At 49.1% G+C, this 139,853-nt stretch overlaps 6 protein-coding genes across 13 annotated transcripts; 2 read left to right on the plus strand and 4 right to left on the minus strand.

The window, feature by feature from the left end:
* Positions 1 to 9,892: 9,892 nt before the first annotated feature.
* Positions 9,893 to 40,902, minus strand: FXYD6 (FXYD domain containing ion transport regulator 6). Of its 3 annotated transcripts, none has more exons than XM_083713876.1 (8): positions 40,672 to 40,902; positions 16,097 to 16,156; positions 15,530 to 15,568; positions 15,350 to 15,424; positions 14,467 to 14,503; positions 13,324 to 13,373; positions 12,786 to 12,828; positions 9,893 to 11,571 (listed from the first exon to the last, which is right to left on the minus strand). In XM_083713876.1, the coding sequence occupies exons 2-7, from the start codon at positions 16,152 to 16,154 to the stop codon at positions 12,800 to 12,802; spliced, it is 288 nt and encodes a 95-aa protein (XP_083570002.1). In that variant the 5' UTR covers positions 16,155 to 16,156; positions 40,672 to 40,902; the 3' UTR covers positions 9,893 to 11,571; positions 12,786 to 12,799. The 3 variants fall into 3 exon arrangements, with proteins under 3 accessions (XP_083570002.1, XP_083570001.1, XP_083570000.1); XM_083713875.1 differs by lacking the exon at positions 40,672 to 40,902 and adding an exon at positions 39,883 to 40,211 and having other exon boundaries at positions 16,097 to 16,159; XM_083713874.1 differs by lacking the exon at positions 40,672 to 40,902 and adding an exon at positions 39,883 to 40,155.
* An 812-nt stretch (positions 40,903 to 41,714) lies between these two features.
* Positions 41,715 to 62,946, minus strand: TMPRSS13 (transmembrane serine protease 13). The gene is made up of 13 exons (XM_083713649.1): positions 62,455 to 62,946; positions 57,901 to 58,081; positions 56,972 to 57,082; positions 53,709 to 53,831; positions 53,397 to 53,526; positions 51,666 to 51,758; positions 48,628 to 48,671; positions 47,759 to 47,918; positions 46,997 to 47,172; positions 46,761 to 46,859; positions 46,464 to 46,606; positions 45,321 to 45,473; positions 41,715 to 43,744 (listed from the first exon to the last, which is right to left on the minus strand). The coding sequence occupies exons 1-13, from the start codon at positions 62,476 to 62,478 to the stop codon at positions 43,724 to 43,726; spliced, it is 1,458 nt and encodes a 485-aa protein (XP_083569775.1). The 5' UTR covers positions 62,479 to 62,946; the 3' UTR covers positions 41,715 to 43,723.
* Positions 62,947 to 72,764: 9,818 nt separating this feature from the next.
* Positions 72,765 to 80,203, plus strand: IL10RA (interleukin 10 receptor subunit alpha). The gene is made up of 7 exons (XM_083714229.1): positions 72,765 to 72,868; positions 73,123 to 73,246; positions 73,420 to 73,598; positions 74,711 to 74,871; positions 75,335 to 75,485; positions 76,233 to 76,354; positions 78,181 to 80,203. The coding sequence occupies exons 1-7, from the start codon at positions 72,817 to 72,819 to the stop codon at positions 79,075 to 79,077; spliced, it is 1,686 nt and encodes a 561-aa protein (XP_083570355.1). The 5' UTR covers positions 72,765 to 72,816; the 3' UTR covers positions 79,078 to 80,203.
* SMIM35 (small integral membrane protein 35) lies at positions 80,200 to 103,459 on the minus strand. Of its 4 annotated transcripts, none has more exons than XM_083714237.1 (4): positions 103,220 to 103,459; positions 86,290 to 86,406; positions 83,653 to 83,686; positions 80,200 to 83,051 (listed from the first exon to the last, which is right to left on the minus strand). In XM_083714237.1, exons 1-4 carry the CDS (start codon positions 103,224 to 103,226, stop codon positions 82,946 to 82,948), a joined length of 264 nt encoding a protein of 87 aa, XP_083570363.1. In that variant the 5' UTR covers positions 103,227 to 103,459; the 3' UTR covers positions 80,200 to 82,945. The 4 variants fall into 4 exon arrangements, with proteins under 4 accessions (XP_083570363.1, XP_083570362.1, XP_083570361.1 ...); XM_083714236.1 differs by lacking the exon at positions 103,220 to 103,459 and adding an exon at positions 92,040 to 92,308; XM_083714235.1 differs by lacking the exon at positions 103,220 to 103,459 and adding an exon at positions 88,355 to 88,411.
* TMPRSS4 (transmembrane serine protease 4) lies at positions 95,989 to 116,421 on the plus strand. 2 transcript variants are annotated; one of them, XM_083714231.1, is made up of 13 exons: positions 95,989 to 96,085; positions 104,849 to 104,882; positions 106,129 to 106,242; positions 106,599 to 106,751; positions 107,372 to 107,504; positions 108,939 to 109,043; positions 110,354 to 110,394; positions 111,520 to 111,679; positions 112,100 to 112,266; positions 113,089 to 113,184; positions 114,471 to 114,613; positions 114,921 to 115,070; positions 115,238 to 116,421. In XM_083714231.1, the coding sequence occupies exons 1-13, from the start codon at positions 96,083 to 96,085 to the stop codon at positions 115,247 to 115,249; spliced, it is 1,311 nt and encodes a 436-aa protein (XP_083570357.1). In that variant the 5' UTR covers positions 95,989 to 96,082; the 3' UTR covers positions 115,250 to 116,421. The 2 variants fall into 2 exon arrangements, with proteins under 2 accessions (XP_083570357.1, XP_083570356.1); XM_083714230.1 differs by lacking the exon at positions 115,238 to 116,421 and having other exon boundaries at positions 114,921 to 115,230.
* A 1,843-nt stretch (positions 116,422 to 118,264) lies between these two features.
* On the minus strand, positions 118,265 to 133,884 carry SCN4B (sodium voltage-gated channel beta subunit 4). Of its 2 annotated transcripts, none has more exons than XM_083714233.1 (5): positions 133,260 to 133,884; positions 124,662 to 124,822; positions 123,521 to 123,767; positions 123,071 to 123,197; positions 118,265 to 122,015 (listed from the first exon to the last, which is right to left on the minus strand). In XM_083714233.1, exons 1-5 carry the CDS (start codon positions 133,300 to 133,302, stop codon positions 121,925 to 121,927), a joined length of 669 nt encoding a protein of 222 aa, XP_083570359.1. In that variant the 5' UTR covers positions 133,303 to 133,884; the 3' UTR covers positions 118,265 to 121,924. The 2 variants fall into 2 exon arrangements, with proteins under 2 accessions (XP_083570359.1, XP_083570358.1); XM_083714232.1 differs by lacking the exon at positions 133,260 to 133,884 and adding an exon at positions 126,670 to 127,692.
* Positions 133,885 to 139,853: the final 5,969 nt, after the last annotated feature.

Here is a 139,853-nt window from a genome sequence, read left to right on the forward strand (position 1 = left end):
AAACCTTTGTTATCGGGGTTCACATATCCTGTTAAAAGGGAAAAATTATTTCATGTGAGAAGCCTGTCAGGAAATGCTGTTCCTAAAATGCACACAAAGTCTGTGATTTAAATCCCTTGGGGGGGGGGAGTGCTTTGAAATTTACCTGTGAAAAGAATTTGGCATGTTAATCATGTTAAGATTTGAAACTTGGCACACCTTTTGTCTTGCAAAGCCCCTGGAGCAAAGGACACATTAAGGGTGATTTCCCTCAGTGGCTCCAAGTTTTTTTTTTTTTACATAAGGAAATTAGAATAAATTTCCCCCTTCAGCCCAAGCTCCTCTCACTCCCTACAGTTCCCCCCTTCTTCCTCTATCTCTCTCCCCCCTTTGTTGCTGATCTAGCCTCTGTGCATGTGTAGAGTTCGTATCTCAGCAAACCTTTTATACTATTGAAAATGTTGAAACCTTTGGCTAAATTACCATTTGAATAAAGGAAATGAAGGGTAAGGAGTAGATTTAAAAAAATAGGGTTAGATTTTTTTTTTTAAAACAAAAAAGAAAAACTGAGCAATTAAAGTATTCAATAAAGTTAGCAATTGTAGCCCAAGCAAAAAGGACTGCTTCCTTTATGTACAGGAAAGGGCTATCATTTTGTGTGATTTCCCTCTGGTCATTCGTGGAACAATGCCACGCCCTTATATATGGGGGAAAATGGCCAGAGAGTCAGAATTTATAGGATTTTTTTTTTTTTTACATTCTCAGTCATTTCAGCCTTACCATTTGCAGACAAATTTTTCTGCCCTTTATTTACAGGATAAATGGTCAAGACTTATATGTATTTTATGTGTATAAACTTTGAATTGACTTTGAAGTTTGATTTTTTTTTTTTTAATAGTAGAGAAAATGATAAACACTGTAATCACTCAAATGCTTGAAATTACCAGTTCTGCTTCAAAACATCACGGATTTTACCTCTCACCTTTTTTAAAGTAAAACAAAGAGCAAAGTTGGGCTGAATTTCAACTCATCACATGCTTGCAGACACATGGCCCTCCACACAGCCACAAATTGGGAAAGCTAAAAGGGACCCTTGGGTCATCTAGTCCAACCCTAAATACAGTGTTCATAGCAAGATTTCAAGGCAAGATTTGCACTACCAAAAGAGAAAAAGAAAAGTAGCCAACTTTACACAGAACCGTTTTAGCAGATCTTGAGATAGTTTGAGTTTGCTTCCTTCAAGTTCCTAGAGAAATTATCTTTAAAGGAAGATTGAAGTGAACATTTTTCCTAAGAGGGAGAGGATCTCTTATAAAGCATAGTTAAAACAGCCATAGATTTGATTTAAAAGGAATAGAAAAGTGAGATTTTTTCCTGAACTTGCAGAGGAATAGTAAGCCTAATCTATGCCCCCCCCCTTGCAGTTTCCTTCACAGGAAGCTTACTTGGGAGTAAATTTACCTGGCACAGAAGTAAGAAGGAGGAGGGGGGAAAAACCCCTGAAAGAGACAGAATGAAACAAAGGGGCATTTTTTAAGAAAAGAGGCCAGGAAGACCGATATCAGGACTGGACTCAGATAGACAATTTTGCTGGCTATGGAAGTCTCTACATTTAATACCAATTTTAATACCAATTTTTTCTTAGAACACATTTTCATAGGCAGATGCTTAATGAAATACATATACTGCATTTTAGCTTGAGAGAGCAGTTGGCTCTACTAGGCTTTTGCAGCAGAAACATTAGTTTCTTCACAGCACATTTCAAAATACTGGAAAAAAATACTGGAACACGGATATAAACTCATAAACTCAAACGTTGCAACATAACATTATCTACCATCAACTTAAAATCATACTCCTCACTCAAGCTACTTGGAGGAAGACTCCTTGGAGCCTCTCTCAAAGAACAAACATTTGCACACTTCATTCTAATGATTTTTTTTTTTGTCCTGTTTAAGATTGATGAGGCCCAACATGGCTTCCTTAGATTTAAAATTTTTGAAGCAAGCTTGCAATTTAAAACTATGTGCATTTAAGAACAGTCTGTGGATGCCGGAGCCAATGTAAACACAAACCCTTTTAATATTTCCAAATCTTTGAATACAACTCATATCCTAAGATCCCTAAGATCTCTAATGTGTGGGCTCTCAGGCTGGGCTGTTATTATATCTACTGCCTTCTGAGCACCATTAAATTTACGGTTTCATGTTCTAGCTTTAGGTTATAGTTTAACACCACAAATTTGATGTGTTCAGCTCTCCCTAAGGTAAGGGTTCAAACCCTGATTTTGTTGAAGGATCCCTGGGGTGGCCACTGTGCCCTGGGTTCCAGGTGGTGGGCCTAATCCACCCACTAAAAGTTACAATGGTCTCGTACTTTGTACTTGGAAAGACCATTTTGCCCCTTTATTTATTTATATATATATTTTTTCCCAATTGGAGATGACAAGCTGGAGGGGCATATTAGAATCCTCTCTGGGGCAAAAAGGCTTCATGGAAGCCTTGTTGCCAGGAGGAGTCCAGCTAGGGTGTTTAGTGAGCTCCCATTCTCTCATATGTTATTAGGCTTTTTTCTTTTCTTTTCATTAACGAAGTACGCTAAAGACAGAAAGAGTGGACGCACACACACAAGGGAGGAGGGACAATGGGAAAGAAAGGGGGGACAGAAAAAGGATCCTTTCAGTACTCAAAGTACCCTTGACTAACACAATTCCTACTTATCAATAAACCACGAATTAATTTCTGGAAATCTCAAACCTGAACCTGAAACAAAACCACGGGTCTCTGCCCGGAACCTCAAATCACGGGTCTCTCTGCCCGGAACCTCAAACCACGGGTCTCTCTACCCGGAATTCCTTTACCTCAGCGCTGCTTACAAGACTAACCCTAGTGTGGGGCCCCAATTCCCCCCTCTACCCTCCACGACAGCCTCCTGCCTAGCCTTTGAGACTAAGTTCGGAACCCCTACTGGACGCTTGCGCAGTGCAATGCCAGATTAAGGCCCGAGAAAATGAAGGTTTGGAAAGGAAACAAACAACCTTGCGTTCTGACGTACCCGGGTCATCCCTAACAAAGGTCGCCAGGCAGCAGGGGCGGCTTTGTTTGCATAATTAGAGGAGAGAGAGAGAGAGAGAGAGAGAGAGAGCGCTAGCTTTGAAGGACGCCTCTAGCCGACTCCGAGAGAGGGACGTCAGAGAAAACAGTAAAGAGCCACGCTTTCCCGGACTCAATTCCAAGACGGAAAACGGGGGAGAAAAGGGATAGAGAGATTAAGACGTTCCTGGACGACCCCGCGAGGGAACGTCGGAAAACAGTAAAAGTACCACAATTTCCCCGGTTATGTCCCGCGTAAGAAATTGGGGGGAGAGAAGGGAAAGGATTTGACGTTCCTGGACGACCCCGAGAGGGAACGTCAGACAGTAAAGTTCCGCGACCTCCCTGGCCACTTTCCGAAAGGGGAGAATCGGGGGAGAAAAGAATAGAGGTAAGACGTTCCTGGCCGACCCCGAGAGGGAACGTCAGAAATGAAAGAAGGAAAGTCTGGCTGTCGTGAGGACGCTGCTTCTCCACCCCCCTCCCAATTTATTTACTTCAAACCATACTCACGTTTGAAGATGTCCCCCGCGGATCCCGGGATCCTTTTTCTTTTTAGCCGGCTTGACCTCGCCTTTGCTCCCCCTGGTTAGGCTTTTGGTGACGATTGATTACCGCCCACAAAGAGGAGGCAGGGAGAGGAAGAAGGATCCCTGGGCTAAGGTTGCCCAGTGGCGCCCGATCCCCTCTATCTCCCCTCTCACCTTTGCAGGAGAACCAAGTGTCCCTTCGTGGTCGCCAAAACTGTTACAGGAAAAATCCGAGGGCTCCCTTGGACAAAACAAAGACACCAACCAGGATAACTTGGAGCAAAACAGCAGCCTGTAGGCTTGGCCTTTATTGAACTGTTGCAACAGGGTGCTCCCCTCACTTGCAGGAGAGAGGAAAGACCCAGAAGAATAGTGTGCAAGGTCTTATCAAAACTTTTGAAATTCCCCTCCTCTAGGTCTAGCCCACCCCCAGAAAGGAGGGGTTGAGGGAGGCATACATTACAGAAAGGAGGTGCTGAGGGAGGCATACATTACAGAAAGGAGGTGCTGAGGGAGGAGTTGGTGGTAACCTGAGTGTCTTGTCACCTGGCTGGTTCCTCCTTCCCCCCTCCCCTTCCAGGAATTTCTAGGAGACAAAGGGGATTTTGCAGTTTCCTGCCCCCTGAGGGAAGATCTGATCAGTGTCCTTTGTTTGAATCCACTCCCATATGCAGGTTCTTTGTGATCTTGATTGTCTTCTGTCTGGGATCATCAGGGTTGGCATGGGCAGGGCTCCAGTGTATGTGCTGAGACAGTGAAGGGATTATGGCTGACTAAGTCACCCCCCTTTGTTAGTTCTTGTCATAGGGAGTAAAATAAAAATGGAACAGTGCAAATCCAATGTATGGTTGATTTTCTATGAATTTATAACAGAAATGTGGCGTATGTAGTGTGTGAGTGTGAAGTTTATACAAACAGAATGATTGGGGTGGGGGGGGTTCCTGCTACAACAGAATGGTGGAGGAAACGCCATAAATATAGGGGCTGAGAGAGCAAGATCCACACCAGCAACTTCCAGAGGGTTGGCCTTTTCATTTCCTCTGCAAAACAGAAAAGAATCTGATGCCTGCCCCCTGCTTACTTCAAAGCAGATTTATTCTTATCAGAGGGAGAGCTGAAAGGAGTGTGAATGTAAACAAACACCAGGGAGGGGCCTCAGCATCTTTCCTTAAGTTGCCAGTGGTGGTGCTGAGTCCCAGGCAACAGATGCTGAGTGCCAGAATCGCCATCTCCCCAAATTGCACACAAACCTGCACCTCAATCATCCAAGTGCCAGTTAGGAATGAGAAGCTCTTTGTTCTCAAGGTCTGTCAATCATTGACTGCCCAGTCAAGCATCAGAAGAGGGGTTAGTTTTATGGCAAAAACAGCCCTGGGGCTCAGAAAGTCTCATTCTGTACCTGGGGTCTCAGGGAAGGGTGACCAACTGCCCCCTCCTCATATTGTTCTTAGCCAGCACCCATCTAAATTTAGGCTAATGGCTTTATCAGGAGGAGTCTAATGTCTGACTGTTCCACACACCCGGTGCATGTTGTGTGCGTGTGTTGCTCAGAGTGTGTGGATCCTTCATGGAGGCCATGGTGCCAGAGTGTGGGAGGGCCATTGTTACAGGCTATTGATTGCCCCTTCAAGGGCAGAGGAAGACAGATGGTTCTTCCACTGGAATTGGCTCCGAGCAAAGCTAATGGAATGTGACCATGATGGGCTCATAAGTAGGCTGTTTCCTCAGTTCTCTCTGCCTGTGGTGCCCCTTCCTGCCCATGCCTAGTGGGAGAAACCAAATGCTGCCTTAACTGAGTGAGCAAGTGTGCAAGGACCCATGTTCCTGCTCCCACCACACCCAATGGGGACCTCCCCTCTCTCTTCTCTGGCTGCTGCCGTTTAATTTTCAACCAGGGCTGCAATCCACAATGGGACTCTTGTGCTCAGTGTTGCTCTCTGGCCTGGATTGGCTCAATACAAGTTTGTGCAGTGACCCCAGTGACCTTGCATGAGCAGAGGCAAGAAACACAGATTCATTAGCATTGTTACAAGAAATTAAGCTTGCACGGTGGCCAGTGTCCACTCTAAGCTGGATATGAGTCTGCCTACTGTCTTCCTGCCCCTCAAGTACTAAGCATGCACCCAATTCCCCTTTGCCTAAACTTGGTGCTCGCTGGCTCCTGGGGTGAGCACATGAAGAGCATCACTTTAGCCTCTAACTGGATGAGCATATTTCTTCACCTCCACCCATGCACACACTACCTATTTTAACATCAGTCTTGGCCAGGACACTAGCGCATATGGTTGGGTTACTGAAAATCCGCAAGTAACAAGTCTCACCATGTCTTCTTGTTGTATATGGACCACCTTGGCATATACAGCCCATTTATAGCCCAGTTTGTGTGTGTGCATATACAGGCATAGTCAACCTTGGCCACAAGTATGACATTCAAGAGAAGGCTGGAGGATGCCAGGTTTTGGCATCGCAGAGGGAGCCACTGATATTTGAGATCCCACCACTGTTGGAAGCCAACAGGAAGAACTGACTTCAGCTTTTGCAACAGAACCTGGAACTGAGCCTGAAGCCCCCCACCCCACCCTTAGGCTCACAAGCTCCTGAGCAAAGAAAAGAAAAGTGCACAACAGACACCTGCCATTCAACGCAAACAGCTTTGAGTATTTTTATTCCAACCAAGCATTATGTTAAATGTTATGGAAGTGAATTGCAAATTAAACCAATATAATGATGGTGTTCTATAAATCTATGGTGTGACTGCACATGGACAGTTCTGGTCCCCTCACCTCAGAATGGATATTGTAGAGTTGAAAGGGTTCAGAAAAGGGCAACCAAATGGTCAAGGGGCTGGAGCAACTTCCCTAGGAAGAAATGTTAAAACATTTGAAGCCTTTTAGTTTACAGAGAAGGTGACTAAGTTCAGAAAAAAGGGGGGACACGATAGAGATGTGTATAACATTATGCATGGAAGCTTTTCCTCCCTCTTGCATAATAGTAGGACTTGTGGACATCCAATGATGCTTGCTGGAAGATTCAGATCAAACGAAAGAAAATACTTCTTCATGAAGCTCACTCCCATAAGTGTCAGTGATTCCCTCCAATGAATGGCTTTAATAGGGGAATCAGATAAATTCATGGGAAATAAGACTACTAATCATGGCAGCTGTGCTCTGCCTCCAATGACTGTGAGTCAGCAATGCTTCTGAATTTGAGTTGCTGGTAACCTTGGGGGGGAGGCGGTTCTGTTGTGCTCATGTCCTGCTTAAGGGCTTCCCATAGGAGGCATTTGGTTGGCCAGTGTGAGATCACAATGCTGGACTAGATGGGCCTCATTTGGCCCATTCCAGCTGCAGCCAGACTCCCCTGATGCTCTTACATCACTCTGCTGTGTACCTGGCCTGAGTGCCTTCAGTGGAGCAACTGATGGCTCTGCCAGGTTGCTTTTCTGCTCTCTGCTTTGAACCACAGCTCAAGCTAACCACGCTGTGCTTCTCCAGCACTACACAGGAGCTGGTGGTAGGTTCATGACAGCAGCACCAGTGCCAGTCAGCCACAGGAGCACCCCAGCCCTTTGCAGTCCACTTAAGATGAAGAATCCAAAGCTGTTTCCGCTGTTGTTCCCTGTGTGCTTCATGCTCAGTCCATGGTGCAGCACTCTTCCCTTGAGGTGGCTCAGCCTAGCAAAAGTGTAACGCTGCAACCAAGCAGCAGCAGGTGGCACCAGCGTGCATGGAAATGTTCAGCAAGGGAAGCTTTAAGATGCTATCTCAGAAACGCCCTGCTAGCTCAGATCAAAGTGGGGCCTCTTCCTAGCCCAGCATTCCACTTACTGGATTCCTCTGGGAAGCTCGCAAAAAGGGCCCCTGTGTTCTCCCCATTAAGCAACTGTTGATGCTTCCCAAAAGGGCTTAGAATGTCCCCACCCTACCCCCAATTTTGACAGTAGGCAACTTTACAGGCTTTGCACTTCAAGAGCAAAAATGAATAAATAAGAGCTGGATCCAGCCAAGGCTCATCTTGTCCAGCATCCTGTTCTCACAGCGGCCAACCAGGTGCCTTCTTTGGGATGCCCACAAGCAGGATGTCCCCACCCATGCTCTCCAGCAACTGGTGTTCAGATGCATCCCTATTCATTATTGGTTCTCATTGTTTGATTAAGAGAAGCCAGCATTTGTTCATATGTAACACTAGGCGCTGTGGGTTAAACCACAGAGCCTAGGACTTGCCGATCAGAAGGTCAGTGGTTCGAATCCCTATGACGGGGTGAGCTCCCATTGCTCGGTCCCTGCTCTGCCAACCTAGCAGTTCAAAAGCATGTCAAAGTGCAAGTAGATAAATAGGTACCGCTCTGGCGGGAAGGTAAACGGCATTTCCATGTGCTTCTCTGGTTCTCCAGAAGCGGCTTAGTCATGCTGGCCACATGACCCGGAAGCTGTACGCTGGCTCCCTCGGCCAATAAAGCGAGATGAGGGCTGCAACCCCAGAGTCGGTCATGACTGGACCTAATGGTCAGGGGTCCCTTTACCTTACCTTTTAACTCTAGGCCAGTGGTCCAGCTTGCTTCCTCCTAGCATGGTAAAAGGGAGGAAGGGGGCAAGTGAAACTGTAACAGTGTCTCCTGCTACTGATGTATTTAAGTATTTTTTGTTGCTGTTGGCTTTTATGTTTTTCACAATGTGCTTGTATTCCTTTTTGGTATCCCCTATTGTCTGCTTGCAATCCTTTGACCGAAGTTGGTGCTCATTTTTGTTCTTCACATTTCGACAAGATCTGCATTTTCTGAAGAAAGCTTTCTTGCCTCTAATAGCTTCCTTCACTCTAATCATTAACAGTGTTGCTGTCCTCTTGGCCCTGGTAGGCCATTTCCTGATCTGCAATAAGCATTCTAGCTAAGCATCTATTATTTGATCCTCTCGATGTTCCCTTTCATCTTCCTTTTTACCATTCCCCTCATTTTTGAAAAGTTACTTCCTTTAGGAAGTCCAATTTGACTGCTGAACTTTTTGGTAATTGTCCCGTTCCCCCTATTCCTGGAAGAGATGCATCAGGCTTCCCCAACCTTCGGCCCTCCAGATGTTTGGGACTACAATTCCCATCATCCTTGACCAATGGTCCTGTTAGCTAGGGATCATGGGAGTTGTAGGCCAAAACATCTGGAGGGCCGCAGGTTGGGGATGCCTGAGATACATCCCAAACCAAGCAGGGGTTGTCATTTTTTCAGAGATCAAGAGTGGCAAAGGGAAAGGGGCTTCTGCAGGCAACAACTGAGGTTTTTTCACCACTCCTCCAGCCTGCCCTATATGCTAGTCCTTCTGGTAGGCGGTTTGTTGCTGCCTGGAGCCAGTCAACCCTATCATGCATTTCATAGAATTGTAGAGTTGAAAGGGGTCACAAGGATTATCTAGTCCAACCCCCTCCAGTGCAGGACTCTTTTGCCGAACATTTTGAGTTTGAATTAGTTATCTGAGGGCCGGCCCTATCATTTGGCAGCAGGTGCTGGGGGGTGGCAGTGAGGTGGTAGAGGAGGAGAGAACTGTGTGTGCACCCCTTAAGCTCGCTTCCTCCCCTCTGATGCAGCGGAGGGCAAGATCTCCTCCTCCTCTGGTGTTGAAGAAAGATTCAGCTACCAGAATGGTTGGCTTCTGTTTCTGGAACAGGGTGTGGGGTTGCACCATCTTGTCCTTTGCCTCAAGCAGAAAAATGTCCTGGTCTGGCCCAGAATCGATACCAGTGAGGAGGTGCCACATCCCTTGCACTGAGGGAGTCCCATCTCAAAGCAAAGAAAAAGGGATGGGTGCTTTCTGCAAGGAGCCACAGGCAAATACCTGGATGTTATGCCAGGTTTGACAGAGTGAATGGAGGGGGGCTGCAACTTCTGCAAAGCAGTTCTGCCTCTCAGCTTTTTCTTACTTTAATGGGGAGAGAGGGGGCCCATCTGGGCACTGGGCAGGAGGTACCCTGGGCAGGGCAAGTGTTGAGGGTGTTAGCAGAGGTCGATTTAGGGGAGTGAGTGCAACCACTTTGGTTGCAATGCATGTGGAGCCTCACAGGGGCTGCAACTATGATGTGGAATGTAAGGTGAGAGGCAGGAGGTCACCAAATTTTGGCATTGCACAGGGCACAGCTGGAATTTGAAAGTCCACGGTCCACCACTGGTGTGGGGAGGAATGAGGGCCAGGCACCTTCTAGTTACAGCAGAGCTCACACATGGAAGGCCTAGGTGAGACCAGCAGCTCCCACAGAGAGCAAGAGCTGGTAGGACAGCTAAAGCCCACAGAGAGAAGCCAGAGCCACTGAAATAGAAATGATATTTTATTCCTCTTCTCATGTGGGTTTTGGGACACAACACAAAAATGCAAGTCCTTTATCACAGCAGCACAGCAGGGTTGCCTATTTCAGATGAAGACACAACAGTGGGTTTGGCTTTCAGAGTTACAACACTTTTACGGCTGGATGGCTTTCTACCAGGTGTGTTAAATGGCTGTTACCAACTGCACACTACAGACACAACGGAGAGGCACATGGCAACAGACGACTGGTGGTGTACACACAGCAAACACTGGTGGAGGGGGCAGAGCAGGGTGGCCCATTCACTCACTGGTGTGAGCAGGAGATGAGGCCATCTGGGTGGGAGCCAGGTGGCCCCAAGCACAGCACTCGCACTGCCCTGCACAGGCATTCCCAGTGGCCTAAGTCCATCAAGGTCGGAAACCAAAAGTTGGCTGGGCCAGGCAGAGAGTGATCCTCCTGGGGCTAAACTGTGCTGACTGAGACAGGGGCCGAATCCTCACTGTCCCAGACAAGGCAGAGGATAGGGATTCCCTCCTTCCAATGGTATGGAGCTGACTTGAATTGGTCATGGGGGCAGGGGCTCAACCTAGCATTGGAACAAATTTAACAGCTGAATTTGCACATGTGGCTGCATAAAGCATTGTGGAAAGACAACCTGGTGGTGACAAATTGATGGGGCAGCGATGGGGTGGAGGAGGCTGAGCTCTGCAAAAGATAAATGCTCCTGCCTTTTGGTGCCAGGAGCAGTTGCACAGCATGGCTCCAGACAAGCCTGTGTGAAGTGAGGGTGTCACCCTTCCAAGGCTTTGCAGAAGAAACCTGGAAACTCTGCAGATCTCGCCACACAGTGGCATGGCTGGAGGGGGCTGGAGGGCAGAGACTTGCAGAGGCAGCACTCCCAGGTAAGTGAGTCAGTGCTGTTGCTGACATCTTCCTCTCCTAGTCACGTGTGGAGTTGGGAAATGAGAGCTCTCCCCTCACCCCTGGCACAGAACTAGCTCCCTTTTCTGCCTCCTTCCGCTTCACCAGATGACACTGGCATCTTCCCTCAGGTTGGCATCACAGTGGCATGGGCAGGGGGCTCCTCCTCATCGGCCTTGCTGAGTATTGGTTGGAGGTGAGAGAGGACACAGCATTTTTCTTATGGCAAGGGGAAGGGGACCGAGGGGGGCAGGGCTGGAAAGAGAAAGTGAGCTGCTCTTATGGCTGAACACTGCACATTATATGCATAAATATCCTGGGCCAGATTCCTGCATCCTCTTCTCTCCCCCAGCCCCACTTCATTGCTTTGGCCAGCATCTGAGGTCATGGAAAGGTGCAAGGAAGAGAAGTTACCCTATGGGGATATTGCACAGGCCGAAGGAACCTCCTTTCTCACTCTCCAGGGATGGAGCATCACGTCAAAACAGCATGAGGAAAGTGAAGAGAAACAGACTCACACGACAACATCGAACTGGAGGCAACGGTCACCACGGATTAACATTACACAGGTGGACGGTATTGGCAGTAGTTGGGGGTGGGGGAGTTTTTTTAAAGAGAGAACCGATGTTCCAGGACACAGCCCAACATGGACACAGAGCTGGCAGCATCTCCCTGCAAGGACCCAGGCAGGTCCTTCGCCTCAGCCTCTCTTCACATTGTTTGCATCTGAGGTCTGCTTGTCCGTTGTCTGGTCTCTAGATCTACAGGAGAGAAAAGGGAAGGAAAGGAGGGGTGGCAGCCTGGAAATTTCAGCTTTGCTGGCGGTGGAGCACAAGGGGGAGGACACGCTGCCTTTCTAGGAAGGGGTCCAGATTGGGCATGCTGGTTGTGTCTGACTTGCGTGGTTCAAGATCAAGAGATTGCATCTGCTCGTTTATCTTAAAGACACACATTAGGAGAAGAAGCGGCAGGCAGCCGCCTGTGGCTCCCACACACCTCTGCTTGCAACAGTCTGCAAGGCCATTTCTTGGCCGGCTGCCAGGAATTTTGCATTCACAACTAGCAGTCACTCAAACAACTTGGCAGGAGGGGGGAACCCAAGTTCAAGGAAAACACCATCTGCATGTGAGTGTGTCTCTGCCTTTGACAGGGACAACATTCAACAGAGAAATCAGGCTTTGCAAAGGCAGAAATCTGCAGCCACTACTGGGGATTAGATCAACACTCCATAAGGAGCTCAAAAGGAACATGTTCCAGCTCCTGGAACTGGGGCTTCCTCCTTGCTGTTCACCCAAGGCTCCTCCTGCCCCCCAGCTCCACCCAGCAGTCTCTGGTAAAGGGTCATGGGGGGAGGTGGGGGCTGATGCAGCTCCAGTATGGAGGGAATGCTGAAATATTTGCACCCCCATTTCATTTTTTCTCTCCTTTAATTAGCAGAGTTGGGAGACAGGGCAAGAGCCCATTGGAAAAGGAGAAGCTGTAATTAGTGTTTGTCATCTTCCAGCTCAGGAAGGTTTCAAGCCTTGACTCTAAGGATTCATCCAGACTTCCTTTTGCACAGCCCTTTCCAGGCACCGCTCCATGTCCATGTGTTTTCCTTTACTGTCCGGGCATTTCCCCCAGAGAAACTCACGTTTTACCTCTGAATCACAGCAAATGGCTATCCATAGAAAACCCTGGGGTGTTGCTGGTTTTGTTTGTCAGTATAAATGCAATAAAAAATAAACAAACAAGAGAAGAAGCAAAAGAAACCCACCCTCAAGAGATGCTGCCCTCATGTAGCCAAAACTGAGGAAAGAAGCCCTCTCCTATTCTCAAATCACTGTAACCACATTCCACAGAACAGAAATAGGGTGACGCAGCCGTGGATGGGTCAGATTTCTGCCCAAGCCTCAGTCCACCCCATTGGTATTGCCACCCCATGAAATGTCACACAAAGGAGAGACAGCACTCACTTCCTCTCTGGAAAGCTCACCTGGTAATTTCTGTTCAGTTCTCTGCTTTTTGTGCTCCTGTTGCTGCAGAAAAGAAAAGAAAAAAGACTATCTGAAAAATGTCCCTGACTCCTCCATGACACAGCTGTACATTTTCTCCTTGTAAGGAGCACTCAAGTAAGCGGCTATGGGGAAACACGATATCTGACCACCCACTCCTTTTGGTCTGGCACCTCCCGCTGCCAGACAAAAGGGACAAGAGAGGCAGGGAGAAACTATTTCCCATTCAACCAAGAGTTCCTAGAAAATTGGCCATGCAGTTAAAGTGGTCTGTCTGCTTCTGCAAACCAGCACTGCTGTTGCACAAAGCATCCTGGCTGCTTCCTCTTGAAGCCAAGACTTCTATGCACAAAAGAAACATTTGAGCACACAGACTGCAGGCAGAGTCAGGAATTCAGAGCGTATCTGAAGCACTCCTTCAAAAGCACCCTTGGTCAGGTGCCAGGAGGCTCTTCCCCACGCAGAAGGAGGAGGGACCCTCAAGGAAGCTTCTGCACAGCAAGTATGAAAAGCCCTTACCATTTGAGGCAATCAAATTCTCCCCCTGTGCCTCCTCATCTCCAGGAGCCCTGCAAAGAAAGACAGAAAGTGCAGTGAAATGGCCAAATTGCCTCTTGCCCCAGCTGGGATTAGGGGAGCAGGCAGTGGCCCGTGAATGGCTGGTGTTTCTGGCCACAGTTCTGTAAAGACTGTTCTCATGTATTTTTCCATCTTGGGAATCTATAATTACAGTACATTTACAATTTAAAGACACCTAAGAGGGACACTTCCCATCTGCCTGAATCTCAAGGCCATCAGCTGTCAAGTCAACTCCTACAGAGACACCTGAAGCTACCTTTATACAGAGTCAGGCCATTGGTTTGGATTTGGATTTGATATCCCACTTTATTACTACTCTAAGGAGTCTCAAAGCAGCTCCTTTCCATTCCTCCCCCCCAACAAACACTCTGTGAGGTGAGTGAGGCTGAGAGACTTCAAAGAAGTGTGACTAGCCCAAGGGCACCCAGCAGCTGCATGTGGAGGAGCGGGGAATCGAACCCGGTTCACCAGATTACGAGTCCACTGCTCTTAACCACTACACCACACTGGCTCTCTGGTCTCCCAAGCATGGTATTAGCTACACTAACTGGCAGCAGCTGTCCAAGATTTCAGGCAGGGGCTTATCCCATCTTCTAGCCCCACCTGGAAATGCTGCCTGGAAATGAACCACAGACTTTCTGCATGCCACACAGATGCTCGAACACTGAGTTATGGTTTCTTCCCCAAATATCTTAAGGGAAAGTACAAGGATGCTTTTAACTTTGCTCCCTGGGTCTAAACTGGATGTGACATGCTGGCCCATAGTTGCCCATGCAAGAAAAACAGACTTGCAGGCTGAGGTGGAAAAGGAAGAGAAGCTGCTGTGTCTGGAATTTTGAACAGAGAGATCAAAACTTCTTCTCTCAGCTGCTCCTTCCAAGGCTGCTTTTATTTCAGTCAAAAAACACACACTTGATCTAAGCTGGAAGAATCCAACTAGAAGGTTGTGGCCCTTGCTCCCTGGAATAGGATGTCATGGTATTTCAAGTTTCATAGGAGTAATGAATGGATGGGGGTGGGGAAGGGGCTGAGGAGAGAGGTGTCACCCAGACGGAACCCGAGATCCCCCATGCTGCCACATACCTTGGCTTTTGGTTGAAACTGCACCTACATCTTCTGCCTGGGAAAAGAAAGAGCATGCCATGAATGTGGAAGCAGAACCACAACAAAGGGTTGCCTCTGGAAATTGGGCAGATGTCCCTCCAAAGCATCATTGGGCATAGTTTCCACCAGAGCCCTCCTCAGTGGTTGGCTATCTTCGTGCTGCTGCTACAGCCCACTTCATCCCATGGTGGTGTACCTAGGGAATTCTTGGGTCTCTGGAAACTAGTGAGAACATTCAGAGCTCATTAGCTGAGCAACAGCTCACCCTCTGTCTGCAAGAGCAGGAACCAAACCACTCCTCTCCCATTCTCGTTACCCAACAGAGAAGAGGGAGAAGAAGAGAGCCACAGCTGGGATGGGAGACTCTGAAGCTGCCTCCTGAGTAGGCAGGTTTCATTTAGGCTGTAGTAGAGGAACTGAAGGTACTGCATGTGAGGAGGGGGGAGGGAAGAGGTGCCACCCAGGCAGGGCCTCAGTGTCCTCCACATATGTCACCACACATCTTGGGCTTCGGGCCAGTGTTTTAGACTGACAGCAACTTCATATTCAGAGCAGCCCTGTCCCTCGCAGCAAATTTAGGCGGCGCTGTTCAGGCCAAGCCATTTTGCTGCTTGAGGTGCAGTAGATTTGGCGCCCACAAGCCAAATCACACAGCAGCCAAGGGTGACCAAATTATTTTGGCACCAGAGGCAGAAAATCCCAGAGGTCTGCCTTCCCCTCCTTGAGATTACACAATATGCAGCAATAGCCCATTAATAAGCTGGCAGCTTGTTGCCTTTTTATGACGCCTTTCACTCTGCCGCCTGAGGAGGCTGCCTCACTCTACCAAACGGGAGGGCCGCAGAGAAATTTGCAGACTCACTCAGTATAAGGAGGATCCCCACAGTGAAGAAGACCACAGCGAAAACCAAGCCACCGATCCGAAGGGTCTGGTAGTCTGGAGGGAGAGAGAAAAGGAAGATGCCACCCACTTCTGTGTTTGCAAACAGGCCGCAATGCCCAGAAACACACCGCACAGGAAAGGGTGCTTAAAGATGCTCACCATAGTTAAAGGGGTCTTTTTCCTTCTCTTGATCAGTCACTGGAAATAAAAAACAGAAGAGCCCCATGAATCCGTCCACAGCAAAATACATGAGAATCCATTTCCCCCAATATGTGTTTGTGTGTGCATGTTTCTGGGCTGAGAAACTGGGGCATTTGCTACCTGGGGCTTAGGGAGTAGCCAATGGAGCGGGAGAGATATCAAGAGGATTTATTTCTGTAAGTGAATGCTTTGCAGGTGTTTTAGCTTTGAAAGCCTGATTACATACCCACAAAAATTAATTCAATAGTACAAATACCCAAGTCACCCGAGGAGATAATGCTTCACCTCAACGCTTTCATCACACAGAGAAACAATGGCAGAATGAACCTGTGTGTGCTCCTAAAGGCTCAAGAAGCAAAGACCTCTCCCGAGTGCCTTGCTCTGTTCTCTTGAAGAGTCTCTTCATCAGGTGGCCCCTCACTCTCCAGGGATGGCACTGGCAGCAACCTCAGGCAGAGAGCAGTGGGTTGGGGCAGCTGTTTTCATGAGACCCGTTCTCCCCACCCATCCAAGACTGCTACCTACCATCCACCAGCATCACTGGAACCAGCAGAGAGCAGAGAAAAATCAGCCCCGTTTCCATGGCTGCTGAGGAGGAAGAGAGAAAGCAGAAAGGGGGAGCAGGTGGTCAGACCAAGGAAGAGCCAATGGGAGATGTGTGGCAACAGGACAGTTAGCACTGCAGCAAGTCAGCCCACCCTCCAACCTTTGGGATGTAATCCTTTGGAGCAGTCAAGTACAACATTTCCTGTTTGCCTAGAGTGAACACGCGTTGGAATGTTGGTCCAGCCAGTTGAACTTCCTGTGACACCTGGCTGGAGCATCCTTCCTTTTGCATGTGACTAGTAGGTGGGCGTGACCTTTCCATTGGGTACCATTGGGGAAAGGGTGCCGTTGCGGCCGGCCCTCCAGGATGCACAACCCTGGGATGCGTGCCACGCCCCCTAGGTGACACACCACGCCCCAGGACACACGCCAGCCACGCCCCCGCCTGTTCTCCGCTCCGGGGGCTGCAGCATGTTCCTCCACCACTGAACCTTTCCAGCCCTAGTAAAAGACCAAGTCACGTAGCCACCTCCCTTCTTTTTCATCCTGCCTGATTCACCTGGACTGTACGGCTGGCTGTCAGTCAGCAGATCTTGGTTATCTCCCATATGGGGTAAACCTGTTTGTACATATTTGTAACTTTAAGCCCAAAGCCTGCCTTCAGGGATCACACTGTGCTCTGCCTGATCATGAGTAAAACTTCTTATGAATAAGACTGTTGTGTCTTTATTCTTTTAGGAGGGATTCAAGGGATCTTACCAGGAACATATCCAATCTGGGCAAGCCAGATTGAATTGCTTATTGTCTTAAGAGACTCACATGAGTCTGCAACCAGCTTCTTGCTGTGTAAAGAGAGAATGCACTCTGCTGTATAAAGAAATTTGCCAGCGCAGGTTAGGATTATATTAATCAATGTATCCTCTCCTGTTACCCACAACATTCCCACACAACCCTGTTGCAACTCATTGGGCCCATTTTGTGTTGGACAAGGAATCCTGTGACATCCCCCACAGTGGGAAGATCTCTACCAAATTCCCTTGGCAGTTGCCTCCCATCTTTTCCAGAGCAGCTGCCCACTCACTACCCAGAAGCAGCACATGTCACCCTCCAAGTGGGCTTGAAGGTCGGTGGCTCAAAGCCCTTTAAAGCCAAACTCTTAAAATATCACTTAAAATAGACAGAGTAGCAGAACAGCAGCATAATAAGTGAGCTTTTAAAGCCTGTATAAAACCAACAAGCAAATAGGCTTGCTTTGTCACAGGCTGACAATCCATAATTTGGTGGGGGAGGCATTGCCGAAAGGACTCCATTCTGTGTGTCTGCCAATCTAATTGGGTTCATAGGTGAGCATCTCAACAGGTCGTCCAAAACAGATCTTAAAAGTACAGGCTGCATTACATTGGTGGGAGCAGTCCCTAAAACCATCTGAACCCAAACATTTAGGGCTTCAAATGTCTTGAAACGGGCTGGGAATGTGGGGAAATGTGCAGCCAAGACCACAACTGTGTAATTGCTAGAGAGTCACAAACGGGGGGGGGGGGGTATGATGTCACATAACCTCTTTGTGGTGGGAGGGGAACAATAGAAAACTTAATATTCTTCTTCCTCTCACTGCACACAATCTTCTTCTTACCTACAATGGGATAGGTTGCCAGCAAGCTCTCTCCAAAGAACACACACCATTTTTGAGCTGAACAATGTGCTCTTGTAACTTTTAATTATTATTAATTGCCTGCCTGATTTTCATCACTGTATCTATCTGGCACGTCTTTTGGCTTGAGTAAACTTTATATTTTCTTCTTTGCCTAAAACAGGCCTGAAAGCGATTTCTTTGTGAAGAGGGACCTCAGATGGGAGGTGGTCCAAATCTGCCAAAGCACCCCAGGGATAACATAACAATTCTTTTTAGAAGGTTGCACAACCTTGCCTCCGAAGCTTCTAAAGATAAGCTGCACATGGACGGTGATTTTTTACTCTGCTGAAATAAGTATTTGCAGAAGTGAAAAGCAGGATGATAAATAAGCAATTAAATATCCTCTCCTACCCTCTTCAATCCATCCAACAGGAAACATACTGGTGGCCTGTATAACTGGTGCAATATAGGCATCATATGTCCCATATGTCCCATCATATGTCCCACCCAACCTGCATCCTGTACCAGTTTTGGTTTCTGAACCATATTCAAAAGACAGCCTCAGATAAAGTGTATTGCAGCAATCTAGGCTGGAAGTCTGGGACGCGGGTGGCGCTGTGGGTAAAAGCCTCAGCGCCAGGACTTGCCGATCGAAAGGTCGGCGGTTCGAATCCCCACGGCGGGGTGCGCTCCCGTCGCTCGGTCCCAGCGCCTGCCAACCTAGCAGTTCGAAAGCACCCCCGGGTGCAAGTAGATAAATAGGGACCGCTTACTAGCAGGAAGGTAAATGCCGTTCCGTGTGCTGTGCTGGCTCGCCAGATGCAGCTTGTCACGCTGGCCACGTGACCCGGAAGTGTCTGCGGAAAGCGCTGGCTCCCGGCCTCTAGAGTGAGATGAGCGCACAACCCTAGAGTCTGTCAAGACTGGCCCGTACGGGCAGGGGTACCTTTACCTTTACCTTTAGGCTGGAAGTCACTAATGCATGAATAAAGGTGACAAAGCCCAACAGTTCTAGATAGGGTCACAGCTAGTGCACCAATGGGAAGGGAGATTTACCTATGAGGTTCTGGATCTATTTCTCCCCCATCTGTAACCCAGGCCCAACTCTGTGCAACAAAATTTCACACTGGTGCTGATCCTGGGAAGTTGTCCTGAATATGGGATTTCCCTTTATTGTATGAAGGATAGATGCTGTCCCTGTCTGCAAACAGAGCCCCATTTGCTGCCTTGGTAACTTATGGCTGAGGTTAACAGAAGCACCAGAGCCATCAGTCAATGGAGTCTTTCTTCACAGGTCAGAAAGCACCTAGCAAACTCGTACCTTGGAGTGCTGCCACTCAATGGTTGTATAGTTCTCTCAAGTGCCCTTCAGGTAGCCAAACCTTGTGTTCCATCCTGCAGATTACTCAGGGCCAAACTACTTTTAACGTTTCTGTGGGGTTGTTGTTGTTTTTTTAAAAAATAATACAGTCATACCTTGGATCCCAAACACTTGGTACTCAGACATTTAGGCTCAAACCCGGAAGTGAGAGTTCCAGTTTGCAAACGTTCTTTGGAACCCGAATGTCCAACAGAGCTTCCACAACCAATCAGAAGTTGCACTCTGGTTTTCGAATGTTTTGGAAGTCAAATGGACTTCCAGAAAAGATTCCATTCAACTCCCAAAGTATGACTGTAGTTCTTTTATCACCAGGGATAAGGAGGGCTACAGTTGGGACCAGGACTTCAACCCCTTTCCCTCTCTGTCATGGTGTTGGCAAAAAATACCAAAAGCACCATCTGCTGTTTTTGCTGGGAGGAAAGCTGTGAAAGAATCTCTGGTCTACCCCCAAATGTCACCACAAAAATATAATGCAGCTGGAACACATTGCCCAGCCACAACATTAACACACACACACACACACACACACACACACACACACACACGTCAGCATTTCATGCCAGGTCTGCAACTGAGAGGCAGTGTGCCTCTGAGCCTACACAGCATTCCCTCCTTGCCGCCTTGCATGTAGAATCCACCTTGGTAATTAAGCTGCATGGATATATATATATATAAATAAGAATGATAATCACAATGCACCGTGAGCCCGTGTGTGACGTTTCTCTTCGGCAATGTGGCGCTTCCTTTGCTGGGCAGGTAAGGAGTCCATAGGGGACTTCATTTCATGACCTGTAGCACACATCCTGCCTGGCTTGCCAATCCTCCACCCCAGAGCAGAAAGGGCTACAGGCAAAGAAGAAGCAGGTCCCCACCTATGAACCTCTTCCTGGGCGCTGGACAGAGCCACTGATCTTAGCCTCAAAAGCCATGGGTGAAGCATCCAAGGCCCAACCAGCAACCTCCCTCCCTCCACAGCTAGAGAACTGGCACTGGGATGCCTGGGGCGTAGAGAGTCCTTCTGCCTGACCACTGACTCTGCTGCCCCACCCCAAGCCTTCTCCAAGCCTCCTCTTGCATTGAGGGTCACAGCCAGGGCCACAGGGGAGCAAACCAGTTGCCCTCAGGGATGCATGAAACAAGCACATGAAAGATAGCCCCTGAAAGGATTTGATGCATTTGTCACCAGAGGATGTGGCAGTGGTGGCTGTTGCCTTGGGACATGCTAGACAAGACAGCTGGGTTCACCTGTGATCAGACCTCTCAACAACCACCGAATGGGAACAAGGACTCTGGCAGAGAATATTAATGCAGAAAATATCATATTACAGTTGTGCAATAGAATCATAAAAGTTGTGCAATAGAATGGCAATGTAAGAAATCTTATTGGACGCTCGGTACACATTGAATACCGTCGTGTAATAATGAAATATTGGGAAGGCTGTCTTAGAAGTAACATAGAACTAACCGAAAATGATTAAAATTAGATGGGGGAAAATATGAATTTATTAATGCAGTATTGTTTTAACTAAGTGGTTCCCTATATTTTGCAAATAAGTTTATCATTGTAAAGACCCTCTAGAACATGGGTAGGCAAATTAGGGCCTGGGGGCCGGATTCAGATTCGTGGACAGTCCAGGAATCAGCGTGTTTTTACATGAGTAGAATGTGCCCTTTTATTTAAAATGCATCTCTGGGTTATTTGTGGGGCCTGTCTGGTGTTTTTACATGAGTAGAATGTGTGCTTTTATTTAAAATGCATCTCTGGGTTAATTGTGGGGCATAGGAATTCATTCATTTTTTTCCCTTCCAAAATATACTCTGGCCCCCCACAAGGTCTGAGGGAAAGTGGACTGGCCCCCTGCTGAAAAAGTTTGCTGACCCCTGCTCTAGAATGACTTTACTGTTTTGTTTGCTGTTGTTGTGATTTGTTTCATCAACGTGAAACATAGAACAAAAACAATTTATGGAAGATTGTAAAGATAAAATACAAATTGTGTTTAAATTGTATAAAACGATTCAGGGCAGCCCTTTCCGGGTATGGGGTGTGTGTTTTTCCGCACCCAGGCACAGCATCTCAGCAAGTGACCACTGGAAGCTGTAAAACGGGTGGGAAGGAGGCAGAGAGAGCTGTGGAAACACCTCCTAGCAAAGCCTAACAGTTCAGCAGGGGCTGCCAGCTGGATGCCACCTGTCCAAATGTTGCAACGCCAGATTTAGGTCTGCCTGCTGTACCTTGAAGGGCAGCCACTGAGCTGGGCAAGTGGCTAGAATCTGTCCTTGGACTTCCCTTTGTTAACATGTCCCTGAGCCAGAGCTTGCCACCAGCTGTATTGCATGGGAGGAACAGCAGCAGACTGCTCCGGGGATGGTAATAACATAGGTGTCCTTGCCAGTGCTGGTGAGCGGGGTTTCATTCTGCACAGCAAGAGGAGCCCCAAGGACCTCCTGTCTGCAATATGGGCATGTTCTGCTGGGAGTCTGCTTTCTGCTGCTGCACCTGGAGAGACCTTCTCTCAGCCTGGGGAGCAGGGAGCTGTTTTTGGCTTCAAGGCTGAGCAGAGCCCAGTCTGGAAGGCTCCCCACCGGAGTCTGGTTCTCATGCTCCACTCAGCCCTTTCTGCGGCAAGACAAGCACTTCTCCAGCCATCCTTGATCCCTGAGATTAGTCAAGTGTGCCAAGGGATTCCTGTGCAATCAGAGTCTCAGTCACCCATGAAAAGGATAAGGGATTTTACTTAAAACATCCAACTTTCCTGTGGAAGTCCCTTGGGTAACCTAATAAATGGTAAGAGCCAAGATCAAGCCACAATGAGAACTACCCAGTGAGTCAAGTGTGCTCTGTTCCTACTGCTATTATTCTGCTGTCTAAATTGTCCATCCAATAGTCTCTGCCTTGAGGACAGCAGTCGTTCTGGGGACTAATGCATCATTTAGCAGATCTATCATGCAACAAGCCGTTTTCTTTTGTGATTTCTCCCTCCTCCTAATGGCCAGACATAAAGCGGCCTTTGAGCAAGATCAGAGAGTGAGATAGATACTCTGCCTGTTCAGTGTTGCCTGCTCAGCTGCAGTCCTCAGCATGAACTGGGCCTCTCCTCTTCTTCAAAATTAACCATGAAATCCACGAGTCCTCTCCCAGGATTCCTCTCCAGGATGGAGATGGAGGGGGACTGTGGGATCCTGGCCAGTAGATGGAGACAGCATAGAACCCTCATGACAAGAAGCCACTGATAGCCTTCCTCTGACCAAGAGGACCCCATGGCAAAGCTCGTCATTGAGGAAATCTTCCCCTCAAGTAATGATCAGCCAAGCAAAACCAAGCTTCTTGCTGGTGTGTCTCAGAAAGTTCCCCATGCCAAGGGACTTGCTTCCAGCTTCCTGCACCCAGCGTGCTACAGAAAGGGCAACCTTCCACACAAGCCATTTCCTCTCCCACATGCAAGGACCCTCCTGCAGTAGAGAAGAGGGTTGGGGTGGGGCACCAGCCACGGCTTTGTTGTGCCAGCCACAGATGTCAAGGAAAGGGCTGCCAGCCTCCACATGCCACCCCAGCACTATGGCAGGATCTGGCACACAGCAAGCAAAGACAACAGGATGGCTGCTGCCGCTGCCGCCTCCTCCTGCAACTGATGCATGTAATCCAGCTGGAGAAATATTTGGGATGCTTTTGTTTTGCTGGCCAATAGCTCCATCATTCATGCGAAGAAAGAGATTAATGGAATACAAAACTTAACACAGGCTTTTCACATTTGGGGAATTTACATATGCAAATATATCCATGCATGCTTTAGTACCCGAGCATGGGTTTCATGTGCTAATCAGGCAGCTGCTTGCTCAACCACAAAGCAAAAACTCAGCGAAAGTTTGCAAAAATGCACCAAAGCAGTAAAGCAAAGACCTTTGATAAGCATCTACTGGTGAGCAGCACTGGAAAGCTGCACTGCTGGGTCACTCGCACCAAGAGAGAGGAGGCCAAGGTGGGTGGGGAACTGAAGAACACACAGGGCCACCCCAAAACAAGATGACGTCTTTCCCTGGTCCAGAAGCCATCTGGACTAGTAATTAGTGAAGGGGTGTCATCCTTCACTGCTCCTCACCCTCACAAAAGGCTGAAAAAGGGAGCCCAGGTAGGCCATGTGGCAACAGACCAGAATGGTGGTGGTGATGGGGAGATGAAAGGGGAACTGCTGGGGGCCACCCTCCAAAATCCCCAACTGAGGAAGTCCCTTCAGTCTGTCTTATGGCATTGCACAAGGTCTGAGGTTGCCCACCCCCACACTTGACCATTCATGATTGCTACATACCAATACTGCACATACACAAGTGCACACACCTGAGTCCAAGGTGAGCACCTGCTCCCATTCAGGGACCTCAGCATAAAGGTGAGTGTAAATAGCAGCCTCAGTCCTTTTGAGAGTGCAGGGCAGCTCAGTCAGAACACCATGGACTCCATCCTTTGAAAATGGGCTCTTCATTCTGTGTTTACTCGGCTATAATCATATATTTCAGCCGCACACAAAATCCGCCCAACAGGCTAGAGGGCAACATACCTAGCGTTGGATTTTAATCGGAAGGGAGGGATTTTATCAGATAAATGAGGACATTCATCTCATCTCAGTCTTCTTTAAAACGTGCATCAGAAAATGGACTTTTAGGACTGCACAAACATTCACCTTTCCCTTTTGCTTTTAAGTTATCCCCGGTGCACAGCAGAGGCAGCCAAGCCAATCCTGCACCTGAGTCTGTACCTTTTCATGATGGTTTTGGCAAGTTCTGCTGCCTAGTCACACAGATACACTCCCCGCCCCCACTCTCAGTTTGCCTGCCTGCCTCCCCTCCTCCCTCCTAAACCAATCTGGACCACCCAACTTCAGGATTTGTTGTTGACTCATTGGCTGTAGGCGTCACTTTTCCTTCCTATCTGATTTTTCAGGGTGTAGAAGAAGGCAAGGCAAAAATGGAGGCCAGCTCTCTATCCACAGATGATGTGAACCCCGGTTAAAAAGAAGCATCCAGGTGTCAAGGGGCCAGCTTTCCCCAAATACAAACTCCAACACCCATCCCCAAGGAACAGACAGACTCTTGGCAGTTCATCGGTCACAGATCTCCCCCAAACCAACCCCTTTAGTTGGTTTCTCTGCCTCAAGCACATTGCGCCCTTTTCCTCAAAACAGGCAGAGCCCAAACCCTGCATTTTCTGCACCCTAAGAAGAGTGGAAATTCATCTCTGCAGCTCAGCAAAGGAGAGAATGTCAATGTTGCCCATCGTCTTCCCGAAGCCACCCAGCCCCTGCTAACATCACAGCTTCCTGTTCTTGTTAAGGGGCCTGGAGGCATCTACCAAAGATCAAACCTGGTTAAAATCATGGTACTGCCCTTGAGTCTTGCCTGCACAGCTCAGCTGCCTCAAGGGGGAAAGGGGGGTGCATGTGTGAACACAGGCAGGGATGTCACTTTGCTTCAACATCAATCAGGCTTCTAGTGTGAGGGAGGTTTTTTCAGTCTTCTGCTCCAGAGATTCTGAACCCGGCCTGCACTGTGCCTGACAAGTGCTTCCCGCCACATGAATGCATTCCTGGCAGGTGGAGTGAGAGAGAAAGAGACCCCTTGGCTTGCGGTCAAGCCTGGCTGCAGGAGCAGTGGGGTGGGGGAAAGCACGACACCCCAACCACCAGTGCAAATGCCATAAAGAAAAGGAGGAGCAGTGGTTTGCAATAAGGTGTGGGTGGTGCTGTGGTCTAAACCACTGAGCCTCTTGGGCTTGCTGATTGGAAGGTTGGTGGTTCGAATCCCTGCAGCGGAGTGAGCTCCTGTTGCTCTGTCGCAGCTCCTGCCAACCTGGCAATTCGAAAGCACGCCAATGCAAGTAGATAAAGAGGTACCACTGTGGCAGGAAGGTAAACCACGTTTCCATGCACTCTGATTTCCGTCACCGTGTTCCATTGCACCAGAAGCGGTTTAGTCATGCTGGCCACATGACCTGGAAAGCTGTCTGTGGACAAACGCCGGTTCCCTCAGCCTGAAAGCGAGATGAGTGCCACAACCCCATAGTTGCCTTTCACTAGACTTAACCGTCCAGGGGTCCTTTACCTTTTTACCTTTTTTTAGTGCCACAAGGAAGAAATAAGAACAAAACACCTTGGATGATAATTCAGAGTGAAAAGTCACAGGCACCACCAGAAACATCAGTGCTGGTTTATTGTTTGTTCTGCACAGAAGGATTGGCTCTAAAATATTGGATGCTGGCTTTTAGGGAGCATTTTGCCACCCCAGTTTTGACTTGTCAGGCTTGAAGGATGCAGATAGCCCCCTGTTCCCACCTGTCAAGACCCTCAGGCTCCTCCTCCCAGGATCAGCCTGTCCATGAGACAGACTGAGGCTGCTGCCTCAGGTGGTAGAATCCAAGGGGCACCTCCATGGGAGCAACCTCCCACCATCGCTGGAGAAGCGAAGAGTAGCAGCTGTGGTAGCTTCAAGAGTCCCGCAAAATCAGGAGGCACCATCTCATTTTGCCTCAGGTGGTGAGATGGGACAGGCCACCCACGCCTCCTTCCCTCCCACTAGCCTAAGGGATCATGTCCTAACCTATCCTGGAACAATTGCCAGATCCATTTGGAGATGCTTCTCCTGGTCATGGAGGGGGTTCAGCTCATCAGACTGAAGTGCACATCGCAAGACAGAATGTGGCAGGCCCCCAAAAGCATAGCTTGGCCCATTACCCACCACTAAGTATCTTAGATGTGACTTTTGCGAGGCTTAGCTGCCTTTGTGGGGAAAGCAACCTCAGAAGAAACCACACAGGAGCATTCTTAAACGGGTGGCCCTTCATCGGAGGGTGGGTGGAGCCCTGGGTCTTTTGCACCATTCCACAGATCTCCTACCCCATCCTCACCCTACTTTTTAAAAAATGTATTTTTATTAAATATTTTCTTGATTTACAAAAGTATGTGCAATCTCTCTCTCTCGGTTTTTCCCCCCATGTAACATTTTTTACAAATCAGTTTCATTTGTTGAGACATTAGAAGAAAAGGGGGAAAGAGGTGGGGGGAGGATGGGGGGGTCGGGTAACGATGTTTCTATTTTACTTAATATATGTGAGGTTTTGTGTCAGTGTTGCTTGTGTAGGTTCTTTGCTGTTCACTTGTATTCCTTTGGCAGTGAGAGAGGTTGGGGTTGGCCTAGAGTGTGGTTGTTCATTTGTGGTTGGCTGTGGTGGTCTTTGTTTTCATGTGTGAGTGGGGTGTGTGTGTGTGTTTTGGATCAGGTTAGCCATATTGATTTATATGCTGTTGGTGGATTTTTGTCATTGTCTTGTTGGGCTGTGTGTGTGATAAAGGAGAGCCATACCGGGCTCACCCCACTTTTTAAGCTTTAAAAATTATTTGACCTTGCTTACATTGGGTGCTCTCTGGAAGCTGACCTAATTTACATGTAGACATGCAAATTAGCATATGCAGATTTCATGCAGATTTTAATCACAGGCTTGTGCCTCAAGTCTTTTAAGGGCCTAGCAACAGCCCTGGAGCCTAGAAGGTTCTCTTGCTTGCTTGAGCAGAGAGGACGTTCCTTATTATTGTGGTTTTTTCCTCCGCCTGATTATCTAAATATGTGAGCCTGCCTTTGTAAACAGAAACTCCAGCTAGCACAAAATGTTGCTGCTTGCCTGTTGACAGGCTTGAGTCAGTGTAGTCATCTCTCCCTCTCATGCAAAGCTCAGCTACTGAGTGCCAACAGGACCATAGCCAAAGGGTGTAAACCCCAAATGATTACAGAGGTACAAAAAATCTTTAGGAAAAACGACCAAAGGAGCAACCCGCCTCCAACAAATAGTGAGGACTGAACATGGCAGTGGCATAGCGTGGGTTGTCAGCACCCGGGGCAAGGCAAGTAATTTGCGCCCCCTAACCCATGGATTTGCGCCCCCTAACCCTAACCCCCAGATGTTGCGCCCGGTGCGGCCGCCCCCCCTGCACCCCCCACGCTACGCCACTGGAACATGGTCAGTGGTGGACAAAGAATGTCTCTTGGGCCATAGCAGGGTGTGGGAGAGTGGAATGGAGCTCCTTGGAAGGGGGGTGGCTGGCTGGCTGGCTGACATACTGAACTGAAACACTCCACAATTCATGGGAGGTCCCAGTTGTACCACCTCTTTTATTTTAAAGCAGCTGCACCAGCTATTCATTCGTTTCTGGGCTCAGTTCCAGGCGCTGTTTTTGACACTTGAGACATTAACAGCCTTGGACGAGGATCCAGATATCAGGGAGAACATCACTAGCTGCCTCCTCCCACACAAACTTCCCCAGAATGACGACTGCATTCCTGAACTTATAAGGAGCAAGCCCTGTAGAACACAGGGGGACTTGCTTTTGAGTAATCGGATTGCGCGGTAAGTCCTACAGACAAAAAACAATGCTTCTGATTCCACTATGCACAGAAGCCACATTTGCCTCTGCAAGCAGCAGGGCCTTTTTAGTTAAACCCCCAACATTGTGGAACACCCTCCTGCAGGAAGTGCTTGTGAACCCCTGTCATCTCTCCATAGGTTTGCTAAGACTTCTTCAAAAGGCCTTGATTCGGCTTCTCTGTTGTAATTTTTGTAGCAGACAGAGGTGCCGAGGCAGCAAAAAGATATGGGCAGGGAAAACGTCTTAACACTTACAGTCCCCCTATCCTATTATCATCAGGGCCACCTGGTTTGTGATTAACTGTGGTCGGTGATGAGGGTGAAGTTTGGAGTCATTGTAAGACCAACCACCATTTCAGGCAGTGGGTGACATTTTTCACTTTGGGGGACAGGAGCAGAGAAGCATCACTATTTTGTTGTTGTTTTGATGCATCTATGATTGCGGGAGAGTCTAGTCCCCAGGTTTGAGATTGGGGGGACGGACATAAGAAAGCATACCACATTCTCTTAGAATTCCTGAAAGCAGAAGCTATGGGTTCTGTTTTCAGTCAAGCATATGAAATTCAAAAGACCTTCTCTTCAAGGTAAGGAAAGCACCAGGGGAAAGAAGCAAACATCTCAGCCTCTGAAGGTCAAGCGTTATGAACACTGCAAGATGAATAATGTTCAACTTACGTTACTGTGGACCAGAAGCTCCCAAATCATTGCAAGTTCTGGGATCTGGTCCCTAGCTCCAGGAGAGGCTATTCTGTAGATTAAGATAATCCTCACCAGGATAATTGTCTGAGCTCAGTTAGCAGATCCATTTGATTCCCACTAGCTTCTTGAATGCTGCAATTTTCTCATTTCTCAAAATATATTTTTATAACTCTGCCTACCAACCAAACCCACTCTCAGCCCAATAAATTCTAGCCTTTACTTCTAGGCAGTCCTGGATATTTGAGTCTGCACATAAATTGTCTTCCTTGATGTATTCATCTGCACTCAGAAATCAATGTTCAAAATAAAAGACAGGTTTTATGCATTTAAAATCTAATTACCATCTAATTAGAGCATGGCACAAATTGGAGCCAAACAAGACAGTATATGCAGATGTACATTGACATTATTCTGATAATTTACAGAGGGTTTGCTGTTGCAGCAAGAACATTAAAGGGCTTGCCTGCACCACAATTTACTGTGTGTTTGAATTTCCATTTAATTTGTGTAGGCGACATGATGTTACCCTCAAACCACACCAACCTTGATGTTTTCCTGCTGTAAATTCAAGTTTACCCAATATGAGGATAATCAGATAAATTGGGGAAAATCATGCTCCAGACTGTTCCACTCAGGATCGCAGATGATTTGCTTCAGTGTTTTTGGGTGGATGGATCAATTGTCATTTTCTGCTGCTCCCTTTTCCATGCCTACCACTCCCACAACACTTTCATTTCTTTTTTGGATGTACTTGTAACTATTTACGGTGTGGTGTGCTCTTAAATAGAGGGGTGGTGGTTGTTTTTGATCCCTCAGATTTGCACAAAAACAGAAAACTGTACAAGCAAACCACATTCAAAAATTCTAGACTATATATATTGGACAGCAATCTGAATATATATATATATATATATATATATATATATATATATATATCCCCTTCATGGATCACTGCCTTGCCGTGGCAAAGGGGCTTGAAGAACTCAGAGAAGCTATGAACTATGCCGAGCAGGGCACCCAAGATGAACAGGTCATAGTGGAGAGTTTTGACCAAACGTGATCCACCTGGAGCAGGAACTGGCAAGCCACTCCAGTATCCCTGCCAAGAAAACTCCATGGACAAAGACAACAGGCATATAAAAGATATGACGCTGGAAGATGAGCCCCTCAGGTCGGAAGGCGTCCAACATGCTACTGGGGAAGAGCGGAGGGCAAGTACAAGTAGATCCAGAGCTGATGAAGCGGCTGGGCCAAAGCCGAAAGGACGCTCAGTTGCGGATATGCCTGGAAGCGAAAGGAAAGTCCAATGCTGTAAAGAAAAATATTGCATAGGAACCTGGAATGTAAGAACCATGAACCTGGGTAAGTTGGATGTGGTCAAAAGTGAGATGGCAAGAATAAATATTGACATCCTGGGCATCAGTGAACTAAAATGGACGGGAATGGGTGAATTCAGTTCGGATGACCATCATATCTACTACTGTGGGCAAGAAACCCGTAAAAGAAATGGAGTGGCCCTCATAGTCAACAAAAGAGTGGTGAAAGCTGTACTGGGATGCAATCTCAAAAATGATAGAATGATCTCGATACGAATCCAAGGCAGACCTTTTAACATTACAGTAATCCAAGTTTATGCACCAACTACTTGTGCTGAAGAAACTGAAATTGACCAATTCTATGAAGACTTACAAGACCTTATAGAAGTGACACCAAAGAAGGATGTTCTTCTCATTATAGGGGATTGGAATGCTAAAGTAGGGAGTCAAGAGATAAAAGGAACAACTGGCAAGTTTGGCCTTGGAGATCAAAACGAAGCAGGGCAAAGGCTAATAGAGTTCTGTCAAGAGAACAAGCTGGTCATCACAAACACGCTTTTCCAACAACACAAGAGACGACTCTACACATGGACATCACCAGATGGGCAGCATCGAAATCAGATTGATTATATTCTCTGCAGCCAAAGATGGAGAAGCTCTATACAGTCAGCAAAAACAAGACCTGGAGCTGACTGTGGCTCAGATCATCAGCTTCTTATAGCAAAATTCAAGCTTAAAATGAAGAAAGTAGGAAAAACCACTGGGCCGGTAAGATACAATCTAAGTCAAATCCCTTATGAATACACAGTGGAAGTGAGGAACAGGTTTAAGGATTTAGATTTGGTGGACAGAATGCCTGAAGAACTATGGATGGAGGCTCGTAACATTATACAGGAGGCAGCAACGAAAACCATCCCAATGAAAAGGAAATGCAAGAAAGCAAAGTGGCTGTCCAATGAGGCCTTACAAATAGCGGGGGAGAGAAGGCAAGCAAAATGTGAGGGAGATGGTGAAAGATACAGGAAATTGAATGCAGATTTCCAAAGAATAGCAAGGAGAGACAAGAAGACCTTCTTAAACGAGCAATGCAAAGAAATAGAGGAAAGCAATAGAATGGGAAGAACCAGAGATCTGTTCAAGAAAATTGGAGATATGAAAGGAACATTTCGTACAAAGATTTCCATAATAAAGGACAAAAGTGGAAAGGACCTAACAGAAGCAGAAGACATCAAGAAGAGGTGGCAAGAATACACAGAGGAATTATACCAGAAAGATATGGATGTCTCGTACACCCCAGGTAGTGTGGTTGCTGACCTTGAGCCAGACATCCTGGAGAGTGAAGTCAAATGGGCCTTAGAAAGCACTGCAAATAACAAGGCCAGTGGAAGTGATGGTATTCCAGCTGAACTATTTAAAATTTTAAAAGATGATGCTGTTAAGGTGCTACACTCAATATGCCAACAAGTTTGGAAAACTCAGGAGTGGCCAGAAGATTGGAGAAGATCAGTCTACATCCCAATCCCAAAGAAGGGCAGTGCCAAAGAATGCTCCAACTACCGCACAATTGCACTCATTTCACACGCCAGTAAGGTTATGCTTAAAATTCTACAAGGAAGGCTCAAGCAGTATGTGGACCGAGAACTCCCAGAAGTGCAAGCTGGATTTAGAAGAGGCAGAGGAACCAGAGACCAAATTGCAAACATGCGCTGGATTATGGAGAAAGCTAGAGAGTTCCAGAAAGACATCTACTTCTGCTTCATTGACTATGCAAAAGCCTTTGACTGTGTCGACCACAGCAAACTATGGCAAGTTCTTAAAGAAATGGGAGTGCCAGATCACCTCATCTGTCTCCTGAGAAATCTCTATGTGGGACAAGAAGCTACAGTTAGAACTGGATATGGAACAACTGATTGGTTCAAAATTGGGAAAGGAGTACGACAAGGCTGTATTTTGTCTCCCTGCTTATTTAACTTATATGCAGAATTCATCATGCGAAAGGCTGGGCTGGATGAATCCCTAGCCGGAATTAAGATTGCCGGAAGAAATATCAACAACCTCAGATATGCAGATGACACAACCTTGATGGCAGAAAGTGAGGAGGAATTAAAGAACATTTTAATGAGGGTGAAAGAGGAGAGCGCAAAATATGGTCTGAAGCTCAACATCAAAAAAACGAAGATCATGGCCACTGGTCCCATCACCTCCTGGCAAATAGAAGGGGAAGGAATGGAGGTAGTGAGAGATTTTACTTTCTTGGGCTCAATGATCACTGCAGATGGTGACAGCAGCCACGAAATTAAAAGACGCCTGCTTCTTGGGAGAAGGGCAATGACAGGCCTAGACAGCATCTTGAGAAGTAGAGACATCACCTTGCCAACAAAGGTTCGTATAGTTAAAGCTATGGTTTTCCCAGTAGTGATGTATGGAAGTGAGAGCTGGACCATAAAGAAGGCTGATCGCTGAAGAATTGATGCTTTTGAATTATGGTGCTGGAGGAGACTCTTGAGAGTCCCATGGACTGCAAGAAGATCAAACCTCTCCATACTGAAGGAAATCAACCCTGAGTGCTCACTGGAAGGACAGATTGTGAAGCTGAGGCTCCAGTACTTTGGCCACCTCATGAGAAGAGAAGACTCCCTGGAGAAGACCCTGATGCTGGGAAAGATGGAGGGCACAAGGAGAAGGGGACGGCAGAGGACGAGATGGTTGGATAGTGTTTTCGAGGTTACCAGCATGAGTTTGACCAAACTGCGGGAGGCAGTGGAGGACAGAGGTGCCTGGCGTTCTCTGGTCCATGGGGTCACGAAGAGTCGGACACGACTAAACGACTAAACAACAACATATATATATATATATATATATATATATATATATATATATATAGGTTTTGGTGTCCTCGGGTGTCTTCCCGTGTAAAAGTTGGGGTGTCTAGGCGACGTTTCGACGAGGTCTCACTCGTCATCTTCAGGCTGGTGCTTTCGGCTTCTTGTTACTGGAACAGAGCGGGATCTCAATGTTTGAGTTCCTATAAATACTGTAGAGGGGGTGTGGTGTCTAGCCTCCAATGTTCTGGGCAGAGAGGAAGTTCCCAGGCTAGTGTGCCTTTTCTTCTTTTGTTCCTTAATTACTTGAGAGATACCTTGAGTGATTTCTTGAGTGATATCCTGAGTACCACTTAGGTGGGTCATTAGGTGTGGATTAGTTGCTAAAGTCTTTGTGTCTTGACCTCTTGAACTTTGTGAAGAGTTTTCCTGAGAAGATGGCTGTATTGCACTTAGTTGTGCTTTGGCTTGGCTTCGTGTATAGGGGCGAGCTGTGGTTTTGTGGCTTGTGTCAGCCAGATCTGTGTAGGGATTGCAGGGGGGTGCAGCATCCGGAGGTGCCACCATGGATTGGCTACTGGATGGTGTCAGTAATTCATCTGTGGAGAGGGTCTGGGTTTGGGTCTGGTGTGGTTGATTGGTGTTGGCGTTCTGTGTGCCTCTGGATCTGGTGTCAGTTTTTGTGGGGAGGGCTAATTTCCAGATGTCTGGCAAGCGGGATGTGTCGTCACGCTTGTTCATGTTGTGAGGGTGTTTCTCTATCTCGATGGCCAATCAACCACACCAGACCCAAACCCAGACCCTCTCCACAGATGAATTACTGACACCATCCAGTAGCCAATCCATGGTGGCACCTCCGGATGCTGCACCCCCCTGCAATCCCTACACAGATCTGGCTGACACAAGCCACAAAACCACAGCTCGCCCCTATACACGAAGCCAAGCCAAAGCACAACTAAGTGCAATACAGCCATCTTCTCAGGAAAACTCTTCACAAAGTTCAAGAGGTCAAGACACAAAGACTTTAGCAACTAATCCACACCTAATGACCCACCTAAGTGGTACTCAGGATATCACTCAAGAAATCACTCAAGGTATCTCTCAAGTAATTAAGGAACAAAAGAAGAAAAGGCACACTAGCCTGGGAACTTCCTCTCTGCCCAGAACATTGGAGGCTAGACACCACACCCCCTCTACAGTATTTATAGGAACTCAAACATTGAGATCCCGCTCTGTTCCAGTAACAAGAAGCCGAAAGCACCAGCCTGAAGATGACGAGTGAGACCTCGTCGAAACGTCGCCTAGACACCCCAACTTTTACACGGGAAGACACCCGAGGACACCAAAACCTGCATTCCTGTACCCGTGAAAATCTACGAAAGCATATATATATATATATATATATATATATATATAATTGTTTTCATTTCTTTTCCAGCATGCTGGTAAGGCCAGGTGAGAGCTTAGCCTGTTTGTTTGGGTTTTTTTTTGTTTGTTTGTTTGTTTGTGATGGACTGGCTGGATGCAGAGGAATGGAGGGAGGCACCAACTTGGAAACCCCCCAAGGGTTTCTCCCAGGGGGAGAAAGCTCAGAGCCAGGGGATTGGTGGTGGGACAATGATGAGTGGTCAGAGGGAGAAGACTGGGAGGAAGAAGCGCTGAAAGCTGAAGAGGTAATGGGGCTTAGTGAGCAGGAAGAGGCTGGGGCAATAAGCAGTCCAGATTCAAAGGCAGGAGAGGAATGGGGACCAGGAGACAGAGGTGAGGCAGGCTGCTGAAGAATCCAGGAAGTCTCTCCCTCCTGTTGCAACCAACTCCCCTCCTCCCTGGTCTCCCAGAAAATGTAGAGGAATGAAGAGGCAGAGCAACAAGAGACTAGATGAAGGAGCCTGAGATTGCTTGGGAAGGACCCGAAGGAAAAGGAGTCTTAGGGAGCAGTGGGAAATAAGAGGACCTCACAATTACCTCATAGGGCTAAGACCCAGTGGAGGAGCATATGCCCAGGGTGGACATGGTCCAGAGGGGGGCGCAGCGCAGAAGGTGCCCTCCCAGGTGCGGGATAGCCGCACAGGTGCCTGGAGCAGCGTGCGCGCCCTGCAGCTGGGGGCGGAGCAAGCCTCCCATGGTGGACATTCGGCACACCGCCCACCTGCGACTCCTAAGCCTCCCCCAAGCTGTCAAAATGAAGGGGGAAGGAGGCAAAGCAGTACAGATCCCACCCTTACTCCAACAGCTTGGGGTAGGCTTGGGAGTCGCAGGCAGGTGGCACGCCAAATGTCACCCCCCTCAGTGAGGACACCCTTTCTATGCCCCTGCCAAGACCTACTGGGAAGAGTTGCTGTGATCACTAGGCCTGTACTGTTTTGTACTGTACTGTACAGTAACTCTTTCTTTGAGTAAAGAGTTAACTTCACTGACACATTGCTAACCTGCTCCTGTACGTGTGTTTATTCTTATCTGCACAAAACAAGAAAAGTACACAAGCAAATTTACAACTGCCTGACCATATACTTTTTCACACTTCTTGTGTTGGTGGGGTAGGTACGCGGGTCAGCTACCTGTGCACATGCCCTGTCAGTACCTAACTAGCATAACAGAGTCAACAAATTAGGAGGCAAGGACAAACACAGAAGGGAACACCTGCTGGTGTGGACTGAAGTTGCTTCTCATGTACACATCCAAATGCATGTGGGTGTGAACTACTTCAGTCTAATTAGAACGGGGGAAAGCAGATTAACAGCAAAATTATGCTCCAATGTGGACAAGTCCAAAGCATCTTAAAGCAGGGGCAGGGAACATCTGTGGCTGGTCTCCAGATGTTGTTTGGACTTCCATCAGCCTCAGACAGCATGGTCAATGGTCAAGGAAGGATGGTGGGTCTGCAGTCCAGCGACACCTGAAGAGCACCGGTTCTTAAAGACTCACAAATGTTATTATGCATAGGCTTTCATAGACTAAAGTCCACTTTATTGGAAACATGAAGTGGTATTCTTCAGCTGAATATGGGGACAGACAACTAAATCGTAAATTAACTCTGCATTCTCAGGGTGATTGTTTTATCATGTATCACAGCTGTGGTCAAGGATCACTGTACTTATTTTGCATTCTTGCAAGTTATAAATGAATGGCTATATTCCATATTTTTTTCCATAAGCAGTGTAAGGATTTCATTTAATTCAAAGTCAGCTTGTTTTAGTGATTGTATCAAGCAGTCAGCATCTAACATTTTGGTTATGAAGTGTCTGAACTAGGAACTAGGAATAGAAAACTTGATTTAAATCAAAACAAAATAAAAAATTCCTTCCAGTAGCACCTTAAAGACCAACTAAGTTAGTTCTAGGTATGAGCTTTCGTGTGCATGAACACTTCTTCAGATATCTGATAGATATCTTCTTCAGATATCTATCAGATACTTCTTCAGGTATCTGAAGAAGTGTGCATGCACACGAAAGCTCATACCTAGAACTAACTCAGTTGGTCTTTAAGGTGCTACTGGAAGGAATTTTTTTATTTTGTTTTGACTATGGCAGACCAACACGGCTACCCATCTGTAACTTGATTTAAATCAGTTTTTGTACCCTGCCAGCTCCAGCTCGCTTCCAACACACTTTCTGGGCTCCTGTGTCGTGTGTTTAATGTCTCCTCCTAACAGCTGCTCTGAAAGTTAATCTTTCCTGTTCCCCAAAATTGGGATGTGGCCTGAAGGCATGTGATGGAACAACCTTGCTGAAGCTAAGCAGATCTAAGGCAGGTTTGTGCCTGGGTGAGGGACCTCCTGGGAGCCCCACAAGTGATCCTTTGAGCTCCATGGCAGAAAGGTGGAATATTAATAAATGAAATACGGAGCTGGATCACTGCTGGTTGGCCCTGTCCATCTTCTCATCTTCTCATCTGTCATCTCAGATAGTGTACTGTCCCTCAAGTAAGCTTTCCCATTTTCTTTCAACAGGGTGCTCACTCCCACACACAGGAGGGAGGAGGAACCCAGAACAGTGGTGTGCAAGCCCTTATATAGACTTTTGAAATTGCCACCCTGTAGCTCAAGACGCGGGTGGGACACGGGTGGCACTGTGGGTTAAACCACAGAGCCTAGGACTTGCTGATCAGAAGGCTGGCGGTTCTAATCCCCGTGACAGGGTGAGCTCCCATTGCTCGGTCCCTGCTCCTGCCAACCTAGCAGTTCGAAAGCACGTCAAAGTGCAAGTAGATAAATAGGTACAGCTCCAGCGGGAAGGTAAACGGTGTTTCCATGTGCTGCTCTGGTTCGCCAGAAGCAGCTTAGTCATGCTGGCCACATGACCCAGAAGCTGTACGCCAGCTCCCTTGACCAATAAAGAAAGATGAGTGCCGCAACCCCAGAGTCGGTCACAACTGGACTTAATGGTCAGGGGTCCCTTTACCTTTACCTTTAGCTCAAGACCACTGCCCCCATACATACTTAGTTGGTCTAGGGTGCTACTGGACAATTTTTTAATTTTTAAAATTTATTTCAACATCACAGAAGGGGCGGTCTACAGCAGAATCCTGTCTGGCAGGAAACCTGTTAATGGCTTTACCTGGACATTCTTTTCTGATGATAAACACTTAATTCCTGGGTCCAGGTCACAGGCTCACCCTATTCATACCCAAATGTGCCTTTAAGGCAGGATTTGTGAGCACAGAGACAATGGGGAGGCTTTTCCCATTTCCATTCAAACTGCAGGGGAATATTTGAGGTCACTGAAAGAGTCAAAATGGCTTATAACACTTTCAACTGAGCATGCCCAAAAATCTCAGATATGTATTCCAGTAAATTGAAGCTGGAGTGCAGTAGTTCTGCATCTACGCCAGAAGAGCTGGCTGGATCAGGTCAATTGTCCATCTAGTCTACTATCCTCTTCTCAAAGTAGTCAACCAGGTGGACTACTTCAGGGAAGCAGGCAAACAGGACAAACCACAAGAACACTTTCCCCTCCTGCAGTTTCCAGTAACTAATAGAAGAATTACTGCCTCCGACCATGGAAGACAGCACAGACACCATGTCTAGAAGCCATTGATAGCTGTGTCCTCCAAGAACATATCCCTTTGCATCAGGCCCACACATAAGCCAGGACAGACATACCATATTTTTCCGTGTATAAGACTAGGGTTTTTTTACCAAAAAAATCAGTTTGAATTGGGGGCTCGTCTTACACATGGGTAGTGCTGAGGGGTGTTTTCTTAATTTGGAGTCCCAAAAATAGGGGGCGTCTTATACATGGGGTGTCTTATACATGGAAAAATATGGTAATTATTAGGATACAGATTTTAGAAAATCAGTGCTTCTGATTTCAAGGCCTCACATCTTTTAAAGATCAAAATGGTTCCAAGTTGGCCTTCCTGTGCTGATCTATGTATGTGCGGTTATGAACATTACCATATATCTAAGACCATAAAATTCCTATCGCACTATCATACATTTCACCCAGTCAGTTAATTGCTTAATTGCAACGTGAGCCCCAGAAAGAAGACAAGCCTCCCTCTTCTCCACAAAATGGTGGCAGCCACGACTCTCTCAGGGGCTCTTTTGGGGCATCTCCAGAGAGTGGCTCCCCCAGCAGCTAAAGCCCACCCCGGCCAGAGCTCAGCTGTGTCTCCATTGCAATGGCATTATCTCAGGCAGGCAGGCAGGCATCCACCTGGCCTCCCCCACCCCACAGCTTTTAACTCTGCCTTTTATTGCAGCCCGCCCCCTTCCATCGCTCTCTCTCTCTCTTCATTCAGCTGGTTTTTGTTTTCAAAAGCTGGGAGAGAAAGCTGAGCCCCCTCCGTCCACCAGATGATGGAGGCCAGATGATGCCAAGGAGGGGCTGCCCGGAGGGCGCATGCGCACAGGGAGGGAATTGCGTGGAAGTCTCGAACCACTTTGAAAACATTTCTTCGTGTTGAAAAAACCAGATCGGCCGCCCCTCCCTCGGCCCTCCTCCCACAGATCCCTCCCTCCTGCAAAATTATGCCTGTATTATGCAGAGGGACAACCCCCCCCCCGAAAAAAGCATGAAACACCTCCCTCCTCTTCCTCCTCCACCTCCATCGTTTCTCTTCTCATGTTGTTCTAGATAAACAAGGTTTCTCCTCCGTCTACCCCCCCACTCCCGCCCACCCCCGACCATAATGGCTTCCTGTAGTTCCCGTTAAATCCCCTTCCAACCGCCCGAATCATCTCACAGTCAAGAAAAGTCGCCTCGCAAAGGGGAATGCAATGCGTTTGGAATGCAAGTCTGGATTTGTGTTTACTAGAGAAAAGAATGAGGAGAGAGGGGCTGGGGGGGGGCGGGCGGTCGTCGTGGCCGGATGAATCCAGGCGCACGGCTGAGCGGCTTACTGGGGGGGGCAGCATAGATGGGGGGGGGCGGAGGCGGACAATGCGCGAAATTGCAGGCTGTCAGATGGGATTCCATCCACGAGCAGGGAGGGAGCGGGGAGAATGTAGAGGTTGGCCCGGGCGAGGGGGGGGGGAGACTAGTCAAGGCAAAATATCCTCCCAGACTTATGTGGGGAGATAACTGGTAACTAGGCAACCCACGGAAAGAAGAGCCGTGCTAGCAGGTGGTTGGCACGGCAACAGCAAGGCCAATCACAGCCGCGCAATGGACGGGTTTGCAAGACAGACAGACTGCGGGGCATGTGCAAGAAGAGCCACAGCGGTGCCAACAAGTGGGGCGTTGATGGGGGGGGGAGGAGAGGGAGATGCAGCTGGGGAGGCGGGAGGGAGCGCCTGGCGAAGGTAGGGTGGCGATGACACTGAGCTCCCGGGAACTCCCGCTGAGCACCCAAAGCAGACATCGCAAGCCCCACCACGCAGCAGGAGGGCGCAGGGTGGGTGTGAGCGATGCCCGGGCGCCGGAGCAGAGTCTTGCCAAAGAAGCCGCCCTCTCGGCCCGTGTCTCCCCCGCGTCCAAAGTGTTGGACTGCAGTTAATGCTGGTCTGGAGGGAGACACTCTGCGAATGCTCAGAGGCTCCCTCCTCGCTCCCTCTCTCTGTCTCTTTATTTATTTTACAGATTTGGTCCCCAAAATCCCAAGGGGTGATAAGGGGGCAACATATTTAGGGGCACATGCCGCCCCAGATCGGATGCTTGTTCACTCAGGACAGTTTTGGCCTGGCGCGGACTGGGGGTGGGTGGGGTGTCCGTGAGTGGGAAGGCCCCGGGGGTGCTATGCCCAGGAACGAGAGGGAGCTGGTGTGCATTTGGAAGAGCTGCCGACGGGCAGAAGGCTCGAGCGGGACCCGCCCGGCTCCTCGGGGCAGAGACCCGTCGAGTGCGAGGGGAGGACAATTCGGGCGGGGCACCGGGGGAGGCATTTGCTCCACGGTCACGTCTCCCGCGGCGCCTGGAAGCAGCCCGGCTGGGCTGGGCGGGGAGGGTCTTCGACGCTTGCTCGCGACGACGGAGCCCATCAGGCAGCCGTCGGCCGGGCCGGTTTCTCCTGGAGCGGGGGCCGAAAGCCTACGCTACGTGGCTACCTTCCCGTCGGGGGCCCCGCTTACCGGGCAGGCGGAGCGAGGGCGACGGCGGCTCTAGGGCGTCTGGCGGGGCGAGACGAGACTGGGCTGCAGGGGGGCCGCTCCGACGACGAAGGCGGCGATCGCAGGGCGAGGGCGGCGCGCGAGGCTGGCAGGCTGGGTTAGGGTGGCTCCTTTCCTTCGGGCACTACTGCGCTCAAGCCCGCGTCCCCTCGTGGCTGGCTGGGGCTGGGCGTGCCACGGGCTCGGGCATGGCTGGGCTCGGCTGAGAAAGAGGGAGGGAGGCGGGGGGGGCGAGCTGCGCGGAGCCGGGGAGGCGGCGCTGGCAGACAGACGGAGGGAGGGAGAGCGAGCGAGCGAGCAGGGCCGAGCTGGGGGGTGGTCTCTCCGGCACCTGCACTGATGTCAGAGCGTGTTTCTGGACGCAGCCCCGAGACCGCCAGTCTCCGTTTCGGAGCGGCCAGCGACTCAACGGTCTCAACGAAGCTCAAGCAGACCCTCGACGCCATGCCAGCTGCCTGGCTGTGCTTAGGAGGAAGGTAAAGCGCTCTGCCCATGCTCAGCGGCGCCTTCACCGCGATCGCAACTACGCCCAGCCTTGGGATGACTTGGGTTGTCCCACACTGCTCTGGAAACGGCTCTCCCGCTGTGTCTCCCACCCCACCCCGGACTTCGACGTTTCATGAGAGTACCGCCGGGCCAGCGAGCTTACGTCGAGCACCAGAAGCCTTGCCGCGCGGACCCTGCCTTGCTCCCTCCCTCGTTCTGACTGGGGGGGCTACAGCGGGCCAGCAGCATCAAGAGGCGACTTGCCATTGCGTGTCTCTAACCGTCGGGAAAGCTGGTCAGCTCTCGAGGCGGGAGAAGAGTCTCCAGCAGCGCAGCCTGGTTTTACACGTCTCCAGCAGGGCAGTCTAGTTTTTCGTCGGGGACAGAAGACAATGCGATTCTCCACCTCTTCCCCAAGGAGCAAGCAGTTGGCTTGGTTTGGCTGCCCAGCACACCACCATTAGACATCTAAGGGGCTGCCAGTCTGGATGGAAGCCTCCTCCTCCTGGTCACTGGAGCAAAAAGAACAACAGGAGGCCCTGCCTTGTCCACTCCCTGCTATCCAACTGTAGCAGCTTTCCAGGGGCCAAGCAGGAGCAGCAGGTGCAGAGCTCTGGCAGCTCAGTACTGAAGCAATGCGTACCAATGTGGGAAATGCCTGGGCCCTTTGGGGGCTAGTACAACTGCTGCTGCATCAACTGGGCAAATGCCGAGCTGATTGGCTTCCGTGTTCCTGACCAGGCTCTTTCGAGATTTGCATTCAAGACCAAGGTGCATCAACATCACACACAGCCACACACTACCTCTAGCAGAGGGTCGGTGAACCTGCTGTTGCTCCTCCCTGACCATTGGGCTGCCTGCCAGGCTGATGGGAGTTGGAGTCCAAGAATACCAGGAGGGTGTTCCCTCTCCCTGCACACCCTACTTGCCTTCCCTTCCTTGGGGACATTCAGTGCCTCTCCTTCTTCTTCCTTTAACAAAACAGGTGGCTCCAAGGTTTGCCAGACGGATGCCCAATGGCTTCTAAGCCCTAGGAATCCTGCTGACCTTGCCCTGCTGGAGAATGGTCTTTTAGGAGCCTAATCCAGTAATTGTTTGGCTTCTGTGGGGAGTGGGGGGGGGAATGCAGTCTCTTGGGGAGGAAGTTGCTTGCAGGAAAGACACCACTGGTTAAGGGACTGCCCATCTTTAGGATGAAGTGTAAACTGACCAGGAGAGCATTTTTCAAATGCAAATCCCAGAACTCTGGTTCATCCAATGTAATTGACAGAGAAGACAGGCAAAAGAAGGTATTTCCTCAAACAACACATAATTAAATAATATAATTCATTTTCACAAGAAGTGGCAAAAACCACCAGCTTGGGTGGCTTTAAATGAGGATCAGGCAACACTGTGGAGGAGAGAGGTCTGTTTCCCCAAACAGCTAGGTTGAGCCTTTGTAGTGAGAGGAAGTTACCTCCTAGTACCAGATGCAGGGGGCTAATCATCAAGCTCTGCTTGTGAGCACCCAGATGCATCTGGGAAGTACCCGGGTTCTAGATTTGATGGGCAAGAAGGTCACCCTGTACATCATCCTGTGCCCTAAGATCAGGAGAAGAGTGGCTCTCCCTCCAACACCAGGAAAAAGTCTAAACCCAGGAGCTACAGAAATGCGATTTCAGGAGAAATAATTGCCCAACAGTTACTATCAGGCTAATGTTGAAATGTGTATAAACATTAGAGGCAATTGTGGCCTGGGGTGTGGTCTTTAAAGAGCATGTTGCTGCATGAGGAGCCCCCTAACAGCCCCAGTTCTTTGGGGTAGGCACAGTACTAAGGCTGACTCCTCTTCACACCTCCTCAGTGGCATAGAGTGGGTTGCTAGTGCCCAGGGCCACAAGAGGGATGGGAGGGGAAAAGATGGAGTACACATGCACATTCAACTGCCTAATGGCAGTTGACATCACCCAAGAGATCTCAGTTGCAGAGATAAGAAGAGCTGTTTTGTTGTCTGGAGAGGTCACTCCTGGTTTGCATAGAGAAGACATTGTCAACAGAGTCCAGTGATGAAAGCACACCCTAACAATTTTGTGCCCAGAGCGACCACTCTTGTGCCCTCTCCACGCTATGTCACTGCATCTCCTGTTAGCAAACTTATTATTGCCTCACACCAATTATGTGCATTTTTGTTTGAAGAACTTTGACGCTGATGTGGCAAAATAGCTGCCTTTGCCAGTAGGCAAATGGTACATAGTTGGTGGCTGGGCCCTTGGCTACTGGCAGCAGACACAGATAAGAGGTTCTCTGCACTATAGGAAAGCAGCTTTGCTACCATGGTCTACCTCAAAAGGAGAGGTCATAACTCAGTGGTAGAGCACCTGCTTCACATGCAGTAGGTGGAAGTTCCAGGGTGCCTGGCTAAGAAGATGCCATACCTGAAGCTTCAGGAGGTGGGGCTATTACTACTGCCAGTCAAGCAGACAGTCCAGAGCCTGGTAGACCAATGGCCTGCATCTCACTTGACATTGCAAATGCGAATGCCTCATAGGAAGCCATTGTGCCAGAGCAAAGGAGGCAGGTCCTCCTACAAGGGTGTGTTGTTTAACAGGATGGAGAAGGGCAAAGAAGAGGCTTGTTCCCACGGCAGAGTGTCACAGTTTGGGGACTAAGAGACACCCTTCTGCAGCTTTCCACTCTCCCCACATAGGATCACTGGTGGGGCTCAGTTCCCCAGAGTGGGTGAGTGGCATGGATATACCTAAGGCTGAAGTGTTTCTTAGCTGTGCCCTGAGGACTTCCCAGTGAGGGAGGCTTAGTGGGTAGGTGGGCCTAGCTTCCAAGGTCTTGTGGTGTAGCCAGAGTGATTCTAAAATGCAAAGGAGGCAGAGATGCAGCAGCCAAGGATGCTACAAGGGCTCCTCTTCTGCCCCGTTTCCAATCCATTCCTGGTCCAAACTGCACAAGCACTGAGAAGTGGTCTGTTCCCTTTTAGCCAATGCAACCTGATCCCAAGAGCAGTTCCAGAGCTTGAGCGCAGCTGATTCTCTGGGGAGAACATAATCACACTCCACACTCCTCCCAGATGCTCCATTCCAGGCCCAGCATCAGTCGCATCAGCCCCCAGAGGCACAAGCCAGAGTCCAGGAGGCACTGACAGCAACAGCAGCAGCAGCAGCCCAGAAGTACCAGAAGAAGGGAGGGGGAAAGGTTGTCCTTTGCCACACAGTCATCCTGATGGCCCACGAGCAGGAAATGCATCTGGCCACCCCAGCCTCCATGAGGACCTTTCCATGGGAAAACAGATGTGGTGCTGGGGGCAGAAGAAGCCCTTCTTTTCTCAGTCAGTCTGGCTCTGGCTCTGGAATGGAAGGAAGGAAGGAAGGAATGAAATGAGCCCACGGAAAGCAGCTGCTTCCTCCCCACAACTGGGGAAAAGCAAGAAAGGGGCACCTGCTGCCAGACTGAACTTCGGCTACTCTGGAATGTGCAAGCTTTTATGAGATCTAACATAAGCAGTCGAGTACAGTCATACCTCGGGTTGAAGTAGCTTCGGATTGAGTGTTTTCAGGTTGTGCTCTGCGGCGACCCGGAAGTAACGGAACGCGTTACTTCCAGGTTTTGCCGCTCGCGCATGCGCAGATGCTCAAAACGACATCACGTGTATGCATGGAAGTGGCAAATTGTGACCCGTGCACACACAAATGTGCAGACGCGGAGATGCAGGTTGCGTTCGCTTCAGGATGCAAACAGGGCTCCAGAATGGATCCCGTTCGCTTCCAGAGGTACCACTGTACAACACTTCCTGTTTGCCCAGAGTGGACACACGGGGATGTTGCTCCAGCCAGGAGGACTTCTTGTCACACCTGGTCTGGGGCATCCTCCCCCTGCATGTGACTAGGTAGATGGGCATGTCCCTTAGAGACCCCATAAAAGGGCTGGTCACACAGCCACCTTCCTTTTTCTTCTTCATCGTTTTATTCCATCTCGATGCTTTTGCTGTGTGCTGGCTCTCAGCCAGCAGCACACGGGCTCATCCCCATAGGGGCTGAACTCAAACACTGTTCTGTAACTAGAAGCTAAAGCCTGTCTTCAGGATCATACTGTGAACTGAATGTGAGTAAACTTCTTGTTACTTTTAAGAAAAGACTGTTGTGTCTTTATTCTTTTTAAGGGGTAACAAGGGGTATTTACCAGGAACAAACCCAATCTGGACAAGTCAGATTGGATTGCTTAAGTAAAGAGATTCAAACGAATCTACCAACTAGCTTTCTGCAACATACTGGGGAATGTACACTGCTACTGACTCACTAGCATGAGTAAGAAAGGATAATATTTAATCAATATGTCCTTTCCTACTATCCACAACATTCCCACACTTTTGAACTCCCCAGGGCATCTTCTTCAAGGCAATGAAGAGGAGATGCATTCAGTTGCAAATATAAGTTTCTGTCCACATGGGCATAGCCAGGGGGGCAGGGGAGCAACTGCCCCACGCTAAATCAATTAAATATTATTAAAAATTAATTAAATCAATTAAAAATACTTAGCTAACTGACCAATTGTGTTGCCAATAACTCAGTTCTCTCCCCCAACATAATGCCCACCCCCTCTAAAAAAAATCCTGACTACGCCCATGTCTGTCCACCTTTGTAGGACAGAAGGTGGGTGAAGAATGGCTTTGGCACTAGCTATTTCAGACCTGCCCCCATAACATGACCTAGAAGTTGCAATGAATCAAGGACATGCTTCCCTCCCACTAAGAGGCATGTTTGCTGGCCTAAGAGTTGCTGGACAAACCTCTGATCTTTTAGCAGAGCATTGAAGAAACATATTGCAACCATTTCCAGCACCTCTCCACCTGTGGTCTGCCTGTCAGTCTCCTAAGCTAAAAGAAGTCAGCCGGCCCCCAGCAGGCTCCTCATATACTCCCTTACCTCCATTTTGCTGTAAATCCAGCTAAGCAGCTTTGTGACCTTCGTGTAGACACCAGGCTTGTTCTTCTGGCCACAGCCAGTCCCCCAACTGGTGATGCCAGCCAAGTACCAACGGGAGCTGTCATTACAGACCAGGGGGCCTCCACTGTCACCCTGGGGCAGAGAGAGAAGGTCAGTGGGGCAAGATGGAACCAGAGGCTGGAGAAGGGTGGAGCAGAAGCCACCTGACATTTGGGTCCCCCAGGAGATGTCAGCCACAGTGGCTTGTGAGCAAGGCCCATGAAGGCACCAGATAGGGGGACTTTCCACTGGAGACCTAGAGTTTATGACAGGATGTGTGCTCTGGGCATAACCTCTTCTCATGGCAGCACAGCAGGCAGATCACCTGTCCCAATGTTTTAAAGAGCTGGACAGGACTTGTAATTTATTGAGCTCTCTATCCCCAGAAAGCACAGCCTCATAGGGACACCTCATGCCAGGGAATGGTCTGGATCTGAAGATTGGGGGATGCAGTCGTAGGCAGATCAACTACTCACAGAAGTGGAGGGGAAGTATTCACCCCGCCCCCCTGCCTCCAGCATTTTCAGAAGCAGAGAGAGAGGCAGACACAGACACAGAAGCAAAACAGCTTAGGGAGGAGTTACCCAGCTATGAGATAATGACAAGAGATCCAAAAGGGAGGGAGCAGCTGGGAGACACATCAATTGAGAGTGTGGAGGACCCCCCTCCCCATGGACTTGAAGGTCTGCAAAGAGAACAAAGGAGGCAGAGAGGGGGAGGAACTTCCCATTGGTGTACTCCTTGCTGCAGAAGTAGGATTCAAAGTAGGCAACTGATCTCCTTGCGGAGAGTTGCACATTTGTGCTTGCAACATGATGCTGTAACAAAGGGACTATAAATCTGTCAGCTGCTCGTTAATTCTTATCTGTGAAGCTACCGAAGGAAGAGGGGAACTCTTTACTCTTAACATCTCTGGTCAAAGCACTCCACTTGGTACTCAGCGCACCCACCTCAGCCCCTGGGCATCTGGTACTTGGCTCCTGGCACCAGTGAGAAGAGGATGGGGGATGACCAATCTGAGGGCCCATGGGTACTCTTGAAACCACACCCCCTTGCCTCCTTTCAGCAAAATACCAATCTCACCTGGCAAGCATCTCTTCCCCCTTTCAAGTACCCAGCACACATCATCCGTGGGGTCAGGTAGTGGTCATAGACATTCTGGCTGTTGCAGAGTCTGTAGTCAATTATCTTCACCTCTGCCTCCCGCAGCTTTGGCGATGTATTCTCTGAAATAAGCAGGCCATGATGAGACGGAGAAGCTCTCCTGGGCACACCAGCACCTCCTGTTGGACTTTGCTCTGCAGCTGGCTTGGGGTCCTCTTCACCCCTCAAGCTGCAGCTCTACAACCCATCAGATGAAGAACCCTCACCCCAATTTACCTTCATTCTCGTTTGTCTTGCCATAGCCTGTTATGTAGCAGGTCCTCCCAGGCAGGAACTTCTGATCAAACATGGGGAGGCAGGCTGGGCGGACATTGGCTGAAGCAGAGAGAGGAGAGAGAGAGATTAGTCTCCCCTTGAGGGGGAGGCTGTGGGCTTGTTTCACCAAGGGACCTCAGCACCAGGAAGGCAGGGAGGAAGGTGAGATGTGGCAGCATAAAGTCAGGGAGCTTTACCTGATAAGGTCAGAGGCTTCGAGAGCTTCAGCAGTGCAATGTCAAAGTCATCATGATCATCATCGTATTTGGCATTGATGATGATGTGTGAAACAGGGATGCCTGCGGTAGGCAGGTGCTTGAGGTTGGAGGCCCCAGCATACACCTTCCACTGGTCCAGGATCTTCACACTATTCCTTAGAGGCCCAAAGGATGAAATGTCACACAGGTTAGGGTAGAGTCGCTTCTGCTTTGGCCCAAAGCCATCTTCCTCAGCTGGAACGTATGCTCAGAACATGAATTATGTGTGACAGGGGTGCATGTGAGAGAGAAAACGTGCTTTGGATCAGGACTGGGTGCCAGGTGATGCAGCTACTTTATCAGAAAGAGAGGCATGGAGGGGAGGCAGGGGGCAAAAAGGACAGGGCAGGGGCTGGTGGGGCTTATGTTGCAGTTGGGAGGAAGGTGCAAGCAAACTGGGGGGGGGGTGAGGAAGAGAGTGGAGAGAGGTGACTTGTCCAGGGATGTGGCCGTTGCATCTCCTGCCTTGCACTAACAGGTGGAGTAGGTATCAGGGATGGGATGTCAGAGCAGATAGTCCACTGACTTCCTTTCTGTTGGACCTCCTGGATTCATTGGATCTCATTCTCCAGCCTGCCATGATATCCCTCAGAACTACATGTAGCCACAGTGGAAACCCAGAAGGTCAATTTCCCCCTGCAGATCCAGCCCTCCAACTCAGCCCCCCCCCCCTCACAAGTTTTGGGCAGGGATGTCACTTACATGAAGAAGCAGTGAGCTGCTGTGAGGACCCACTGAGGATCGATGATGGTCCCTCCACAGATGTGAATCGACCCATAGTGCAGGCTCACTTGCCAAGGCCACTTATTGATTGTTGTTTCATTGCCTTCAATAATGCGGCCAGACATTGTTTGCCCACAGTCTACAGGGAGAGAAGACATGCAAGAATCATAGAATTGTAGCATTGGAAGGGACCAGGGGTGCCGGAAGGGCAAGCAGAGAACTCTTGCGCCCCAGGAGAGCTTGTGCCCAAAAGATGCCATGGTGAGATCTGGCATTGCACAGTTCCTTTGCATCACCCAAGGCTTCCTTTAACTCTTCCCCTCCTGCCCTCTCTCTCTAGTGATGTGCCACTCCCATGGCATTCTCTTCCCCTCTCTTGGCCCACCCAGGGACTTTCCTGGGCCTGGGAAGCAGTAGATGGAGACAATGACAGGCAGAGAGGCAGAGCAATGGACGCTAGTTTTGTCTCCACCCCCCTCCCAGATGAGTTTCACAATAGCAACACGGAGACCAAGGAGGAGGAAGCTCAAAGCCAGGCCCACCCTCTGGGTTGCATATGGGAAGACAGGTACATAGGTAGGTGGTGAAGGTGACCGAGGTGAGTGGGGCAATGCCCCATTTGCCCTAATAGACCATCCACCACTGGAGGCTCCTATTTCTCACTCACACCTCTCTGCTGTGCTGGGCCCATGATGCTTCTGCATAATGAAGGGTGTGGACAATGTATGGCAGGGATCACTTCAGGGTAGCTCACAGCTCAGTCTCTTGGGTATAGCAATGGAAATAACATGAGATCCAGGAGGGGACCCCTCCCACCTCCCACCTATATAATAGCAAAGTCTCCTTACTTGTGCATCGGAGGGAAACATACTTTCCAGTGCCACATTGGGACCTTGAGGAAAGACAAAAACAGACTCTGTTAGATTTCAGAGGATGGGTCCAGCAGGCTGCAGAGTCAACACAATGGGATTCCCTAGTCAAGAGAATCGAGGTGGGGTAGGATCATGTCTCCAAGAGCCAGCTAGCCACTTAACTTACACATGGAGGTGCCAGGAAGGACCACATTCCCCCTGAACCACAAATAGGCTTTCTGAGCACCTGTGTGCCAAGAATAAGCAGGCTTGACTGGAACAAGCATGGAAATGGATCTCCATCCCTGTGCTAGACAGCTCAGGGAATCAATGATCCAAACAGTGCCCAGCAGATTAATCTAAGAGACAGTGGCTTTCTCAAGGCCTCCTTGGCTAAGGGAGGATTTGAGCCACCTCGCTTCTCAAAGTTCAGCATTTTTCATGGTTCCACTGACTCTCTTAAACCAGACTTTTCGAGGGTTAAGGGGCCCCAGTCAACATATAATAAACCTGGCAGACTTAGCTGGAGTTCTTTTGCCATTTCTAGTTCTTAGCTAAATAAAACACATTTAAAAGAGTTGTGGGATGGCGATCTCACATGCTCCAGTATGTATCAGGTGAGCCTGTAATGGCCATTTCCTCATTGCAGTTCAGAAGGGCAAACTCTAGCCAACAAATTGCCTCCCCAGTCTTGGGAGGATGGTCAACAAAACACTTGGTTAAGCAATAATTGTTAATTTATGTTCTGGAACTCACACATTTTAAGGTGTGAAAAGTCTCATCTCTCACAGCTCCTTTGATGTTAGGGATTTTGTTCTTTAAAGGGAAGTAAGGCCTTGAATAATTTTGCATAGCAGATGGCACCATTGTCAGGAAGCACATGGTAAACTGATCTCCTGTGAAATTCACAGCTTCAGCTAACAACATCTTTGTAATCTGGCCTGAGAGAGACACAAATCTGGGGGATCTTTCTGTACACAAAAACACACACCCCGTTTAAACAATTTTCAAAAGTTACACAAAACTATATACAATAACCACACAAAATCATGTAATTTAGGGTTAGATTCAGATTCCAGACACATGTAGAATAGACCCACTTAAGATCATGGGACTTAAGTTAGTAATGAAGAACTGAACTTCTGTTGATGGTTACCAGTAAGCATGATGGGAAGTCTGGAACCAACACACAGGAAGGTGCCCTAGACCAGATCAGTCCATTCATCCACATGGCCAAGCAGCTGTCCAGGGTCTTGGACAGTGGCAGACGGTGGGGTGTCTTTCCTTGATTCTTTCCAATGTGATCCAATGTGATCCAATATGTGGCCCTCAAGGACTTTTTTGGCACCCTCTGCAACATCTGACACACACACACACACACCCAACCCTTGCACTGCCTTCCCAAAGCCAGTTAAGTGAGTCACTGGACTTTGTAAAGTGCGGGTGAGAGCTCTGACAGGGTCCTAGAGTCCTCCAAACGCCTTCTTAAAGGCTGGTTAACACTTCCCTAGCTTTGGGAAGGAAGTGGAAGGGCATAGGTGTAGCCAAGGGGGCAGCTGCCCCCCTAAATCAAGTAAGTAAATAAAAATAGTTAACTAACTGAGGTTCTGCCCCCCCCAACATGAAGCCTGCCTATGCCCATGTGGGAGGGCACCCTGCCAGAGCCCCGCACCTCCTTCCCAAAGTCTGGTGCCTTGCTTAACCAGCTTTGGGAAGAAAGGGGTGGGCATCAATATTTTGTCTCGCTGCACCAACACCACCCTGCACAGTAATGTATGGCCTGTGGGTTCCCTGTCGAAGTACGATTGCAACCCAGTTGGGCCACCCTGAGCTAGAAGGTAAAGGTAAAGGGTAAAAGTAAAGACCATTAGGTCCAGTCGTGACCAACTTTGGGGTTGTGGCGCTCATCTCACTTTATTGGCTGAGGGAGCCGGCGTACAGCTTCCGGGTAATGTGGCCAGCATGACTAAGCCGCTTCTGGCGAACCAGAGCAGCGCACGGAAACACCGTTTACCTTCCCACCGGAGTGATACCTATTTATCTACTTGCACTTTGACGTGCTTTCGAACTGCTAGGTTGGCAGGAGCAGGGACCGAGCAACGGGAGCTCACCCTGCCGTGGGGATTCGAACCGCCGACCTTCTGATCAGCAAGTCCTAGGCTCTGTGATTGAACCCACAGCGCCACCCGCATCCCCCTGAACTAGAAGGTACTCTTGGGCTGAACTTCCCTGCAGGAGGAGGCCCATCCAGGATTGCATGATGAGTTGCTGTATGGCAGGAAGATCTATGGATACCTGGATTTGGGGTAGATTTGTGGCAATGGAAGGATGCAGCCCTTGGCATTCTGGGTAGGCAAGCAAGAGAGGGAAGAAGCTGGAATCTACTCATTCTAGTAATCCCTCTGCCCCTCCTCCCATGCAATGCTTGCATTATGTGTGTGGTGTGTGTGTGTAGGTGCATTTAATGAAATCTACAATCCCCACCCCCTGACTCACCCAAATTTTAGTCAAACCATGCCCCTTACTGCAAGCTTCTAGAAATAGTCACTGGGATCTGTCACAGTTTGTTTACGCCAATAGCAGAGCCAGCCCTATCATTTGGTATGGGGACACAGCTGCTTCAAGCGGCAATGAGCTGGTGGAGAAAGAGCCGTGTGCACCACACAGTCAGTTCTGATCCCCTAAGCTCACTTCCTGCCCTCAGGGGCAGTGGAGGGCATGGCCTCTTCTCCAGCCATGTTGAAAGAAGATTCAACAGTCAGTTTGGTTGGTTTCTGTATCAGAAATGGGGGGGGGGTGAGGTGGGAGTGGCACCATCTGGACCTTTGCCTAAGGTATGAAAATCTCCTGGGCTGATCGTGGCAGGTCCCAAGATTGGAGAGGGGCCAGCGCAGCCCCACCGCCAGTCTACAAAGGGGCAATCAATAACAGCTGACCAATCTTAGCAAGGGGTTGCTACCCTGTCTCAGAAACTCACTGGTAGGAGGGAAGTGCTGTCCTCTCCCCTTTCCAAAGGCCACTCCTCACTCCCTTACCTGCTGAGGCTCTGCTGGATTGTGCTGTTCATTTCTCCGGCTGTGAAGCTGTTCCCAGACCATGAGAGAGGGGCATAATCTGTTAGGGAGGCACTGGGGAGACAAAGGAGGCCGTGGTCAGGATGCGAGAACCAGCCTTTGGGGCGCAAGGCCTATCTTGGGCAGTGGTGTAGCGTGGGTTGTCAGCACCCGGGGCAAGGCAAGTAATTTGCGCCCCCTAACCCGTGGATTTGCGCCCCCTAACCCATGGATTTGTGCCCCCTAACCCGTGGATTTGCGCCCCTAACCCTAACCCCCAGATGTTGCGCCCGGTGCAGCCGGCCCCCCCTGCACCCCCACACTACGCCACGGATCTTGGGGCAGCCCCAGCATATGTTTGTACTAGACAGAGGCAGTGGAGGGGGCACATGTGGATGAGATGGAAGGTGGAGGGGGTGTCTAGCAGGGGCTGCCCCCGAGGGAAGCAGAGGGATGTCACCCCCACCTGGGCCTATTGCAGTGGGAGGGAGGGGAGGGGCGCCCCACATAGAATCACAGAACTGTAGAGATGGAAGGGACCCCGAGGGGCATCTAGTCCAAAGCCCTGCAGTGCAGGAATCTCAACTATGGTCATCCAACCTCTGCTTAAAAACCTCCAAGATAGGAGACTCCACCACCTCCGGACTGTTCCACTGTCAAACAGCTCTTACTGTCAGAAAGTTTTTCCATATGTTTAGTTGGAATCTCCTTTCTTGTAACTTGAGAGCAGTACATGTGAAAAGGATCTAGGAGTCTTGGTTGACCACAAACTTGACATGAGCCAACAGTGTGACGCGGCAGCTAAAAAAGCCAATGCAATTCTGGGCTGCATCAATAGGAGTATAGCATCTAGATCAAGGGAAGTAATAGTGCCACTGTATTCTGCTCTGGTCAGACCTCACCTGGAGTACTGTGTCCAGTTCTGGGCACCACAGTTCAAGAAGGACATTGACAAACTGGAATGTGTCCAGAGGAGGGCAACCAAAATGGTCAAAGGCCTGGAAACGATGCCTTATGAGGAACGGCTAAGGGAGCTGGGCATGTTTAGCCTGGATAAGAGGAGGTTAAGGGATGATATGATAGCCATGTTCAAATATATAAAAGGATGTCACATAGAGGAGGGAGAAAGGTTGTTTTCTGCTGCTCCAGAGAAGCGGACACGGAGCAATGGTTCCAAACTACAAGAAAAAAGATTCCACCTAAACATTAGGAAGAACTTCCTGACAGTAAGAGCTGTTCGACAGTGGAATTTGCTGCCAAGGAGTGTGGTGGAGTCTCCTTCTTTGGAGGTCTTTAAGCAGAGGCTTGACTACCATATGTCAGGAGTACTCTGATGGTGTTTCCTGCTTGGCAGGGGGTTGGACTCGATGGCCCTTGTGGTCTCTTCCAACTCTATGATTCTATGATTCTATGATTCTATGAAGCCATTGGTTCGAGTCCTACCTTCCAGAGCAGGACAAAACAAGCTTGCTCCCCATTTCCAGGCTAAAGATACCCAGCTCCTTCAACCGCTCCTCATAAGGCAGGGATCTGTTTATCTCCTCCTTTTTTGCTGGGAGAAGCAGGTAAGCCACACCCCTTCCCTGTGGGGTGACAGCGAGGAGGCGCCTGGCGGCAGACGCTTGGGAAACTGCCCCAGGAGGAGCAGGGGGGTTGCCTGCTTGTCTCTCCCCGCTCCTGCCTGCCTGCCTGCTGCCCCCACCCAGGACTTACTTGAGGAATCCGAGCTGCCGGCAGGTCTTCCTGGATAAATCCTCCGTCCAGTCTTTGCTGCACACGGGCAGCCACCGCTTCTGGGGCCCCGAGTAGACCTGGAGAAAGGACTCGTTCCCGGCGAAGCGCACTGCAGAGCCGGAGAGGAGGAGTCAGTGAGGACCACGAGGAAGAAGAGGAGGAGGAAGACTCAGCTTCAAGCCCGTCGCTCGCCGGAGTAAGCAGGAGACCCGGCGAGCACTTGCCCGGCCCCAGCTCCACAGGTCGCCCCACCCCACCACCCTCTCTCCGCACCCCCGGGGAAGGCATTACCGCAGTCCAGCTCGTCGCTCCGCTGAGAGCAGTCGGCGACCCCATCGCAGCGCACCGCGTGGCTGTCGCAGTTCTCGGCCGGCTCCTTGTAGACGATGCCTGTGCCAGAGCGCCAGAACAAGACTGCGAGGGGCAGAGAAAGAGGGAGAGGGATTCGTGAATCTCGCCGCCTTTTCTCTGAGCTGAGCTGAGCTGCGTTGACAGATTTTCTCGGCTTCGAAGTTGTTCTGTGTTTACGCTCCCGTGTTCTTTGCCACGGCTTGTCCACCAGGTGTCAGGAAAGCTCCAGCAACCAGCAGAGGGAAGCTGTTATGCCCTGAAGGGAATTCCAAGCCTTCAGAAAACACCACGTCTTTTGTCAGGGCTTCGTGATCCTCGTGACCTCCAGAGGATAAGGAGGACACTCTCCTCCCACACACAGAGCATGTGGTCAAAGTGAGCATGACGATCCCTCATAAACTAAATGACACCAAAAGTGCTTCCATATTAGATGCTGACCACACTCTGTTCATTTTTCAAAAACAAAACAGGGCACCTGCCTGATACAATCATCAAAAGGTAATTGGGAAGGTGAAAAGAGCCCTGCAGCTGCCACCAGGCCCAAGGCCCAACGGTCAACTATGGCAACGGTCAACTTCATGCGGGATCTGAGAGCCTCAGCAGTCCTGTCTCCCCTCCTAATTCCCAGCAACTGGCGTTTACTGCATCCAATATTGGAAGTTCCCCCAATGCTTTCCTTGTGCTCCTCCCATGTTCATCAGCTTGCAGAAAATTCTGCTTTAAAATACAGGTGAAGGAAACAAAAGCATAATCTGTACCAGTGTGGGTCGCCTTCGGCCAGGGCTTTTTTTTTGCAGCCGGAACTCACTGGAACTCAGTTCTGGCACCTCACAAGTGGGTGCTATTGCCATTATAAGAGAACAAGGGAGGCATTTGTGGCAAGTTCTTGCAGATCTTTTTCTAGAAAAACAGCACTGACTTTTTCACACTGTGCTTACTGCCTTGTGACATATGTACTGGGCAGGGGAGCCCAACACATCACTTTCACAATTACTTTCCTGGTCAGTGCTATTTTTGTGGCACAGATTTTTTGAACCTGACCTTATGCTAAAATGGTTTTGTTTTTTTGTTTTTTTGTTTGTTCTGCCTATATAAAAAAAGATTCATGCAGTGGAGCTCAAATGGAAACATTTTAGATTTTTTTTTTAATTACAAGAATATTTCCCAATTGGCACTATTTTAGGAGTGACAGCCTCCTCATATTTTAATGAGTGCCAAAACACCTATATTAGAAAAAACAACAACACTGTAATAGCACTTAAATGAAAAATCCTTTTATGTGCAAATTTTCAAAAAGGATTTTTCTTTTTTAAAATCTGCACTGCTAAAGTCACACTGATCTGGAGACAGCCATTCCCTTCCCTGTGCAGATGGCTATGCCATGGTATGGAATGGGAGCAGAACACAGTGGGGTGTGCGCACAGAACAAGCTCGGGACCCTCTGAAGCATGGATAATCAGTTGCCACGGCATTCATAGCTTACTGAGAAGGTCAACAAATGGGCAGCCTCAGGAGCCACCCTTCTGCAACCATCCAAAAGGAGGAGGATGGGATGGATGCCAAACAAAGGGGGCCTGGCCTGCAGCTGCTCCCCCAACTTCTCCCTTCCCAATTGTTGACTCCAAAACAGAAGAGAAAGAGAAGAAGGCTCCAGCTAATGTGTCCTTGTGGAAATGTGGGCTCTCAGCCAATTTTCCAAGGAAGGGAGGAGCCATGAATCCAGGTCACATCTAAAACTGGGCGGGGAGTTCTCAAGACAGGCTTGGCAGAGTCAGAACCCTGAAAAATGGGGCACCCGGTAACACCATGTCATTTGCATTTATTTGCCTGTTCAAACTACTTGTTGCCTTTGCGTTGCTTCCTCATTTTAAAATCGCAACAGGTAAGCCTCTTATACACACCATACATTTAAAACACATGACTTCCCCCAAAGAATCCTGTGAACTTTAGTTTACTCCCACAGCTACAACACCCAGAATCTTTAACGAACTACAGTTCCCATAATTCTTTGGGGGAGGTCATGTACTTTAAACGTATGGTGGGTACATAGTCTTAAGAACGTGAAAGAGGAGCAAGGAAGAAGAACACACACAGGTTTAAGGGACAGCAAGGCCCCTCCCATGAGCCACAGGACTCTCGGCTCTTCAAAACAGATGGAAGAACTCCAAGGGCCAAATTTACCCACCCACCAGGGTATCTGTCATGTTTCCTGCCCTGCAGTAGAATTGAAGGCGAGATGATGTTTGGGTTGTTGTGTGTCTTCTGATGCTGCAGCACATACAGGCCCCTCAGCCAAGTATTTGGTTTCTGGCTCAGTCCCCCCTTGTCATACTGCGATTAGTTATTTACTCTCACACCCAAACAGCACCCCATGAGAGAGAAAACAGAAGCTTCTACGCACAAATACATACCAAAACAACCTCCCCCATCTGGCACACTCCAGATATTTCAGACTACAACTCCCATAATTCCCAGGCAGAATGGCTGTGCTAGCTGGGACTGATGGGAGTTGTAGTCCAAATAATTTGGGGTGGTAGACAAGAGGTTTGGAAAGAAAAGATTCTGTAAATTCATCCCCACTCTAAAAAAATAAACATTAGAGGGGAAATAATATATGCAAACATAAACAACCTGATTTCTCAAAATAAAAGAAATATGAGAAGAAAAGACTTTTCTACCTCTCAAAGCCCCTGTGTGTTTTGCCTAAGGACACACAGAGAGAGGTGGGTAGCTGCAGCTGGTTTTTGTAGTTCCAGAGATGGGGGGACTCAGCCACTGTGTATTTCTTCTTTCCAAGGCTCTCTGGTGAAACCTGATGCCTGCCTAGCACCTAAAACAACCTCACTTTAATGTCTTCTCCATCCTCCCCCCACTCTGTTTTAAGACTGCAGCCAAATGGAGACTCCATAGCTTCAACATAAGCCAAAAAAGTTCTCTCTCTCCCCAGTTCATTTGCCATCTAGCCTCAGGTCTGGAGATCTTAAAAGCTCACACTCTGTTTTGTAATATTTTGATTGGCCTAAAAGGGAATTGCCCCAATATGAATTTCCATTACCTTTACCTATATTCAGGGATATTTTAAAAAATATCCCATAAATTGTATGAGATCTGCCCTCTTCTTCAAGCAGAATGTTCATTCCCAGGAATGAAGGAAGAGCAGAGACACATTCCTCCCCACCACAAATGAGAGGAGAAGGACTCACATAGCAGGATGAGGGCCACCAGAAGCACAATGAGGATTAAGATGCAGACAATGAGGGCCAACCTCTTCTGGCCCATCCTCCAAGACGCCTTGAATGTTGGAGTGGAGGAGGCTGTGGTTGGAGAAAGAAAAATACCAGATTGGTTACAATTATGAAATACCCCTAAAACATCCAGTTTGCTATGGTTAAGTCCGCACAATAGAAGGAAATTTTGGAGAGAGACTCTATTACAGAAAACCAGACTCACATGTCCAAGCAAAACTGAGTTGCAAGGAGCATTTGGCTAAAATTATTTGTCTCCTTTTGCTATTGTCTGGACCATTCCTCCCTTTCCATTTGTACATTTAAATGTAGAACTCCTTCGACAATATTCAACCAATATATGGGGTCCCTCCTTCTACCCACAATTACTAATCAAGAAATTTCAATAGTCCAAGGCTCAAGCAGAGCCCAAAATATATGTTAAGCTTTTCGCCCATCTCTCCTGGACAACAGAAGAAGATTTTCCAAGAACACATTTTGCAATATGTTTTTTAAAGACAAACTCATCTTGACTAGCACTGTTTGAAAATCTTTACACCCATCCACTGTCAGTAAATCAGGATTTACAGTCTTTGTTTCTGTATTAATTTCTGAAGGCCAATTAGGTTCCTCGTTCTTGGGGACACCTGCTTCCTTCCGTCCCCTGACTGTGCTCATTTCTTCCTTCTCTGCTGTGTTACCCTGAAATCCCAGAAGTTAAGAAGAGGAAGGGATGAGTTAACACTTTGCCTTTCTCCATTAGCCCCTTGAAAGGTTGCAGATGTTCTTGACTCTGCCAGTCCTGCCTGGGATATACCATCCAGACTCCCCCACCTCAATATACATCCAGCAGCAGCAGGGACTTCCATCAGGTGGCTTCCTTCTCCCCACCCCACCCTCCATCTTACCCCTTGAGGTCTCGCGAGCCACACAGGGCACAGGAGCCAGTCTGGAGTCTGTAGGGTAGGGTCTGAAGGCAACTCCTCGAATGGTCTCTTCTGGTGGGGGAGGTTGGGCCAGGATGGGCAGGACAGATGATGAGGCACAAGAGCTGGGATTCAGGTTGGCATGATGCACGGTTGGAGTTTCCTGCAGGTAAAAAGGGTTCAGACTGAATAAAGGGTTCTGAAAAGGCTCTCATGTCATAGCTATTTCTCTGATGGAGCCAAAGGTCAACATGAATGAGGCCTTAAAAAAAGCCTCACTCATGTTGGAGAAGGTCACAGCTTCAATCCCTGGCATCTCCAGGTGGTGCTAGGATTGTCCACTGCCTGGAGTGCCAGTCAATGTATAGAATTCTGACATATACCCAGCTTCCTATGCTCAGCTCTTAGCGTTCATCAGTAGCCCTGGAGAAATCCCACCATTTTTAGTAGGTCTGACCTTGAAGGCTATAGAAGCATCAAAGCAGAGATGCCTCCATTGCAGGACCTGCCTGCCCACAAAGTGGGGTGAGGGGCAGGGCTGGATTAACCATTAAACAAAATAGCACAAGGGACGCAGGTGGCGCTGTGGGTTAAACCACAGAGCCTAAGACTTGCCGATCAGAAGGTTGGCGGTTCGAATCCCTGTGACGGGGTGAGCTCCCGTTGCTTGGTCCCTGCTCCTGCCAACCTAGCAGTTCGAAAGACCATCAAAGTGCAAGTAGATGAATAAGTACCACTCTGGTGGGAAGGTAAACAGCATTTCCGTGCACTGCTCTGGTTTGCCAGAAGCGGCTTAGTCATGCTGGCCACATGACCCGGAAACTGTACACCGGCTCCCTCAGCCAATAAAGCTAGATGAGCGCCGCAACCTGAGTCGGTCATGACTGAACCTAATGGTCAGGGTTCCCTTTACCTTTTTAAAATAAGCACATGCTTAGGGCATCAAGGGAAGGGGGGATTCCTTATCTCTACTAAGTACAGAAGCAGATGTGTTGTGTAAGATTGGTTTTGAGAATCTGATCAAAGACTTTGCAATTAGAAAAAGTAGGAGAATTCCCCCCCCCAAAAAAAATATAAAGTGGAAGTATACAAAAATAAACATTACTTTCCATCTCGCTGTAGGTTTCATTTTGAAAAAAATATAATTTAATTTTATGGTTTATTGTTGTTTATATTTTGAATTAGATATATATATGGGGGCACCGAACTCTTTTAAGTGCTTAGAGCCTCTAAAGGTCTTAATCTGGCCCTGCTGAGGCAGTTGCCTCAGACAGCAGATCTGGGCCCAAGGAGAACCCAGCCAATCTTCTGTACCACACTGCCATGCCCCCACTGCCCCCTCCTTGACTGTGAGCGTGCCCCCCATGGAGGCAGGGGTAGGGCACAGTTCTGGAGGAGGGGGAGGCAGCGGGATGGAGCAGTTTGCCCCAAGATGCAAAATGTCCCGGACCAGCCCTGTGCTATTGGCCAGGAGTCCAGGCTGCAAAGGGACCTCCAGAAATGTTTTCCTAAGCTGCTTCTTCAAGGGATGGGAACACAGGGCATCTTCGCGAAGAAGTCACCTGATCGATTCTGGTGTGACCTCTGTGTGTGCATCTAGTTACTGCAGATGGCTCCCCCTCAATGAGGCCACCTTGTTGAGTCAATCCTTAGTATCTGTTTGAGCAACCAAGGGAGGGGGGATTGGGTCCTTCAGTTCATGCACTTCCTTCCCTGGAAAGGCAGTGGCTGCCCCCACCTCTGCTTTGGGAACACACCTATAATAGCCAAGGACTGGTTATTTGCATCTGCTTGCTACTGTCTTCCTTGTGGGCAAAGGCAGGCAAGTCTCTTGGGCAAGAAGCCTGGGGTGCCTCCGACCTGTTGTCACTTTTCCAAGAGGGATTCAAATGTGTGTGGGAACTTTAGGTTTGCACAGTTAAAGTGAATTAAAGGGCTCTATCACTCTAGCGCAGAAAATCCACTTCAAGAAAGCATCGAATATTTTGCAGTTTGGAAAGTGACAGTGAAAAGCACTGGAAATGTGGGGTGATTGAATGTAGAAACACCCTGCGAGCACATTAGGATGAATTCAGGATAAATGTTAGCTGTTGTATAACAAATCAGAAGGAAGGCTCAATAAAGACCAGACTGAGTCCACATCCACACTATCTATTCAAAATACTCTTATATCGCTTTTACAGTCGTGGAGAATCCTGGGGGTTGTAGTTTGTTAAGGATGGTGGATCTATGAACCCCACACTCTTAGCAAACTGCAGTTCCCAGCATTCTTTGAAGGAAGCCATGGTTGTTAAAGTGTTGTAAGGGTGCTTTCAATGGATTGTGTGGATCTAACAGTAGTCTAACAACTGCATTTGCTTTGTGCAAACAAACCAGGGCAAATAGATGCTCCATGTACAAGTCATCTGGAAGAGTCCAAAGTCAGAAATGTCTACTCACACAGGGTGAGGACTCAACGCCAAGTTGCCAAGACTGAGAGGAGGTAGATCTGGGAGTATTTATAGCAGACAGTGGCACCCGATTGGCCCTCTGCTGTCATTTGACTTCCTAGGCCAGGAGGCTTATGGACTGTTTTGTACATTCTGTTAGAAATGTAAAAGTTTAATGTAGTGAGTGCAATGTGCTACTTTGTATTCCATTCTTAGTAATGTTATACATAACTAGTTTTAAGACGGTTCTACAGCAAAGCTTTGAAACTCATTTTTTGGGGCAGAAAGCTCAGTTATCCAGATCAGGGATTCTGCTGAACGACTCCAACATGTGCCCCAGCCGAAACTACCAGAAAATTCCACCCTTCTGCCCTGCAGCAACTCTGGTAGTGCAGGGAGCAGGTGACCAGCAGTGCCTGATAAATGATGATCCCAGTTCCAACCTGGCGCTTTTCTAAATGCAGGGGTGCCTCCCAGGGCCCTGGAATGCTGCTGGGCCATCATGTCACAACCAGGTGGAAAATTCTCTCTCTCTGATTCACTAACAACCTTATTAACTGGATCACCATCATCTTTTTCACAAACTGCTGCTAGCCCTGCTGTGGGGCTTATAAGCCTGGCATTGTGTGTGGTGAAATGGGAGTGAGGGGAAGGTTTCACTCCCACACTCCCATGTCACTGCTGCAATTCAGTTTGCAGGGCTTCCCTCCCATTACTGCTTTTAAGGGGAAATGAAATGGCCGAGAGACCCAGCCGCAGACCTCCTGTGTCATCCCATCTCCTTTTTGGCCCCAATGCAAGCTTTGGTTTGGCCCTGACAAGCTCCAAGAGGGCTTCTCAGTCATCAGTGCCACATGTAGGGAAAGGCAGCCCTCATGTCAAAGAAGAGACAGAAGAACAGGGAACTGACTGTTTCTCCAAAGGGAAATAGTTCCTGCTCAAGACAAAGGAGGCACAGCCAGAACTTTCTGATTTCTAAGCTTTTGTCAGAGGGCCAGATAGAATCTGCCTTCTGACTGTCAGCACAGCTTCCAAAGACCTGTTTCCTCTACGTGCATCAATACTTGAAGTTCTGATGGCTTTTCAGGCCTAGGATCTTTGGGCTAATCCTAAAAGGTGTTGAGCAGCATGAAGTCAGTGTGTAGAGGCTTCCGCTGAGTTGTGTGGCTAAATATATATAAGCAGACATGGACACACACAGGCTGAACCGCTTGCCTCCTCCTTAAAAAAGGTGTAAATTGCTTGCACCCCTGGTCACAGCAGAAAGAGGGCAATTAGATATTTGGCATGGACCCCCACCAACATCCTTTGGTCTAATTGGGAGGGAGGGGGAAGAAGCCCCCGTCCATGAGGCCCACCTACCAATGCAAGCACCACAATGGGCACACTGTGGGGCCAACCTTTCTACCAGGATCTTGTCTTGGGGTTCTCCTTGCAGCTGTCCCAAACCATCTGCAAGCACCACCAGCCTCAGGACAGCTACTCTGAAGTCCTGCGGTTTTACCACCACCCACAGCAGCAATCCTGATTATTCAGCTCCAGGAAAAGGAAAACAGTGGCTGTTGACCAAACAGTGGCTGTTGACCAAACATGAAAAGGAGGCAGAGGAGAACACCAGAATGTTTTGGCTCCTGGCCTGGCAGGTTTGAAAAGTTGCCAGAAAGCAGTAGGGGATGGGAAGATTGCTCAGCATCTCCCCCAGGATACTATAAGGAGCAAAGGGCTTTGGTAAGGAAGGAAGCCTGAGGTTCAGTCTTAGGAAGAAGAGCTTGCAAACAATACTGCGCATTGGGCTAAGTAAACAAGTAGGGCTGGGCGGTATCTAGTTTTCAACATCAGGATCTATCACCAGCAACTGCCCCAGGATGCCAGCTGGTGGTGCTGAGGCTACGAGGAAGGGAAAACAAGGAAGTATCAGGATCAGGGAGAGCAACCTTGTCTGTTGTCAGCCCCACAAGTGAGGTCTTTTTGCCCAGCTGGGATTCTCAGGACAAGGCTCAAGTCCACCTCCCCCCACCTCCAGCCTGTTGCCCTGTTTCAATCAGTCTCCGCCCCTCACCCCATGACCCACATCAAGGCCCCTGCATCTCCTCCTCTGTTGACTTACCAGGCTCGCTGGTCTCTCTTCCATGGCCTCTTCTCTCTGCCAGGAGCTCTGGGTCACTGCCACCTCCCAGTGCCCATGGTGAACTGCCAAGGGTGGCCTTCCTGCTCACTCTTGGGCTGTGGATGCCAGCCAACCCAACGGAGTGGCAACTGTTCCGAATGGGGAGTCCGTCCGTCCGTCCGTCAGGCCTGCCTGCCTGCCTGGCTCACTCCCTGTTAGCTGTGTGGCAACCACAGATGGAATCCAGGGAAGAAACTGGACCAACCTGAAGCGCTGCTGCTCAGCTCTGTGTTCCTTCCCTGCCAGATTCCCAGAGGCAGGTGGAAGGTGTTGCCCTTCAGGTGTGCTGGGACGGCTCCCACTGGGACAGCTCCCTCCTGGCTCAGAGAAGTGGCCCTTGAAACCCAGCTAGGGAGGCATCACACTGACCGCACCATTAGCTCTTTGAGCCTGGAGCCTGCCTAGCCTTAGACCTTTAAAGAGCCTTCACAGGCAGGCAGGCAGTATCGGGGAGCCCCACCCACTTGAGGTCATCATCAGGAGCAGGGGAGGAGATGGTTTTCCTTGACTCAGGAGAGACAACAGCATGTCAGTTGGAAGGAGTAGCAGAGAGACAAATTACCTGGCCGGGGAAACCACCCAGGTCTGGGTCCTGCTGGGGAGCAGAATTTCTTTGGAAGCTGCTTCTGATCTCTGGAAGCCTCTCAATTGCCACTAACAGCACACAGAATTACAGTGGTACCTCGGGTTACAGATGCTTCAGGTTACAGACTCCGCTAACCCAGAAATAGTATCTCGGGTTAAGAACTTTGCTTCAGGATGAGAACAGAAATCATGTGGTGGTGGCACGGCAGCAGCGGGAGGCCCCATTAGCTAAAGTGGTGCTTCAGGTTAAGAACAGTTTCAGGTTAAGAACGGACCTCCAGAACAAATTAAGTTCTTAACCTGAGGTACCACATTATAATTATTTTATTTTATTTTATTTTATTTTATTTTATTTTATTTTATTTTATTTTATTTTATTTTATTTTATTTTATTTTATTTTATTTTATTTTATTTTATTTTATTTTATTTTATTTTTACCCCGCCCATCTGGCAGAGTTTCCCAAGCCACTCTAGGTGGCTCCCAACAGAGGACTAATAACAGAATAAAACTTCAAACATTAAAAACTTCCCTAAACAGGGCTGCCTTCAGATGTCTTCTAAAAGTCAGATAGTTGTTTATTTCATTGACATGGGGGGGGGGGAGTTCCACAGGGCAGGCACCACTACTGAGAAGGCTCTCTGCCTGGCTCCTGCAGTGTTGGTATATTCTTTCCCTTTGGGTTATTCTTCTTTTTAGCCATTGCATCCCCAGCAAAGATGCAAGCCCCTTACAACCTTCCATATCTTTTGTTCACTTAGTCTCTGGGCTGCTGTCCTATGACCTGGCCAGCATCCAAAGACAGCAGCAGGCAAAGGCTCAGTATCCCCCCCTGGTTTCAGAACAGGTGTGTGCATGTCTGTATGTGCGTACGTGTGTGTGTGAATCCATGTTTTTGCTAAGGCAGAGTGAGTCAGCAGCGACCCCCAAGGCTGGGAGTTTGGATCCCTTCGTCTCATTCAGTTCTGCCTTTCAACAGACACTGGGCTCCCCAGAGAAGTTTGATTCAGCCAGACTGTCTTCTTTGATTGGTGAAGGGAGAAGGAGGTTCAGGGGGCAGGATGAGCTGAGTGTGGCTCCAGGGTGAGGAAACCATGGGAAAGAAATGGAAACGCAGATTGCAAACTGGGCATGGGAGGTTGAGAAGGGATGTCTGGTTTGCACACACTAGATTCTTGTGTGAGTCTTGGGGATAAGAATCACTGTCACCCACCCTCAGTCTTTAGAAGAGGGAGGGGCATGAATCCAGATGTATCCACATGTATTTATTAATATTTGTTATATTTGAGGAATATATACTCCGCCTCTTTTTAAAAAAAAAAAAATCCTTGCGTGGCTTTCAAAATCTTAAAACACCACAAAATGGATTTAATTATATATTAGCTTTCGTAGATTTTCACGGGTACAGGAATGCAGGTTTTGGTGTCCTCGGGTGTCTTCCCGTGTAAAAGTTGGGGTGTCTAGGCGACGTTTCGACGAGGTCTCACTCGAAACTCGAGGTGAGACCTCGTCGAAACGTCGCCTAGACACCCCAACTTTTACACGGGAAGACACCCGAGGACACCAAAACCTGCAATTATATATTAATATATATATATACAAAACCCCAGAAAAATCAGTAATAACACCTTAAAACAAACAGGAAAACCCTGGCAAGTCAAAATGAAACAGACTGAACTAAAAGACAGGATAAAATAAAGAAACACCTTTGCCTGGCACTGAAATGACATCAGGATAGGTATTAGCCAGGCAAGCCTCTCTGAGATGAGTATTTATTACTACTACTACTACTACTACTACTACTACTACTACTACTACTACTATTGCAAGGAGCTCAAGGTGGCATACATAGTTCTCCCCCTTCCCATTTTATCCTCACAACAACCCTGTGAGGTAGGTTAGGCTGAAAGTGAGTGCGCTTCATTGCTGTGTGAAGATTTGAACCCTGGTCTCCCAGATCGCAGTCCGACACTTTAAGCACGCTGAAGCAAGTCTGAGTGTAGCAAATGATAGATTATTTACGTTTATTATAAGATTACCACTAGGGGGTATTTACCTCAGGTAGCCTTGTGTTACCAACAAGCCATCTCTGCAGCTTCCCCCCCCCAAAAAAAAAAATACGTTGGGCATCTCAGAAGAGGATGGTGTTTCACATAACTGGGGCCACTACTGACAAGGCTCTTCCTTGGCTGTTGTACATATGATGGGGAGAGACCCCCAAAGAAGGAGCTTGCTGCAGGGACAATAGAGGCAACCCATCTCTCCAGCCAGGTACCATGACTAAACGCTCAGAGATGTGTTTTTGACCAAAAGGTCCTGAGTAAATGTAGCAGAGTCACAGAATAAAGGGAAGGGTTCTTGGATGAGTCAGTAGCAGATGAAAGGCCTCTTCTGTACTAAGTCCAAATGTGGGCTATATCCAGTGGGGGACGTCTGAGCGCTAAGACCTGTCCTTGCCTGCCGCCAGGCTCAGCTGGTCATCCTGAGCACTGTTCGATGTTTTGCTGAGGTGCCTTTCCCAAGCACCAGCCTTACACAACCGGTTGATCGTCTTGTCTGGCAGAGCAGAGGGAGGCCGGAAGCACCTGAGGACGAGGAAACCAATTACTGCTCTTACGTGGCAAAAGCATTACAAAAGCTGCTTCCCAGTTCACTCATCATACTGATGGGCTGGTGTCACAAGCTCCCACAGAGGATACATTGGCAAAGACAGTTTCGGCCAGCCTACTCTGCAAGATGCAATGGCAACGTCAGGCGGAGGTAGGAAGCTGTTCCTGCCTCTTCAAGCCTCCAGCCCATCTCTGTCTCTCACTGGGAGCTGAGTTGCAACAAAGAACAGGAGCACGGCTCAGATTTGGAAAGGCTCCTCGTTGCCATGGGAGCATATTTACATATTTACATATAAGCTAAACAAGCTATAGCTTAGGGTCCTACTCTCTTGGGGGCCCCAAAAAAATTTAAAGGGGGGAAAAACTGGGTGCACATTTCCAAAATATAAGATAGAAAACAAATAAAATAAAACCTACATACAGCAACAGTGTTTTGTGTTGTGTAGGCTCCTATGATGTAGGTAATGGGCCCCACCTTCTAGCCTGCTCCCTAAAATATCACTGGTTTGCTCATTTCTATATACAGGGTACCTACATTCTGCATGGACTGTTATGGGCAAATGGCTTTAGATACCTATTAGGTCCATAAAGCATATATTCAACACAGCGGCAATTTGTTGTTGACAAAGGACAGCTGGACATATAAAGGGCCCCATTACCTTCAGTAGCTTAGGACCTCATCAAACCTAAATCCGGCCCTGCATGGGAGTCCTTGCTCTCACAGAGCCAAAGTTGTGAGGGCTGACCACAGTTATGCAATGGCATTCTACACATGCTCAGAGACACCCTACTTATTGTGACTCCACATAAGTGCATAGCCTTTGACAAGTTTATATTGAGCATTCGTTCCAGTTTGTTTACAGGGCAGTTATAAAAGAATAAGCACTCGCCCTGATTTCCTTGTGGGGTGCTGACACATCTTCCAAGTAATCACTCACTCACCCTATATTTCTCTGTGCATTCCCCCAACACTTTCCTGACTTAAAATGTACCCCGCAGAAGGGATTAAAGCACATACAACTGAAGAGGACTAAAGAGATATATCGCCCAAGCACAATAAATCCACACACCAAAAAAACCTGGACTTTTTGCAGTTTAGAAAGTGATGGGAGTCTGCATTTTGAAGTGTGGGGCAATGAATTACCAATGGGAAGGTATATGAACACTCTGCAAGGACATCAGGATGAATGCTCAGTGAAGACCAGATATATTCTAACCTCCATGTAAGCTTTGTGCTAGCAACTCAAAATAAATCCTCAATAGGTCATCTGAAGGAACTTCAAATATCACTTTGGGTTGGGTTTTCTTTTCCAGTGGACATTATTATTATTATTATTATTATTATTATTATTATTATATTTATATTCCGTCTCCCCACCCCCCCCAGACAGGGACTTGTTGTGCTAGGGCAACATAGCACTTTAATCCATGTTAATTGCACAAAACCTAAAGTTTCAGTATGCACCCCAACCCCTCCCACACAGCATTTACAGTTTGGACACAACTATAATTATTTTCCGTGTTTGTACAGTGGTACCTCAGGTTACATACGCTTCAGATTACAGACTCCGCTAACCCAAAAATAGTGCTTCAGGTTAAGAACTTTGCTTCAGGATGAGAACAGAAATCGTGTTCCGGTGGCGCAGCAGCAGCAGGAGGCCCCATTAGCTAAAGTGGTGCTTCAGGTTAAGAACAGTTTCAGGTTAAGTATGGACCTCCGGAACGAATTAAATACTTAACCCAAGGTACCACTGTATTAGTGCTTTTGAGTGTTTGAAGTGCTATGCCCGGTGGTGCATGCTTCAGCTGCTCACAGCAGTCCTGTAAGGCGGGCTGCTGATACATTATTGTCCCATATTGCAGATACAGGGGCAGAGACAGAGAGTTATTTTGCTGGCAGCTACTGTTTCACCAACAGAAAGAGCTGGTTCCAGAGCCATTGAATCCAACAGGAGGAGGCTAGGGTCCCAGTTACAGAAGGCAGAAGTCTTCACCAAAGTATGCACCAAGGAGGGCAGGAGGGCACACAGTCCAAACAAGCCAAGGTCAAGTGCAGTGAGTCAGATTAAGTCCAAACATGACCCAGAGACAAAGTCAGGCAGCAACTCCAGGGTCAATATCACAGGGAGCTGAAGGCAGATACAGAAGGCAGGAGGTCAAGACTCAGGAACAAGACCCAGAGACTTGTGCTGCTGTCAGCAAGAGGGGAACCTCATCTGCTCCGGCCTTCCCCTTAAGCACAGTTGCAACAGGGATCACTTACTCATAAGAAGACCAACAACTAGGGCTGTGTGGACACATACTGTGTGGTTTGCTTTTTGGCTTGGAACCAAAGCTGTTGTTGCTGGCGCTCTCAAAGACAGGGTAAGTCTGCTCCTTCCTCTGACTGTTCCATCGTCCAGTATAAACTGGGAGCTGGGGGAGTTCAAAGGGTCCCTCAGAACTGAATGCAGGGAGCCCTGCCTGCTCCTTAAGATCCTCAACCTGTGGAGTGTCTGATTCGTCCTCTGGTATCAGGTCAGGGCTAGGGCACTAGGCAGGATATTGGTAATTGCGCTTGTCACAGAACTTATGGGATAGGATGGCAAAGGTTTACGTATGGGGTTGCCAGCTGGTTGCTCCAGCAGGGCTCCTGTACTTTTGGCAGCTGCATAGCAGAGAGAAGAGCAGTATGTGAGGTGTTCCTTAGGGCTGCAGTTCCACATTCGGAACACCTTCATCTGTTGCTGTCCATCCTGGAGGTCACTTGGGGCAAGCAGGTTGGTGTCTGGAGTGTTAAGGTAATGTCCCTGTTGGGCTTTAAGTGTTATTGATGCACTGTACTCAAATCCCTGTGTGTGTGTGTGTGTGTGTGTGTGTGTGTGTGTGTGGTGAGGTCAGGCAGTTTTGCAGGAGCTTTCTCCTAAGTTTCCCATCTCCAGAGCTCCCCCTGGTGATCTCTAAGGCTGTATGGCAGGAGGACTGAGAAATGGAGCTCCGTGCGCAGCCTCTATGGCAGTGGTTTTCAACTAGTGGACCATGGCACCCTGGGGCGCCTTTTTCTAATTGCAAAGTCCATGGTAAATCCAGCAATTGAATATTTCTGCGGTGCCCGCCTTCCCTTGATGTCTGAGTGTTATGTACTGAGTCGAATAGGATCCAAACTGCAGCAGTCTTATTGGTCCTAGAACAATAGGATCCAAAAGGCAGCAGTCTGATTAGTCCTAGAACAATAGGATTCAGAATGCAGCAGTCTGATTGGTCCTAGAACAATGCAGCAGTATGATTGGTTGTCAGGAACCACCCAATCATGCTCCAGATTGAAGTGAATCCACAACCTGATTGACTTACAGTAGAATTCCGGAATTAGCCAATCATGTGCAGCCCATTGTGTAAATAATGTATATAAAGCAGATACTTTGAGGGGACTTTCATTCATTCCTCCTCACCACTATCAGCTGAATAAAGAGCATGAAATCACTTTGCGACTCTGAGTATATTTCACTGAGCGATTGTTAATCCAGCCATGGGTGTAGTAGCCGGGATTGCGGGGCGGGGCAGGCTTTTGTTAGGGTATTGATTTGTATTGATTGGTGGGCAGCTGCCCCCCTGCCCCTGCCCAGCCCTGCCAACCCCTCCGCACCCCTCTGCGCTGCTGCCTCTTTCGTTTCTCGAAGCGCCACTTCTTTCTTTTAAGCCTCTCTCTTTTCCCCCTTCCCCATTTCGGTTGTTTTCGCTCTGGGGTTTCCTGTGAAACTGTGGCGGAAGAAGAAGCCGGCCGAGACTGCAGTTTGGGTTTCTCCCAGCTGTCCCAAAGCAGAGGGGAAGTCGAGCCCTTTCTCCTCCCCCGACCCCACGGCAATCGCTGCCTGAGGATAGACGTGCCGCTTCTGACCGGTTGGGGGTGGGGTGGAGCCTTTTCATCAAGACCCATGATGTGACCAGTGGTCCGGTGACGTCATCCTGAAAACTCAAGACAGGGACTCTTAGGATCCCCTCCGGCCAAAGGTCAGAAAGACGGTGGTGGCAGACACAGGGCACGCGAGAGGTGGCATTTCGCTTCCAGATAGAGGGCCTTCTCAGTAGTGGCACCCACCCTGTGGAACGCCATCCCTTTAGATGTGAAGGAAATAAGGAACTATCTTATCTTTAAAAGACATCTGAAGGCAGCCCTGTTTAGGGAAGTTTTTAATATTGAATGCTGTATTGTTTTTAACACTTGATTGGAAGCCGCCCAGAGTGGCTGGGGAAACTCAGCCAGATGGGCGGGGTATTAATAATAATAATAATAATAATAATAATAATAATAATAATAATAAACGCCCCTGTGTGTTGTCACCTTATCCTCTCCAGCCCCTGAAACTGAAGCTGAAGCTGGGAGGTGGACCTTAGCTGTGACACACCCCCCACACACACTCACACTTGGCTTTCCCCAACAATATACAAGGCAAACACAGGCACACACACTAAATCTGAGTCACGGGTCAGTATTAGAACTAGCAGAATATCATCAAGGGGCGCGCATGGACTTACTTCCCTTGGGAGTTTGGACGCGCTTCTGTGAGGAGGGGCAGCGGCAGAGACCCTGATGACTGGCGAAAGAAGAGCCCTGCTGGGGGAGAGGAAGGAAAGACCCCCCCCGACAGCCCCCAGAGGGACACCATCTCCCTTCCTCTGGCAGAATCCCCTGGTAATCCCTTTCATTGGATGACAACACCCACTCCAGGCCTAGCATAGTGAGCAGGGGGGAGGAAGTCCCCCCCCCACTCCTCAGCATACTAAACCTCAATTGTCTCTCCCCAGCTCCCATGGGCATAGCCAGAGGGGCCGCTGCCCCCCTAAATCAGGTAAAAAAAGGAAAAGCTAAATTGAAAGTAGAAGTAATCAGGATATTTGAAACTGAAATGCTCGCTTAGGTCAAAAGAATTAAGTAATTTAAGTGAAAGTAATTTAAAACAACTGTGGTTGAGACATTTCATTCCGAATCTGCTAGACGGAGACAGACAAGAGAATGGTGACAGGTGGGCATCCTAACGCCCACCAGCATAAATACTGCCACCTCCATCAATAATACACCCCTAAACGCTTCCGCGTGCACACTAGTCGAAAAGGCTCTCCGCCCCACAACTAGTGAACTTTACTCTTTGGCAGAGCTTGACAAGGGGCTTGGGTAGGACATTGCATACATACACCCCACTGGAAACTGACATGTGGACTCCACTCTGCCCAGGGCTGGATTTAGGCTTGATGAGGCCCTAAGCTACTGAAGGTAATGGGGGCCCTTTATATGTCCAGCTGTCCTTAGTCAACAACAAATTTCCGCTGTTTTTTGTGTTGAATATATGCTATACAGTATGGTAATTTATGGACCTAACAGGTATCTAAAGCCATTTGCACATAACAAAATGTGTATTTTATCAAGGTAATTGTTGAACTGAAATACAATTAAGAAGGAGTATATTAATAGTGAAATACAATTAAGAAGTACAGTATATTGATAGTGATAGTGATATTTTAGGGAGCAGGCTAGCAGGCAGGGCCCATTACTTACACCATAGGAGTCTACACAACACAAAACACTTGCTGTATGTACGTTTTATTTTATCTTATTTTTTTATCTTATATTTTGGAATTGTACATCCAGGGTTTTTTTCATTTAATTTTTTTTTGGGGGGGGGGCCAAGAGAGTAGGGCCCTAAGCTATAGCTTGTTTAGCTTATATGTAAATCTGGCACTGATCCTGCCCCACAGATATGCCGCCACAGCACCCAAGAAAGGGCTGAGCCTCAACAGACACCTGCAAACAGCAGCAGTAGGGATGGAAGCAGAGAACCATATAATTGTAGATTGGGAAGGGGCGCTGAGGATAATCTAGTGATTTTCTAGAATTTCTAGTCCAACCAGCTGAGATAGCTCAGTCGGTCGGCTCTTAATCTCAGGGCCCTGGGTTCATATCCCACGTTGGGCAAGAAGAGTCCTGCATTGCAGGGGGCTTGGGCTAGATAACCATCGGGGTCCCTTCCAACCTCATGATTTTATTCTAACCCTCTGCAATGCAGGAATATGCAGCTGCCCCAGAGATCGAACCTGCAGCCTTTGCATCATTAGCACCACACTCTAACCAACTGAGCCATGCAGGCCAGCATTCATAGTGGTTGAATGCTGGAAATTAGGCGAAGGTCATGCTTGTTGGGTTAGCAGAAAAACTGGCATGTCACCTGCATGTTGCCTGATCTATGAAGACCACTACCATCATAATCATCATCATACTCATCATAATCATCATCATAATTTATATCCTGCCCATCTGGTTGCATTTCCCCAGCCACTCTGAACTGCTCACAACAGAATATTAAAAACACAATAAAACATCAAACATTAAAAACTTCCCTAGACAGTGCTGCCTTCATGTGTCTTCTAAAGTCAGATAGTTGTTTATTTCCTTGACATCTGATGGGAGGGTGTTCTACAGTGGTTCCCTGTAACTTCACTTCTTGCACTGAGGGAACCGCCAGAAGGCCCTCGGCGCTGGACCTCAGTGTCCTGCCTGAACAATGGGGGTGGAGACGCTCCTTCAGGTATACTGGGCGGAGGGCATTTAGGGCTTTAAAGGTCAGCACCAACCCTTTGAATTGTGCTCGGAAATGTACTGGCATAAACGCACAGAAATCTTTGGAAAGGCGTGCTGGCGTGAAATAGTTGGTAAATTATGCTGTATGAGTTAAGGCTCCTTTGGAACTCACCGGGACTGCTTTCAATGGAACAATCGTTAATTTGTATTTTGCTATGATTTGTTAATTGATTTCTCAAACTTTTAATAAAAATGTTTTAAAAACAACAACAAAACACCTACAGATAGGGAAGAGGAGACCAGGTGGATGGATCCGCCTGCAGTGTTGGGCCGCTGGTTCTCGCGCGGCTCAGTCCCCAATCCAGAAGTGCTCTCTCGCTTCCTTAGGGGGACGCGCCGCCGGGCTGCCCAGAGAAGCAGCGGGACATTCCCCGAGGGAGGTGGCGTAGGCGGGGATTGCCCCGAGGGAAGCGAAAAACGTCCGCGCTTCCCTCCCCGCCCACCTCGCAGCCTTGCTCACTCGCTGGCCCGCAGCTGCCTGGACTGGAGGGACGGGGCAATGCTCTTGGCGGCGCTTCTGCTGCTCCTGCTACGCTGCTTTCGGGGACACGGTGAGGATCCCGGGCAGGAGAGGGTTGCGGGGCCTGACGGGGCGTGGGGCTTGGCTTTCTGATCCAGCCGCGGGGCTCTCCTTCCCTTCTGAGGGTGCCAAGTCTGGGTCTCTCCGTGGCCGCGCCCTCCGCCTCTGGAGTGGAGCCGGCGGAAGATGCCCTGGCCCGCCCGGAGCCCTGGCTTGGTCCCTCTTGGGCTCACCGCGGTGCCTAGCTAACCGAGGACAATCCGTCGGTAACCGCTGCCTTTGCAGGAGGGAAGATCCCAGCCCCGCCCGAGCGCGTGAGATTCGTGGCCGAGACCTTTCAGCACGAGCTGCGCTGGGAGCCCCCGAGCACCGGACACGGGCTATTCCTGTACGACGTCCAGTACATGCGGTAAGAAGGGAAAGGGCCGTCGCGGGAGGCACTGGGGGTCTTGGTGGGGCATCTGCACCGGCCGTCTTAAGTGTGGAAGGGTCTCTGTCGACATCCAAGGCAAACCCCCCGCCCTGTCGCCACTCCGGCCTCCTCCTCTCCGCTCACCCGCTTCGCCCGGTCCTCTCTTGCAGATACGGCAAGGTCGGCGGCTGGAACCCAGTGCTGAACTGCACGCGCGTCCGGAGCCACTCCTGCGACCTCTCCTACGAGACGCGGGAGCCCTCGAAGTCCTACCTCGCCAGAGTCCGGGCGGTCACCGGGACGCGCGTTTCCAACTGGACCCAGACGAATCGCTTCGATCCCAAGACAGGTAGCCACCCCACCCCCAGGAAACCGGCAGTTGTGGGTGAACCGCGCCAGAGAATCCGCGTTGAGGGCTCGTGAGCTTGACCAGCCCCGCCGTCGGGCAAGGAGATGCGCGCTCCCCGCGCTACAGCAGCGAGGAAAGGGCTTTGGACTGGTGGAGAGGCTGCTGTGCGTGCAGAAGGTCCCAATCCCCACTGGCATCTCCGAGCACGGGAGGCAGGGACTCTCCTGCCTAGAGAGCCGCTGCCAGTCAGTGTAGGCAAGGCTGAGTTAGATGGACCCATAAAGGCAGCTTTCTAACGTTGCAGTCCTGGGTGGCTGGCTGCCTCCTAGAGCCCTCGGCCCCTCAGCTCCCTGGTCTGTGTCCCATTGTGTTTATGTTTAAAATTGCTGCTTAGCCTATTTCTCCAAAGTGGCTAACAGACTGTGACAAGAAACGGAATAAAACAAACATAATGCCTAAAAAGAAACTTCGCTGTACATTCAAATCACGGAATTAGTAAGACTTGAAGATGCTATCACTGCAATCATGCATAGTTAATACAATTTGTGACCTTACTGTCTGTTCTTGGTTTGTTATTTTGTGTTGTTTGTTTTCCTAGCTGCAAAGAAATATCTATTTTTAATGACTAAATTAATAAATATCCAAATCTATTTAACAAATCCCAGCAGCACAATAATAATGCAGAGCCGAGCCAGCAGAACCACAACATTATAAGTCAGGCCTGTTAAAAAAAATTGAAGCACCCTCTTGGCTACTGGTACGCTGTGTGTTCGGTGTCTGCGCACCCCAGGAAACATGAAAGGCCATTGGAGTTTGGGATGGGAACAACTCTTCACCAGCAGCGCTGAAGGGTTTTTCCAGCTTCTCTGTTTTACAGGATCTGGGTCCAGGCTATGTCAAGGGGTGACTGTCATCCACACCTCCCAGTCACAGGAACTGGGCAAGGCTTGCTCAATAGATGGGGACAAATAGTCGTGAGAAAGGTAGAGGGCAAATTCCCCAATTTAGGACAACAGTATTTTCCTAACCTTGGAACTTCACTCTCAGGCAGTTTTTAGAACTCCCCCAGCAGAAATTCCCATTAATTCTTTGTGGTTGTTTCATTTTCCCAGCAACTCCTCGACTGGCAGGAGTGAGCCTCTCACTTTCCCACAACGTGATCCAAGTCAAGCTGCAACCTCCCACCAGCAGGTGGCACAATATAACCTATGAGGACCTCTACCACTCGGAGGAATACCATGTCCATATCCGGAAGGTGTCTGACAATATCCAGGTAAGGCTGTGGTGGATGGCAGGGCACCCTGGCTGGAAGAGTTCAGGGGGAAGGTCTGCCTGTGGTGGGGGTGGGAGAGCACCCAGCTACAGCACCCACTTTGCAGTCCCTCCTTCTGCTCTGCTGGCCACTGGGGGGCACTCTCTCTGGATGGGCACTGCACGCTCTGGCAGGGAACCTGTCCTAGGCGGCCCCTTCTGTTCCCAAAGGAAGCCCTCTTGATGGTATACAAGGGAGAGAGGCAGTTGCTGAAGGTTCCAGGTGATTCCCTGAGAAGGGAAGGACCAGGGCCAGTCCCTTTGGCATAGGGAGGGCTGGCCCCTTTGAGGATGCCAGGGGGCAGAGGAGACACCCTTGGCACTGACTGGGACTTGACTAGAGCCGGATATCATTGGCCAGCCTGGTGAACTCTGGCTGGAGTTGGACTGAGCTGGACTGACAACTCTCACATTATTTTCTGCAGTTTGAGTATGTTAAGACCAAGCTGGAGTTTAACCTCTCATCGCTGTCGTGGGGAGAACGCTACTGCATCAGTGTGGAGCCACGGGTGGTCTCCCAGCCAAGTCCTGGCAAGAGGACAGAGGAGCAGTGTATCTCAATACCCACTGAGGAAGGTGAGGCTCCAGTCCCCTTCCTCCTCAGCCCCCCTTACAGTTCTTCTGTGTGGCAGAGTGAGAGAGAGAGGATGGAGATCAACAGGTACCAAAAAGAGAATGGGGGGGGCGGGGAAGGAAGAGAGATCCACTGGAGGGGATTGCAAAGGCAAGCTGGGCCCAAATAAAGCAGCCCAGTTAAATGCTTGGCGAAGAGTCAACAGCAGGAGACATTGGAAGCATCTCCTAGGTAGCTAATGACCCTGCCCTCTGCATCTGCCACAAAGCATCCACGGGGTTGCTGTTCATAGGATCATAAAATTGTAGAGTTGGAAGGGACCACAAGGGCCATCTAGTCCAACCCCCTGCAATGCAATGCATGGGGCTCAAACCCATGATCCTGAGATTAAGAGTCTCATGCTCTACCCAACTGAGCTCTTAAGCTACAAACCTTTTTTTCTCTCCATAGCATGTGTCTCTGACACATTTGCATCTGCACACATTCTCATGTAAGGAACCTAGCTGCGCCAGTCCCTTCCTTCACCTCCTCAAGGAGGCTTGGTTCATTGCAGAGGGCAGGGGGAGGGAGGCAAGACAGCCAGTGCACACAGAGAGGAATGGAGGGGACACAGACTCAGGTCCCACAGTTGATTCTCCAGGTACTACTGTCTCTACAGTGCACTTAGCAATCTCCTGCAGATGCCTGTAGAACTCCCCCATCAGGACATCCAGTTGAATAATCAGGGGTCGCTGCTCTCTTCTTTGCAGACCATGTAAGATCCATCCTCATCTCCAGCTTGGCCCTCCTGACGGTGATCGTCCTCTGTGGCCTGGGACTGGGAGCAGCCTGTGCCTATGTGAGGAAACCCAGAGAGGCACCTCTCTTACTGGTAAGTGCTTCCAGGGAGGTTCAGAGCCCTCTCTCCCTATGGGTAGCCCAACTGTACAGGCAAAATAGGAAACTGAATCCTAGGGGTGCTTCTGCGGCCATGGAAAAGTCTTGGAAGAGAGAGTCACTGCCTGCACTTCTGTGGAAGGCAACCCAGAGGGGGATGAGCAGCTCATCAAGTGCGTAGGACCGACCCCGCACATTCAGGGGCCCTTCTGCACCTCCCCACCTATTTATTCAGAGTACCTAGCTGTCTTTCAGGGAGTGTTTATAAAAGAAAACCAGGTTTATGTAGGGCAAAGTGTGGGAATGTTCTGGGGTGCAGGAGAGGATATATTGACTAATTATATCCTTATCCAACTTGTGCTAACAAGTTCCCAAAATATCAGCAGAGTTTATGACATTCCCTTTAAAGTTCGCAACGCTAACGTCTACACAGGTTCGCTAGAACCTCTATAATAATTACTCTGGTAATTTCCCCTTTTGTTCCCTCTTAAAATACAAGACACGACACAGTCTTTATAAGGGTATAAAAGAGTTTACTCACGTTCTGTTCACAATATGATCCCAGAAGGCAGACAGCTTTAAAAAGGTTACATACACTTAGAATCGTGGGACGCGGGTGGCGCTGTGGGTAAAAGCCTCAGCGCCTAGGGCTTGCCGATCGAAAGGTCGGCGGTTCGAATCCCCGTGGCGGGGTGCGCTCCCGTTGCTCGGTCCCAGCGCCTGCCAACCTAGCAGTTCGAAAGCACCCTCGGGTGCAAGTAGATAAATAGGGACCGCTTTCTAGCGGGAAGGTAAACGGCGTTTCCGTGTGCAGCTCTGGCTCGCCAGAGCAGCGATGTCACGCTGGCCACGTGACCCGGAAGTGTCTTCGGACAGCGCTGGCCCCTGGCCTCTTGAGTGAGATGGGCGCACAACCCCAGAGTCTGGCAAGACTGGCCCGTACGGGCAGGGGTACCTTTACCTTTACCTTTTTTACACTTAGAATCTATCTTATAGGAAGATAGTACTGTCCTCTCTTGGCTGAGAGCCAAGAGGGCATGTTGCTCCTTCAGAAGATGAAGATGAGAGAGAGAAATATGGCTGCCTGCCCTGTGCTTTTATCATTTACCTGCACAGGTGAGGCCACACCCACCTCTGGTCACATGCGGAGGAAGTCCGTCCCCAGGAAGTTTACCTGCTTGCTAGACAGACATCCCTCCCCATGTTCTAACATGTACACTCTAGGAATGTTGTCATTGACTGCTCCTGTGTTTACATCCCACACAAAGCCATAGAAAATAAGTTGCTAATGTTCCTATTTTGCAGATAGGGATTGAGGCTGAGAGATACTGACCTATCCACACTGAGTGCATGACTGGGGGTGGGATTCAAACCCACATCTTCCAGCCCCACAACAGCTGTCTGTCTACCACCAAATTCTTTACTTCCCTTGGGTGGATTCAGTTCCTTATCAAGCAAGAAGCTGGTTCTATCATTAGGCAAAGGGTGGCAGGGGGTTCAGTGGGCATCAGCTGTGAGGTCAATCAACATGTGGCTGGGGGAAGGGGCTCAGCAGGATCCTTAGCATTGGATTCAGGGGACCCTGCCTGCTCCCCACTTGGTGCCTGGCACCAGGCCTGGGCTGCTCAGGACTGGCAGGTGAGTGAATGAGAAGGACTCGCTGCCCCTCCAACCTCGCAAAGAGGAAAGGACTATTGAGCAGAGTCTTAGAGACAGGTTTTGGTTTCTGAAAGGCCCTTCCAGCTGTGACCAGCACCTGGTTGGCAGAAGTGTACAGAAACCAGAAAGCCACAACTGAAAGCTTTTCTTTCTGCCTCCCAGAAATCTCCTGTAAAGCACAGTCTGCACTGGGTGCCAAAGGAGAAGTCTCCACTCGGGATGCAAGACTTGGTATCATGCTTAGAGGTGGATGCCATCCAGCCGCTCTCCTCCGTGGGACTGAAGGACCCTGTCCATCCTGACAGCACAAAGTGTGGAATGGAAGCAGCACCAGTACCACTGGGAGGTTGCTTCTGGCTGCCGACGCTGCTAACACAGGGTGCAGTGCTCAGGGACCTGATTGACAGCAGCGGCTGCAGCACAGACAGTGGCATCTGCCTGCAGGATCCTTCTGGCAGCCTGGGGAGGCTGTCTCTGGGAAGCAGTGAAGAGGGAGGCACCCAAGAGGACGAGATGGGTGGCCTCAGCAGGGAGGAGCAGCTCTTGCTGGAGGGTCCGTCTTCTTCCAGTGGGACAGAGCAGGTGGCTCCAGAAGCTGAGGACCCACCCAAGGCCCAGATTTTTTCTGGGTACCAGAAGCAGTCAGGGACACCTTCAGAGATATTGGGCTGCTCCCAGCCTCCCCTCAGCACAGAGGAGATGACCCCTTTGGAGCCCGTCTTGGCTACTGGGTACTTGAAACAGGCCTCCGTCTGTGCTCCCTCTGGCCTTGCGAGGGACGGGACTCTTACCAATGACTTTCTTGGCAGAACAGAGCAACAGAAAGGGCCCTTCCCTCCCAGCATCCCCCTGGAGCAGCTGGGATTGCCCCTTGAATTCCCCAAGACCCTCTTGGCGTTGGGCTTCTTTGAGCAAGAGCTGGTGAGCCCCTCTTCACACATCTCCCCACAAGCGAACTCTGTGCCACAGCTGAGCCTCGGTGTCCCAACACTCCCACAATACTGGGTGCAAGGACTGCCCCCCAATAAGCTGAGTCAGTGGGAGATAGCACAGCTCTAATGGAGCCACACAGAGAGGTAGGGGCTGCAGGGTGGAAGGGACAGGATCGGGGACCCTCCTGACCGTCCCTTTCTGTTGGGCAGATAGAGCTCCTGTTCTGACATCCCTTCCCCGTGATACACTTTTCCTCTGTCCCCAAAACCCATACGTGTAAACCAGCATGTTTTATTCTAGTCACAGACATAAAACATGCAGCAGGAAGGAGGCTGATGATGCCAGATGTTTCTGAGAAGCTCTGGGACCCGAATGCAAGAAGGGAGGTCAAGGCAGTGGTGCATGTCTGCCTGAAAAGGTCTGCAGCGACTAGAGGAAGGTAGCTGTGGGCGGTGGAAGGAGAGGACACTTCACACATCATTGGGGTTGTCTCTGCAACACTGAGCATTGGTAGCTTGTTGCTGGCAACAACTGCGGTGTCTTCAGGATGATTATATATATATATTTGTGTGTCTCTCCTTTCCTACAAAGAGCACAGAGATTCCTCAGCTGCCTACCATTCATTTTGGGGCAGACATCCTTACCCTCGCATTTCGCTTTGGAGATAGAAAGGATGGTGACCCCATCGTAAGCAATAGACACGGACCCAGCAGGACTGGTCTGTGCCTTTCTGAAGTGGAGGTCCCTTTGCTGGCCCTGAGCCAACCTGCCACCCCTCCCCCTCCCTGTACAGCAGTGAGAAGCCTTGAGCCCAGAAAGCCCAGTTTCAGCCTCTGATGTCAGCCAGAGGTGCTCAGAGACGAAGGAAGCAGTTGGATCTGCCCTTGGCAGCAGCAAAGGGCCCTTCCAGATGATTCACAAGATGGACTTGCCTCCTTCTTAGTGGGGGAACTTGCACTAGCCCAGATTCAGCCCCCTTTACAATGCCAGAGCCAGCCGAGGTTGCCCTGCCTTTGCCTCTGATGTGACAGGTGCTAAGAAATATATTTGTTCAGCTGGACACTGCCTTCAGTGCCAAGCTCACCTTGCCAGCCTTACCATTTCCTTAGGTAGAGGATTCAGTGAGCTTCTTTCAGGATTATTACAATTATAGGGAGGTCGCTAAACGTTCAAAATATTTTGTACAAACTGACTTTATTTATTTTATTTATTTTGTAAATCTATTTGGAGCATACACGTTTTTTAAAAAAATCAATGCATTTCAGTGTATTTATTTATTTAAAATGCCATGCCACTTTGAAGCGTTGCTTTGGGATGAAAACCCTCCACGAAGCACCCAAGGACCAAGTGTGTGGTGCTTACATTTGTGCAGAGCTGCTCGCCTGGCAGGTGCTGGTCAGATGCAGAGGCTCCTGGTCTGGTGAATGGTCTTGCTCTGTGCACTTCACAGCTCCCAGAGCTGGTGGCGGTTCCTTTTCCTACTGATGTCAAGTGGATTGTAAGCACACTGATGTCATGAGAAGCTAAATGTCCCCTCCCTTTAGGTACATTTGCAAATGCAAGCTTTTGCCCCCAAGTGGAAAGATCAGGTGACCGCTCTGCACATACATCAGAATGACTGCACCAGACCACTTCAGATTGCAGCGGGCATGGGCAGCTCATCTGGCATAAAAGGTCTGTCCTTTAGCGGTGGCACCTTCTTTTCTATTGCCAGGAACTTTTAAACTTAGGGGGACATTTCAAACTGTTGAGCACCCCTCTGCCACCTGAAGTGGCACAGTCCAGCCCACGACCACCTGCAGCTGTACCTGCTAACCATCCTATGAGCCAAATCCACAAGGGCAGCCTTGGGTTTGTTTTGATGCAACAAGGAAGTGAAACTCCTCCCCTAGCATGGACAGAGAGCCACAGGGCAGTTGTGCTTTGCAGCTGGCTCTGAACGTAATCCACCCCCTAAAGAATAAGACACAGCTGTATTTGGCAAGCAAGACTATTAACAGCAATAGCAGGCAATTGTTTTCAAAGCCTAGCTATGTTCTCATATTTTGTTTTGCACCACTATGAATAATTTGTGCATTTGATTTTTTTTTATTTGACAAAATTTGAGTGCCGATTAACTGTAAGTGACGCCTCTAAGCAGTTTACAAAAAATGTAAAAGATGCAGTAAATTGTCAGTAAAAGTTCAAGTTCTTTTAAAAAGTCCAAAATATAATTAAAAGCATCTGTTAAGCTAAAATTACAAAAGACACATGAACTTTTAGATGTCCGAGGAGGCTTCCTTAAACAGAAAAGTTTTAGGGGGCGCAAGGAAGTCAAAGGAATCGCAGCAGCTTCCCCTCCTCATGGGTCTGTGGTTTCTTAGCTCCCCAGACTGGAGCTGAGCTGTGCAAGATAGATAGTTTCTCTGGAAAGCCTGGAAAACCTTCAGATACAATTTCTTGGAAAATTCCCCCCACACAACATTGCAGCTCTCCTTCAGAGGTTCTGGACTTCCTCTAAACAGGGAGCTGCTTCACAAATGACCAAGAAGAAATTCCACAGCCTTGTGCATTCCCCAAATTATCTCACAGTGTGACGGATGGAGGAAGTCTGTTTGCATGTTATGCAAAGGAGGTTTCAGGAAGTGGTCACCAGGCAGCTGCAGAGCAAGACCCAAGTCTTTTGGTCTCAGGAGTTGTGCTTTTTTGATGGAGCTGCTGAATTTTTCCGAGGGTGGCTCTTTGAGTAAAACAATGAAGGTACGAGCAGGCATTTTCTTGCAAACCCCCAGCCCTATAAATAATGCCCAGCACTATTGTTTCTTCCCAGGAGAAGCTCCCCAAGCTTCTATGGGTGGAGGGTCTTTCTCAGCTCTTCAATCCAAGGCACGGATTAATGGGAGATGCCAGGAGCTAAACTGAGGCCTTGAAAAAGCAAAGCCACCAAACCACAGCCTGCCATCGCCCCAAGGACACTTCATAGAGTTTTCTCTAGTCTGCCCTGGTGACCTGCCAAACCATGAATCATGGGGCCTCAGTGAAATGTGACACGGAGCTACTGCCTGGTCAATGGGGCAATGCCAAGCATGGGTGCAGAGGGACTTCTTGGTAGGTTCCACCATCTGGGGTAGAAAGGAGTCAGATCCCTGCTAGTGGCAACTCCAATTCATGCCATTCATATACTTTGCAGAAGGGGACAGTGTCCTGTTTTCGAGCATTGAATGGGGTGAGATGAAGCCTGACCAAAGCAGCAAAGAACTTTTTCCCAAAGAGGGAAACTTTTTGGCACTGAGAGGCAACCAGCTTGGTGCCTTCCAAGTCAGGGGCCCATTTTTCCTGAGAGCAGGGGCTGGGAGCCAAGAGTTGGTCCAGCAAGCTGGCGATGAACAGCAACCAGGAACCAGAACCAAGGAGCCAGCAAGTGGAAATCCTGGGATGGAGTCAGAACTAGAGAATACCTAGGAAGGCAAAACGGCGACCCTCTCCTTGTCCAGGGAGGTTCAATGGCCAGCCTGGGTAGGCAGAGCTAGCTCAGTACATTTACCGCTAAAAACATGGCAAGCTGCACTTCTGTGCCTCTCCACATGGGGCAGCTGTACAGAACCCAGAGGCCACCTGGCAGCTTCTGACAGAGCGGAGGGATATTCTGCAAACTTCTGGTTTCATCTGGATGCTTGCACAACCTCCTGAGACCTACGCAGAGATTCCAGTGTCCTCCAGCCCTGCTCCCTATAAGTGGTTGTTTAGGGACTGTGTCAAAAGTCCTGCAACCTCTCTCACAGAAAGCCAGGATTAGCTGAAAAGACTCTCTCCCATTTTACGCACACACATTGCCCAGACCCTTGAGCTGTGCAGGGTATGAAAAGATGGCACCAACAGTGGTAGTCTGTATGCCCAATGGCTACTGCTGTCTAGCTGGTCCAAGACTCCTGGGAGAAGCAGTTGCCTGAGCTCCAAGATCTTGCTGGGAAAGAGAGTCACTGAGACCAGATTCAGAGTTGGCAGCTCTTCAGACTTAGGTGCCTCTGTCATGGAACCGCACGTAGCCACTTCCTGCTTCACGCATGGAGCCACTGATGGTGAAGGGAGGGGCCAGTTCCACCTCCACCGATTTCAGGTTGCTAAAGGGGATGAAGACAGACAGACTGACAGTTGCCCACTCCCTCATTTTCTCCTAGAGCAGGCTTCCTCAACCTCGGCCCTCCAGATGTTTTTGGCCTACAACTCCCATGATCCCTAGCTAGCAGGACCAGTTGTCAGGGATGATGGGAACTGTAGTCTCAAAACATCTGGATGGCCAAGGTTGAGGAAGCCTGTCCTAGAGTACCGTTAGACAGACACACAGACACACAAGAGAACAGGAAATGAGAGTTTTAACATGCTGGTTCCAGTTGGCAAAGATGGAAACAAAGGCAAAATGAAAGTAATTCATCAAACCAGTAGAAATTGGTGTAGGAGTATGCAATATGTTAAGCCCCACAGAGGACTTTGTCTGGCCCTCTGCTGGCCCTCTCCTGGTTTTTTCTTGTGAGCAGTCGCTGCAATGGTCTGGCATGTGCTCACTGTGCTTGAGGGGCCCCCCTCTGTCCCTCCTCCCTCCCTCTGTTAATAGTGACCATCACCCTGCAGAGGATCCAAGCTGAGCTAAAAGCTTGGGGTCATGCAGAGTTTCATGGCCAGATGGGCCTGTGGTATGGCATGTAGGTGAGTGTCTTTACATACCGGATATGGTAAAGGTTGAAGACAAAATTAGGCCCTGGAAGAAAAAGAAGAAGAGGGAGTCAAGGAACTGTTAGGAACCACAAGACTGACAGCATACCCTCCAACATTCCTTTTCCTAAGGGAAAGCGAGACATTCTGGGATCAACTCAGAAACTGAGACGGCTTCTGTAAATCCAGGACTGTCCTGGGAAAATAGGGACACTTGGAGGGTCTATGACAGCAGCTCTTGGAAACACAAGCATGGAGCCCACAAGTTATGGAGTGGGCCTGAGGGTCCCACAAGAGGTGACGGTGGCAGAGATCCCCGAGTAGAGCTCCTAAACTTTCCTAAAAGAGCACATGTAGTTGTGTGAGGCCATAGTTCAAAGTTGGGCTGTCCCAGTTGACGAGGATATGTATGTTAACCAGGGGCAGGCAACCTAAGGCCCGGGGGCTGGATGCGGCCCAATCGCCTTCTCAATTCAGCCCGTGGACTATCTGGGAATCAGCATGTTTTTACATTTGTAGAATGTGTCCTTTTATTTAAAACGCATCTCTGGGTTATTTGTGGGGCCTGCCTGGTGTTTTTACATGAATAGAATGTGTGTTTTTATTTAAAATGCATCTCTGGGTTATTTGTGGCGCATAGGAATTCATTCATTCCCCCCCCAAAAAAAAACATAGCCCGGCCCACCACATGGTCTGAGGGACAGTGGACCGGCCCACAGCTGGAAAAGGTTGCTGACCCCTGATTAACTCTCCTCTCTCCACTGCATTGTTTTCCTAGTCCAAATCACACACATCCTGAGCTGCTACTTGCCACATGCAGGGACTGTGTGGGAAATAATAATCATAATAAATTTTATTTATACCCCGCCCTCCCCAGCCAAGACTGGGCTCAGGGCGGCTAACAACCAATAATAAAAACATGTTGATTAAAATACAATTTTAAAAAACAAGATTAAAATACAACATTGAAATATTAGGATGCAGCCTCTTCATGGCAATTCATGTGAAACCCAGAGTCTGACCTCGCTTTCCCACCCTACCCCAGTGTGGCCTTATAGTTTTTTTAAAGTGTGGATTTTAACACTTGGACTGTCCAGAGTGAAACCCACAGGGATAACTGGAAACTCTTTGCAGTTCTGGGGATCTTGTTGAAATCTCCCTTCCTCTGCTCACCTCAGCTGCTTCTGCTCTGCCCTCCCCTTGTCAGGCTTTCAAAAATACCCTGTCATGCTGGCAAAAGCTCTCAGGATGAGTCAGCACCAATAAGACCCGCTTTGTGAAGTTTCACTCCTGACCAGCTGGAATTTCGACAGCTCAGGCACCTCTGTGCTCTGTTGATGCAAGTTCCACATCTGTGGCATTGAACATCTGGAGTTTGCTGTCCGTGAGACCTTCCTCACCAGTTGAGGGGTAGCTCAACAATGACAAGGGCAGTATTTTGGCAGACTGATTGCTCTGAGGGTCTTCCAGTCTTACTTTGTAGACACTTTACATGGTATCTTGGGCTTTAAATAGAGGCAATGTGCTTTGAAATGTAATGTGCTTTGAAATGTGCTTTCAACACTATGATTCTATGAACCTATCATTCTATGAATTATTTCTAATTTTTCATCTAGACATATAAATTAGCATATGAAAAGTGTATGCAAATTGGTAAACCCCTCTATGTGGACATATTAACCTGAGTCATTAGAAGCTAGCCCCAGCAGGAAATGCTTCTGGAAAGTCTTCATGTTGTTGCTTTTTAATGGGATAATTTTTATTTGAATTTTACGGTGTAACTGCAGACAACAAATTATTTATGTAGATCACAAAGGTTATGTGTGTTTATGTAACTAATACATTTCAGTTTACATTACAACTGAGCAATAAAGTAATATACAGTAGTAACTGTTAGAAAAGATAACAGTAGACCCGCCTGTAAACTCACAGAATGCTAGCTGGCTCATAAAAATAAATCATACCTGTACCAGTAAATAATAAATAATAATAATAATAATAATAATAATAATAATAATAATAATAATAATAATAATAATAATGTAATAATAATAGGCATCATGAATAAGCATCCCTTGTTACATCAGGAAAAAACATACAATATTATTACACAAGTCTTATTGTATTAGCCAGATGTATTTATATGCCAGAGACAGGTTTTGACTATGTTCCTCTTTGCTAACATACATAGTAAAACCAAACCATGCTGATGTGAACTTGTCTTTCTTGTTCTGACCTCTGGAACCCCTTAGTTTATACATTAACTTTTCTAAAAGGGCTGTTTCCTGTACTTTGTTGTACTGATATGTGACTCAAGCACCTGCCAAGTCTGTCCAAAACTGGGCAATTGTAGCTCTAGCAGCCATCAGTAAATGAACCATTTGCTCTGTATTGGAAGGTCCTCATGCCTTTTGGGGGAAAAGAGGGTCCATGGGTCATGTGTGGGGAGCAGATATAGCCAGGGCAATAGGCAAGCATCATGGCTACAGCAGTTGTGTGGAAGCCCCCAGCCTCTGCTACAGATCCAGCCCTGGGCTCTCACTACACTACACTACACTACACTACACTACACTACACTACACTGCACTGCACTGAACTGCACTGCAACTGCAACTGCAACTGCAACTGCAAACCACACCCCGTACTTACTGTTCCAGCAGTGTCCTTCCTGGTACCACCTTGCAATGGTATAGCTAAGGACACCAAGGATCAAGAGGGAGAGACTGACGCCAAGGATGAGGCCAAGAATGCTGACGGGCTCCCCTTCTGAAAAGACAAAGAGCCCCACAGATGGAATCCAGTCAAAGGAAGACATGGAGGAGCCTTCTTATCCCCCAAGGCTGATAATGGGTGATTGTAGGTGTTCGCTCTTAGGGCTGTATTCAATTCAGAATTGACCCATTGAAATCAATAAACCTAAGTTAATTATGTCAATTAACTTCCATAGGTCTATTGTCAGTAGGACCAGTGTTGAATACCACCCTTAGTGCCTGCCCCCCCGCCCCCGCAAAAAGAACGGGATTTATTTATTTATTCCAAGCATTTTATACTAGCCTTTAATCATATTCCCAGTTCAGTCTGCAAAAAGAACAAACAATTGAAATGTACTTTTAAATAAATAAATTAAAGTTTTAATGTTGTTTTGTGTTGAAGTTGTTGAAAATTGTTTTGTATTATTCATAAAAGACAAGTGGCACTGAAAAAGAGATTGATTTAGAAATGAATGCACATACAGAACAACCCCTCCCCGCCCCAAGACCCACCCCTTATAGCAGGAGAAAACAAAGGATACCAGAACAAAGTTTTCTGGAAAAACAAACTTTTTGTCAGCACTGGCTGAAGCACTTTGAGCAGAGAAATGCCACTATCCAGGGTGCTTGCTCATAGTGGGAGCTTCTCACTGTGTTTTCAGGGAGCACCCTGCTGGCCATGCCAGGAGTAGCAGGATGGCTTTGAATTTTATTTAATAACTTAAAAGAGTTCTTACCTGCCCTCTCTGCAAGGTCCCCAGCAGCATGCCAAGATAGGTTGCCTCTATGCATGTGCGTTGGGTGAATGCTTTGGGTCTAGATCATCCAGCTAGGACAATCCAATCTCCTGAGAATTAGGGTTTGTGATATTAGGGAAAGCCTCCCCCTTTTCCCCGGATAAAGGGATATCTGCAAAGTAAATATTTGCCTTTGCTTCCTCTCAGTCTATTAAGTGAAAGGAGGGGGACCTTCATATGAGCACAGTGTCAGATAACCTGCCTCATATAACCAACATGCTTACGTCTAATTAATGTATGAAAGGGTTAAGGACATAAAGTAAACTGTCCTGCCAGGGTCAGCTCACCTTGGGAGGGATTAGGTCAAGTCTTTGTTCCCCCAGTCTACCACATGAACTCAGCTCCAATTTAGCTGCATGGCTCTAACAAGCCCCTCTTGTGCTCCTATACTTTAATTTAGGAACTTTCCCCACTAAGATAAGTTTTACTGCCCGTGGCACCTTTTTCTGAATGCTGTATGGAAGAGCACAGGAATCTGACTTTTGGAGAGTTTGTAAGTAAACATTTTAAAATTACCCAACGTGTGGTCTTTTTCTATGTTAGGAGAAGAGCAAAGTTTTGGAACTCACAAGGGCATATTTTAAAGGTCTAGCAGCCTGTATTTCCACACTTTGCTAAATATTTTGTGATTTTAAATCTCTCACCAAAGAGTACATGCCCCAAACTTGGACCTTATCAGAAATTAGACCTGTCATACTTATATTTTCCCCTTGCAACCAACACACAGCTACCCCTGTCTAGGGAGGTTATATGGGATTGTGGGTCTGCTACTGCCTGACAGAACTATATGCTGTTTGCCTCCACCTATGGTCTCCTTGTATACTTCTAAATAAAGCAAATATTACAAAACTACAAAAACACTATGCATCTCCAGTGCTGTTCCTTATCCATAACACAGCTGGTTGCTCTGCCCTAAAACTTCTGGCAACTCAGAGAAGTGTCACAACAGTGGGAAACACACTGTGAAGTTGCCACCTCCCTGGTCCTTTAGGGTCAGACACCTGCGAAGGTAGCTTGGTTCCATGGGCTGTGCTGTGCTCCATGCAGTGTGAAACTCATGCAGCGCCCATGTTCATTGGAAGTGCTCAGAGGAGCACCCAGAATACCCTCCCCTTTTAAGAAAAAGCCCTGAAGCCTGGAGGGGAGATAGGTGTCCCCTGAATTTACCTGTGTTGGGGTCCATCCTTTTCCTCTACAGTCCAGCTCTTCAAACAGGAGCTCTCCCTCCAGTCATCCAAGCCAACAGCCTGCCTGCCTGCTCCTGCTTTGCATGCCTCTCACCTCTTAGCTGTGGCCACTCCCTAGATGTTGACGCAGAATGTTCCACGTTGCAGGCAAAGCTACTTCAAACATCCCACTTTGTGGGCGACAGAATCACAGCTGGCTCCAGCTCCAACAGAGGAGGCAGCTGGACCTCAAGTCAGGCCCAAGAGTGGCCAGGGGTGGCAACTCCCAGCCCTGCAGTCCTCTGCAGAACCTCTAGGATGCCCCTCTGCTACAAGAAAATCATGGGGATTAACTTGGGTCTGTTACCTATGGAAACCCTTTTGCATGCAGGGCAAGCAGAGTTTGGCATGTAATCTTGGTTAAAGAGTAGACACTATTGGTTGCAATCACACACAGAAAGATGCTTGCAGAGTGTGAAAAACAGGCATAGGCAAACTCAGCCCTCCAGATGTTTTGGGACTACAACTCTCATCATCCCTAGCTAACAGGACCAGTGGTCAGGGATGATGGGAGTTGTAGTCCCAAAACATCTGGGGGGGCCCGAGTTTGCCTATGCCTGGTGAAAAATAACAGAGTAGTTTATTGTAGGAAATACTTTAATAACTTGGGTATAAAAGATTCTAGTTGTAACCTAGCTAGCTAATCTGGAGAAGAACAAGGCATCCATGCCTGAGGATAGCTCAGTTGGTAGAGCATGAGACTCTTGATCTCAGGGTTGTGGGTTGGAGTCCCACATTGGGCAAAGGATTCCTCCTGCATTGAAGGGGGTTGGACTAGATGACCCTCATGGTCCCTTCCAACCTGCTCCTTTGTTCTTCCAGAGGACGATTCAGGATTGACCTCTCATCTTGAGGTCCAAGAGAGGTGCGGGGAGGAGGAAGCTATAAATAGGGATGCCACTTAAGACATATCAGTCTAACATCCAAGAGATAGAGAGGTCAGCTCAAGAGGTTAAAGGTACAGGGAGGGCTTGGGAATCTGGAGGTCCTAGTCATAATCCATGCAAACCTCATGTCTGCAAACATCCATCAAAAATAATCACCTGGCCATTGTTGCATGCAACTGAATCTTCTGGCACCTAAGAATAATAATCACACAGAACAATCAAGAGTCATCAAACAATATTATTAAAATACAACGAGGTAGGGGAGAGACTCTGGAAAAAAGATATCATAGCCTAAGAACAGCATAGTCCAGCTGAAAGCTCCTCAGCACCAATAAAACCCTAGAGGGAGCTCAGAACCACTTACCTGATATGGAGAGGAGCAAAGAAGAGCGTCTGCCTGCTTATCTCCTGCTCAGCCCCAGTCCAATGCAGCCACCTTTAGGAAGGCAGTGTGAGGACAAGGTAAAGGCAAATTTTGGCCACCCACCTCTATTATTTCTTTAATTTCCTTAAGGCATCTGTACCTTGCTTTTTGCTACTTGTCTCAAAGCGACTTACAGGAAGGAGTAAAACATACAGCACATGCAATTTGAAATATAAGTGAACACATCTGAAAATTGGGGGGGGGGGGATGACCAACAACCATTGGGACAACTTTCATAGAGCAAAGGCCTCCTTAAATAAGTTCCTTTTCACCTAGCACCTATCATTTAACAAGGATATGTGGAGGTAGGGTTAAACTGTATCTATTTGGCAAAAGATGAAAATACACTGTGTACATGCATGGGTTACTCTTATCTATCTGCCACCATAATTTCACATGCTCCAGTGCTACGGCCTGCCCCGTCTTATGTGATGCTTCTTAGGACACCCAACTTGTTACTTTCAGCTCTGAGTTTCAGCAACCCCCCCCCCCCCCACTCCTGGGTCCCAGGCAAATATCTTTTCCAGCCTGACTACTCACAGGAATGGGCCACTGAGTTCTGGCCTCTCAGCTTGTGGTTGTATTAGACAGGCAGTTCCTCCTTATCCCAGTCTCTTTGGACCTTCTCTCTTGTCAACTCCAGTCTGGGGGAGGAAACCAAAGCACAACCCCCTCCACAATCATGTGCTCTGGCTGCCCAGTGGCCAGAATGAGAGTCCTGCAACCTTTCCATTTATGCAACCAGCAGAGCTTTTGGCATCAGCTACACCCCAGGAAAGGGCCTTTCCAAGCCATGTTTGTACAGCTGGGGACCAGAGGGGGCATGCACTTTCCCACACACCTCTCCACCACCTCTGCCCATGAAAACAGCCCTGCATGACGAATTGCTGCTCATTAGATGAAATCTTAGCCCGTTCAAGGACTGAGCTAACAGAGGCTGGCAGGGCCCACAGGAAGGGTCCTGCTAGACAAACCCGTTCCTAAGCAAACTCTGGCACACAATGAGAATCCTCCACAGCCCCAACTCCCTGGGCCTTGCTGGTGAGAAGGACGCCAAACAGCATGGGTGAAACCTGACCCAAACTGAGGCCAGCACCCATCACCCAGCAGCTGAGGTGCTTCTCTCTGAACCAGAGGCTAATCACCACTTTCAATCTTTCTGGCCCTTCTCACCAAACACAAGAGTTGTTCAGGTCTGCATCTCTAGTTCCAGGGGCCTCCCGCCCTGGACAGTGCTGTGCAACCTCACCACATACACTAAGGCAGGGGGTGGTGAGAGACCTTCATGCTTCTGTAAGTTTCTGTCTTCCGCCTGCACCACCACAAGTTGCTCTAGCATGGAAGCACGTCTGTCTCTGAGTCAGAGAAGCTCAGAAAATATATCTGATTGCCCAGCCAGTGTGTGCCCAGCTCTAGATTCCTGCAGCCTCTCCTGAAACTGCCCAAGGCTCTTCCAGTGGAGTGTACTTCCCTCCGAAGGCTGTTAGTCATGGTGCATGACTCTGTCTTCCATGGTCCTTATCACAGAACGGAAGGCTGCAGGAGTTGAGTCAGTTGGTTCCCACACTCAGATTAGGTATACAGTGGTACCTCGGGTTACAGACGCTTCAGGTTACAGACTCCGCTAACCCAGAAATAGTACCTCGGTCATGGCGGAAATGACTGGCAGAATCCGAGACCAGGGAGAAGAGTTGGTGGAAGAAGATTGGAGGAAATTTAAAATTTATCTACAGAAACATTGTAAAATTTTTGAATGTTGATGACATTGAAATGAACTGAAGGGGTTCTAGCAACAAGGTTAAAAATAAGATTGGATTGATAATAGATAAATTAATTGGATATGAATTTGCTGAATTAATTTTTAAAAGGGATACAAAAAAGGGAGATGTGAGGAAGTCAGGAAAATAAGAGGAGAAATCAAAAAGAGGGATTTTGTGTTTTCTTTTTAGTGTGTTTTCCCCCCTGCTTTTTTCTACTTTTTCTATAAGCTAAATGTTTGTATTTTTTGTATTTTGTAATTTTATATTTTTGTGTATGTGTTTTTTCTTTTTTCTGTTTGTTGTTATTCCTAAAATTTAATAAAATATTATTTTTTAAAAAAAGAAATAGTACCTCGGGTTAAGAACTTTGCTTCAGGATGAGAACAGAAATCACGCAGCAGTGGTAGGCCCCATTAGCTAAAGTGGTGCTTCAGGTTAAGAACAGTTTCAGGTTAAGAACGGACCTCCGGAACGAATTAAGTTCTTAACCCGTGGTACCACTGTACTGTACATGGTCCCCTGGCTGCTGGGATAAATAAGAGGAAAGAAACTCACCGCCAAGTTTCATATGAGTCCTTCATCCAAGGAAGCCACCATCATTCGCTTTGCCTTGAGACTCAGATAGGCAGCAAAAACACAGGAACTGGCAAGGTCTCTGCACTCCTGCTGCACCTATTGAATCTTGGAGTCTTCCAACCTCACCGACTCCCCCCCCCCATTAAAAAGCTCCTTCAGGTAGCACAGCACCAAGTGGCTGCACATTGACAGGCTGGCAGAAGGTTGGGAGGACGTTTGAGTGGTGTCTGACCTAATCAAAAGTTCTCAGTTACACTGCAAACCAGACACAATGTGAGTCTCTTGCATTCAGGCAGAATGAATTAACTGCACTGTCGCTTAAGTGCACCCCAAAGCCTAGACCCCCCTCCTCTCTTCTCTTGAACTAGGATACAAACCCTGCTGCAGGCTCGTGTTTGGAGTTCAGTCAGGGAGGCATTTATAACCCTGTTTGATAATTCCACCTGTCACTGTTTAGTTTGACAAATGATATGCCTCCTGTTCTATTTTTAGACCAGAGGTTCTATTGTTTCTGATGGCTGTATTCTTATCCTGCAGCTGCCATTTGATTTGACTATTGATAATTTTTTTAGGGTGAAGGGCAGGTTATAAATATGTGAAATAAAAACAAATACATAATAGATCTGAGTGACGGGCAGAGGAACGACAAGTTCTGATTTAAGCACTGCTTGTGAAACGGGCCTTAATCCCTGACTCTTGCAGGCCTGACGTAGGGCTGTGTTTTGGTCAAGAGGAACATCAGGATTCACGTACACAAGAGCACATATTTCCTCTTCACAACATTTGTTGTGTGCACAAAACATCCAAGGCCCCTGAGTCACCTCAGCTGTGCCCAGGCGAAAAATGTACAGATCACACCCAATTTTCATTTAGAAGGAAGCAGGAACTGCACTGCTGCCCTGCCTCCATGCCTATGAATGTTCAAATCACTGATAAAACAATGTCTACTATCATTTGCATTGCAAAGGCTGGAAAGGCAGGGTGGGGGGGAGGTGTATGGATGTGCTGCCACTCCTATTCTGGATGCAACCTCAGTAGCCTCCCAACCTAGACCGTCTGCAAGAGATTAGGATCAAGGAACTGGGAGTAATCCACCACAACTCTTTCCCTTACTCCCTTCGTGGCCCAGCCCAGATTAGCTCCCTACAAGTCCCAGCATAAGAGCCAACTCCTAGGGGCTGATGGGGCTGCCATCCTCCCCCCCCCCCAAAAAAATAATAATTGAGGGGGCCGTCCCTAAAAGTTGATGGTCATTGGCATTCAAATGGTGTTTGAATGATCATGTGATCAGTTACGCAGGGAAGTGCTTACCTGGGCACCCCCAATATTTTATTCAAATTGAGCCCTGGGCCACATTGGAGCAATCGAGCCTGCGCCTGAAAGCAAGGGGTGCTCCAATGCCTCCCACCCCTGCCCCTAACACCTGGATTGTGCCCTGAGTGTTGAATACAGTCCCAGCTGGGTTGACACCTCCTCAGGGACTAGCATCTCTGACCAGTCTTTCAGAAGAGCTTGCTGAGGAGGCCTGTGGGCAGGTGAGGAGATAGCGCTGGAGGAAGAACTACGCCTCCTTCACCTGAGTCAACCTGACTGAGTAATCGGCTCTTGGGGCACCTAGAGGTCTTCTCTGTTTTGACAGCAAGCTGTTTTTCCTTCTCGGCGAGAGCGCAGCAGCAGCCCAAACGGAGCGGCCTTTCGCAAGAGCTGCGAGCCTGCAGAGGGCTAGCAGAGCGCAGCTTGGTCTCGTCTGCTGACCTGAGTGACCCACCAGGCTCCCGGGTTCCCCGGGGTCTGTCTGGCGCATTGACAGCCTCCTTTGCAAGAGACAGCCGCGTCCTGCAGCTCCTCCACCCGCGTCCCTACATTTGGCTGCACAAAGAGAGGGAGTTGAGGTCGTGGACTCGCCCTTGCTCCTGGTGCCACGCCAACCCCCTCCTAGGCAGTCCGCTGGCGGTGGTGGATGATGCCGGCCGGCACCTCGTCTTTTCCAGGTGTCTCTCCGCCCTGCCTGATCCCGCCCGTTCTTCGGTAACTTAACAGGCCGGCAGAGCGCATTGAGAAGGTGCCAAGGCACTGGGCAGAGCCCGGCCTTGGCAGCTCCAGCACAGAGAGGCAGAGGATGACTGGCAGGCAAGCAGGCAGGGCAGGGTGGGGCAGCCGAGGGCACCAGGAGGGCATCTCACACTGACGGCAAGGAGTCGCCCAGAGCGGGCGGGGCTTGGAAAACAGGCTTGCCGTGGGGCTTTGGGCACATTTGGGGGAAAGGGCGGAGAGCTTGTTGGCCCCCACCCCCATCGGACTTCGTAGGATGAGAACAGACAGGCCATCCTGTGGCCTCCTTTGGGGAGGCGGAGGGCTTGCCAGTCATTTCTGCTCTGGCTAACGCCAGATGGAAAACTCAGTTGGTTGGAGAGCGGTGTTGACAATGCCAAGGTTGCCGGTTCGATCCCCGTGAGGGACAGCTGCATATTCCTGCATTGCAGGGCGTTGGACTAAATGATCCTCAGAGTCCCTTCCAACTCTATGATTCTATTCGCTTCCCACCCCCGAAAACCCCAGACTGAAAGTTACCTTCCTCTCTCCAAGCCCAAGTTTCCCCAAGCGGGGGGTGGTAGTGGAGAGGCTTCATCGCTTCGCCTGATCTCTCCTTTTTCACCTGTTGATAAAATTTTGCTTTGCACCTGGAAGCGCCTTCCCCTCGCTCACGTATGCCAAGGCAGGCTGGCTTCCAACCTGGGCAAGCGGAACCACTGCGATTTCTGGGGGTCCCGCCTCTCACCCACTCGGGTGTCACTCGTGGAAGAAGGAGCTTCCTTTCTTCCTCTTCGAGCTCTGGCCAGCCCCTCGACGTTTTGACAATGGCTCAGCTACGCACCCACAAGCCAGACAAGCAGGCGGCAGGAATTGGCAGGGTCCGGTTTAGAGAGGAGCAAGAGGTCCCCAGGGCCCAGCACCTCTCCAGCATCTCCAGATCTGCCGCCTTCAATGTCTGTTTGATCGCATCAGTACCGCAAAGACTCTTTGCTCTCCTTCTGGGATTGTACCCCCAAGTGTGCTTTATAAGCTGGTCTCTATCTATCATCCATCTATCTATCTATCTATCTATCTATCTATCTATCATCTATCATCTATCTATCATCTATCATCTATCTATCTATCATCTATATCTATCTATCTATATCTATCTATCTATCTATCTATCTATCTATCTATCAGCTGGTATCTATATCTATCATCTATCATCTATCTATCTATCTATCTATCATCTATCTATCTATCTATCTATCTATCAGCTGGTATCTATATCTATCTATCTATCTATCTATCATCTATCTATCTATCTATCTATCATCTATCTATCTATCTATCTATATCTATCTATCTATCTATCATCTATCTAAGACCTCTGTGATTCTGCAGACTGGCCTGAGTTGCTAGCGTCTCCTGTGTCCTTGGTTTCCCAATTCTCACCATCCACCTTGAAAGACTGTTTCTCCCATCTTCACCACCCCACGCCCAGGGGGTTCACCTTATGGACCACCTAGGCGCCAGGTATCCAAGGTCCCTTAGGGATGGAGGGTGTGCGCGCCTGTCTTTTGTGCTTTAGGAGGGAGGAGTGCCAGTCTTCCCCGACGCCCCATCCATCCTCCTTGCCAGGACTTCCCATTCTGATAACTGCGGTGGGGGTGACTCACTCAGGCTTCACAAGTTAGAGGCAGGAGGAGGTGATGATGTTGCCACTGACAGGTGAGCGTCAGGTTACAACCCAGATCATCAGTCCCGTCTGACGACTCCAGCTGAGCCAAGTCTTAAGCAGGCGGCGGCGGCACAGCGCTTGCCTGGCCTCACACTCACAGCTGGCACGAAGGGGCAAGTGAGGAGAAGGGAGCGGACCGCTGGAGACCTGGAAAGGACCTCAGCGACACCGGAGCCCTCTGGGCATCCCTGGTGACGACAAGGGCAACGCCTCCTGCCCCTCTGTGAAGGTGACCGAAGAGAGAGGAGCCCCGGTTGCAACAAACATGGTAAGTGCTGTGTACTAAATTTGCTTTCTAGAAGGCAAGATGAGTCCTATGGACTCTTTCTTCTGACCCAGTTGTGCGGGGGGGGGCGGCCTTTTAACCTTCTTGGAAGAAACCACAACACCTCCTGGTAACTGGGCAATAAGGAAGCTGGCAGGACCTTTGGGCACACAGACAGGAACTAATGGCAGCAACAATCTCCACTGTGAACAGCCAGTTGCTAATTAATACTCCCAGTTTGTGTGCTTATGTTGAATGAAAGACAAAAAGCGGGGTTTCTCTGTGTATCCTGAGCTGGCCACAACACCAGGCATTACCGGTAGTTTTCCACTGAGAGGTTTTGGAACTTACATACACAGTAACCAGGAAGCCCCTTCCCTATTTCCAGATTTTTTTTGGCGGGGGGGTTGTGGCAGCAAAGGAAAGGTACTCTGCAGATGGTCAGAGTTGAAGCAGATGGATCAGAGTTGGTGTTTGTTGAAACAGACTGAGCCAAATGAAAGTCAGATTAAGTCCCATGGGGGAAAATGAGGGGCCCTCTGTTCTTAAGGGCAGATTCTCAAAGCAAAAGAACATAGAAAAAGCCTTTTCCTGCTGGAAAGGCAATTGCCAGCCATACGCCTCACAAGAGGGAGAGTGGGACAGCGATCGTGTTCTCCTGTTGTTTGTGTCTGCCATCTAGTATTCAGAGGTAGACTGCCTCTGGACATAGAAGTTCCAGTGTGCTTGCATAGCAGGTAGAGTTGGTCATTCCTTCTACACTGCTTTGTGTCTGTGAAGAGTGTGAGCTGCAAAGCGGCCTTCTGAAATCTCAGTTGAAAGCATAGGTGTAGCCAATGGGGGAGCAGACGGGGGCAGCTGCCCCCCCCCATCAAGTACAAAATAGAAATACTTACCTAATTGACCAATCACATCAGTTCTGCCCCATCCCACCCAAAAAAAAATCCTATGTCTGAAAGCCCTGCCAATTGTGAGGTTTAGAAAAGGATAATGTGTACATGAATTACCCTGAATATTCTGCCGTGCTACATAAGTGCAATGTAGTGGTGGTGGTAAAATGAGTGGTAACCTGATAACAGAGCCTACAAATATGCAGGCAGCAAAGGAACCAGGAAGTGGCAGGCAGAGGGTGACAAGGAGACTTTGCTGCCTTCCGTTGCCCTGCTGCTGCTGCTGCTGCTGCTGCTGCTGCTGCTGCTGCTGCTGCTGCTGCTGCTGTTGAGAAGTTCAGCTGGGAACCAGACACTGCTTGGAGCTGTCCTGCCCAGATGCACCCTGGGGCTCCCCAGTGACAATGGCACTATTAATGCCCTGCCAGGGAGCGTGCCTTTCTGTGAACCGACAGGACACCTCTTCCCCAGCTGCTAATCACCAGCAGCTCTTTGTATAAGCCAACTGGCACCACTCAGACAGAAAGAGCAGCAGCCCTAATCGCTTCCAGGATCCACTTTAGATGTCACCCTGCAGGAGGGATTTTCTGTGAATGGGAAGAAGAGACATCTGGGCCCAAAGAGAGGGAGGACTTCAACAGCACCAGCTGAAGCAAGCTTTGTCACCCTAGAAGGCAGAGAGAAGGAACCAGGCATGTCAGAGAGCACTGCCTGCCTCCCCAGGTTTTGAGCCAAAGCAAGGAATCAGTCCAGGTGCCTGTACTGCTAGGTTGGGTACTTGATCTTATTTTTCATATATTTGTAAAGGGATCTTTTAAAACCAACTCTCCTGTGGCTAAAGAGTGGCTTTGTACCACTCAAAACCTGACTTAGCATTGCCCAGATTTAGCCTAATCCAGAGGTCTGTCACAATTTGATTGACATACTTTGTGGGTCCATCAACTGGTGAGTCTTACAGTGGACATGCAGAGGTGTGAAGAAGAGCAGGTGTTCATCTCCCAGGGCTCAAGCCATCTCTAGATTTACTTGCTCCTCCAGAGCAACCCTAAAGCAGCTGGCAAGCCCCCATTCCCTCTGCTTCCTTTCCCCTGGACATTAGAGACCTCAAGAGGCCTCCAACCATATTTAACCCAAGCAGGGCTCCATGGGAAATGGACTGAGGATTAAATCTTAGATTTAGATCTGAACTTCTATCCCATGTGTGTTGGAGAAATACAAAATGAAAACTGGCTATGAGTAAAACACTTATAAATTTAATAGCTTATTAAAATTTAGGAATTGCACAGTTATACCTTTTTATCCCTTTCATTTGTGATATGCTGACGTTCCCCTGTTACGGAGAATGAACCACAGTTTTTTAGGTTTACTTACATTTCAATGCAGGCAGCATATACAACAAAATAGTGTACGGAAAAATACTTCTATGTTATAGTAAAATAAAAGTTGGTAGTTTTAGCTAACATGTTTGAAAGCAGGAGCTTTAGCCATGTGCGTCTGGTCAGCTTGGAGGCATGGTGGAAAGAGAGAGTCTCCTCACAGGCAAGAGGGAATATAAAGGATTGTCTCATTTGTTACAAAGTTCATGTCCAAATGAGGCAAAGGAAGGACCACATACAGAGGGTCCTCTCTAGGAAGTTCAAGAACTCTCCGTCTACTAGCCCTGTGCTCGTCTAGCAAAACATGCATTTGTGATTTGGCTGCAAACCCCAACAGCTCCGCAACACCCAGACAGCTGTAGGAGAATAAATCCTTCCTGTGTGGGATGATGGCAGAGAAAAGATAAGGTAAATTTGGCTTGGTTGGCCCTGTGTCAGCGGCAGAGTATGTGCCTGCGCTACCTGGGGTGGGCGCATGGGGTGCACCCCCAAAGGGTGCTGGGTGTGTAGGGCACCCTCCCACACGCCACAGTTCAGGGTAGGAGAGGGGCAGGGAAGCTGCTGCCCACTGTCCTCCTGCTCTCCTCCCCTGGGTCAGATCTGACTCGGGGGCAGAGCTGTGCCAGGCACAAGCGCCACAGCCAGGGCACAGCTCCTTCTGGCGCAGAGCCAGGTTCCGATGAAGGAGCCTGCTGTGGGGGTGCCTGCTTGCACTCCCTCTCAAAATTGTGCCCAGGGCCACGGCACCCCCATGCTATGCCTCTGCCCTGTGTGAAATCATAAACTCTTGATGTAAACACAGGTATGAAGCAGCAGGTAAGGCGGGTACCCACATGCAGCAGGTCCCCAAGGAGGAGGGCAATGATGCACACAGTCAACCAGCTGCACCAAAACTGCCATCTAGGGCCATGTGGCCACCCAGACAGCTCACAGGTGCCTCTTGGAGGGTAGGAGATGGCTAGGCATCTTCCCTCCCTCAGCAGAAGCTTCTAATTTCTGGGTCAGAAGCAGCATCGCTTAGGAGCACAAGACAACTGAATTAGGCCAACCTGCTCCCACCACTGCCTGTGCATCAAACATGGCACAATCAAAGCAGGTTGATTTACAGCAATCCAGGCACTGGTATTACTGCAGGGATGGATCAACTACATATTCCACCATTTGAGTGCTGCTCCAACAAGAGTGAACAGACACTTTCAAGGCAGACAGCCTGACCCAAGGCACCCCTCTAGGTAGCCTGCACCACCAGCAGCAGCAGCAGCAGCAACAACAACTGGCAATGGGCCCTCTTGCCCTACTATTTTTGCAGCTTTCTCTAAGTTAATCATTCATACTTCCTTCCATTGGAAGCCATACCACCTGGCACCATCTAAGCAGCCAAGGAGGTGAGCCAGTCTCTTTCCTCCTCACCAAGAGTTGTACCTTTTTTTTCACTTTCCACCTGCCTCCATCCACTCCATGCTAACGGAGTCATCCCTTGTGCAAGCGAATGCCACACCAGGCAGCCAGCAGATGGTAGCAAAAGCCTTCTACTTTTGCAACATCTGCTCTGGTGGAAAGGAAGACAGGGGAGGAGATCTCTTCTCCTCTCTCTCCCCCGTCTGAGTCCCGCTCAACTTGTGTGGCAACTACAGATTAAGAAAGCTGGACAGTGTTTCTATCAGAGGGTGCACTTTAATATTTCTTCCCCACCCTCTCTTTTCTCCCCAAATATCGGCGGAGATGAGATGCTAATTTGGAGCCCAGCAGTGGAGTCCTTCCTCTGCAAAAAGTCAGCCAGAACACAAACACACATGTTCTCATTGGGTTAGCCTATTCCATAGACCAGAAGGGAAAAGTTCAGATTCCATGGAGCTTCAGATTTTGAGTTGACTTTTGCCAATCTGTAAAAGAACATCAGAAGACAGCCTGGCTGCAGCTGGACCATACCAGAGGGGCCCCATCTAGTCCAACAACCAAGCAAATACTCACCTTGGGAAACCCAACAGCAAAACAGACGCATTCAGGTGTGGGCCAGGGTGTTTTCACACTTGGCCACAGACCCCTTGACCCTCTCCCAATTTTTAAAATGCATTATTTAATGTTTTTACACTTTGCTTTCAGGGGGACTTGATGTCCTGTTACTGGCGATGTCAATGAGACTCCCCCTCTAAGTAACCTGGCATCTTCACTTGCCCAGGGGAAATTGATACATTGGGCCCAGAAGACCCTGTTGGCATCAGAATAAGCCATGACAAGAAGAATTAATTTTGCCCTGAAATTTTTGCAAAGACAAATAGACATTTGCATATGCAAATCTGTATCATGAACCTGTTAACAGCTAATTAATTGCTAGAAGGAGCTAAGCCACTCTCCTGGTTAGTAGCTCCCATGTAAACTAAGATCTCACCACAGCTAGCCTCTGTTGTTTGTTTGTTTGTTTAAAGATGACCATAGATGTAATTCATTTTATTAAACCTGTATATCATCTTATACTAAAAAGAAGTCCCAAACAAATTTTTATATATGATATTCTGTGTGCGCTTACCTGATACAGTAAAGCATTATAAAGTGTATTAAAATGCACACTATCAACATATGAGCAATAATAAAAACACACACTAAAGCCCAACTTAAGTGGTTGTTACAATATCATTATATCTGTTAATTTGCCTAGGAGATTAAAATGTTTTTACCAGGTGCTGAACTAATAGTAAGGTTTATGCCAGGTGTGCCTCCCTGAGGAGAGTCTTCCACAGATGGGGCACAATTATAAAGAAGGACCATTCACTAGTTCCACACACACCCTTAGTGCTTGTTTTGGAGGTGCATGGAAAAGTGCCTCAGGTGATGAACACAGCAGGCAGTCTCATATGGGGCAGCCCTTGAGGAATTGAGGCCCTGAGCTGTATAGGGCTTTAAAGGTCAGAAACAGCACTTGCCATTTAACCCAAAACCCAATGACTGCGAATGCAACTGAGTGAGAATCAGTACTACAGTGGTACCTCGGTTTACGAACTTAATCCGTTCCAGAAGTCCATTCTTAAACTGAAACCGTTCTTAAACCAAGGCACGCTTTCCCTAATGAGGCATCCCGCCACTGGTGCCCTTCCACCGTTCAGATTATGTTCTTAGACTGAGGTAAAGTTCGCAAATTGGGACACTACTTTCGGTTTTGCGGAGTTCATAAACCGAATCATTCATAAACAGGACTGTTCTTAAACCGAGGTACCACTGTACAAGTTCACACTTTCCTGTTTCCAGTAACATTCTGGCAGCCGCATTCTGCCATAAGTAAAGTTCCCAAGCCATCTTCAAAGGCAGCCCCACGTATAACAAATTGCCGCAATCCAGCCTATAGGTTAACAGAGCCTAGGCAATTGAAGCAAAGCTATCTGTGTCCAGACAAGTTTGCAGCTGTGCCACCAGTCAAATTTGTTAGAAAGCACTCTTCCCCCCCCCAAGGCCTCCAATGGTAATGTTGGATCCAAGAGTACCCTCAAGCTATCAGTTCCAGAGGGTGACCAGCCATATGTGTCAAGCCAAAGGCATCACTGGACAACCCCATGACTGCCATGGAGACCATGCAGTGCTGAACTGCAATCCTGAAATTAGGAGGTTCAGAGTAGACACTGGAACCCCTTGTACTAGTAGTCCTGAGAATCACAACAACCCACATCCAATATCACCTCTGTCGTTTCAGGAAAGGAGGCTGCTAGGAGCAATGTAAGCCATGCACCAACAGATTGCCTAGTTGTTCCATTTGCCCAACACCAAAGGAAGACCTTTCAAGATAAATCTTCCAACATGGCAAAAAACATTTTAAAACTATCTCAATTCAAAAACAAAACCAAGCAAGAAGCCACCACTCTGCACCTCAAGGCTAGTGGAGCTCTGATGACAAGAGGGGCCCCTGAGGAGAGCATTAAACAACCAGGGGGTGACATCACCAAAAAGACCCTGCTCCAGCCTGCCTACCAGTCAAAGTGGGCAGGTTCATTTGGGCGCAGGAGCCCCTTGAGATGCCCTGATCCTGTGCTATATAGTCACTAGTCAGCCAGCTCTTTGAACTGTGTTGAGAAACAAAGGAGCCAAGGGGGGAAAGTTCTGTACAGTACTGGCAAAATATATCCTAGCTGGTCAGTTCATTTGTTAAAAGTTAATGTTTTCTTTTGTCTAGGCCATCTGAAAATCAATAAATTGCCATTTAAAAAATATGTATCTTAGCTTCTCAGTTCAAATCAGTATTCTGACTCCTTGTTCTGAAGCAGATGACGTTTCTGGGAGTGTTCATGGGCTGTAGTTAGTGGAAATGACCAAGGCAAAGATTGCTGTGTGAAGGTTTTCTCCACCTGGGAGGGTGACAGGTAGAAAAAGGTGCTTCGTGCCACTGTGGCCACTTGAGCCTCTAAAGAAGAGGCCAGATCATCCATAGGCTCTGACCTTGATCCTTAAGAGGGAATGCAAACCCATCCAGAACACTCACTACCACCTCCCGTCAGCTGAACTACCTACCCACAACAGCACCCCATCCTGCCTGGACTGGGACTCAGTTTATTAGCCCTCATTCAGCCCATTGGTTCAACCTCCTTGAACCACTGTCACAGCCAGCCTTACTGGGTTTCAGCATCCCCAATTCCCAGTCCTGACAGCTGGCTCAGAAGGACACTAAGAGAGGTAGTATTGAAAGTCACTGAAAGGGTCAAGAGAAGTCACTGGACCACATACCCCCTTGCTCTCAGCAGCCGTTGGTTCACCAGAGCAACCAAGGTGGTTTTGGTGGCAACCCTAGGTGAAAAGTCACATTGAACTGGACCTAGATTGTTTTCAGATACTAGGGGGTGGAGAGGATTGCACCTCCAATGCCCATTTCATATCAACCCAGGCCTTACCTGTCATTGCAAGATCCAAGAGTTGCCCCTGCAGGTAAATAAATGCTCTTGCTCGGAAGCAAAAGAGGCATTAAAGCAACTGATCTGGTGATGGTTTCCACTGCAGCAGCAATGGAGAGTCTCTTGGCATCATTGTCAAAGATGCCAACCTAAGGCGAAGCCAAGCAGGATCTGGCTGGGCCCTTGGTTAGAAGCAGAGGGGCTGGCTTCTCACAAAGCAGAGGGCTTCCTTCCAGCGTCTTCATGCAGAGCTCAGGTGCTTTCTGTCTCGGTGCAGGCTGCCAAGAGTAAGTTGGCAGTCTCCTAGCAGCAACCCAGCCTGCTTTCCTCAGGAGGACTTTTGCCTCCTGAGACTCCCCGCTCCCTCCCTCCCTCCTCTTCCTCCCTGCTGCTCAGGCAACAAGAGGACATGGTGGAAAGAAGCAGGAGACTGAACCTCCCAGGCCAAAACAACGTCAGAGCATGGCTGTCACAAAGGAATTGCCTGCTGAATCGATGTGGGCTTGGGTTCCAAGGTGGAAAATTGAGGTCTTTCCCTGGAGTAATGTCCCCTTAGCTGAGATTTAGTCTGTTTCCAGGGAACATGCACTGCACAGCTTATGTATGTCAGTGTTAGAGATATAATGCATTCCCACCAAACTTAGAGCAAACCAAGCTGCTTCTTCCAGTGTGCCGTTTATTTATTTATTACAGTTGTATAATAAAGATCTTCCTCCAGAGAGTTCAAGGACAAAGCCTTGTGCACTGTTCTCTACCCCCCATCACCTATTTTAGCTTAACAACCCTGTGTGGTAGGCTAGCCTGAGTGATTTGACCAAGTTCAATCGGTGAGCTTCAGAGGTGGGTAGGATATCGCTCCCTAGGTCTTCCCAGTTCTTGTCTGTCGCTCTAACCAGTTAGAAACTCACATGTTTAAGTTAGACACCAAATGGCTCCTTAAATGAAGGTTACATTTGCCAAAACGGAATGTCCAGTACGACTCTAATGTCTTATTTTTCAAATGATGGGTTAAACATCTGGCTAGATAGATTTAACATCTGGTTAAACATCTGGCTAGATCAGATGACAACCTTGAGCTAGATTAAGAGCTTTGAGAACTTAAAGAAGACAAATCACTTGATCCAGGGGCAGCTCACATATATATCTGCCAGTTCCTACCTCTTTTCTTAACAGTGACTGCTCCTGCTCAGGCTGCACAGAAAAAGCATTTTGGTTCCAGAAATTCATTCCAATTGTACAAATAAAATATAATGAATAGAATTCTACAGGATGGGGTATTAGTGTGTAAAAACAGTCCAGAATCCATCATCTCCAGGCATGCACCTCCAGATGCTGGAGGTGTCAGGTGCCATCCTGGTGCTCGGGCATCTTCACTTGGTCACAAGTGGTCAAAAGCCAGGTGCAAAATGCTCCTGGCGCCTGGTTAATTTCGAACGCTGACTCTAACCACCACACCACAGTGCCTCTCTATCTAAATAAATACCTTGGATTGCTTCTCATCAGTGAGCCATACTTCCACGATGGAAGGTGTGCCAGTGTGGCATGGTGGGGGAGGGGTCCTCCCTGTTTTGCTCCCAGGGCTTTGCTGCCTTCCCCATCCTGATGATAACATCTCCTTTTGCTTTTTAGGATAAGGACACTGAGCAGCCACTCAACAGCAGAGGTAAGAACAGAGTAGACCCATTGAATCGGACCAGCATCCTCTTTCACAAAGGAGTCGACCAGGATGCCTCTGGGAAGCCTTCAAGCAGGACAGAACATGCACACAAGAGCCCTGCCCCAATGTGGCCCCCCAAGAGTGGGTAATCCCAAGGCAGACTGCTTCTGGATGTGAAGGCAACACTAGAACTATGGTGGCAACGATCCCTGATTTATTCATTGCCTTCTGAACAACTGTCTCAAGGCGATGCACACCAAAAATAGTTAAAAGCACAAAAACAGCAACTAAATTTAAAACTATACAAAGCAGACACTTGTGGTAAAGACCCACTTTATCCAGCATAGCAAGTTGGTGCCAGTCTTGAATCTTCCAACATTCAGCTTTATGTGACTGGTGATTACGACAGTGAAGGCAGAGAATAGCCATTGTGGCTAGTAATTATTGACAGCCTCCTTCCTCTGAATTTGTTTAATCCTCTTTTAAAGGCATCCTGTAAGGAAAGACTACAACATTTGGGGCTTTTTGATTTAGAAAAAAAGATAAGTAAGTGGCATGGGGCGGGGAGTGGGAACATGAGGATGCATAAAATTATATCGTGTGGGTAAAGTGGCTGGACAGAACATTTTCTCCTTCTCTCATAATACTCTGGAAACAATCATGTATTGGTCCAGCAACAGTAGCAATAAAAACCTTTCGGGGAAAATGTTTATATTTACAGTATAACCAGCTTCAAGCATATGCCTGAAGTGGAACGAACAGAGGAATGTCTACCTTCGTGCTTGTTTCCGGGGGGGAGGGGACAGGAACTACTACTACTTCCTCTCCAGGAGAAGAGGGGAAATGACATCACACAGAGCCCTCTCTACCAATTATGTTTCTATGGCCTGATCATCTGCCTATCAGCAATACAGCTCTGTGATGATAGCCCCTTCTCATGATGTATTTTTAATCTTTGTTGGAAGCTGCCCAGAGTGGCTGGGGAAACCCAGCCAGATGGGCAGGGTACAAATAATAAGTTGTTGCTGTTATTATTATTAGCAAGAATATGCATTTGTTAGGACTGGCTCATGGGTGTAGTCAGGATTTTTGTAAGGAAGGGACATGTTTTTGTTAGTGGGGGGAGGGGCAGAACCTCAGATTTGTACTGATTTGGCTGCTCATTTCCTGCACAAAGCAAGCTCTGGAAACGGCCTGTGAAGGAGACTCACAGCATGCCCACCCCACCAAACAGCTCTCTCTATGTTCACAGAGTCTTCACTCACGGACAAGGCTTTGACCAGGAAGGAAGCCTTCATACGCATTGGCATCCCTGTCATTGCCGCCATCCTGTGCATCGGGATTCTCATCACTGCCATCTTCCTCAGTAAGAGACCCTCATGCTGTGTGGGTGCAGCGGTACTGCCAGCTCATACCATCCTCCTGCCCCCCTTCCCACTTGTTTTCCTCTTCCACAAGGTGCATAAGAAGAAGCATTCCCACTCCGGACCCATTGATGCTTTGCAGGGGGGTTGGGCTAGATGACCGTTGGGGTCCCTTCCAACTCTAGGATTCTATGATTCTATGGCATGCCAGGGGCCCCCCGAAGGAAGCCAGGCAGCTTCACCAGGCCTGATGCTCACAAGAATCTCACGTGGCTACAGCTGGCGGCTTGCCTGGGGCTGGACCGTCCAGAGAACCCCAGAAGTGACCCTGGCTCTCTCTCTCTCTCTCTCCTCCTAGTTAAGATAGCAGTGGAATCCTACTACTTCTTCTGCAGCCAAACCTACAAGTTTATCCCCCTCAACCTCCAGTGTGACGGGAGCGTGGATTGTGCCTGGGGGGAAGACGAGATCGGCTGCGTGCAGCAGATGCCCGATGGCACCATCGTGGGAGGTGAGTCCTGGGTGTGGCGATCACACAGGGTCCCCGGACATTTCACCATCTATTGATCCCTGTGCCACCACTTTATTTTTCACTGCCAACACCCAGGCCCCCACCTGGTAAAATCCTGAGTCCAGTCAGGGTTAGATTAGAACATAAACTTCTGTTTATTTATTGCAGTTTAACAAGCGTGTGGTTTCATAAATGGTCTCAGTCAATTACAATCATGGGGTGCCTACCTAGCCTATAACTTCTGCTACCTGCTCTCACTCACTAAACCACCTCTCAGATATTCACTGGTCTTCCTAGCTCCTAACTGTTCCAGACTCAGCTTATTATTTCACTACACTAACTCAACCTACCCCCAGACTCTATCCCAATTCACTCACACTCCAACCAACCACCCAACTCCCAATGAACTCCCTCTCTTCACCCTTCCCAGAGCTGGTTTTATAGTCCCTCTAACTCCACCCCCCTGGGTTCTGATTGGGTAACCTGTTTAACTATTTCACCTCCAGCACTCTCATATGTCACACACGGGTCACACCAGAAAGAGGCAGCCAGCCAGCCAGCCAGGGTCTGCCGCTGAAGGAAACCAATGGCTGCCGGGGCCTCTGCTTCTCTCTCCACAGTCCGTCTCTCCCGCGACAGGTCCAGCCTGCAAGTGCGAGACAGAGAGTCGGGCCGCTGGGCCTGGGCTTGCCATGACGACGCCTTTGACATCACCATGGCCACGGCTGCCTGCAAGCAGATGGGCTACAGCAGGTAAGTGGGGGGGGGCAGTCTGATGCCAAAACAGGGTGAAAGCAGCTGCCGGGACCCCCATGTCAAAGCAGAGGGAGACTGCATCGCCACAGCCACAGCCTGGAGGGCCACTCGCCTTGAAATACTTGCGCATCTACGTCCCGGTGGCATCAGCGCCGGCTCCCATGGGCGGCCTGCTTCCCCCTCAACCGTGGCTGCACTTGCCGCTTGTGAATCACTTGTAGGGGACCCACTCATCTGCCTCCCCCACAGGAGCTTCGAGGGCAGAGCTTGTGATGGGTTTCCTTGGAAGTCACTCCCATGTTTACTATCCCTGTTCGCAAGTATTCCTACAGAGGATCCCGCACTGAGACTCCCAGGAAGGATTACAGGGTTTCCCAAACTTGGGTCTCCTGCTGATTTTGGTTGGCAGTTCCCATCATTCCTGACCACTCTTCCAGCGAGCTAGGGATGGTGGGAGTTGCGGTCCAAAAAACAGCTGGAGACCCAAGTTTGGGAAACCCCAGATTACAGCAAGTGCCACTCCAACTATTTCTGTACTCCAAGTCCCATCAGCCACAGCCAGCATGACTGATAGTCAGTTCTTCAGCCACAACTTAGAGAATCATTGCACAACCCAGGTGCACCCAGCTGACAGTGCAGACAGCCTGCGCTGTGCAAGGGTACCTGCTGGCCAGGTGGGGGGGGAGTTGGCAACTACTGGATGCCCATCAGGTGCCTTTATGCAAGCCTGGTCCAGCTTAAATCAAGGGGCAGCTGCTGCTCTCTGCTTAAGTGGTCCATGGGGTTAAATAAAGGCCCATCAAGAGGCTCCCCAAGATCTCTCCAAAATGGCAAAATAGAGACAATGATTCAACAGGAACAAGGAAAATAATTCAATGATTGTCCTTGCTAAACTGGGAAATATAGACAGGAATCAAGTGAGGTCTCAGGTTAGAGCTGATTGCAATAGCAGAGTGTCATCAGGTCAGGCACCTGACACTTTTGGAGGGGAGCTGGCTTCCCAGATCTCAGACCCAGGACCTAAGACAAAGTGCTTCTGAGCACATGCAAAGTGCATTTCTCTCACCAGTATGAGTATCCTGGCTCAAGGATCTTCTTTCAAGTCAATGTCCCAGGCCAGGCCAACCAAGAGAGGAGGGTGTTTCCTCTCCACTGGGTTCACGGGATCCTTCTCGGTATCTTGGGAGGGAAAGATTTCTGACAGAGCAGCAGAACCTTAAGGCCCTTCCTAGAAATGCATGATGCTTTATTCACATGACTGCAGCCCCCCAAAGTGTGGGTCAGCACATTAGACTCCAATGCAGGAGAGAGGGCTGGCCGGCCAGCTCTTGGTGTCTGTTTTGCCCATGGAAAAAATGCTTCCACTTTGGCATGGGGTTGTATACCTGCATTCAGATGTCCCTGTTGCCAAACACCTTCCGTCTTTTGCAGTGTCCCCACCTTTAGCCCTGTGGCGGCTGGTGATATGCAGCAGGGGCAGCTCCTCAGGCAGGTGACTCTCCAGGGTGGAGAACTCCGCTGGACAGATTCGGAAAGGTGAGTGAGGCTCAGCAGGTGGGGGGGGACTACTGCTTTCCTGCTATGAGGAAGGAGCAGTTTAGATTTCCTACAACACCCCTAACACAGCGTCATGCCAGGGCCCTGTCCAAAATGACTGTGGTGGCCGGATCCAGCTGCTTGGCACACACTGGAGCACAGCTGCCTGCCACTAGATGGAAGAGAAGGCCCAACAAATGACAGGTTTGCTCGGAGCCCTCCCCGCAACCCCTGGATCCATCTGCATGGGACTCTCTCTCTTGCTGTTAATATGACAAGAGGGTTTATCCATACTTAACCTTTTGCCCTGCTCTATCCAGACACAGGTCCATGCTTTAAAGCTCGGTGTCTGAGTGGTTTTTTCCTACTTTTTTTGCCCTAGAGCTTTCCTTGTGAAAACTTGCTTTCTGGAGCTCATTTGGAGCAAATGTCAAAAAGAAAAGAAAAGAAATCTGAGCTTGGCCTCAGACTTTCTACCCTGTGGCTTCCACTCTCTTTAAGGATGAGCTATGTGCTGCTGGCTAAGAGCCAGAATAGAGGAAGATGGCAAAAGAGCAAAAGAGACCAAGAGAGAGAGGAAGATGGCTGCGTGGCTCACCCTTTTGTAGGGTCTGCTAGGGTCATGCATATCTACCTAGGCACACACAGGGGAGGAGCCTCCAGAGCAGGTATGACAGGAAGTCCCCTGTGTGTCCACTCTAGGAATCAGGAAATGTTATGTTTGACTGCTTCAGTGATGCTACATCCCACAGAAGAGACCCAAACTGGCCAATTTTGTCTGATAGTCAGAAGGAGGAGTGGTGGGCATATGTACCCACGGGTTGGCCAGGTTGGTTGGCCAAGGGTGCAGGCCCAAGGAGGTGCAAAAATTGTGCTTCTCCACTCTGGCTTTGAGTGGCTAGGAGCCTGCCTGCCCACCTGTATGCTTCCTGGGCTGCTCCTTCACTGCTCTCTGTGGCTAGCCAAGGTGTACCGGCTATGGGCACCTCAACAAAGGAATCTGGTTGTTGGCGTGGGCCATTGCAGCAGCCATGTGGGGCCCCCTCCCTAGCCAGCCACTATGTGAAGTGTGACTGGAGCACCCAGCTCTTTGCGCAAAGGAGGGAGGGCACCAAGGGAGCCTAGGTACACCTCTATTCCCACTGAATCCTATGCAAGACTCAAAGAGGCTCTGTACTGCTTCACTGCAAAGCCTGAGCCATGCCCACGTTGACTCCTAGGGTGAGTATAGCAGGCCGTGTTTTTCTCATACCTGTCTCCTAACCCGTGAGCACTTGGCAGCAGTTTCTGACCAGGTTTCTCTCTTACAGGCAATGCCCCTCTGGCTCCATCATCTCTCTCTCCTGTTCAAGTGAGTATGTGCGTGCTCTTAGTGCTGACTACAGAGCAGCAGTAACATTGACCTGCCTGGACTTGGGCTGTTGCCAGCAGAGAAAACCCATCTGAAGGCCCGGGAGCCAGGGTTTGGGTCCATGAGGGCACTATTCAGGTTGGAGCTGGAGCAACTTTCACCCCAGCAAGGCAGGGCACGTGCTTGTTAGTGACTTGACTGGTGTGAATGTTGGTGCTGAATTTCCACCTCCAAGCAAGCTCCTGCCTTGTGGCTTAACCTGTTACCCTTTCAAGAACCAAAGAAACTTACTTTTGCATGCAACTATTGTGGTGAGTGTACTATGTGCCCAAAACTGGCAGGATGATGCAGCGCCTACAAATGAGGAGTGGCAGATGAAATTGATGGAGTATGCTAAATTAGCAAGCTTAACTGGTACAATTAGGGAACAAGATGAGACAGCCTTTAAAGAGGATTTGAAACCTTTTGTAGATTACTTTTTTTTTAATATTGCAAATATGTTAAAATGCTAGCTGGTTTGCCAGCTCAGCACTAAAAGCTACTTTGAGAATAAGATGGATGAAAGAAGGATTAGAATAATTATAATATGCAACAGCAATTGATAACTTGAGGAAACCATGGAAGAGTGGAAGGGAAGTCGATCAAGAAGAGACAATATTTTGGAACTGTTTGATTGACTGTATAGTATTTTTGGAAAATTCATAAATACTTTTATTTTAAAAAAACACATGTTGCTCTTTCAGGAGGCAGGTCAGGAGCCCAAATCCTGTCTTCTAGCAAGAAGGTTCAAGTGTTTTGCCAAGTGTTGTATGTCTGGGCTCAGCATCATGCATGAAGGAAGAACCTAAGCAGATTAATTTCTGTAGCCTGGGCTGTTGGGTGTGGGGACAGACTAGCAGGCAGCCCAGAACCCTTAGACCTTTTAAACCTGTCTCTCAAAAAGACAACTGACAGTGCTGGGCTTTCTGTGAGCCTGCAGTTATCCTTAGCTTTGCAGAGAAGGACTCACGACTGCAGCATTATCTTCTGTCCCGCTCCACACCCAGCTTGTCCCTTTGAACCAGACTCCTAAGGTAACATCATATGATGAACTGAGAACCTGATTTGCCTACCCTTTGGGTGTAGGTTGTGGCCATAACTCGAAGTCGCCGCGCGTCGTGGGTGGTGGTCCAGCTTCCATCAAGACATGGCCATGGCAGGCCAGCCTGCAGCACAAGGGGCAGCATTTCTGTGGAGGGAGCATCATCGACCCCCAGTGGGTTCTGACAGCAGCACACTGTTTCCGGTGAGTCAGTGAGTGCCAGATTAGGGCCTAGCAAGAATTGATCTGATTCCCATCAATCCTGGAGGGAAATGCGTCTAGACACAGCAGAGGCTGCAAGGCAGTCCCAGGAAGGAGCAGAAGTCCTCTGCTCTCCCAAAGCAGGAGACTTCAACCAGAAACACCACCAGGCCCACTTTCACCAGGCCTGGTTCAAGACTAGGGTTGCCATCTTTTTTATTAGCTCATGCTCCTGTGCCTTTAACAGGAGCTTGGACTGCAGACATTGGAGAGCAGTCAGGCTCATCATTGTCAGCATAGAGGCTCATCAGTAGGTTGAGCCAGTTTGGGCTACTTTTCTGGCCAGTTGGGCCCCTTTGTGGCATGTATATGTCTTGCCACTGAAGGGGAAGAGCAAACAGGTGAGCCTCTTTCCATTCTCAGGACCAACCTGGTGACAAAGTACTGGCAGGTGAAAGGTGGCTCAGAAATCTTCTCAAATGCCACTACTGTCCCTGTGGAGAAGGTCTTCGTCATTGACGTCAAGTACATGTTCCCCAAAGATGAGGACATTGCATTGGTCAAGCTGCAAACCCCCTTGAACCTCCCAGGTGAGAGGCTTCTCAGACTGCCAGCTGGGGGGAATTAGGGACCTCTAGCTGGACCAGGGACTCGTAGCTCCTGACAAACCAAGCCCATTTCAGAAATGGGTTTGAGTTCACTGCTGAGATGCTGCACTTGCTGTTTGCCTGTATGGGCAACCTTTTCTGGAAGATATTTGTAATTTCAAGTTTAGTGATCTGACATGGTCATCTCTTCCTGCCTCTGTTTACTTCCCTTCTCTATCTCTTGTTAAAGTTCTTTGATGGCTGAGAGCAACCTTTAATGTATAATCTGGTGGAAGGAAGAAATGATAAAGCAGGGTACCTTCTGACCTTCTTTGATGTTAGACATTGTTTGGAGGAACGTGAAATTGTGCAGTGGCGGCGCAGCGGCAGGAGGCCCCATTAGCTAAAGTGGTGCTTCAAGTTAAGAACAGTTTCAGGTTAAGAACAGATCCCCAGAACAAATTAAGTTCTTAACCCGAGGTACCACTGTATTGGAAGAGGGGGCTAGCTAATTAATAATCTGCGCTAACTAGTCGGGCAAGGCATGTAGGCTAACAATTTAGCTATCTATAAATTGAATGGTTTGGGGGCATAGCTCTCAGCAGCTCGTGCAACCTGAGACTACCTGGGGCTCACTTCTTGGGGGTTTCCCAGTGGCAGATTGAAGTGCTTGCTTCGTGATGTATATATTGCTTGCTGTTTAGAATAAAATCTTTAATCTTCTCCCTCACTTGTGTTTGTATTGCTTCTGAATCTCATAAAAAGAGCCACCTTGCCTTTGGCAAGACATTGCCCAACTGCCTTCCTTCCCTCTTTCTGCTGCAGGGTCAGTGAAGCCAATCTGCCTGCCTTTCTTTGATGACGAAATCGTCCCAGGAACCCCCTTGTGGGTGACAGGCTGGGGATCCACCAAGCAGGATGGTGAGTTTTCCCTTGGCATTTTCATCTTCTTCCCCACCATGGCCCTGCAAGTGCCGGGCCAGCTGCCTTCTGGTCTCTGCTGCAGCCTGCTTAGGACTGAGCAAGGATGCCAGACTCTAGATGGGGAGATGACCTGTTGTGGCTTTGAACTCCTAAGCTGTTCCCACAAGGTGCAGCTCCTGAGGACAGCAGACAGAGCCCAGGGGCCTACAGAGACCAACCAAGAGCAGGCAAGTGGGTACAGGTACCCATACCCCAACAAAGGTCTGGCTTGGGCAGCCTTGAACATGCCTTCATTAAAAGAGCAAAGAGTACCTGCCAGTCTTGGGGACAGGGCATAGCTCAGTGGTAAAATATCTGCTTTGCGTACAGAAGGTGCCAAGTTCATGTTCCCCTGCTTGAACTCCAGGAGAGCTGCTGCCAGTCAGTGTTGACAGTACTGAGCAAGATGGACCAGTGCTCTGACTCGATATCAAGCAGCTTTCTGATTTTATTTGTATGCCACCTTTCAAACCATGATCAAGGCGGCTTACAAAATGAAGGGGGAGGAAATACATAGCTGCAACATAGCAAAATTAGTCTTAAGCAATAAATAAGTAAAGGTAAAGGGACCCCTGACCATTAGGTCCAGTCGTGGCTGACTCTGGGGTTGCAGCGCTCATCTCGCTTTATTGGCCGAGGGAGCCGGCGTACAGCTTCCAGGTCATGTGGCCAGCATGACTAAGCCGCTTCTGGTGAACCAGAGCAGCGCATGGAAATGCCGTTTACCTTCCCGCCGGAGCGGTACCTATTTATCTACTTGCACTTTTACGTGCTTTCGAACTGCTAGGTTGGCAGGAGCAGGGACCGAGCAATGGGAGCTCACCCCTTCACGGGGATTCGAACCGCCGACCTTCTGATCGGCAAGTCCTAGGCTCTGTGGTTTAACCCACAGTGCCACCTGCGTCCCTCTAAGCAATAAATAAAACCTTAAAAAATACACAACCTAATGGAACAATTTCCACATAAATCACAACAAAATCTATAATAAAGATACAAAAAACCAATAGCAAACAACCCCAACCAAACCCCAAGAGTCTCTTCAGCAGCCTCGGCTTTTGTAGCTGGAGTCAGAGCCCTGCCTTCCCAGGCCAGGTGGGAAAAGACCTGCAAAGCAAACAACTGGAATGAGGAAATTGGCTTGGAACAAACCCTCCAGCCTTACATATAGATGGGCTGGGAATTCTTTGGGGCCACTGCAGCCTCTCCCATAATTTGAAGTCATCTCCACCATGCTTTTTTGCTAGGTACACTGTCCAAGAAGCTACAGGAGGCACAGGTGGAGTTGATTGACAGCCGCATCTGCAATGCACCTGATGCCTACCATGGGGAGGTGACCGAAAAGATGCTCTGCGCTGGCCGTGATCGGGGTAGAGCTGACACCTGCCAGGTAAGTGGCACAGAAAGATCAAAGGCCGCAACTCTCCTCCTCCAGCTCTGCAGTCCCAGCAGGAGGGAGGGCGGAGCAGGGAATCATCAGTTCCCTTTTTCTAAGAACGATGACGCTGAAGTTGAGCTTCATTTGGAGAGGGGACTGGTGCGGGTTAAAGAGGGCAAGGCATGGCTGGTTGCCCTTCATGGGGGACAAACAAGGAGCAGGACGCAACATGCAGAGCTGTTGATCCCTAGTGTTTCCATTTGGGATTCAGCTGAGTCCTGTCCACATTTATGCAGCCTGTGTCTTCCTTCTCACCCAGGGAGACAGCGGAGGGCCACTGGTGCACAGACAGGGCCCGTGGCACATTGTGGGCATTGTCAGCTGGGGCCATGGCTGCGGAAGCCCGAGCACCCCCGGCGTCTACACCAAAGTGCAAGCCTACCTCAACTGGATCTACACCATCCTCAGGGTCAGTGTTGCTTTTCCTCTGGGGTAGGACCCATTTTCTGTCCTGGCAGGATGGCAGTGGGTGGGCAGAGTTAGGCTGCCCACTGCCAGGGGAATGGGATCTGTCATGGCGGTGCCTCTGCCTCAGATGGTCACCAGGCGGTTCCTCTGTGGGTTTTCTTCATCCAGACAGAGTCCTGAGAACAGACCGGCTGCAACTGTCCTGCACACATGCACGCCCTTGGAGCAACGTGCGTGTAGGGCGTCCTTCCAGTCCTGCTGCAGCTTCCACTGAGGACATGGGAAAGGCAAGAGGACAGCCACAGGATGGGGCCCTCAAGAAAGTGTTGGACAAGGCTCCCTGGGGAAGATGTTAATTTATGGCTGCTGCTGCTGCTGCTGCTGCTGCTGAAATCCACCTGAGATCCACTTTGCCAACTACTCTGTTCCTTTCCATTTCCTGCTATCTTTCTTGGCAGAGCTTGGGGAAGCTCTTGCAACCCAGGAGAGGCAGTTTGTTTCCCCATGACCTGGCACTGACAAAGGGAGCAATTGAAGAGAAAGGCTGGGTCCAGACCTAGGATAAAGACAGCTCTCTGTCTAGCTTTCCATCTTTTTCTCAGTCTGGCAGGAGCCCTCAGCTGGGCATCCTGTGGCCTTGAGGCTGTCCGTCCTCTCACCAGGCCTGCCAAAGGGGTAGTCTCACCCAGCAGCTCTTCCTCCTTCTATTTATTGCACCCTGTACAAATCCCTCTTCCTCCCCCCTTCCCTCCGCTTGGAATAAATCAAGGAATATTTTATACCAAAAGACTTTTGAACCTGTGTTTGTGGCCAGACTGAGTCCAGTACGAGGTTTGCTGCACCGACAGCTGTTGGAGTCATGCTTTCATTTTGGCATCAGGAAAAACTGGGAGCTCAGTCCATCTTGATTGCCTTCACAAAAACACTGCCTCCCTCTGAATATGAGGAGCCTGGCTTCTGGATCAGGCCAAGGGGAACCCATCAAGGCCAGCATCCTATTCTCACAGTGACCAACCAGCTGCTCCAATGGGAAGCCCACAAGCAGGCCATGAGTACAACAGCAGCGCTCTCCCTACTTGAGATTCCTAGGTGGGGTCTTCAGAGGCATATGGCCTATGAGAGTGGAGGGAGAAAATGGCCATTGTGGCTAGTAGCTATTGATAGTCTTATCCTCCCCCACAAATTCGCCTAATTTTTTAAAGCCACCCAACATCCCTACATCTTGAAATTTCGAATTCAATAGTTTAAGCATGTGCCTTGTTAAGAAGTTATTTCCTCTCCAGAATCTTTCAGCTTCATTGGACAGCTCTGAATTCTAGTACTATGAGACATAGGGTGGATCTATACACAGGGGGGAAAACCGCTATAATAAGTCAGAAATTAGATCATTATAACAAACTAAAAAAAAACCCTATGGAAAATCACTATATAAAAATCTCCTGCTCTCTGGCACCATCTGGTGTTGCATGTTTGTAGCACGTTCAAATTGTTTCTTTACTAATGTAGCTGTGTCCATAATTGTATACACATCTGTCATATCCGCCCCCTTACCTGGCTTCCCTCTAAACCAAAAGGTCCCAAATGCTGTAAGCTTTCCTTGATCGTTTTGGTTGCCCTTCTCTGGTCCTTCTCCAACTCTGCAATATCCCTTTTGAGATGAGATGACTAGAACTGTACACAGTGTTCCAAGTGCAATTATGTCACAGATTTCTATAACAGATTTGCCTACGATGTTGACAGTTTTATTTTTGGTTCCCTTCTTAATGATCCCTAGTATGGCATTTGCCTTTTTCACAGTTGCTGTACACTGGATCAACATCTTCAGCAAGCTATCCATGCTCCAGCAGGAGTGAGGTCCTCAGTCCAAGGAGGTTAAATTATTTTAACAACAAATGTACCTAAGAGAGCAGGGCTCCAGCAGCAGCATGGTCTCCACAAGCCCGGGCCAAGCACAGAGAATCAGTCTAGGTCCAAACATGGTTCAGAAACAAGCTCAAGGAACTGTGCAAGGTCAATATCACAGGGGAAGAGGAGGGCACCAGAAGTAGGAACTAGGATCCAGGGACCTGTCTTGTTTCCAGCAACTAGAAGGGACCAGATGGATGCCTCACATACTCAGGCCTCCTAAATGTCACCCTTATCACACCCTTGTGACTTCTTCGATCTCTCTTTAAGAATTGGTCTTGCATTGGCCGATTCCTGTCCTCGGGTAGAGAAGCTGATCTTATGAGACAAGTAGCAAATCTTTGCTGGAACACAAGCAATTTCATAGTTGAGTTCTTTTAAGAACTCTGCAGTGGATGCCCTCCGGGCCTGGTGACTTCTCAGTTTATTAATTTGGCAATAAGACCTAGAACTTTGTCTCTTTGTCACCCCCAGCAGCCTTTGTTCCCTTCCTGCAAATGTTAGAATTTCAGGCACAGGGATCTGCCCTGTATACCTTCTGCTGCATCCTCCTCCACCACAGGGAGGTGGCAGAAGTGAAACTTTTTGCAGAAGAGCAAAAAGTTTGCTGTGCACTCTTTGCTGGCTACCAGTTGAAAGTGCAGAAAGCCCAAAGAGAACATAGCTGGTCTCATAGGTTGAGCTTTGGACCCCGAAGTTCAGCAGCCCCAGGTGGCTGCTTCTTGTCCCATAAAATAGCCATTGTCCCCAGCAACTGTTCTCTTCTGCCCCAGAGCAGGAGTAGCAGAGAAAGAGGGTAAGAAAATACAGCATTCCTTCCCCAAGCACAGGAGAGAGGGCCAGCTCTTGGAAATTTTCCAGTACAAATCTTGCCCCAGAGCATTCCAGAGAGCAGTGGCATAGCGTGGGTTGTCAGCACCTGGGGCAAGGCAAGTAATTTGCACCCCCTAACCTGTGGATTTTAGCACTGCGAGTGCAAGCGCCCCCCCCCCCAAGATGTTGTGCCCGGTGCGGCCGGCCCCCCCTGCACCCCCCACGCTATGCCACTGCCAGAGAGCTTGGTGCCTCTGGAAATCCTTGCCCTTGCAAGTTACTTATTTTTCAGTGTGGGATCAGGAAGGCCTTGGCTCTCAGCCACGGAGGACGGCATGCATGTCTTGGCACAGGTCAGAGAAAAACGGATCAAGTGGATCTCTGCCTCTGCGTGCGTTTTAACACACATGCAAACCCAGTGTCATCGAGACACTTACGCACACTCCAAAGAACAAAACGAAAGCAGCCCCAAGGAGCTTCTGTAGTAAATATAAAGGTTTTATTTCATTCACGGCAATGAAGCCAATTACAGCTCGAGAGTGCAAAAGAGAAGTCTCAAAGGCAACACTGGTTGCCGAAGGTGCACCTGTGCTTGGCCCAGCCTCTATGCTAGCCTGCTGCCTCCTCCTCCTGGCGTGAGCGCATGCAGGCAGCGCCGGGCTTGCTCCAGCAGAGGCTGCCAGCCTCTTTGGAAAGGGAAGGAGGGCAGAGTGGGGAGGCCTTGTGGCTGAAGCAGCTGGATCAGGAGGGAAAAAGAGCTCTGCTCAGATAGTCTCTTGTATTCGCAGAGGGAGCAAGGCGGCCGGGGGCGGGAGGGGGGCACGCATCAGCGCAAGACAGCTTGGTGATGGAAAGCCCTTGGTGGGGAAGGCAGGGCCTTGAGGGAAGCTGCAGGCAGGGTCAACCTCAGGGTCCTACTGCCAGGGGAAGAGCCACCAGGGGAGATGAACAGGCCTCCCTAGAGCCAGCACAGGACAATTGTCCCACCAGCTACTCTCGTGGGCAGGCTCAGGTTTTGCACCAGAGTCTAGCTGGCCACTGCTCCTGGTGGCAACTTGCCCCCACCCTGGGGCAAAGGCTCAGCTTGAAATAAAAGCAGAGCTGGGAGGAACATGGGAGGGGAGGGGCTCAGTGTTAGCCCAGCCCAGACGTCCTCCTGGGCAGGAGGTTCCCTGGCCAATGCTGCCCCTCAACTTCTTCCTCCACCCTAAGCAGCTAGTGCCCCCTGCTGGGCTACTCCGGGACTCCCATGGGAGCTCTGCCTGCAAGCCTGGCTCTGAACTGGAGCCCTTCCTTGGCCCCTCCAGGCTCCCACCTTCTGAAATTATTGCCAAATAATTTCGCAGACTGACTTCACCCACCTCCGCCTGCCTGCTTAGGCAGATGGTTCAGAGGAGCGCAGGTAGAGGCGGGTGATAGTTTCTTTTTCTTTGGATTTGCTGTTACACCCAGTGAAGAGAATTCATTAACCTGAGGAATCTGGTTAATTTGTCCAACGCCAGCCCGCCCTGCCGGCTGCTGCTGCTGGCTCAGGCTGGGTTGCACTGTTATTGCTGTTCACACCTCCTTGCATTGGGGGGGGTCAGGGGGGAGGAGGAAAGAAAGCAGACATAGGAGCAGAAATCACAGCAAGATCCCAAAATGGGGGGATGGCGTCTTTCCAAAGCTGGTGGGGTGTGGGGGGAAGAGTTCAAGTCACAGCCAGGAAGTCACTTGAGAGAGCTGAGGCCATCCGTGTTTGCTGCCACAGCTGCTAAACGTCTTGCGCTCACTTTGCCAGCCTTCCTCCCACCCTAATAACACACATACACACTTACAAAGCATCTGACAGTGGTCATGAATCAAGCCTCCTTACACCCCAACCACACAGGGTAGGTTGATATTATTACACATCGTATGGGAGACTGAGGCACGGATGAAGGATGTGACTATTTCAAAGGCACCCAAAAAGCGAGAGAGAGAACTCTGCTGCGGTAAGAGCTGGCCATTTCTCCTACTTCCCAGAAGAAATGGCATCTGTTCGGCCACTGTTCTGTCACACACAGGAAATGTATCTCTTCAATGAGAAAAGGGAGTAGCGAGTGCCACCCAGAAGTGCCTCCCTCCTCCCCAAACCCTTGGGAGGTCAGGAGATTTGGACGCTGCCCTTGGCCAAATTCACCCAGACCACAATGCGGAGGAGGTGGCCTCTTGTGGGTTGCAGGACAACATTGCGCAGGATTTGCAAACGCAGAGCTTTCATTATTATTAGTTATTAGTGTTATTGATGCTAGTCCTCATGGTAAACAAAAAAAAGCCTGTAAATTTCTGCCGTAAGCTCAAAATCAGCATGGATCTGGGTCCACTATCCTACAGAGTGCTGAGTTTTAATTTCTTCCCCCAGTTTAAACAGGGGAAGACAACGTTCCAAATTCTGAAAATGCCCAACTGAACCAAGCACACAACGATGGGGATGCAGCTGTGAGGTTGCCATGCTTCTCTATCTGTGTCATTTTGCAGGATCCCCATTTTTGCCTGGCTACAGGGAGATAGGTTTATATATATATTATTATCACAGAGGAGATATTAGTGGCTCTAGCAAGCCAGTGTGGTGGAGTGAGACCTCTGGGTTTAGGGCAGTATAATAATAATAATAATAATAATAATAATAATAATAATAATAGTGGTTAGAGTGTCTGATGAGGACCTGGGAGACCAATAAACGACCAATAAATAAAATAGAGAACGGGTGATATCAGAGGGTTAGGGGTTCCAGGCCTCCCTCCACCCTTTGCCAGCAAAGAGGGACCAAGCTGGCCTGGGAGAGGGGAGCTTTCTGCAATGGGGGCTTTAGGGCTGCTGGGTAGCAGAGAAGACAAGGCCTTTTGGACCAAGTGTTTTGGTCATGATCCTGGCAAGACAATGTAACCTGCAGATGGATGCAAGCCTTGCAAGGTTCCCATCAGAGTTGCTCCTGGCCGTGGCCAGACAGAAGAGACTCCCTTCCTCTTCTCCCAGCAGGAAGCCGAGGAGAGGGGGAGGGATGTAGAGCAAAAAGGCAGACCAGCAAGGAGGGGAGGGGAGGGGAGGGCCAGGGAATTGGCTTACTTCACACTTAAGGACTTGACAGCTCCAAGGTGGTCAAAGGCCTGAAACAAGAAGCGAATCTCCTGGCTCCTCTCTCACCAGGAGATCGGGAGAAGAAACCAATGCAAGTAAGTTGGGACCAGGACTGTGAGTTCAGGAGCCCCAGGCTCACCAGTTGGCTTGAAAAGAGGCTGGCTAGGAAAAGGTGCCATTCCTCACTACAGTGTGGCATCTGAGAGCAGAGCAAGGGAACCACCATTCTGGGTGATGCAAGAGCCCTGGGGTCTGCAGGTGGGGAGCACCACTTCAGGAACCCCAGCCCCAGAGAGGGTGCAGCATGAGCAGTGAGAGCCAGGCTGCTTCTCTTATCCCCCTCAGCCTCACAAGTGTTAAACAAAACAAACAAAAAATATTGTGAAGCTGTTGCGGAAGGTGGGTGGGTGGGCAGGCAGTAGTGGTGACAGAGCAGCAGGCTCCAGGTGCAATTTGCAGCTCATCCACTCTCCCACCCACTCCAGGATGCTGGAAAGATGACAAAATCCAGCAGCGGTACAAGCAAAATGGCGCCTGGCTCCCAGTGGTACTTCAAACTCCTATTGCCTGTGCAAGTTCTGTCCCAGCAGTGTTGGCCCTACCATCCTTTAGAAATGAGCCTTGGCTCCTGTGAGAGGCTGGCAGGGAAGAGGGTGCCAAGCATTTCCCCTGGATCACAGCCCATCTGTATCAGCTGGTTGCCCTCTGCCCAGGAGGAGAACCAAGTCCCTGGCACTACACCCACCTGCCAGCCCAGGCTCTTGCACTGAAGATGCCCAAGCTCACACCTACGGAATCCCACCTGGCAGCATCCTCATTCCTGGTGGCTTAAGAACTTACTGAGCACACAGCCCCTCCTCCCCTCGGCCTGCCTGTCCAATGCCTGCAGTCTTATCTGAGAAGCAGTGCTGGTTGCAGCCAACTGTGTAATATAGTCATGTGTCTCAAGCATCAATCATTTGGAAATGGTCGACTCTCCTCCTCTTCCTCCTGGGCCTGGATTTCAGGGCCTCACAGGTCACCGGTTCCACAGCGGCCTCAGGCCTTTGGGGCGGATTTCTGTTCTGTTTTGGAGCCGGCTAGCCCATTCTCTGTGTTGTCATTTGCTGAAGAAGTCACAAGACACTCTCTGCGGAGAACAAGAAAGAGGCTAACTATCACTGCTCCCAGAAGCGCGTCCTCTCCTCCACCACCACAGCCTGCTTCACCCTTCTTCTATGCAATGGCAGCCCTGAGGTGGGGAAGTCTTCCCATTCAGCAAGCAGGCCTCCCAGAGACATAAACCACTCTCAGGAGGTCTGGGGCTCAACAGGGCTTGCAACAGCAGCCCAGGGTGGGACAGGGACAAGATGACTTCCAGGAAGTCAAGGAATCCCTTCACCCCTGTGATACTCCAAAGAAAGAAGCCACGCAAGTTGCCTATGTGGGATGTGAAACACAAGAGCAGTCAAGTACAACATTCCTAGAATGAACATGTTTACACATGAGGAGGAATGTTTGTCCAGCCAGCAGGTAAACTTCCTTTTTTCCTTCTGGGCTGGGACAGACTTCCTCTGCATGTGACTAGAAGTGAGCGTGGCCTCACCTGTGCAGGTAACGACAAAAGCACAGGGCAAGGCAGCCATCTCTCTTTCACTACATGCATCGAAGAAGCAACATCTGCTTAGCCAAAGATGCTCTCTTTCCTTCCAAGAGAGGACAGAGGGACTGTCTCCTTATAAGATAGTTTCCAGGTGTATGTTACTTTTCTAAGCTAAATCTGCCTTCTGGGATCCGACTGTGAACAGAATATGAGTAAACTCTTTTTATACTTTTATAGAAGACTGTGTCGTGTCTTATCTTTTATGAGGGAATAAGGGGAAAATACCAGAACAGTTATTATAGAGGCTTTAGTGAGCCTGAGCTAACGCATCCGCTGTAAGTTTAGAAAGGGGGATGTTACTCTGCTAAATTGTGAACTTGTTTACACAAGTTGGAAAGGCTATAACCAAACAATATTTCCTCTCCTGCATCCCTGAACATTCCCACACCTACATCATGCTGGAACCCACATGCTGTGTGCCATACTGGGCCCCACTTTGCTCAGGGCCTTCCAGCCCTTCTGGTGAAAGGGAGCCTCTCAGGAGACCCAGTCTCTGCTCCCAAGGGGAAGTGGGCAGGGAATGGGAAGCCAACCACACTCACTTCTCCCGTGTCTTCTTGAGAATGAAGAGGATGAGTTTCTTGATCAACATGATGAGGACCAGGAGTCCAATGACACCCCCAACGACTGACACGATGATCAGTGTTAGCGTGTTGTCCTTCTTCTCCACTGGGGAAGGGAACAGATAGGGAAGGGTGAGGCAAGAGGGGCCCAGGGTGATAGGGTGCCCCCTGCCTGCACATCCATGCCAGGCTGTGGCATGAGCCAAGGAAGGGGCTTCAAGCACCCCCTTCTCTCCCTCTCCTCCTCCCCAATATGGCAGCTGTTGGGTGAGATGCAGCCTCCCCACCTTATACATGTGAGGAGGACCTAGCTTGTCTCACCACCCAATGCCAGGGCTGAGAAAGGAGCCCCAACACAACCCCTGGGCAAAAGGAGCAGCTGGTCCCCTGTGGCCCCCAACGGCTGCCCTGGTGGCAACTGGTACTTACTTTCCACAACCACTTTGAGTGTGATGGTGGCACTATGGTTGGCATTCTTCTCCTTTGGGTTCTTAACAAAGCAAGTGTATTTCCCAGAATCACTGAACTCTGCAAAGAGGAGCAGGAGGGAGACGTTGAACTCCCGGTTATCCTTGCTGAGGGCGATATCAGTTGGCATCTCGTACTTGATGAGAGACCTGTACTCTGGATAGGGCTCTGGCTTGGAGTCTTTGTTCTTGATGATTCCTTTGAATATCTGCAGCAAGGAAAAACCAAAGAGCAAAGGGTCTAGTGGTCCAGAAGAAGCTTCCCCTGATGGGTCAAATAGTCAGGGTTGGGGTGGGGAAAGAGCTGCCTGATGCATTAATTATTATCATCATCATTTAATCACCCTCTATACATGTGTCTCAAGGTGATGTGTGTGATATGTGTATTGCTTTTATGTATAATTTTACAATTTTTAATTGACACCATTACTCCCCTTGTAAATTATCGTTGTTGTTTTTTCTGGTCTATGACCGTAATAAATTAATTCAATTCAATTCAATACAAAAAAACCACAACCCAGCAGAAACACTTAAAAACAGCAATAAGAGTTAGAACAAAGACCCATTTACCCAGCTGGGAAAGTCTGCTGGAACAAAAGTATCTTGCAGGGTTTCCAGAAGATGGGCAGATGTCCTGTCTCAAAAGGGAAGCTGTTCCACAGAGCGGGGCAGCCACACTCAAGAGCCCTGCTCCATGTTATACATCAGCTCAAAGTGCACAGCTGAAAGGGGGCCGGTTTCTCACGACAGCTAAAACTGCCAATGAGAGACTGCCTCCATTTGAAGCTCCTAAAGGATGCTCTGGGGATAAGAGACTTACCAGGTGGGAACCAACCTGTCTCCACCTCCCCTGTGACCACAGCTGAGACAGGAGGGGGTGGGCAGCAGATAGTCACAGTTCTGTGTGAGAGCTGTTATACATGGAAGGAATTAGGCCTTCACTCATCACTTATTAAGACACGTGTATTTTGCCTTTGTGTCCTTCAAATCAGCAAATAATAAAAGCAGTAAAGTTACACCATTGGCTATTAATGAGACTCATCATGATGCCTTTCCACTTTGCTATCCAACCCCTCGCCTGCAAAGTGTAGTAAGCCACACACTTCAGTGCTATTGCTGATCCACGAGAAGTTGGCTCTCTCGATTCCGATGCAAGAGGTGAATGTGCAGGGCAAGAGGACATCCGTGCCATTCTTTACATAGATAACAGCCGCCTTGCCCACCGAAACCTCCAAGGCAAGTGTCACAGAGCAGAGCTGGAGGCCTAAGGAGGAGAAAGTAGAGGCACGTTGACTGTAATGTGGTTCTGCTGGGGAAGACTCTGGGCACTTCCAGACTGTAGCTGTTTGGGGGTGAAATTCGGCAGCAGAGCGGCAAGTACAAGCTGCGCTGCTATAGTTGCTTGGGAGTTCTTGTGCAAGAAACCCACTTGCCCCAAAGATCAGACTTTTTGCCATAAGGAAATTGATTGGAAGATGCATTGGACAGTATGGGCTAACACTTGCTTTGGTGAAATGTCATCTAACCTCCCCAGGAACAAATCAGAGTGGACACTCATTAAATTGCCAATGTCATCTAATCTTCCTGCAAATCAATCAGAATGAATGCTCAGTAAACAGGCTGTCTGGAAGTGCCCTCTTTTCCTCCACAGACCTCCAGAGAGGAACGCAGAGCAGCTGACATCCACCACCACCAAGCAAGAAGCCCTCCCCAATGATGGACGTAGGTGATGATGTGGGATTTCCAGTCAAAAACACAAATGCATGATTGCCAGATGGGCACACGAGCAACTGACACGCATAGAGTTCTAGAATTAGTATAGAACGGATTGTATGAAGTAATTTCTTTAATGCTTTGGTGGGAATTTCTAACAAAGGAGACAATCTGATAGATTTCCTCCCTGTCTGACCTCTCTCTCTTCTTTCAAGCCGGTGATGTGAGTAGACATACATGCCTGAGCTCTGCTCAGAGTCCAGGTGCCATTATAGAAACTAATTTTGTAACTGATTTTTAACTGCATACAATATCGATGTATTTGCTGCCTGCACTGAAATGTAAGGAAACCGTTTTGTTCACCTTGCTAAAACATGTGGTTCATTCTTAGTAGTGGGGACAAAGAAAGGAAAGTCAGCAGACCACAAATAAATGGGGATAAAAGGTGTAATTGCCTAATTCCTAGCTTCTAGCAAGCTGCAAAAGTGAATAAATGTTGCAGCCTGTTTACTCTCATATTTCTCCCACACGTTTGGGGCAGGAAGTTTAAATTTTAACTTACTGATTTAGTCCTCAATCCATCTCAATCAGGTGAGCAGAAGGAGCTGCCTTCTACTAGGGAAGTGGCTATTTGTCCATCTAGTTGCGTTGACAATACTGAGCTAGATAGACCAAAGGGTCTGACTCAACACAAAGCAGCTTTCAATGCTCTTACGGCCTCAGGCAGAAAATGATTTCTTTCATCACTTGCTAACTGCCATCCTTTTAGCTAGAAATGTCCAGGGTTTCCTCCTGGGGCCTTTTGCATGTAAAGCATGAGGTCTATCATTGAGTTATGCCAGATACCAACCCAGAGTACATCCATGGTGATAAGTACACACACCCAAACAGTTTTCACCCAGTATTTGGCAATTGCCAGTACACCAGTATTAGTGGGTGAAATGGGTGAAATGGGGACTCTGCAGCCAGCACAGGTGGGGTTAGTGGCAGGAAGTGGCCACCCTGCCCAAGGGGCACTGGCTACCACAGAGTTCAACCTGTACAGGTCTCTTACAACAAACTGGCATGCCTTAAATGAAGAGGTTTACAGCCACCACAGAGGGTGTTTAACACTAGCCTAAAGTCACCAGAAATAGTCAGGGAGGCCAGATTACAGAGTGTCTCAGAAGATGTTTTCAAGACAAAGAACATGTTGACCAGAAGAACTGGATTTTCATTGAAATGATGTAATGTTTCCTTCACAAAGAAAATGAACACACACACACGATGAAGAACATATTTTTCTTTGGCCAAGAACACACCCTTGTGCCAGGTATGTGCTGATCACCCTAAGCTAGGCAAATGCAAGCCTAAGACTTGATCACAGCATCAAAAGCCCTCCAACAAATGTGGACATACCAGGGTATGTTCTGAAGGGATATGAGGCCATCACCTTGCTGAAGCTAAGCATGTTTGGGTCTGGTCAGTGCCATGGATGGGTGACCTCCTGGGTTCCATAATGGAAGAGAGGCAGGGTATGAATGCTAAGAAAATAGAAATAAAAAGCCTGTTGACAGCTGACCAGCAAGGCAAAAAAAAGGCCACATGTCCATTAGAAACTTGTTCACTGGAATGTTATCTAAAACAACCAGAAGACTGAACACTTGTTCAACAAATGGCATTAATGAAGAATACCGGAACTGAGGCCAATGGGCAGAAGCTCCACCCAGGCCAAGGACCCTTTAGCTACCTGCCCTCTGGGTCCTGCCTGACTGCCCCTCACAGCTCAAGTACCCAAATTCTTCTGGGGAAAGGTGCCACTAAAATACTTAAGAGACTTATGAGTTGAAGAACAGAGATGATATGCTTAGGAACATTCAGGGAAGTGTTAATCTCATAATAGTTAAATCAGGTTATAGGCTGTGTTCAAAGTGAAAGCATTGTAAGCCTCAAAGTCTATAACTCTATAAGCTGTCATATGCGCTATTATGATAAATAAAAAGCTGACTGTTTAAAGTTTCAAGCTGCCTCTTAGTGCTATTTTTTCCCCCTTCTTCCCTCCAGCACTTAAGAGTTCCAAACATACAGTGTCAGCTCAGGGTCCATTCTCATCGAAAAGGTTGCAATCCTTCTTTGGGGCCCTAATTTAGAACCTGCAAGAGGGGGGTCACACCACACAGCGTGAGAATGCAAGAAGAGCCTGATGATTCCTGCATTGCAGGGGGCTGGATTCGATGGCTCTCAGGGGGCCCTTCCAACTCTGCAATTCTATGATTCTATGAATCGTCATCCCAATGGCTCATCTAGCCCAGCATCCTGTCCTCACAGTGGCCAACCAGATGCCCAGGGTTCTCCAATGTTTCAGGCAGGGGTCTTCCCTACCTGGAGAGGCCATTGGAGATTGAGCCTTGAACCTTCTGCATGCAAAGCAGGGGCTCTGCTTCTGAGCTACGGCCCTTCCCTTCCCCAGGGGTCCTGTGCAGAGGAGCGGGCATGGCTCATCCTTAGCCTGTCCTCCTACATCAGGAGCTTCTTCTAAACTCTGTAAAATGAGCACAGCTCTGTTCATCTCTTGATAGGCCTGCAAGGGGGAATCTGCAGTTGCCACATATTGGGAAATCAGTGACTGTTGCTTAAGATTACACAAGGTAAAGGATTGGAGAATCTGAGCATCCTGCCTTGTGGATACCCAGAAATGAGATCCACCTCTGTAAGAGATGTGGAAATGGGAGCATTAAAGTGCAAGATGCTCCTGAAGACATCTCCCCCCCCAAAAAAAAACCCTATCTCAGAGTTTTTTGCACACCTGCATGCTACCTACCCTAAGTATTTGCTAGTTAGCCCAGCCAAACAGGCTCCATCTCTTATGTGCTGTTTGTCCCCACCAAAGATATCTGGGCAGCCTAGTCTCTTTGGAAGATAGCGTTGCCTTTGGTGCTGCAGCTGACAGATGACCTTCAGACTGCCAGCTTCAGAGCTGCTGCATCAGGCAACTTGCATCTCTCTCTCTCCGCATCTTCTCATATATATTAGCAAAGCAGAGAGAGAAAGGAAGCACCGGGAACGCATAAGGTTCTCTCTCGCTGGTTCCCCCACAGCTTTGGTCCTGGGCACCCACTCAAGAGGGGCCCGGCTGATGAAGAGATTCCAGAGTCCCCAGATCTTTAGTGCGAACAAATATCAGGAACTGGGATTGATGCAGTTGCAAAGCTGTGCACCATCGCATCCTCTGCTGCACGTGCCTCAGCCTCCGTGCTGGAGTGCTCTCTATCCAGCTTGCCTCATCACTAAGCCTGGAAAAGTGGACTCCCTTTGTCCAAGAACAGACCAAAGGCCAGCCCAGCAAGACTATAGATTTGGAGAGGTCCTGTGGCCAGAGCCAAATAATTGTCCTGCAAACCCTCTGGCTGCACAACTGTGTGCTCTTTGGGGGCCAGCAGAGCAACTACCCTCTGAAGTATCTCACCACACTCCAGCCAGCAAGTTAGCACCTACAAAGGCTCTTCTGCCCTCAGGGCTCAGTGCAAGGAGCCCAAAGGAAGGGCTCCACCTACTGCATCATAACCCTAGCTGCAGGAATCCCCTTGGCAGCACAGTGGGCCTCAATGCTTTTGCCTGCTTGCTATGGCTTTGAGGGAACTGACAGGAGAACAAGGCAGCTGCAGAACAAGCCAAGGCTCAGAGAGTTGGGAGCTTTCCTGTTGCGGAAGAGAATGCATCCAGATGAATCTGGCTTGGTGCTTCTGGAAGACTGCAGAAGGATCCCAGGCCAGGCCCAGGAGCTGGAAACCCAGTCCGATGACCCCTGCCAATTCCCTGGCCTGCTCCACTACTTTGGGCTTCAATCCAGCCATGACCAGCACTTTGTGACAGCTCCTTTCTGCATTTCTAACCAGCAGCAGCAGTAGCCAGCCAGCCATTGACTCCAGCCTACCAATGGAGTCAATGATGAAAGGTGGTATGAAAAGCTCTTAAATAAACAAAAGGATAAAAAGGGAGCTAAAGGGGAGCAGATTTTGGGGGCCCTTGGGTCAAGGATTAAGTGGTACCTTCAGGAGCATCAGGAAGATCTCAGTGGCAGAGCAACTGCACTTCAAACTGAAGGTCTGAGGTTTAATCTCTAGCATCTCCAGGCAGGGCCAAGAGGCTCCTTTGCCTGAAATCCTGGAGAGCCACTCAATGCAGAAAAACACAATACTGAGCTAAATGGACCAAGAGCCTGAGTCTGTATAAAGGCAGCTTCCTATGTTCTCCAGACAGGGCTAGGAGCCTGCAGCTGCCACCTGCATGGTGTGAGCTGCCTTTCTGAAGCCAGCAGCTTCCAGAGTTTCCAGGAGGGCCACAGGAGGCCTCCCTTCTTCCAGGAAAGGGCTGCTGAGCAACCAGTTCCATTAGGAGCAACAACCTGCCCAGGCCTCCTCCTGCAAACGGAATGGATGGGGGCCTCCTGGGGCCTCATCATCTCACTGCAGCTCCTGCCAGAAAGACTCTCAAAGAGCGTAGCAAGTCATCCTGGGGCCATGAGCCACCCCAGAAGAGCTAGGGAGCCTCAGAGCCAGGGCCAGCCCCTAAATAGTAGAGGCACAATCACAGGACACATGCGTAGTCCCTGCAGCTCATTGATGCAAGTTCTGCCTTCTGGATCCCCCAAGAAACCCAGTGCTGAGATTTATAAAGCAAACAGAAATCAGATCATTCCATTGTGACCCTTCCTTGGCCCCTCTCCCTCCATTCTTCTTCTTCTTTTTACTTTTTTTTGCAACTTGGTGATAATGTTTAAACAGGGAGGTAGCCAATCTCACTCTGTAAAACACCACAGACAATGGTGGTGCAATTAATCATACAGCGACCAAGGGAGACTAAAGAACTGGAGCGACTCCCCACTTGCCTACCGTGAAGCTCTGGGGTGGCCAAGTCAGTCAACATCTACTCTTCACAGCATAGGCAAGGATTAAATGCTATTTATTTTATTAGACAAATGATACAGTACTTTCCATAGGAAAATACTGAAGTTGTGTAAAACCACAATGAACCATGGATATCTATCTAGTTCCATTAAAAAAACTCAAATCATATTGATCAATGGTAAGCATAGCTAGGTCACATTTCGGAAAAAGCATGTGTGAAAAATAGGTTTGGAGCCAGCATCACAGGACTGATGCAGCTGGCTCTTGCCTGATAATAGCAGGGATGGAATTCCTTCCACAAGGCAGGAGATGCAGCAGTGCTGTAAATGCCCTGCTCCTCCTGATCACGGAGTGGGCACCGTCTAAGAGGCATCCGCCGTTGCTAAACTGGTCAGCTTGTTTTATTGCCCACAGCCCAAAAGGCTCTGCAGGATCGCAGAAGATATTTGGAAGTAATCATAGCAATGCCCCGTAACATTTCACTGTTCCATAGGGAAAGCAGGGTCTTGATAGAATAACCAACTCTACCCACTGGGAAATCCCCCCAGAGCACTCAGGAATCCATTAGCCTGTGTGGAAGGACCATTCTAAGAGGTCCCCACCCCTGCAGGGAGAGACAGATGCCATAAGCCCAAACTTTACCAGGGAGTTGTCTGACCATGACAATAGGATCCCTTACCTTCAGATAACCCATTTTCTCACATGGACCCAACTGAGGGTATGCCTTGCATTATGCATTGGACCAGTGATATTTTGGGCCAGCCCCATGGTTGCTAAAGAGGCCATGAAGTCCCAAGTAGGGCAAGAGGTATCCTTGATGTGACTGCTGAAGTCACCCAGGACCACCATTCTGGGCTTTTGAGACTGCCTCGGACATCTCTGGGCAGCTGAGCGAGTTGCTGTGCATCAGCTGTCTCTATGGCCCAATACCAGAAGCAGGCCCTCTAAACCAGATTCAAGACAAAGCAATTTTGTGGTTCAGGAGATGGATGCTCAAAAGACCATGACAAACTTGCCCCACCCCCTCCCTCCAAAAAACCCTCCCGCCTGGGTTGGTGCTGCACTAAATGCCTGGGCAACAGAGCTGAGTCAGGTTACATACCTTCCAGCAATCTCCGATGAAAATAGGGACGTCCCATTCCATAATTATAATTTTACTATTTATACCCCACACATCTTACTGGGTTGCCCCAGCTACTCTGGGCAGCTTCCACCATATATGAAAACATAATAAAACATTATTATTATTATTTTTAAAAAACCCTTCCCTATACCCTATAACCCCTGTTCAGACGGCTCGGGGTCAGATAACTCCATACCCTCCAACATTTCTCCAATGAAAACTGGGATATCCTAAAAGAAAGTGGGACATTCTGGGATCAAATCAGAAACTGGGACGGCTTTTCTAAATCAGGGATGTCCCTGGAAAACAGGGTCTGAGGTTATTCAAGTTACCTGGGCCTAAGCCATCCAGGGCTTTAAAACTTAATTTTGAACTGGGCTCAGAAATGAACAGGAAGGCAGTGCAGCTGTTCCCTATGACTGGAAGCCAACACACACAGTCCAGGCTCCCATCAATAGTCTGGCTGCAGCATGCCAAACACTTAGCAGTTTCAATCCCGTGTTGAGCACGCTACAGTCATCCAAACATGGCATCACTAAGGCACACATGGCCAGATCTGCCATTTCAAGGGGCAGATGCAATGGGCACACCAGCCTAACTTGCTCAGAAGCACTCCTAGCTGCAGCAACCACCTGAGCATCCAGGTTTAAAACCGAGTCTGGGAGCATGGCTAACATGCAAGAGCACCCCATTCAAGACAGGTCACACTCTGGTACCTGGACTGGCCATTCAACTTGACCAGGAGCATGGAAGACCTTTGCCATCTCTGGGTTATGTTTCCATTGACTTGCCCACCCACAGACTTGTGCTGCCTTGGAGCAGAATGCACAGGGAGCCAGGTACTGCCTGTTGACCTCCCCCTAGAGAGGCCATCAGTAGGCTTGGTGGTGGCTATGTTCCACCTCCACCTCTGAATACCAGTTAAACTCCAGTCCTGCTTGTGGGTTTCCCAGAAGAGACATCTGGTTGGCCAACGTGGTCTGAACTAGAAGGGTCCCCCTTGGCTTGATCCAGCAGCAGAGAGCATTTTTTATGTTCTGACGCTGACTCTGAAAGTGGGCTCAGAGTAGGGGCATCATGCCTAAATTATTGACCAATGGCCTGGTCTTGGGTCTGGGGACTTCGCTGTTCCCAGGTCCCAATGAGTCAAAGAGGAGGGAGCTCAGAGCAGGAGCCGGTTTGCCCCACAACCACAAGATGGGAGAGCGGTAGAGCCAGTTTCCCTTTGCTTTGAACTAAAGGCACCCTTTATCAAAGTTCTTTTTCCTTAGGCACTGGTGTGTGTTATCTTGAACCTATACACTGTTTAATATACCTATTCCAGTACGATTTTAAATAAAAATAGAAGAAATAATAATGATTTTTTAAAAAAGATGAGAGATGGGCTTCCAGGCAGACTGGAGCTCCAACGGGGAGGAGACAGGAGCCTGTCCCAACAGAGCAGAGCAGAAGCAAGTGTTGCCTCCCCCCGCCCTGCCGCCGCACTCAGGAGTCGGAGGATACGGAGCTGCAGTTTGGACAGCAGCAGTTTCTTCCTTGCAAGGGAGCCCCAGCGGCACTGCGGGCGCGGGTGGCCAGGATGTCCTGCTGGGGCCCCGAGCTGCTGCAGTTGCTCCCGGGGAGGGGGCTATCCGCCGAGTCCTCCGGGCCCGGAGAAAGCCGGTGTGTTGGCGTGGGGAGGGGGGCGGTGTTTCGTAGCCAGGCTCCCGCAGCCAAGTTGCTGGCAGGCGCCCACTTTGCTCCAGCCGCCCAGATGCCGGCGCGGTCCTCTTCGGGGTGGGAGGCGCCCCTGCTTTGCGGTGTGGCACACCGCCCGCCCGCCCGGCTCCCTCCACCCCACTCTGCGCAGCTGAACCGACAGCAGCTTCGCCTCTCCCTGCCCAGCCCGGGCGCGCCGCCTGCGGCAGGACCTGCGCCGGGTCCCCGCTCTCCACTCGCCTCCGCCGTTCCCTTCCCCGCCTGCCGGCCCCGCTACTTACCCACCAGGGCGACCCCCAGCCAGCCCCTGGCGCCCCCGGCCATCTCCTCGCCAGCTGCAGCGCCGCAGTGGCCTCTTCTTCCGGCCGGAGCGAGCGAGCGAGCGGTGTCCCAAGCGTGGCTCTCGCTCCGCCGCTGCCTGCCCTCGCTGCCAGCCTCCGCGGCTCTCTCGGGCTCCAAAAGTTGCCGCGCGCGCGACCCGCCCCCTCGAGCAGCCGCGCCTGGGAGGCTCCGAGGGGCGGAGGCAGCCGGCTCCGAGCTCGGCTTGGCGGGACCGCCTCCTCCGCAGCGAGCCCTGGACTGGACCGAGCGAGCAGAAAGCCTCTTTGCCCGGCCCGCGAGGCAGGCGAAAGTTGAGGGACCGGACGGTAGGCAGCGCCGACAGGGCACGTCGGTTGGAGCCCTGTCTGCAAGCAGGCAGGGAAGGCTGTTTGCGTGGGTCACTTTTTAGAAAGGCAGAGTGCCTCCGCCGGAATGAGGACCCTAAAATCTGGGTCGGGACCAGTAAAAAGGACGAGAAGCTCGCTTCCTCGCCCTTGATGCCAGGGGCTCCCAAGCCAGTCTCTGCAGCCATGTCTGCCGGAAGCATCAGAGTGGGTGAAAGTCCTCCTTTATCAGGGCGATGTCCTTAGTCGACCCCCATCCCAAATGCCCTTGGGCATCCCAGTTAGTGGGTCCCACCCACTCAGCATTGATCATGACACGAGTATTCTAGCCCTTCTTTCTCACTGCAATGTGCCCATCCACACCTGAAGCCCACCTGGCCTCATCCCGGAGCTCTCTCTTCCTTATCACCTGGCCTGGGTGAGAACAAGCTGCACAATATACTGTATAAAGGTAAAGGGACCCCGGACCATTAGGTCCAGTCGTGACTGACTCTGGGGTTGCGGTGCTCATCTCGCTTTATTGGCCGAAGGAGCCGGCGTACAGCTTCCAGGTCATGTGGCCAGCATGACTAAGCCACTTCTGGCAAACCAGAGCAGCGCATGGAAATGCCGTTTACCTTCCCACCGGCGTGGTACCTATTTATCTACTTGCACTTTGACGTGCTTTCGAACTGCTAGGTTGGCAGGAGCAGGGACCGAGCAACGGGAGCTCACCCCATTGCAGAGATTCAAACTGCCGACCTTCTGATCGGCAAGTCCTAGGCTCTGTGGTTTAACCCACAGCGCCACCCGCGTCCCTTAATATATAGTATAGGCAGTCGTTCTTGTGACCAACCGGGTGGGTGGTGCTGTCCACTTCAGGACCGGCCCCACCATTAGGCAGGGTGAAGCAGCTACCAAAGAACAGGGATGATCATCATGAGATCGTGGTGGAGCAGCTGCCACAGGCCTTGTGGTGCAGCTGGCCAAGCCTGTCTTGCCCCCACATGCTTCTCTGGACCATTGGCCAAATAGCTTAAGAACATAACATAAAGGACACACTAAGTGCTGTGGGTTAAACCACAGAGCCAGGACTTGCCGATCAGAAGGTCAGCGGTTCGAATCCCCGCGATGGGGTGAGCTCCCATTGCTTGGTCCCTGCTCCTGCCAACCTAGCAGTTCGAAAGCACGTCAAAGTGCAGGTAGATAAATAGGTACCGCTCCAGCGGGAAGGTAAACGGTGTTTCCGTGCGCTGCTCTGGTTTGCCAGAAGCTGCTTAGTCATGCTGGCCGCATGACCCGGAAGCTGTACGCCGGCTCCCTTGGCCAATAAAGCAAGATGAGCGCCGCAACCCCAGAGTCGGTCACGACTGGACCTAATGTTCAGGGGTCCCTTTACCTTTACCTTAAGAGCCCTGCAGGAACTGGTCCAGCATCCTGTTCTCACAGTGGCAATCCAGCTGCCCCTGGGCAGCCTGCCAGCAGGACCTGTGCAAGAGCACTCTCCGCCTGCGTTTTCTAGCAACTGATTTTCAGAAGCATAAAAGGCTGTTAAGGCTAAAGAGAGACTCCAGCTTGTCCTACATTATCACTTCCCTCCAGGGTGTGGCATCCAGTTGCAGATGCCATCAGCAGAAGAGTAATGGGGATAGGCATCCATTAATGGATGGAGGCCCTCAAGGAGTTTGCAATTGTGCCACCTCAGCAGCACATTAAGAACAGGAGCAGAGCCCCACAGCTGGATCAGACCACGTCCTGTTCTCATAAGCAGGACATGAGTGCAGCAGCACTCTCCCAGATTCTGCTCCCCAGAGCACTGTCCTCCTATTCCTGCTCTCTGCTTTCCAGTTACTGACCCATGAGAGGAGTGTGGGATTTCCAGTCAAAATCACAAATGCATGATTGCCCAGACAGGCAGGTGAGGGGCTTACAGACATAGAGTTCCTGAATTATTATAGAAGGGACTGTGTGAGGTCACTTCCTTAATGCTTTGGTGGGAATTTCTAACAAAGGAGATAATCATATATACATCCTCCCTGTCTAAGCACTCTCTCTCTCTCTCTCTCTCTCTCTCTCTCTCTCTCTCTCTCTTCTTTCAAACCAGTGATGTGAGCAGACATACATGCCTGGGCTCTGCTTAGAGCCCAAACTCCATTTTGGAAACTATTTTTGTAGCTAAGAAATATTTTCCCCCACATACTACTCTTAGGTATTTGCTGCCTGCACTGAAATGTAAGGAAACCTTTTTGTTCACCCTACTAAAACGTGTACAGTAGTTCATTCTTCGCAAAGGGGACAAAGAAGGGAAGGTCAGCAGGCCACAAATCAACAGGAATAAAAGATGTGATTGCCTAATTCCTAGCTTCCAGTAAGCAGCAAAAGTGCAGAAGTGTTTTTACTCTTCTAAAAGGGCTATTTACTGTCATATTTCTCCCACACACATGGGATAGGAGGTTTAAATTGAATTTACATATTTAATCCTCAATCCATCAAGTAGGAGCTCTGCAATCATCCCAAGACTGCTAAGCTTAGTTGAGAGTGGTTGGTGAGGGACTGTTGTGTCACAAGGACAAAAATACCATTAGTGGCAACTCACCACAATGGCTGTATACTACCTCCACTGTCAGAGGAAGTGTGTTTCTGAATATTGGCTTTTGGGAATGACAAGCAGGAAGAGTGCTACTGTTGCATTCAGGCTCTGCTTTGCAGACTGTCCAGAAGGGACATCCCATTGGCTATTGTGAGAACAGTTTGCCGGACTAGTTGGGTCCCCTTTGGTCTGATCAAACAGCATATTTCCTTACCTTCTTATGTTAAAACAGAGGCAAATAATTCATTCAGCTTCTCTGTAATCTCATTTTCCACCTTCAGCACACCTGTGACTCCCTTACTACCCAGAGGTCCAACCATCTTCCTAGCCTGTCTCCCACTTCTAATGTATTTGGGCATAACTTCCATTTTCTGAAGGAAACCACATTGACAACTTTCTTTTTCTTTTTCTTTCTTTCTTTTTGACGTGTCTTTTTCATTTTTCAGATTGCTACAAAACCAAATTGGAAATCAAGCAGAATTTTACAACTACAAACAATAAAAAGTGCCCTGGCAAACACAGTGGCGTAGCATGGGTTGTCAGCACCCGGGGCAAGGCAAGTAATTTGTGCCCCCTAACCCGTGGATTTGCGCCCCCTAACCCTAACCCCATGTTGCACCCGGTGCGGCCGGCCCCCCCTGCACCCCCCACGCTACGCCACTGGGCAAACGTACAGACTTGTATCACATGTTACAATAAAGTTTAATCATATTATTCGTCTCTCCACATTTGACAGCTCTCTTGATACTGCTTGTTAACCACGCTGAGATTCTTTTAGCCTTGGTTGTGATTTTGCTGATTTTCAGTCTATATTTTAGCTGAGAAGATTCTATTTCCCCACCCACCCAGGCTCCTAGACCCCTTAAAGCACAGATCCTAGGCCAGGCTGGCTTGCTTCTCTGCCTCCCTGACGCAGTAACCCATATCCTGAGCTGAAAAGTGGGAGATGACTGGCCAAGGAGAGCCGATCTAATGTGGGGAGCAGGAGAAGCATTAAAGCACAGGAGCCAGTTAAAGAGAAGCCCAGAAACACACGATGCTGCAGGAGATGACAGTTTCTTGAGGCGGGGCATTGATCCATTGCAGCAAAAGCAACACAGAGTCTTGTGACGCCTTAAAAACTATTGTATGCCACATCGCACCACAAAGGAATTTACTGCTGCATCTCCCTGAATCACCAGGAGAGCAGCAGAGGCCATTCATGCCTGTGCATGTGCTGCAGTTTTAATATAATACTTTACAAACAACAGCAGGTCGTGAGTGATACAAAAAACCCTTAAGCCAATTTTGGTTATCTCTGATTTTTTTGTGGCTCTTTGATGTGAGGCTGGACCAGTTCACCGTTTGATCATGAGGACCAGAAGCACAGGCATTGTAGACTCATCACCTGGCTCAGGGGCACATGGCTGGCTTAGCCCAAATATCTGCATCTCAGGATCCCTGCCTGATCAGAAGGCATTCTGATGCAGTGGTGTGCAAGGAAGGAGTGCCAAGGCTGTGAGCTGCTCACAATGCATAGGAACATAGAAAACTGCCATTGGCCTACCTACTACTGTCCACAGGCAGCTCTCCAAGGTTTCAGCTGGGGTTATCTCCCAGCCCTGCCTGGTGATGCCACTGGGGACTGAACCTTTAAACTTCTGCATGCAAAGCAGGTGTGCTACCACTGAGCTATAGCCTTTTGCATACAAATAAAGCTTGTAACAGATTTTAAAGTTCAGCATGCACGGGAGGCAGCCAAATTTGGGTTCCTTTATAGGGATGACAAACGTGGCACAAGGCATGCAACCCTGAGTTGCTGCAGCTTCTAGTGATGGCAGGACACCTCCAGCCATTCCAGTAAAGGTACCCCTGCCCGTACGGGCCAGTCATGACCGACTCTAGGGTTGCGCGCTCATCTTGCTCAAGAGGCCGGGAGCCGGTGCCGTCCGAAGACACTTCTGGGTCACGTGGCCAGCGTGACGAAGCTGCAACTGTCGAGCCAGCACCAGTGCTGCACACGGAAACGCCGTTTACCTTCCCGCTATAAAGCAGTACCTATTTATCTACTTGCACTTTGGGGTGCTTTCAAACTGCTAGGTGGGCAGGAGCTGGGACCGAACGACAGGAGCTCACCCTGCCGCGGGAATTCGAACCGCCGACCTTACGATCAGCAAGTCCTAGGCACTGAGGTTTTACCCACAGCGCCACCCGTGTCCCCATTCCAGTAAGCCTGCACAAATTGGTGCCCCCTCCGAGCCATCTTTCCCCCCCCCCCCCACTAACAGAGGCTAGAATTCAGGAAGGGGGTGGGGCAGAAAGGAAAGTAAATTATGAGAGAGAGAGAGAGCATTTAAATGTGCAAATGCTGATCTAGCAATCAATTTTCGGCAGCAATCTCACATCTGCAGTGGACATTCCTTTCAGTAAATGATCTCAAAAGAAGAGGACCGTTCAGAAAGGGAAGGAGGAAGACCCCCAAAGAGAGGCAGCAGTTGAAAGCACAGTTGCAATGGCTATTGAAGTTGGGGTAATTTCTGGGCAGAGAGTCAGCAGGCAGAACCCTTAACTGGTGAGTCTTCTGCTGGCTTAAGGGAAGTGATAGACAGGGTAGGTCTGAGGGAGGTTGGAGTGCTGCTGCTGCTGCTGCTGCTGCTGCAGTGGCTCCCAAACCTGCAAGGAACCGTGACTCAGGGATTGTGCTGTGAAATAAAGAGCTGTAAAGCTGCCAGAAACTCACTGCAAGCACTTTGGGCACCAGCTCTGCATGGGGAGGGGAGGGAGCTGAATCCATCCTGGTGGTGGTGCAGGATTTCCACTGCAGAGAGCCAGCTCAGGTGGGACTCCTCTGAAGAGCAGCCAGGGCAATGACCCCAGAGTCAGCAAAAGGACTAGCATTTTACAGTCCCTCTGCCTAACCAGAGGGCTGGCCGGTTTGCATCAAAATGCCCCAGCATATCACATTCAAGGCTGCTTCTGCGTTGGTGTTTGTTGCCAGCAAGAGTCCTGCTTGAGATGCACTAAGGGGCATGGTATGTGCTTCTGATGCAATGGTTAAGCAGGGAGATCTGAAAAGGTGAAACCCCACAGCAGCCTTTCCCAACCTGGTGCCCTCCAGATGGTTTTGGATGAAATGCCTAACACTCCCTGGCTAGGGCTGATCGGAGTTGTAGTCCAAACCATCTGGAAGGTACCAGATTAGGGAAAGCCACTCCACTCAGGAACATGCACAGCTGCATTGCTGTCAAGGGAACCCAATACAGCACAGACCAGATACCCACAAGGCCTCCCTAACAGGTACTGGTCTGCTTGGCTCAAGCATTCTTTCATGTAGAGAAGATGGGGAGTCATGTTCAGCACTGAAGGATGAGCCATTGGACCTTCAAATATTTGCTCTTTCCTCCCACATGTTCTTACCTTTGGCACACTCTAGCATGGTCTGCTTTGCTCAGCACTTGGACCACAACCTGGGAATCTCACAGGTTGGAGATAGCCCTTCCCTCTCTTCCTTGTACCCAGGAAGACTTTGTCATCAGAGGTATGTTCCCTCTGGACATTCAGCTTCCATTTTGCTAACATGGTTGATAGCCACAGCTGAATCAAGCCTCCATGAAGTCCTTAAAAAGCCATCTGCTTTTTGCCACTACGTAGTAGTCATGACT

Source organism: Podarcis gaigeae (genome assembly GCF_964106915.1).
Source record: "Podarcis gaigeae genome assembly, chromosome: 15".
Taxonomy (NCBI): domain Eukaryota; kingdom Metazoa; phylum Chordata; class Lepidosauria; order Squamata; family Lacertidae; genus Podarcis; species Podarcis gaigeae.

Excerpts from the sequence above, each read along its gene's own strand:
- FXYD6 (XM_083713876.1), bottom strand. The coding sequence starts at position 16,154 with ATGGAAACGGGGCTGATTTTTCTCTGCTCTCTGCTGGTTCCAGTGATG. Across the intron at positions 14,504-15,349 it reads GGGGATCCTCCTTATACTGA|GCAGAAGATGTAGGTGCAGT; the intron begins GTGAGTCTGCAA and ends TTCTTTTCCCAG. Across the intron at positions 13,374-14,466 it reads AGTTTCAACCAAAAGCCAAG|GGCTCCTGGAGATGAGGAGG; the intron begins GTATGTGGCAGC and ends CTTTCTTTGCAG.
- TMPRSS13 (XM_083713649.1), bottom strand. The coding sequence starts at position 62,478 with ATGGAAGAGAGACCAGCGAGCCTG. Across the intron at positions 53,832-56,971 it reads GGTGGCCCTCATCCTGCTAT|TCTTGTTCTGGCGCTCTGGC; the intron begins GTGAGTCCTTCT and ends TGCCCCTCGCAG. Across the intron at positions 46,860-46,996 it reads GAAGCCTCTGACCTTATCAG|CCAATGTCCGCCCAGCCTGC; the intron begins GTAAAGCTCCCT and ends TCTCTGCTTCAG.
- IL10RA (XM_083714229.1), top strand. The coding sequence starts at position 72,817 with ATGCTCTTGGCGGCGCTTCTGCTGCTCCTGCTACGCTGCTTTCGGGGA. Across the intron at positions 72,869-73,122 it reads ACGCTGCTTTCGGGGACACG|GAGGGAAGATCCCAGCCCCG; the intron begins GTGAGGATCCCG and ends CTGCCTTTGCAG. Across the intron at positions 73,247-73,419 it reads TACGACGTCCAGTACATGCG|ATACGGCAAGGTCGGCGGCT; the intron begins GTAAGAAGGGAA and ends CCTCTCTTGCAG.
- SMIM35 (XM_083714234.1), bottom strand. The coding sequence starts at position 86,455 with ATGTCTTCCTTTGACTGGATTCCATCTGTGGGGCTCTTTGTCTTTTCA. Across the intron at positions 83,687-86,289 it reads GGAAGGACACTGCTGGAACA|GGCCTAATTTTGTCTTCAAC; the intron begins GTAAGTACGGGG and ends TTTTTCTTCCAG. Across the intron at positions 83,052-83,652 it reads TTCAACCTTTACCATATCCG|CAACCTGAAATCGGTGGAGG; the intron begins GTATGTAAAGAC and ends CATCCCCTTTAG.
- TMPRSS4 (XM_083714230.1), top strand. Across the intron at positions 104,883-106,128 it reads GCAGCCACTCAACAGCAGAG|AGTCTTCACTCACGGACAAG; the intron begins GTAAGAACAGAG and ends CTATGTTCACAG. Across the intron at positions 110,395-111,519 it reads CATCTCTCTCTCCTGTTCAA|GTTGTGGCCATAACTCGAAG; the intron begins GTGAGTATGTGC and ends CTTTGGGTGTAG.
- SCN4B (XM_083714232.1), bottom strand. The coding sequence starts at position 126,721 with ATGCTTAGCTTCAGCAAGGTGATGGCCTCATATCCCTTCAGAACATAC. Across the intron at positions 123,198-123,520 it reads ACTCAAAGTGGTTGTGGAAA|TGGAGAAGAAGGACAACACG; the intron begins GTAAGTACCAGT and ends TCCCTTCCCCAG. Across the intron at positions 122,016-123,070 it reads CTCAAGAAGACACGGGAGAA|AGAGTGTCTTGTGACTTCTT; the intron begins GTGAGTGTGGTT and ends TGTTCTCCGCAG.